We start from the raw sequence: 141,468 nt of genomic DNA, 5'->3' as shown, positions 1-141,468 counted from the left end.
GTATGTATCCTTCCTTAAAGTGACAGTCATACATTTGAGTAAATTCACCATATCTTGGTGTCTGGTCTGGTTAGATCCATTTTGAGCTGGTAACATTTTGAAGTTACCAACCCTGATGTCTGGCTGGGTGTTTGCCTTATTTCATACACTGTTGTTTTTTTCCCCTGGCCGTCGTTTGGGGAGAGAGAGAGAACCCGGGCCTTTGGCGTGACGAGCCAACCAACAGGCTACCCCACCGTCCCGGTACTATGATAGAAAATACGGTCGACTCGGGGTCCTTGTACTGTGTTTAAGTAGCGTACCCCGTTAAACAGAGGCATGGTTTCTCATTGGGTTGGGACCGCCTCCGTGGTGTTGTGGTTAGAGCGTCCGCCCGGAGAGCTGAAGGTCGCGGGTTCGATCCCCGACCGCGTCATACCAAAAGACGTTAAAATATGGTACTTGTTGGTTCCTGCCTGGCGCTCGGCATCAATGGGTACAAGGACTGGTCGGCTCGGAGTCAGTGTAATGTGTCTGAGTGGGGTAGTCATGCTTCACTGCGGCATGGTATCTCAGTGGGCTAGCACTATAAAACCAGCCTAAGTCTGGGCTAGTACAAGCAGCCGCACATACACATACACACGCATGCACGTCGTCATATGAGCGAAATATTCTCAAGCACGACGTTAAACCCAATTTCACCTCACCTCACCACCTCATTGGGTTGGCACCATATTTAGTCCGACCAGTACACCCAGGAAGGCACGCACCCACGTCGCTCTGTAAGTGATATAATCGTGAATGGGCCGTTATACCCTAATTTACCAATAAAGAATAAAGAAAGTAGTCTCGGTTTTAATAACGTACACATGTTTAGGGCAGGAAGATCATTCTCATTAAATCTTATCAGAGATGAAACAAAACAGCTCTCGCCGAAAAAACCCATTTGTCTTCCTGTAAGCGCATCACTTCACAGTGTGCTCCCTCAAACTACCGACTTAACCACCATTTGTAACAGTGAAGCTACATGTATTAAGGCGACTTTCTAAGGAGTGCTGCAATTTCCAGTATTTGTGGACATGAGATAAGCCTTTGAGTGAGCAAATTGCAGTGTGTCAACACCAGGCCTCCAATGTTTACCTGGGGTGAGGGCAGATGCAGGTGGTAGCGAGTACATCGCTATAATCTACTCTGGACTGTTACTGCTAAATTAGGCAATACCATCAATGCAGGTTTCAGGCCTAAATAAGGATACGAGTTTGTGAACTGATACATGCTCGGAAGTGGTGAACCTGTACGTGCTTACAACGTGTGATTGTTGCAATGTGCTTGGTTTGAAGAATATAGACTTTTCATTTTCACTTTTTTCTTAACCCATGCTTGTTGTAAGACGCGACTAGCGGGATTGGACTTGGATGACAGATGTCGTCGTATCCCAACTGCTTGACAACGGTACAAGAATCTGTATCGAAATGTCGCACTCTCGTTACCGTAAAGACATCAAACAGATACAACGAAACTTGTCAGTTTATCTATCATCATAGATCGATAGCTTTTCCATCTTATCAACTCCAGCACACGTTTATATAACATGGAGACATTCTTCATGGTTTAGTGGATAGAATGGCGAATGGAAAGTGGTTCGAATCCCGACCGCGTTTTACAAAAAGATGTGCTAGAAATGGTACTTTTTGTTTCCCTGCCTCGAGCTTGACATTAAACCATACCAAAATATTAAGTCGGGTCGAAGTTTGTGTATTGTGTATGAGTTAGTGCTGGTGTTGGCATACAACCTGCGATACGATACATCACGATACTAAAAGCTTAGTTACGATATATTGCCAAAGTAATTGTGCAATGAAGCTGCAATACGATACGAATCCCGATATAAGGTGGCGATACGATACGTATCACGATATTAAAACCTTTAATTCTAACACCAACTATAAAGCTCCTTAAGATGCAATGTTTAAATGAAAGAAACTTAAATTTGAAAAAGTCACAGTAGACACTTTTTCAAAAACAAGTACAAAATAAATACAAAATAATACTGTTTTAACAGAAAACATACATAAAAAACATCTTTAATATCTGCATGTTGCTGGATGCTGTCACTGCAGTCACATAATAGCATGAAGTTGTGGTGATTTTAAAAACAGTATATCTTGACACATCGCGATTCGGCAATATTCAAAGTTGAACACCGATGTATCGTGGCCCATTTGAAGTATCGTATTGGGAGACTTTGTACCGATTCACTGTATCGGAGGCCCATGGATCGATGCGTATCGATGAATCGTCACACCATTATTATGAGTGAGGTATTTATGTTATGTTAGGTCACCCTTCTGGTAATTAGTCTGGATCAGTAGAAGTTGGCCGAGTTTACCATTTTTACTTGAGGTGAACTGAGTGCATGATAGAGCTTATAGGCAGGGGTGCGCACCCCCCTTTTTGTGCTGAAAGTTTGTTAAATGACCATTGAAACTCGGGTGAAAATGAAGTGTGCAACCCTCCTTTTCTCAATAGAGTGCTCCCCCCCCTTCTCAAAAAGCTGTATCCGCCCCTGCACTTATATATCCAATACGGAATGAGGACGCCTCACCCCAAAACAACGATAACCAGCCGTCTCCATTTTGTCTTGGTAAATATACACCCGACATTCTGCTCAAATTCTTTGACCTGCGCGCGTGGGTCCATCTAAGATTGGAGGAGAGCTTTGCCTCATGCAAACATTTACCAACATTTGAAGAATTTCTGAATTTCCCCATTTAGAACAAGCTACTATAACCTTTCTTGTCGAACTGTCAAGGTGCGTTTTTCTACAGGCCATACTTAAGTTGTGAAATTATGTCTGGCTGGAATACCTTGCTGTAATATTGCAAATATCTGTATGTAGAAGTCAGGGGCATTCGACATGGTGAGAATTCGGAACGTGCCTTCCCTGACCGCTGGCGAGCTTGCATGTAGCCGAGAAGTAGGTCTCAGTTGATTCCATCGGGAGAAATAGCACGTGGATGTCGGAAACATGAACCACTTAGTGACGTCATAGGTCAGGGTCATAGGTTGGCCTTGGATGACCTTTACCGACGGTAGGTTCGAGGAGTGTCTGACGCAGGCGGAGGGAATCGATAATGGACGAGGCTGTCCGATGGTGTTGGTCGTCTGGGATGATCCGACAGCAGGGACTGTACTTTCGGTAGATATGTTCTGAATCTGTACATTGGGGCTATCGAATGTAATTGACTGTACGCTTGTGTACAGTGGGGCTATGGACTCTCATTGTCGTTACAAATCAACAATAAACAAAAAAACCAGCAATCGGATCTGTTCCAAACCATTTAAGCGCTGTTCGATTGTAGAAACGATGTTATATTACAATAAACTGTTTATTGTTTAACGCCTCATCAAGCAATATCCCAGTTCTGTAACGGTAACTGGTAAATGATCGAGTCTTGGCCAGACAATCCAGTGATTGATGTGGCGAACAACGACCAACACAGTCAGGGTACGACGACACGCCATGAACCTATAGTGAACGAGCCTGAAGTCCTTTCTACAAAAGGGGGCGGCGGGGTAGCCTAGTGGTTAAGGCGTTCGCTCGTCACGCCGAAAACCCAGGTTCGATTCCCCACATGGGCACAATGTGTTACGTCCATTTCTGGTGTCCCCCGCCGTGATTTTGCTGGAATATTGCTAAAAGCGGCGTAAAACTAAACTCACCCCTTTCTACAAAGCTGTTGTAGCGCTAGGTTGATCGCAGCTCCTATACTTTACCTCAAGACCATCTTCGCACAATGATCACTTCATTGACGGTGCCATGACCATCTGACCAAATTCATTGACTTTTTGACATCCATGAATTTTCCTCTTTTGTGTGTTTTACGTCTAAATGCCAATCAAAGACTTTAATAGAAAGGTGGCCCAGTGGTAAAATGATTTTCTCGACATGCGGAAGATCCGGGTTCCATTCTCCACGTTGGTTCAGTATGTGAAGTTCGTTCTTGTAATCTCCCTTGTGATATATACTGACAAAATAAAATACTGACAAAATAAAATACACAGCTGAATATTTTTTTTTTTTTATTCCTGATAACAGTTTACATGTATACATAGCATACATACTGGTGTGGTTACATGGTTTTTTGAAAGTACAGAAAATAAAAAATAAGAAAAGACAAATCACTCGCTCTCTCATTCATACCCTTACATTCTCTACCATAAACAACACGAACATTTTGTCAACATGTACACAATGTTTGTGACTTGTAAGTCGATATCAAAACACTCAAGAATATAATTCATCAAAACAATCCCAAACCACCAGGTGTGTAGTTTCTTTTGTACGTCAGTCTAGTTGGAGTATTTCTACAAGCTATAAACCCATAGTCCCTCATTTCAAAGTGAACTTCCACTAACTTTGAAAGTAAACTTAGTAATAAGACTACACATCCTTAAGTTTGACGGTGGTAAAAAATTAAATTATGACAAATGGTTATTCGATGGTGCGGTAGATACGGGTTCCGTAGTTTAGTACTGGACCTTAAGTCTGCGTTGGAAAGTCAACTGTTCTATTATTATTATTATTTATTATTATACTAACATTTGTATAGCGCCAATATCCCGCTCAGCTGCTCAAAGGCGCTTTCATTTTCCCTCGATCATTGGATGTCAAACTCAAACGGCGCATCGTATTATCAATCTCAACTCCCTGGGGTTCATACAACTCTTGCAGCCACTAGGCGCACCGAGTTAATGTGGTTTTTCCCTCCTTACGAGGTACCCATTCACAGCAAGTAACGTTTGATAAAGTTTTTAATTATTTGGTCGAATCCAATTTTCAAGTGTATACCTTTTACACGACAGTATATATGAAGTAGAAAGCAGATAGTCTAGAGTGAATGAGTGAGTGAGTTGGGTTTTACGCCGCTTTTAGCAATATTCCAGCAATATCACGGCGGGGGACACCATAAATGGGCTTCACACATTGTGCCCATGTGGGGAGATAGTCTAGATGTAGAAAGTCTACAAATATTAGTTCCTCCTTTTATAACAGTTAACATGACACGTAATGTCTGAACAATAAAGTTGAATGTGGGGATCGTAATGTTATCGATCAGTCTTGTGCTATTTGAGAGGGTGCATAGAGAAACATACTCTCGTCCTAGCCACGGGTCCTGCACGCGAGCAATCAAAGTTACATGAGGTCTACAGAACTATCAACAATCACAGGATTGCACAGGCCAGCACGCCCAACTGTGCTCGTCAAATATTAACTCACATGCAGCGAGTCTGTGTTGTGTGCACCATGGCATAGGTCGGTGTCTTGTTACGCTAACATCCGTGATGGGCAAACATCCTTCTTTGATACTGAAGATGGGCGTGATATGTTGTATACCGTCATCCAGGAACTATATCGGCATGTGCATGTTTATCTGTGTAGCTAGTCCGGTGTGTATAACATAACAGCTATATCTACTACGTGCGTTGAAACAGCATCTCGAATCCTAGTCAGATGGAGTAGACGCCATCTTGTTTCATCCCATTATGAATTAGTGTAATTATATTTGACCTTTTACAGTTGAGGAAACTGCGAAACAATTGACATAATGTTTAAATAGTTCCTAAATACCACCACTGCAGCAGCTGCTGCAGCTACTTTTGCTTCGGTTGTGCTACGACTACTACAGCTACTACTACAACTACTACTGCTGCTGCTGACCCCTGAAGGTCTGGGTTAGAATGAACCTTCAAAAACCCATGCTTGTCGTAAGAGGCGACTAACGGGATTGGGTGGTCAGGCTTGCTGACTTGGATGACACATGTCATACTATCCGAGTTGCGCAGATCGATGCTCGTGCTGTTGATCACTGGATTGTCTGGTCCAGACTCGATTATTTACAGACCGTCGCCATATAGCTGGAATATTGCTGAGTGTGGCGTTTAACTACAAACCAAACCAAAAATCCTACTGTTGCTGCTGCTACTACTACTACTACTGTTGTTGTTGCTGCTACCACTACTACTACTGCTACTACTACTACTGCTGCTGCTGCTGCTGCTGCTCTTGCTGCTCCTACTACTTATATAACAACATCAAACACAACCAGTACAACAATACTAAAAATACAGTTTCTATATCGGAATTATTATTGTATTTGTATTTTCATAATTCATTTTGGAAACAGTGCCTGCATGCGACATCGGACCATATGCATATGTCAGAAAGTATTCTGGGAAGATAATAATGATGACCAGTTCGTGTTGACGAGGGTTTACTGTAAGTGCATGTCACTTCTGTTCGCCATGCTATCTTGAAAATCGGGGTTGGAAATAGCCTTCAGCAACCCATGTTTGAGGTGATTAACGTGATTTTGTGGTCAGGATCAGTGACGTCAGTTACTGGATTTTCTGGACCTGATTATTTACAGACCGCCGTATATGGTTGGAATATTGCTGATACGGCGACAACCAACCAACCAACCAACCAACCAAACTCTTCAGCGAGAAATAAACTACACACTAAAACCCTTATTAGACACGTTAGGCGTGTTGAATTCTGGGTAATTTTACAAGCTTGGCCCAGTAGAATATACAGTGCCACGGCCACGCAGAGTTATGCCCCTTACTTCCAAGGATCCGTTGACCGAGTTCGAATTTCAGATTTGCCTTGATTACAGTATTATGTTGTTTGTATCAAAACCACAACCGTGATTGAAAACATTTAATAACTGCATGACTTCCGCCTTTCCTCCTACATCAGGTGGACACCCGATATAACTTGATACTGTCTAAAGCGACCCTTCACTTCAGCTTCTGAGTGTTGAAAAGCGGCATAAATGTAAACTTGCTCACTCAGAGTGTTGAATGTTATGGCGTTTTATGAAAGTGAATATAGGCCAGTCATGTCTAACACATGAACTTCCGGGTTCTGGGTCGGATCAACGAGCAATTTTATGAGCAGAAAAATTAAAATCCACTGGTGCAGACTTCCGGTATCTGACTTCCGGATTAGCAAGGTTTAACTATACAGTGTATATAGTGAGTGAGTGAGTTTAGTTTTAAGCCGCTTTTAGCAATATTCCAGCAATATCATGGCGGGGGACACCGGAAATGGGCTTCACACATTGTACCCTTGTGGGGAATCGAACCCGGGTCTTCGGCGTGACGAACGAACGCTTTAACCACTAGGCTACCCCACCGCCCCATACAGTGTATATAGGGTGTTCACCCGTTGTACTGTTCAACGATCAAATATCAAAATGGGACACCGAAAATTTCAATTGTACCCTTGTGGGATCAAGATATAACTTTGGCGTGAAATTTTACGCCGCTTTAAGCACTATTCCAGCCACGGCGGGGACACCCAGAATGGGCTTAACACATTGTATATGTGGGAATCGAACCCGTTGTCTTCAACGATCGAATATCAACGCTTGAACGACTAATTTAACCGCCCCGATTAAGGTGATAACGTCAACTTGATTTCAAAATGAAATCAATACAATGAAGGCAATCACATGCCACTGTTCAATTATTATGTATTTTTAATGACAAGTTATGGTGCCTATCGATAACTAGACCTGATATAAAAACCCTCGACTCTATAGCTGGTCTTCGGAGGAAAACATTAGAGAATTACTCTTGTATTGATGGACGACTTGGGGCTAGCAACGTCACGTGACACCGTGCTGTATCCGGGCTATGCGGTTGTGTACCGCAATGGAATATGTTTGACTAGCCCGACAGCGGGATATGCGTGATCCGGCAATGGAAATGTTACATTCAGGCCTGCCATATAGAATCAGTTACCTTTTTTCAAGTCGAACACACATTGCGGTTTTCGGCTGGGCAAATGTCTTTCAGCTGTTATCAAATGTGTTTCTCAGATTTGTAAACGTCTGAAATATGAACTGTATTTCGCTCTCTCAACAAATGTCAAGTGTTGTTGAGAAGGTTTTCCTTCCAACGTATTACAGCCTAAATCAATATTTAAAGTTGGTAACACTGTTTGCTCTGAAAGATGTTTTCATTGTTTGAAACTGAAGGCAAAACGGTTATCTTTACAAACTGTAACATATTCATGATCACATTTATGATACCACGCACCGTGTGATATGATAAACATTATTTTTAATATATCGTATAGAGATAGCAAATAGGCATATCGCATTTGTATTGACATGTGCTTGTTGAAGTGTTTAGGCGTTTTTCAGTTCAATGGTATATATTGGATTATGATGAATTACTGTGCAAACAACATTCAGTCAGTAAAAGGATATAACACACACGTTATTTCTAAGCCCTGGAAAACCTTTCACGCTCTTTCGAGAACATCTTAAGTTTTTAATGTTTTTTATATACAGGGAACTACAACGATGGTACGGAGTATTACCCCGCTGACGATTCAGTTTAGAATTGATCTTCAGCAACCCCAACGTATTTCTAGAGGCGGCTAACGAGATCGAATGATCATCGGGGCAATTGCCATGATCGATATCCATGATATCGATCACTAGATTGTCTGTTCCAGGGACTGAAGAGACCGATTTCGGCTGGTTCTACAGATTTCCATCAGTTTGCTTACAGCGCCCGCTATGCTTACTGCGGCGGGCACCCGTGAAGTTTCGGGTTAGAATTGATCTTCAGCAACCCATGCTTGTCGTAAGAGGCGACTAACGGGATCGGGTGGTCAGGCTCGATGACTTGGTTGACCTTTCATCGGTTCCCAATTGCGTAGATCGATGCTCATGCTGTTGATCACTGGATTGTCTGGTCCAGACTGGATTATTTACAGACCGACGCCATATAGCTGGAATATTGCTGAGTGCGGCGTTAAACAACAAACCAACCCACCACTGCGGCAGCAGTACCGTGACACTCAATCACTGGATTGTCTGTTCCAGACTGGAATGTTTGCAGACCGCCGTCGTATATAGCTGGAATAATGCTGAGTGTGCAGTTATACAAATACAGACAAAGAAACCAATGAAACAAAACCTGGGTATCAGACTAAACCTCTCTCTTGTCAGAAGACTTAACTATCGTGGTAAACATGTTTGTGCCGGTCAGTCCAAGTCTGGGTTTATCTATTCTGGTACAATGAATCATTTTCTGTGTGGAGAAGTAGGGTAATCTCACAACACCCGAACGTTACTTGGCATCGACCTGCGTGATAAAGCATTATACGGTAGCTTTGTGGCTGAAGGGATGACTTGCCACAGCCCACTCAGGTTTGAATCCCATGGGTAGAATGTGTGAAGCCAGTTCTTGATGTACCCCCATTGTCAATTTTTCCGAAACGGCTGCTGTGTTTTCGCTGTACATAGAGTCCCGTGGTGTTCGCCGAATCAACGTGTTCGCACTTGTCCTGTTCACGTCAATGCACGCGCAACATGTAATGGCGGCCTTACTTGGCCTCGCGTGACCTTGCGGGAACAAACGTCTTGCAGTCGCACTGCTACTAATACCATGACTTTAAGTGGTCTTACATGATATATACCCAAGGTAAAGGTAAAAACGTCTGTACACCAGACAAAAGGGATCCAGACTGAAAGAAGAAAAGGATGGGGGTTTTGAAGGGTCGCATCTTGTTTGCTAACAACAGACCGGTCTGTGTCTTCGACCTTGAATCCTTATTGAATCCTTATTCCATATCCTTTATTCCTTTATCCTTTATTCCTTTACATATCATGAAATAAAGCATACTTCTTATGAGGTAAGGATGTGAACGGGGGGTTACAATATGTATCATCATATCCCGGCATTGCTGATCGCTGTTCAGACAGTGAGTCTGTTTCTCGATGGGATAGCCTAGTGGTTAAAGCGTTTGCTCGTCACGCAAGACCCTGGTTCGATTCCCCTCATGGGCACAGTGTGTGAAGCCCATTGCTGGAATATTGCTAAAAGCGGCGTATTCACCCATTCATTCACTGTTTCTGGATTGAACGGTTTTCAGATGCTGTGGTGAAGAATATTGGTGACTGCGTCGTAAAACAGCATCCACTCTCTAACCGGTGTGATCTGTATAAAACATTATATTGAATAAGCTAGGGAAAGCCAAGCTGATTATTACTCGACGTCCCGTTGGTGAGGATATGGGTGTCCAGTAATATATGCCTGTCTGAGGCGACTAAAGGGGATCGGATGGTCAGACTGTGAATTAGCTGACTGCATATCGTCATACCCATTTGCATTGTTCGGCACTCATGATGTCAATCTCTGGGTTGTCTGGCGCACGCTCGATCATCTACAGATAACCGTCTTATTGCTGAAGATCTTAAAAACAAACACCGTACGCTCGTCAGTCTCTTAGCACCAGTTGCTATGTAGATGTAGTCATACAAGTATTTATCGCGGAGCTATAGTGAGTCACTACCTGATAGTATCGAGGTGAAGGATCAATAGATCGGTAAATCCTCCATGTAATCGGTGTAATACCCAGTGTTATAAATCTCCCGACAGGGCTGCATCAACAACACAGAGGTTACCCACAAGGTCCCAGAGAATGTGTATAAAGACGGTAGACGCTTATCTGGGGTCAAAGATCGATCATGGGGGCGTTGTGAACTTGCTTGGGTAAGACAAACAGCATACCGAGTTTATTGAAGTAAATTACACAATGTTTATCTTCTCATTCACTTTCAAAATATGTAGACTTAATGTGTCATACTTTAACAGTCGCTAAAAATATAAACTAGTCTCTGAAATGAACATATTTACAGAAAAAGTTTTTAAATTAAAATAAAATACATTAAAAAGGAGTCCAGGTAATCTAGACTTGTCACATGTTCTGGACTTGCAGCTGCATTGGGTATATTTTTTTAGGGTCTGTGTGACAGACTACCAATAATACCATTTCGATACTTGTGTGCTATGTAATACCGAGTAGAATTGGTTCGCAGAAAGTCGAATGTGGTAATGAGGATTGGATGGACAAAATGGTTAATGAGGATTGGATGGACAAAATGATCGTGGCGTGTTACCATGCGGCGTTTATCGTTATGCATGCTGATGACCCGTGGCGTACCTTTCTGAGACACGATATTAACAGATCGACGTATCTTCAACTGAACATTCACTATAATGCGGTAAACCAAAATTCACTCACTGGCTTCATGTCCGAATGAAACAATTGACTTGCCTTTGCATGTGTCTGTGACGGTTGCAGCTTGTGGGACAGGATATGCTCACCCATTCGCAAAACTTGTATCATCGCTAGATGTTAGTTATTCACAAACATGTCCTTATGATGTAGTCGTTTTGTAGCTTTTATGTAATACTTCTGTCGGGATATCTATAAACATATTATGATTAGTAGATACCCTGTACTCTATTGCCAAGTGTGTGGGGACATATATTATTCATTGAGAATACAGTAGCTAAAGACCTTCATGGCAAGTGTGGTGATAAATCATTTATCAAACCCGCTGAGTGATGACCGACCTGTCAAAGTGACTGATTGTTCACAAAGGCAAATGCACGCAAGCGGAATACCTGGCAAAAGAATTACATGCGCTTTGTATGTAACTTAGGGATTGTTAATGTCTCTGTCTAGCTCCTTGCAGCGACATGTCAAGGGGTAATGTATTGTTGTCGTGCGGCTCTGTCATGGAGTATTCATACGTTCCTTTGTTGGACACGCCAACCTGTATCATGAACGACAACCAGCTATGAATAATAACACAAACAAATACAACAAGGTTTCATGCACGACGTAAAACAGGTGTAACATTAGTGACAGGGTGGTACTATACAGGTCAACAGAGGTGGCCATTTACCTCTACAGAGGTACAATACTGAACATGTGTCTCAATATAGGTGCAGATTGCCACTTTCTCTTATACGGGTTCAACAAGTGACCATGTGCCCCCAAACAGGTGCAAATAAGTGTACACTGTCCTCGATATAGGTTCAGCATAAGTGACAATGTTACTGGTGCAACCATGCTATACAATGCAGGTGCAACATACACGGCCATGTTACACATACAGATGCAGCATAGCGACCATGTTACACATACAGGTGCAGCATAGCGACCATGTTACACATACAGGTGCAGCATAGCGACCATGTTACACATACAGGTGCAGCATAGCGACCATGTTACACATACAGGTGCAGCATAAGCGACCATGTTACATATACAGGTGCAACATAGCGACCATGTTACACATACAGGTGCAGCATAGCGACCATGTTACACATACAGGTGCAGCATAGCGACCATGTTACACATACAGGTGCAAAATAGCGACCATGTTACTCGACCATACAAGTGCAACATAAGCGACCATGTTACACATACAGGTGCAACATAGCGACCATGTTACACATACAGGTGCAACATAGCGACCATGTTACACATACAGTTGCAGCATAGCGACCATGTTACACATACAGGTGCAACATAGCGACCATGTTACACATACAGGTGCAACATATAGCGACCATGTTACACACGCACAATACAGGTGCAGCATAGCGACCATGTTACACATACAGGTGCAAAATAGCGACCATGTTACACATACAGTGCAGCATAGCGACCATGTTACACATACAGGTGCAAGATAGCGACCATGTTACACATACAGGTGCAGCATAGCGACCATGTTACACAATACAGGTGCAGCATAGCGACCATGTTACACATACAGGTGCAGCATAGCGACCATGTTACACATACAGGTGCAGCATAGCGACCATGTTACACATACAGGTGCAGCATAGCGACCATGTTACACATACAGGTGCAGCATAGCGACCATGTTACACATACAGGTGCAACATAGCGACCATGTTACACATACAGGTGCAACATAGCGACCATGTTACACATACAGGTGCAGCATAGCGACCATGTTACACATACAGGTGCAGGCAACATAGCGACCATGTTACACATACAGGTGCAACATAAGCGACCATGTTACACATACAGGTGCAACATAGCGACCATGTTACACATACAGGTGCAACATAGCGACCATGTTACACATACAGGTGCAGCATAGCGACCATGTTACACATACAGGTGCAAGATAGCGACCATGTTACATTACATACAGGTGCAACATAGCGACCATGTGACACAATACAGAGTGCAGCATAGCGACCATGTTACACATACAGGTGCAAAATAGCGACCATGTTACACATACAAGCATAGCGACCATGTTACACATACAGGTGCAGCATAGCGACCATGTTACACATACAGGTGCAACATAGCGACCATGTTACACATACAGGTGCAGCATAGCGAGCGACCATGTGACACAATACAGGTGCAGCATAGCGACCATGTTACACATACAGGTGCAACATAAGCGACCATGTTACACATACAGGTGCAACATAGCGACCATGTTACACATACAGGTGCAACATAAGCGACCATGTTACACATACAGGTGCAACATAGCGACCATGTTACACATACAGGTGCAACATACGCGACCATGTTACATACAGGTGCAACATAGCGACCATGTTACACATACAGGTGCAGCATAGCGACCATGTTACACATACAGGTGCAACATAGCGCGACCATGTTACAGATACAGGTGCAACATAGCGACCATGTTACACCATACAGGTGCAACATAGCGACCATGTTACACATACAGGTTCAACATAGCGACCATGTTACATATACAGGTGCAACATAAGCAACCATGTTACACATACAGGTGCAACATAGCGACCATGTTACATATACAGGTGCAACATAGCGACCATGTTACACATACAGGTGCAACATAGCGACCATGTTACACATACAGGTGCAACATAGCGACCATGTTACACATACAGGTGCAGCATAGCAACCATGTTACACATACAGGTGCAGCATAGCGACCATGTTACACATACAGATTCAACAGAGAGACCATGTTACACATACAGGTTCAACATAGCGACCATGTTACACATACAGGTGCAGCATAGCGACCATGTTACACATACAGGTGCAGCATAGCGGCCATGTTACACATACAGGTGCAACATAGCGACCATGTTACACATAGCAACCATGTACAGATTCAACAGAGAGACCATACACATTACACATACAGGTTCAACATAAGCGACCATGTTACACATACAGGTTCAACATAAGCGATCATGTTACACAATACAGGTGCAACATAGCGACCATCTTACACATACAGGTGCAACATAGCGACCATGTTACACATACAGATTCAACATAGAGACCATGTTACACATACAGGTTCAACATAAGCGACCATGTTACACATACAGGTTCAACATAGCGACCATGTTACACATACAGGTGCAGCATAGCGACCATGTTACACATACAGGTGCAGCATAGCGACCATGTTACACATACAGGTTCAACATAAGCGACCATGTTACACATACAGGTTCAACATAAGCGACCATGTTACACATACAGGTTCAACATAGCGACCATGTTACACAATACAGGTGCAACATAGCGACCATGTTACACATACAGGTGCAGCATAGCGACCATGTTACACATACAGGTTCAACATAGCGACCATGTTACACATACAGATTCAACATAGCGACCATGTTACACATACAGGTGCAACATAAGCGACCATGTTACACATACAGGTGCAACATAGCGACCATGTTACACATACAGGTGCAACATAAGCGACCATGTTACACATACAGGTGCAACATAAGCGACCATGTTACACATACAGGTTCAACATAGCGACCATGTTACACATACAGGTTCAACATAAGCGACCATGTTACACATACAGGTGCAACATAAGCGACCATGTTACACATACAGGTTCAACATAGCGACCATGTTACACATACAGGTGCAGCATAGCGACCATGTTACACATACAGGTGCAACATAGCGACCATGTTACACATACAGGTGCAGCATAGCGACCATGTTACACATACAGGTTCAACATAGCGACCATGTTACACATACAGGTGCAACATAAGCGACCATGTTACACATACAGGTTCAACATAGCGACCATGTTACACATACAGGTTCAACATAAGCGACCATGTTACACATACAGGTGCAACATAAGCGACCATGTTACACATACAGGTGCAACATAAGCGACCATGTTACACATACAGGTTCAACATAGCGACCATGTTACACATACAGGTGCAACATAAGCGACCATGCAGCATAAGCGACCATGTTACACATACAGGTGCAACATAAGCGACCATGTTACACATACAGGTTCAACATAAGCGACCATGTTACACATACAGGTTCAACATAAGCGACCATGTTACACATACAGGTGCAACATAGCGACCATGTTACACATACAGGTGCAACATAAGCGACCATGTTACACTGTAACTGAACACATGCTGCCATATATCTACGAAACATAACAGGCGACTAACAGGATCGGGTGGTCAGGCTCGTTTAATGGTTGACACATGTCATCGTATCCCAATTGCGTAGATTGATGCTGTTAATTACTGGACTGTCGGGTCCAGAGTCGATTATATAGCTGGAATATTGCTGAGTGTGGCGTTAAACAACCAACCAACATAACATCAGTGAAACGGACCATATATGAGTGTAAGAAAATCAGCGTCGTACGATTGGTTGTCGAGCAAGGGATTGAGCACAACACTGTGAGCCGTGGATGGAGTCTGCATCAAGACGTGACCGACTCCTCCGTCCTTTACCTGTACACCCACGACAAGTTTACCCTGCCTGGCCTGCAAGACTCTTCAGTTATGTGTTGACACAGGAACCACGCTCTGTTAGTTTTGTCCCTTCATACACATAATTAAAGGTCAGGGTGAGAAAGTGATCAAGTGTTTTATCTAGGGCTTAACGGCCATGAAGACTCTTGGGATATAGGACTTGTGTACATACATAATAGGTTTAGTTGTACTCAGGGGCATTGGTCAAGAACGCCTCCATTGTCAGTGCAGAGTTGTGTCCCTTAGCTGTACCAGGAATCGCTTATGAAGGATTCAAAGCCTGTTCGAAGCACTGTCATTATGATCGTTTGTATTTATATGTGAGTGAGTTACCCCAAAGTGGTACACGCATCATGTCCCCACCCTATCCAATACAGACAGGGGGCGGTGGGGTAGCCTAGTGGTTAAAGCGTTGGCTCGTCACGCCGAAGACCCGGGTTCGAATCCCCACATGGGTACAATGCGTGAAGCCCATTTCTGGTGTCCCCGCCGTGATGTTGCTGGAATAATGCCAAAAAACTACAGACAGACAGACAGGCAGACACAGACATACAAACAGGAGGCCTCCAATACCGAATGGTGAGTGAGTGAGTTTTACGCCGCTTTTAGCATTATTCCAGCAATATCACTGCGGGGAACAGCAGAAATGGGCTTCACACATTGTGCCCACGTGGGGAATCGAACCCGGGTCTTCGGCGCGACGAGCGAAAGCTTTAACCACTAGGCTACCCCACCGTTCCCAATACCGAATGGAATCACTACCCGAACACCTGGGGGTCATTATTGATTGTCATTGATCCATTCACATAGTTCATACATGTCCTTTTCACCAAGTTTGTTTCGGGTGATAAACGCTGATTATTCTCTGACGTTTGATCTTAATACATTGTATGTATGTATCTGACAAACACATACTATTTCTTGGCAATAATTGACTATAAAAATATATTAACTGAAACATTGAACACCACTGAAAGCGCCTTCCCGTATATAAACGACGTCATTCAGTCATTGGCTATCTCCACTATCTATTTACTGCATTAGTGCAACGTTAAACACCGCTGTAAATACCTGTCCGTTATGTACACTACAACCAATGGTTATGAATAGGGTTGAATACTTCTCACATTGGAGGACGATGTCAGCGATGCATTGAAATCCTTTCAGCCATGTCTATCTGCTCGACCAAAGGATTTACGGCATTGATAAACTTGTTTTGGTCAATCAACAAGCCTGTTTTCTATATTTATACCACTGTGGCACTGCATGCCACGTGTCACGCCATTGGCAGCGAGGCAACAGATAAATATTTACTGGAGGTCACCAAGGTTATCTTTCTTGATGGTCGGAAGTGACCTTGACCTTCTTAGCATTGTCGTCCATCGGCCATATTGTTTAGTACAACACGCAAACACGCACCCGGGAGTTTAACTGCTGGTAAATGCATACAAAACGGCCAACTTAAGTCTTGACAAGTAGCTTCTTGTTGATAACGCTGTTATGCCACCCTTGAGGAGACGGAAATCGAATCACCGCGGCATTTAACACCGCGTGAATATAACACGGTCAAAATGTAAAGCAGATTTGCAGGAAGGTAAAGATGTCACAGCCATAAATTGTGGTCATTTCATTTGATATGTATGTATTTAAAAAGATATCGTTGCCGGGCCGGGTACAGCTTTTTGAGAAGGGGGTGGGGGGTGCACACTATTGAGAAAGGAGGGGTTCAAACTTCATTTTCACGAGAGTTTCAATGGTCATTTAATAAACTTTCAGGACCCCCTGTCCGCCTATGCGTTTTAACCATGTAGCCGAGGTATATTATATAAAACTTAAAGATTCACTTATTATGCTCATGTTGGGAGTCGAACCGGCACTTGACGAGCCGCCACTTTAACTACTAGGCTTTCCCGCCTCCCCAAATAGACAAGACGTGTCTATAAAATAATGGTGTGATGGTTTATGTACGCTTCGGTTTTACATGCTCTCAGTTGAGATACACATTTTCTAGGAATGTTTGTTTTCTGGCATCCATGTCTACCGCCGTGATCCTGGTACAACTAAGTTACACAACTCTACATAGACCAAAGCATTAGTGACCTGACTCCATCGATGTTCCTGAAGATGCTTGACATTTCTTCATTTCTTAAACGGTTTGGAACAATAGACAATACAGTAATCCCAGTACGTCAAACACGTTTCTCGAATTCTGGGCATTCCGGGGATTTCGGGTTTGAACTGGCTCCTGGGAACCTTTGTCCACTCAGTAGATCGGGTGGTCGGGTTCGGTGACTTGAATGAATACTTATCATCGTTTCCCGTGGCACCTTGCTCATAACACCAATCACTGGATTGTCTGTTCTAGGGGCCATGGGGTAGCCTAGTGGTTAAAGCGATCGCTCGTTACGCCGAAGACCCGGGTTCGATTCCCCATATGGGTACAATGTGAGAAACCCATTTTTGGTGTTCTCCGTCGTGATATTGCTGGAATATTGCTAAAAGCGTCGTAAAACCATACTCACTCTCTGTTCTTGAATCACTAAACGTGCAGCCCTCTGTCAGACTGCGTGAATTTCGCTGCATGCGGTGCTTGTGAGTGAGTGGATTTACTCCGCACTCAGCAATATTCCAGCTATATGGCGGCGTTCTGTGAGTAATCGCGTCGGACCAGACAATCCAGTGATAAACAGCATGAGCATCGATGAGCACGAGCGGTGTTAAGCAATAAAAAGGAAATATTAATCTCTCTTCACTTCTCCAAAATCCACCTTCGACATATTCCACTTCGACACATCCAGCACTTAACGCCAACATATACGGATAACCTGAAAATTAACCCTGAAAAAAGCACTGATTAGAATCAAATCTTGTTAAATCTCTCAATCAGCTCTTGTCAATGTAACATCAATATATGCCAATATTGATTAATTCCTGACACAATACATTATGATAATACAGTTACACCGATTGAATTCCACAGAATATTTATTCCTCCATAATTGTCTCTTAACGTTGTCTGAGCACAGTAGTTGACAGTGAATACCGATCTATGGCAGTCATTCATAAGCCTCGTATGGACGTGTTAAACACCCTCGCTATACCGCTATATGCATAACTGTACATTGAAACGTGCAAACACCATCACAGTAATTAAAGGTTGAAACCTTGTACATTTTAAGACACATATTTTAACAAATATCTGAATGATTTCAGTATATGACAAATGGTTTAGGTGATCACAGCTTTTCTCTGCGTTAAATCGAGGCAGTGATTGCTTTGCTTATTCATTGAGTCATTCACACTGTCTTTATATTCTCTGTTGATACAATGAACGCCAAATAGGAAACGCCCTGACTCCAAGCTCTAGAAAGCTCACAGCTGTGGTGCTATATGTGTCCCGTATCGACTGATTTGTGAAACGCAATGAGTTCCCGTGGTAATCGCTAGTGACGTGCATATTAAACATATCAATCGCTTCACAAACACCCCAAGTAGCTCGTTTGCTAATAGGCGGCATATAGCTATAACGCTGAATATATAAAATATTAAAACCATTTTGGGAGATGAAGAGGCATAAAGACCATTTGTGCTGTAGAGAGGGTTGGTGAATAAACGCCCTTATTCATATAAATATAAATGGAAACTTGGTGAAAGCAGATTTGTTAACAAAGAAATTCCATCTAGTCAGTTGCAATGGCAGAATGTAATTATATAATCTAGATAAATGAACTGCCCTTCAAAACGGAACAAGATGTTGGAATCGTACAATGGCCTAAGTGAGTGAGTTTAGTTTATCGCCGCTTTTAGCAATATTCCTGGGGGACACCAGAGATGGGCTTCAAACTTTGTACCCATGTGGGGAATCGAACCCGGATTTTCGGCGTGACGAGCGAACGCTTTAACCACTAGGCTACCCCACCGCCCCCTTCTCTGGCCTTATTCCCCGACCGCGTCATACAAAAAGACGTTAAAATATGGTACTTGTTGGTCCCTGCCTGGCGCTCGGCATTAATGGGTACAACAGGTAACCTCCCATTACCCCTACATGCCACTACCCCTACAGCTTATAACAACATAGTTTATGGTCTGTTGCATAACTAATCTCCTGCCTGTTACCTATTCCATACAGTGGACTGGTCCACTTAAGATGCACAACATGACACAAGACAGATTTTAAAAGTGACTTTAATACATGTGTTATCACAAAGTACCACATCATTGAGATCAATTGTCAAGTTTTTCAGTCTATTTACATTCAGTGTTTTAATCATCTCATCTCATATCACATCAGGATAAGAGAAAAACCAAATTATTACATTATCAAAGTGTGACCTTAATACATCACACATTGAGATCAATAATTGTCAAGTTTTCAGTCTATTTACATTCAGTGTTTTCATATCATCATATAAGGATGAACAAAAGATCACATTATCACAAGTGTTTCATATCAACATATCAGGATGAGAGAAAGACCACATTATTACATTATCACAAGTGTTCAAGTGTCAGTGTTACAGTCTATCAAGCTTGAGCAGGTAGCCGACGGCGTCAAAGAAACTGAAGAGGGATTTCTGTCCACGCTGAAGCTGTTCCTTGAGTCTGCACAGACGGTTGTCGATCTCTGTACACTCGTTTTCTGTTTGTTGGCGCAGCACCAAAGTCAATCTGAGCAATCCTCACTCTCTCGGCGTGTTCGACTCTCCTGATGACTTCTACAAATCTGTAGATGTTCGGGTGCCTGCCTGTGGAATTTCTCGATTCAGACGGTTGTGGAATCCTTCCAGGTTGTTGTTTGTCCTCGGCCCAGCTGTCAAGTTGTGGTTCCACAGGTGAAGAAAAAATCTGGCAGTGTCGTCGACCCATGTTGTCACGATGTAGTCGTTGAAGTCGCCAGCTCTTGGGACGTCAGGAGTGTCATCCATGGCTTCAATCCAAGTGTCTTGGACCGCGGCTGGAGGAAGTAGAGGTAGTCCAGCTGCTCTCCTGATCCACTTGGTGACTTCAGGGTTTTCCTTGTAGGCAACAGCTAGTCAAGATCCTGAACCTTCCTCCAGATGGCTTGACAGAAATGGAAGAAACAGCCCTTCACGTCAGCAGTGGGAAATTCTGTTTCTATGGCGTGGATTGCTGCTAGCTCAAAATCGGTCTGGATGCAGGCAGGATCAAGCGGTCTGTTGAGTCTCTGCTGAACTTCATCCTTGAGCAATCGGAAGAGTCTGGAGTAGGTTGTTGTCTGGCGGTCCGGAAGAAGGGCGAAGATGAGGGGATATGTTTAGCTGCCACGTCTTGCATGGATGATGTATACTTGATTCCACAGGAATCGTCTTCTGGCGGTGGCGGTACAGGGCACTGCTAACAGATGGAAAGGAGGGCATGGTACGTGTCTCGTCATCAGTCAGGTTGGTAAGCTCGTTGTTGTAGATGGTGCGCATCGGTATTGACTCCTCCCTGGCTCTCTTCCTCAGGTTGCTGACAAACCGGACCTTCTGGCTATCCTCTGGTGGGTGATTGTGTTCAGTCGTATTTCTTACCACATCGCCAACAGTTGTGACTCTTCCTTTGCATGTTGACTGCACACACTTCCAGTGTACACAGGTCTGTCGCTCAACATTCTTAGTGTGAAGATATCCATCCAACAGAACTTGACGGCTACCTCTCCGTGACATAACAAACTCAACATTGCGAAGACCAGACATGTTGATGCCATGTTTGTTTCATGTCAGCACTTATATACTGTATGGAACAATCTCAATTTCCTGTATCATCTCCACGTTTTATTTCTCTCAACTTCTCAACATTGTAATATATGTAACATTAAAGTGCACTATAACAACTTTTCTTAACAACATTTAGCAATCACAACACTTTTCCAATTGTATGTTTCTTCTACTCAGGGTTGAGGTTTGTTTTCATCATGAGACCACTAATTTCCTTGCCACAAAAGACTAATCACATTTATGCATCCCTTGATCTCATCTATGCTCCATGCACTAATCCCTCTTTAGGATTAGTCTATTATATCAGACAGGTAAATGCTAGGTGTTGTTTTAACTAGCTGTAGGGGTACTGGAGTGTAGGGGTAGTGGCATGTAGGGGTTATGGGTGTGAACCGTACAACAAGAACGGGTCGGCTCGGAGTCAGTATAATGTGTCTGAGTGGGGTATTCATGCTTCACTGCGGCATGGTATCTCAGTGGGCTAGCACTATAAAACCAGCATCAGTCTGGGCTTGTACAAGCAGCCGCACATACACATACACACGCATGCACGTCGTCACATGAGCGAAATATTCTCAAGCACGACGTTAAACCCAATTTCACCTCACCTCTCTGGCCTTACGTCAGCGGAACAGGACATACATTGTACACAACTCGTATAAAAATAACACAAAGGCTTCTGTATTCGATATGTTTGCTAAGTTTAAACATGCCTTAATGCCAGAAATATCCACAAAGGTGTCACGCTAGGCGACATTCCGTTCACGTACACGCACGTCTACAATGGCCACTTACACCTCTACAATCCGACAACTGGTGCATATAGTTGAATATGAAAACATCCACAGCAGTTCCTACTATCCTGTGAAGAACATTCTCGGGGCAACATTAACCCTTTTAACTTTTGTATGTTTCAAACAGAGCAGACATGTCTATGCGTTATCATTGGTAGGATACATACGGTTAACGTTTGCATAATTAAGTCTGACACAGAACAGGCGAACACCCCGTTGAGTTCACTAATGATTTTATTAAGACCATGTGTTTATTTATTAACATGTGCAACAAATTACTGTAACGTGATTACAAGATTGAAACTACCCTGAGCAGATTTAATAAGCTTCAAATATGTAGACTTGCACAAATCTCTAAGGTGAAAATGAATTGTTTACATGATAATTTCTAAAAAAATAATAAATAACAGACTGAGGTCCTTAGGCCGCTTATCTAGACTTGCCTCTTCGGAGGATAGAATTACTATACATCCATGGGCTCTGTATTCAAGACAGTCGTGGAGCAAGGCCAACAAATATGCAAAAAGTCTGAAGAATTTAGAGCTTCGTTTACGCAAGTCAAGCGGCTGATATCATATGGTTGTTTTACTTTAGTTCGTATTTTAAAAAATTATGATGATAACATGTACAGCGCTGATACACTGAACGCTCTCTCCCGGTATGTACAGGTATAGCCTCAATGCACATTTAATTTACGTTATCAGCTCACTGCGGAGTATACATGTGTATCTTCAGGTAAAGGTAATCAGATGTAATTCAGAGTGAAAAGATGAAGAACAACACACGTCTTTTTTTTGACAGAATGTAGTGATGATAGGTATGACTCATCAGCACTTATCAGCTTTCCACACCACACCAGTAAGATAATGGCGGATATTTGATGTAGCTTGTGGTTTCTTGGTCAGAAACATAGAGACGTATCTGGGGAATATGGCTGTGTGGGTGCCGCGTCCTTGTTCCTTTAATGTGAGTGAGTGAGTGAATGGATGGGTGAGTGAATGTCTGTGGGTCTGGGTGAGTGAGTGAATGGATGGGTAAGTGAATGTGTGTGGGTCTGGTGAGTGAGTGAGTGGAGTGAATGGATGAGTGATGGATGGGTGAATGTGAGTGAATGTGTGTGGGTCTGGTGAGTGAGTGAATGTGATGGGTGAGGAGTGAATGTGTGGGTGGGTCTGGGTGAGGTAGTGAGTGAGTGAGTGAAATGGATGGGTGAGTGAATGTGTGTGGATGGTCTGGGTGAGTGAGTGAGGAGTGAATGGATGAATGTGGGTGGTGAATGTGGGGGTGAGGGTGAGTGAGTGGGTGAGTGAATGTGTGTGTGGGTCTGGGTGAGTGAGTGAATGGATGGGTGAGTGAATGTGTGTGGGTCTGGGTGAGTGAGTGAGTGAATGGATGGGTGAGTGAATGTGTGTCGGTCTGGGTGAGTGAGTGAATGGATGGGTGAGTGAATGTGTGTGGGTCTGGGTGAGTGAGTGAGTGTGTGTGGGTCTTGGTGAGTGAGTGAGTGAGTGAATGGATGGGTGAGTGAATGTGTGTGGGTCTGGGTGAGTGAGTGAGTGAGTGAACGTGGGTTGGGTCTGGGTGAGTGAGTGAATGGGTGGGTGGGTGAGTGTGAGTGAGAGTGAATGGGTGGGTGGGTGGGTGGGTGAGTGAGTGAGTGAGTGGGTGGGTGGGTGGGTGGGTGGGTGAGTGAGTGAGTGAATAGGTATCACGCGGGAAATGCTACCAAAATGGAGGCAAGAACCCGACCAGGCCCTGTAGGACAAACACATTAACGACTAGGTAGGCCTGTTGCATCTACACCAGTGTGCCTTCATTAAAAATGTGACATTCTAAGATCCCCTTGTGGCAAAAATAGGTACGTGCATTTGTTTCAGTGTTCCAACTTCTGCGCTTACCCCCTTGTAATACAAACCAATAATAGCGATTTGAATTTATGATCGTTTGTTAAACAACTTTTATCCTAAGATGAATAAAATTCTGAGATTCAAATGTTCAGTTGGCAAGGTAAAATTATGAGGGTTCTCAATCTCTATTTCACATTATTTGCTTTACTTTTTTGTTTAAAGTGACATTCATCGGTACGTTTTCACTGCAAACAGACTAAAGCTGCAGTGAAATCGTGTGTCCCCCGATATTTATAACTTCGACCCGCATTATTCACAGAAATCACTATCATATTGCGTCTACTCACGCCTCGAAGTGTAGTTGACAGAAAATGGATACGTATACATTATTGGTGTAGCTGAACAATCACATGTCAACGAACTGTTTTCACGGTGGAAATAGCGAGATCGCGCGAAGCCTCATCGGAATATCATTGGCTCGTCAGACCGAAGGCCTGGGTTCAGTGTGTGAAGCATTGATATTGGTACATGGTGTTTGTGGTCCACTGTCATAGTATGAAGATTTCTAAAAACTGAGGACAATCACACTCACGCTTTCCTTATGATAAAGGCCATTATGCAAAGAGGACTAATGTATAGAAAAGGTCATGGTGTACCAAAGGTCACTTTAATGCAAAGTTCAGTATGTTTTATTGGCGTCCATTGACAAATCAAGGAATATTTCGTCAGCCCGACATTTACCATGGACATGTCTGTTCGGCTGGTATTGTCTGTGTCCACCACTGGTTGAGCGATGACCCAGTAACGTGACGTTTCTCTGGACACTGCTCGACCGGTTTGCTCATATATATATATATATATATATTAGTGGTGGTCCAATTAATTGAAATAATCGAAGATTGGTCGCAATGACAAAACGACCAAGCAATCGATCATGTTTTCTCATAATCGAACACAAACAATTTTGGAACACTTATTTGCAGTAACAATATTTTGTCAAAAGGTTGATTTTGTCTCGACATTGCATAAGCACTACAAGCTCGTTCCAAGTCATGATTAAGTTTATCTTTACAACTCCAGGAAATGTATGTTCCTAACACACTAGTCATCTTTTAAAGATGTGAAATTTGCAAATGCATTTTGTGCAATTTGCGAAAAAACACACGAGAGAACTACATGTTTTTTCTTTATTTTTTGTGCATTAACAAACATAACCAGGAAAATTTGATAAATGACGCTAACCAATTATTTTCGATGATTGATCGGTTGTAATGAACCAATCATCAATTATGAGTTTTAAACCAATTCCCAAAACTAATATAAATAAATATAAATATGATATATGTGATATATTGAATCCTTTTTGAGTCATTTAATCTGGTCAGCTTTAATCTGTTATACGTTTGTAGTTGTTTACTTACTCAGCGGAAAGAATGTAAACATATCTGATGCTTTTGACATTAGAGAGGCGGTGAGGTAACTTCGAGGTTAAAGCGTTCGCTCGTCACACTGAAGACACGGGTTCGATTCCACACGTGTGGTAGAAGGTGTGAAGGGTCGGTAGGGTAGGACAACGGTTTAAGCGTTCGCTGTCACGACGAAGACATGGTTCGATTCCCCACATGGGTACAATGATTGAAGCCCATTTCTGGTATCCCCTGCGTGATGTTTCCAGAATATTGCTGAAAGCGGCGTAAAACCATACACACTCACTCACAAGATGTGAAGCCAATTCCCTATATACCTCGTTCCATTTTGCTTAAACATTGTTAAACCATACTTACTAACTCACTTTGGGCATTAAATGAATGAAGAAAATTCTAATTTGTAAAACTATTTGTACCTCTCGCTCAGTATAAATCCTGTACATAACGCCTAGAGCATATGACATGCATACATGACCCACCCACTCATGCAATAGGTCAACGTGGCTCTGAAACCCGAGATTTCAACAAGAATTTGACCCAGAGCAGCAGAGCCGGTGAAACATTGCCTCGGTGTGTTCGGGAAGCTATAATACCGTGTAAACTCTAGACTTGCACGCCCTCTATCTGTAGTCAACGTGAAGATAACAGTTTGCCTCTAAACCTCGCAACCAGTCGAGAAGCTATCGGCCAAGATAACCAGCGATAGCCAGGTTAAAAAACCACATGTTGTACACATGTACCGTTAGGCGCATCGTCATAGATATGCTCGATGAGGGCTGGAAGCATCAAGTACTGGCCCTGATTGAGATTAGTCTGAGACTGTTTGCGATAGTGGCAAGGGTGATGTCTTAGTGGCCCTGCTTTCCGGTGTTCTTTATATAATGAGGGCGATGTGTTAACAGGTATGAAACCAACAACCTTTTCTGTGATGTTTCTGGCATTTCCAGATCTAGACCACGGGAAAAACGAAGCAAATATTTTGCAAATCAGCCTCAGCAACTGTCAACGATACCGCAACTGAATATTTGAAACATATGGTCTGTGTTCGCTGCCTAACACCGCAATCAGACATATTCCAGCTGCCTGTAAATATACGAGTCTGAACAAGACAATCCGGTGATCGATATTATGAACAACGATCAAACACGTCACCGAGGCTGACCACTCGACCCACCACGTCGGCTATACGACGTCACAGGTAGTTGGTCACGTAGTTTTATAACGAATCCCTAGGAGGGTCAAGATCTGCGGTCAAGATGTGTAAATGATCTTAATACCTGGTTTAAGTGAAGGTTTAAACACGTCCAGGTTATGTCACTTGAGATTTAAATCCTGCAACCGAGGAAAAGTGCGTGTAATATCTAACTTATAAACCAGCATTTGTACATTAAAACATCTTTAAAATAATGAATATTTGTGTACATGATTTCACGCTGACTTCGTGGATCGTCGTTCGCCATATGGTCACTGGATTGTGTGGTTCAAACAACATTCTTTTAGTCATTTCCTCGCACATTGAGATAACGTGTAACTGAAGTATTAACGTGTAACTGAAGTATTAACGTGTAACTGAAGTATTAACGTGTAACTGAAGTATTAACGTGTAACAAACTCATTCACTACATTGTAAAACAATATTTGTCATACACGAGTAATCCATCGAAATTATCAAGTATTGCTTCCCCCACATGAAGCTGCCACGTCCTTATATATCTGAAATACTGTTCAAAATGTCGTTAAACCTCAAACCTTAATCATGATAAATAAGGATGTGCTGCTACGAAAAGCTATGTTTTCAATGTTAGGAAAGTTTGTAGTTTGGGGAGACGAATCTGTAATACAGACCCTGAAACAAATACATCCAATCGAGTCTAGCATATATAACAAGTCTAGATTATGTCTGAAAATGAAGAAAGTCTCTGTGCTCCCTTTCATAAAACTTTATGATTATAACTTTCTTCTGTAAATTATGTTTATTTCAGGGACTAGCTGTTAGTCTAGGGTACAACGGAACGGATTGGTGTTACTGGCCTGGAGAGACAGGGGTCCGCTTGACCAGAGTTCAGAACTACGGTGAACTTAGCTACCATGTCCTAACGCAGACTTAAAATGGTCGTGGCGCTAAGATCGCTTTGTGCAACTGGGCCAAGATCAATAAAACGATTCTGGGACAGTAACCCGACTGTACTTCAGAGTGAGTGGGGGTGAGTGAGTTTAGTTTTACGCCGCACTCATCAAGGACTTCAAAGACTCAGCATGTATAACAATGTACCATGTCCCATATAGAACTGTTTGTCTCCTTGGAATTAACAGAGCATGTATAACAATGTACCATGTCCCATATAGAACTGTTTGTCTCCTTGGAATTAACAGAGCCGTCAGTGCAGAAAGAAAAGTGGCAAAGACGACCTTGAAATGCTCATTGCCGTTCACTACCGGGGTGTGTATTGATTACAGCAATGATTGTGTAGAAATACACAACACTGTCAATAATAGAAATCTATCAGATCGATAACAATTACCAGATGCCAACTGTGTGTGACCTTTCCTGGAATATCATTCCTGCAAGCGAACACATCTCGCAGAACCGGTATCAGAGTACTTAACACGTGGTATATATAGAAACGGTCTGCATATAAATACCAGGAACATTTATATAGGAATTGGCTTGACGTTTTTGTCTGGGAATGGATTATGCCTTGTCGATAAAACATTCATATCAGAGACGATCTTGTTTACCTGAGTTCTTTAGATCCCATCGCATTTACTGTGTAAGGTTTGTGTAGCATTGCGCTGCTGAGGGTAATTTTCGTGTGGGGGAAATGAATGTATAGCGTGGGGTTGTAAATGGACTGTGTAGCGTTATATGCAGAATACGTTGGTCTATACCGTTGGTGCATTTATCCTCTTTTTACGTATCTGTCTCGTCAAACACCATTCGGATTGACGTTGGTAATAGCTGTAATGGATCTAAGTGGGTGAGTGAGTTTAGTTTTACGCCGCACTCATCAAGGACTTCAAAGACTCAGCATGTATAACAATGTACCATGTCCCATATAGAACTGTTTGTCTCCTTGGAATTAACAGAGCATGTATAACAATGTACCATGTCCCATATAGAACTGTTTGTCTCCTTGGAATTAACAGAGCCGTCAGTGCAGAAAGGAAAGTGGCAAAGACGACCTTGAAATGCTCATTGCCGTTCACTACCGGGGTGTGTATTGATTACAGCAATGATTGTGTAGAAATACACAGCACTGTCAATAATAGAAATCTATCAGATCGATAACAATTACCAGATGCCAACCGTGTGTGACCTTTCCTGGAATATCATTCCTGCAAGAGAACACATCTCGCAGAACCGGTATCAGAGTACTTAACACGTGGTATAAATAGAAACGGTCTGCATATAAATACCAGGAACATTTATACAGGAATTGGCTTGACGTTTTTGTCTGGGAATGGATTATGCCTTGTCGATAAAACATTCATATCAGAGACGATCTTGTTTACCTGAGTTCTTTAGATCCCATCGCATTTACTGTGTACGTTTTGTGTAACATCGCCCTGCTGAGGGTAATTTTCGTGTGGGGGAAATGATTTTATTGCGTGGGGTTGTAAATGGACTGTGTAGCGTTATATGCAGAATACGTTGGTCTATACCGTTGGCGCATTTATCCTCTTTTTACGTATCTGTCTCGTCAAACACCATTCGGATTGACGTTGGTAATAGCTGTAATGGATCTATTTCCATGTGTTACAAGGTTGAGTTACAGGACACAGGTCGTGATATACTGGCTGCAATAATCTTGTGCTGTATATATTAGCATACAGTTTCATTATCGCTGTATAAAGTGGGTCGTCATCAACAGTTGTAAGTGAGTGAGTGAGTTTAGTTTTACGCCGCACTCAGCAATATTCCAGATATATGGAAGCGGTCTGTAAATAATCGAGTCTGGACCAGAGAATCCAGTGATCAACATCATGAGCATGGATCTACGCAACTGAGATACGATGACATGTGGCAAGCCTGACCACCCGGTCCTGTTGGTCGCCTCTTACGACAAGCATGGGTTACTGAAAATTAATTCTTACCCGGATCTTCACGGGTCCAACTATTGTGGAGAAAAAGATTGATCTATATACCATACCATACTATACCATAGACTCCACGGTTATCATAAACACGCTTATATCGACCTAGCGTTTTCTAGTGTTTCGTTGCAAGAGAACTGTTTTCAAGGATTTGGGGTCAATTTTGTTTTCGACGCCATGATCATGGTAAAAGGTGATACCATACGTTAATGACATTAAAGCAGTTTGGAGTGATGCCAACAAATATGGTCTTGTGATCTTTACCTGTCCCTAGGTAGCCCTTTATACTTCAAGGCCAATGTCGGAAACCACTAACACTATCTTATCTGCCGGAAGTGCAGACGCCTGGAAGTAATCTCAACACAGATGGACTTTTCCAAAGTCCATGTTCCAAATATAATATTGAGATTATTGGGATATTACCTCAGATGGTGCATACTATGAACTAGTAATTTGACCTAGCTTAAGAGATTTCAGGGGTACATCCGATACAACTCTATTTCCCAAAAGAATATTTGTGTAACCGCCAGATGAGACAAGACCACCGTCATTTTGGTCGATGTCTGGGGCCCTTGTCCGAAATAATAATAAATGGAGATAGTGTTGGTTGGAGATACTCCCGTTTACTGGTTTGCCACGGGTCGCAGCTTCAAACACCTACACAAACATCATGGAACTGTTGGTCTTTGAATGTTACAGATCTGCCTTAAAACAGATTGCCGACCAAGAGTGAGTGAGTGAGTTTAGTTTGACGTCGCGCTCAGCGATATTCCGGCTGAAGATCCGGGTTAGAATTGGTCTTCATGATCAGCAACCCAAGCTTTTCTTAAGAGGCGACTAACGAGATCGGGTGGTCAGACTCGCTGACTTGGTTGACACATGTCATCATATCCCAATTACGGAGACCGATGGTCATGCTGTTGATCAATGGATTGTCTGGTCCAGACTCGATTATACACAGACCGCCTCCATATAACTGGAATATTGCTGAGTGCGGCGTAAACCTAAACTCACTATTTACATAAAAAGTTCACCCAGTGGTACAAAGATGTACACAATAAGATGTACACAATGTGTTATACGGAGTAAGGTATACACACACGTGTGGTCTACAGAGATTGCTCCAGGAGATGATGTACATCCGGGCAGCTACTCGGCTTATCTCCCATTCACGTGACGAGGCGGGGGGAGAGATAACACCCGCGGTGCCAAGTTGGCCGGTATTTCTATAGACACGTGATTCTCACATTCCATTGTATACACCACATGACGGAGGTATGGAGATAATATCACAACGTGGTGTTATTGTTGGCACATGATCGGTGTGCGACTGCGCTTTATATTCATATCGCTTTTGTCAGTGCGTGAATATAAAATATACTGAAATGAATAGAGAAAGACGGATCATTCTGCTAAATAATACGCATACGTTGACGATGACGTTGACGATGACGATTTTTTTACACCACAATGCATCGTTCATCAGAGTGAATTAGTGAGTATGTTTTTACGTTGCTATTAGCAACATTCCAGTTGTATCACGGCGGGGACACAAGAAATCTGATTCACACGTTGTGCCCATGTTTGGAATCGAACCCGGATTATCGGCAATACAAGGGAACTCTTTAACCACTAAGTTACCCCATAACCTTTATTTCTCAGATGAATGTTTAGAAAGGAAAGCTGACAGGACTGACAACATCTGTTCAGTTGGCGTGACAGGATCCGATGTACGTGAGTTCTAATAGAGTGAGTGAGCTTAGTTTTACGCCGAACTCAGCAATATCCCAGCTATATGGCAGCGGTCTGAAAATAATCGAGTCTGAACCAGACAATCCAGTGATCAACAACATGAGCATCGATCTGCGCAATTGGGAACCGATGACATGTGTCAACCAAGTCGATCAGCGAGCCTGACCACCCGGGGCCGATCCCGTTAGTCGCCTCTTACGACAAGCATGGGTTACTGAAGGCCAATATTCTAACCCGGACCATCACGAGTCGGGTTCTAATAGAAAGTTCAGCCCAGTTAGGGTTATTATCAGTCTACAAAGCTTTCTCTGTGCAAATGTACAAGTACAAATGCTTAACATAGTGCTTGATAGTATGAACACATGTACTGTTTGCATGTTTACAATTATAGTAAAACAGGTGGTTGACAGTATGAGCACATAACACGCCATCGGGCTCGACACCACGTAACCACCTCATCCTAACTAGTAGCCTCTGACTGCTCAAGGCATACTGGGGTTCTATTCTGTACAGGAACTTCCATGGGGCAATATGTTGTGGTAAAAATATTATTGACATATGTTCTGATTAATTCTTGTTGATATTTCACTGCAGAATAATGTCGATGATGAATACATAAATCATAATAAGCAACACATGTAAATTTGTTATATTTTATTTTGAGAACGGACATGTATTTCCTGTGAAAATTGTACACATCCGCCTGTGTAGGATTGGAAAAAAAAAAAAAAATTTACTTAATTACTTATTACTTTTTGAACTTTTCGTTAGTGGACGAATTAAGTTTTTTTATTTCCCTACAGTAGCATATATTGCCTTGTGATCGATTTCAATCACTGCGTTATATTTGTTCAATGCGCCGGTTTGGTTTAATGAAGTTCATATTCCACGCGATCCCAGTTGCTTTAATAGGATTATATTGACACGATTCAGTGGTTACCGTTCATGAATACATGTTGTGACATGTGATAGTTGTTTGTTGATGTGATAAAGAGTGATAAAGAGACTGCAATGATAACCTTTGTGATATTTAGCACACCATATCCTCTCAATGAGCCGATACCATCCGACGCACCCATCAAATGGTATTCCGATTTTCCGTGCATTCCTGCAATTCTCCGCCTTGGTAGCCAGCCCACAGAGAATCTCCCCATTCACGTATCTGTTACTCACCATCAGGGAATATACAAGAACCTGCAGCATTTAACAGTCGGGGGGATTGAGCCGCGCCGTCAGAAGGATGGAAACCCTGTCCTCGTCGAGAAGAACCTGAGAGAGCAAACATACGTAGTGTCAGAGTGTAACTGCGTTGACCTCTTACAGAGCTACGCCCATTACGCTGTATTGAAAGTGATACTGTGTATTTCCTGCTTGATCTTGTTTCGTTTTAAATCACGACCACTTTTATGACAACTGATTCATAAAAGTATATGCTATATCATCAGGAACGTCATTGACCGCTGGTCACGTGGTGCAAACACTGACCGGACTGTTTGAACGCTGCAGTGAACATTGTTTACTTTGTGACGCTGTTTCTCGGAGTAGAGCATCATAGAGGAGCGTGACAGTTGCTGAATCAGACCAGGCTTATCTAGACGCCTTCAGTGGAGCAGGTAGGTACAATGCTGGTTCAATCTGATACAAACTCACATCAAGCTTTGTGGAAGTATTTCGACGATAAGTTTACCGTTAACTTGTTCTGTTATAGAGAACTACATACATTATCTGTGTGCATCGCGATGGAGAGACGCTATACTTCATGAATAGAGAACATACTGTGTGAATCCCGTGAAGAACGCTAAGGGGGGTATACACTCAGCTTTTATCAAACCGCTTGTCATTTTTAACGCTTTTTTCACCCAGAATTGTAATGTAGGTTAAATCTATGTTAAGTTATTCAGGTTGATTAACATAAAAAGATGACATTTGAGTGTTGGAAGAAGGAGGTTTTAACGATGTTTATTTAGCGGCAAACCAATCCTTGTGCGGATTAGACACCATAGAACAACACTCCTGTTGCGAGACCCCAATACTTACAGCTGAGGCTTGGGGAGGCTGAATTCGATCCCCCGTGTGTTAACCAATGCGATTATCGATCGGTGCCAAACCAAAACACAGTGTTCAGAAGTAGGCCAGCTGATCGTACTTTCATCGAGTCGTTAGGACGGTACCGAATTATTCCGGCGCTCTGATGTAAGTCGTGCTTAAGTGTTGTATGTATCTGCACTTAGATTAAGTATGCTTTAAGTAAGGTAAATATATACCATTCTTTGATATCAAGTAACAAACACTCTGGTCTAAAACGGCAGTCAGTGCGTGAGGTATTAGTCTGTCCCACAGAACCACATTATTCCCCCCCCTAGCCCTCCCTGCAATGCTAAAGTCCTAAATGAAGCAACTCTAGATTTCCTCCGGTTCTGAATTTCCTATCTCACTGGGGCTCCTTTTCAATTTACATGTGTTTATTGGTTATTAACAAAATTATTTATATTCATAGACTAAGCGTTAGTCTAGGGAGGTATGCAATGCCCTGTTCCAATCTGTTAATAGTAACGTACCCTATGTGTTGCATAAATCGCTGTTAAACCGAACGATATAACACTCAAGCATCATAACTGACAAAAAAAATTCAAATCCGTTTTAAATATTCAAATAGTCTTTAGGCGTCGCGCTGTTATTACGGTCATAACAAATTGTTAAAACGCAAATATGGTACATACTACGTATAAATAAGCTCTGAAAATCTTAAACCCACACTGAACTGTAGACAGTGTGTATAGCAGTATAATTAGTCGACATTAAGTGTGTCCCATAACGAGGAAGTAATGGACTGAAATGGCGTCGGTGTGAATGTAGGTCATGACTAACAACGTCGTCATAGATTTTGTAACCATGGTAACCGGATAAAACGGGGATCCCTACTTCGATTGAATGACAGTTTGATGTGACGAGTTTACAGTAGGCCTGTGGCTAGAGAGTCTACAAAGAAAACTGTACAAACAGACCTTATGTACACCGGTGGCTGGTGGAACGCCTTTTGTAAAAGTGAAAACGAATTTTTTGTTGAAAGGATGAATGCACGATCTTAAAATATGTTGTGAAAACGCCGAGCGCCTCTCGGGTCTTTATCTATGTCACGGTATTGCAAGGGAAGATGGATGAAAAACTTTTATTGTTAAATTTGTGAAATGTGATTAGTTAGTTTAAAAGTGTATTGGTTAGGTTATGAGTGAGTATGGTTTTACGCCGCTATCTGAAATATTCTAGCAATATCACGACGGGGAACACCAGAAATGGGCTTCACACATTGTACTCATATGATATGGGGAATTGAACTTGTGTCTTCGGCGTGACGAGCGAACGCTTTAACCACTAGGCTAGCACATCACTTGGTTAATGGAAGGGTTGGGGGTTGTGTTGGTGGTGGGGTGAGTGAGGCGCAAATTGGTTTAACTTAGCGTTCACGATTATTGCACTTCTATAGCGAGTGTTTTAGTGCCGATATCAGTGAGTGTGGCTTCTTGTAATAGTCAGAACCAAGGACAGTTTTATAGTGCTCTCTGATACCACACTGCAGTGTAACATGGAGCGAGTGAGTGTGGTTTTAGTAATATTCCAATATCACGACGGGGGGACACCAGAAATGGGCTTCACACATTGCACCCATATGTAATCAGGACTCTTTAGGATACAGTGATTGATCTATATGGTCAGTTTATAGTACAAGTTGACCGTATTGTCTGTGTAGTACGAAGTACGAGACACGAGTAGATATGGTAGCCTTCATGCTAACTTCATGACCGGTGAATAGAACTCTGGCTACGTTTGTCGCAAGGCTGTGCAACCGGCCCTTAAGTTCAAGGCATAGTATTGTTAGTTTGATATTTAACGCAGTATTCAGCAGTATTCCAGCTTTAAGTCGGCAGTCTAAATAATCGATTCTGGACCAGACAATCCAGTGATCAACAGCATGAGCATTGGTCTACGCAGCTGGGATACAATGACATGTTTCACCCAAGTAAGCGAGCCTGACCACCCAATCCCGTTAGTCGCCTTTTACGACCAGGATGGGTTAATAGGCTACTGAAGACCAATTCTTACCCGGATCCTCACGGGTATCAAGGCATGCTACTTATGGCGATGGTTGATTTATGAGTGAGTGAGTGAGTGAGTTTTGGTTTTACGCCGCTTTTAGCAATATTCCAGCAATATCACGGCGGGGGACACCAGGAATGGGCTTCACACATTGTACCCATGTGGGGAATCGAACCCGGGTCTTCGGCGTGACGAGCGAACGCTTTAACCACTAGGCTACCCTACCGCCCCGTTGATTTATGACAGTGTAGAACACAGTTCCCTAGGGATAGGTATTAAAATATTTTAGTGCAAGACATGAGTCCAACTAGTTCACTGTCACTTTATAAACACTTTTGACCCGCGAAGGTCCGGGTTAGAATGAACCTTCAGTAACCCATGCTTGTCCCAATTGTTCCCAATTGCGCAGATTGATGCTCATGCTGTTGGTCACTGGATTGTCTGGTCCAGATTCGATTATTTACAGACCGCCGCCATATAGCTGGAATATTGCTGAGTGCGGCGTAAAACTAAACTCACTCACTCACTATAAACACTTTACTTGGACATGGTTTCATAATATTAACTAACTATGAAATGCCCCCTGCACGTATACTACACAAAGAAAGTAAAGAACACCCGATTTGTTCGTATGACGGGTGTTCTTTAAACTTTGTGCGGTATATAACATACACTGGTTGAGCAGGGTCGTCAATGGCCGCCAGAGGGGGTACTGAGTGCTCCCAATCCCGGCACAAGGTGTACATGCCAGGACGTGAAGGTTAGCTCTCAGAGGACTTGACCTCGGCAGTGAAAGGGGAAGGAGCCGATATTTGAACAGGACATAGCTATAACCTGTAATAGTCTAAACACCCCGAGGAAACTCGCGACAGTGTAATACCTCATGACTCCACTGTACGCTGTTTACCTATATGATAGAATGTGGACATTGAGATAGTGGGGAATCTTTATTGACCTCTGTTGTAAAGATCGTTTTATAATTCAGCTTATTAAAGATGTAATCTCTCGTGATAAGGTACTATGGACTCATCAAATGTGTTTGGTATGACTGACACCTCTTAATTGAAGTTATTCAGTTTAACTAAGTGTTGCATATTGGCTTTATTGGATTGCTTCTTTAGGATGGAAGTGGTATCCTATGATCTCTGATACCAGGTCATAAACTGTCTAACACAAATGTTTCATGGATGCTTAAATTGAAACAAACAAAAATTGTTATTCAATAGTGATGTATTTCATTCGGTTATTCTAGTTGTGTATTGGACCAAAGCTTTAAAGAGTTTTGGCGACTGTTTTTAACCTTGTATCGTTTTGGAAACGTTTGTAATATTTTTGTCAAATCCAATTTGGAAGTACGGTATTTCATTTTTGACCCTGCACGTGGCTTTAAGTGATAAATCTGCTGATGTCATGACCTATCGGCAATCATCGTTGTACTGTGAGGATTAGTCATATGGAATTAACGGATATACTGGCATCATTTACCACTATATTTTATAAATGCTAACGAATCGTTGTACTGTTAGGATTTACATAAGTCTTAAAAATAATAATACAATTATCATCACTATCATCACTCGTGTGACCTCACCATTGATGCGGGTCACATACAGTGAGTGTGTGAGTTTAGTTTTAGGTCGATTTTAGCAATATTCCAGCAATATCACTGCGGGGGACACCAGAAATGGGTTTCACACAATGTACCCAGGTGGGGAATCGAACCAAGGTCTTCGGCGTGACGAGCGAGCGCTTTAACCACTAGGCTACCCCACCGCCCCGGGTCACACTCAGGCTAAATGTAGCCACTGTATGTTCCTAGGTGTAATTTGAACAAAACCAAGTTGTAAACACTTGAGCCAACTACAGATACAACCTACCCATATTGATTTTTCATCAGGGTACAAAGCTTTTTAAGATATGCTAAATCTTAATGAGTTGTGTCAAAGTGCGGTGTGGTTCGTTACCAGCAAGTAAGTACACTTGCTGGTTACGTTGTCCACGGGCTTCAAAACAAGCAGTCTTGTGTATGGTTGCAATGTGCGTTGTAAGGTGAACTACTGGAAACACAGCTCCGAATTTGAAATACAATGTGACGCCACTCCCAGCTGTCTGTTTCTGTGGACGCAGGGTAACGTTATACTGTTACTATCTACACTTTGTCCTGGTGACAGGGTTGGTTGCTGTCGGCTCCAAGTACTTCTTGAAAGTCGTAATATGGGCATGGCTTGTCCGTGCTGTGAAAACACAGATCGGTTGTTGAAGTAAGCGATCGGGGTTATGAACACACGGATATGTTGTTGTAGCAATCGATAGTGGTTATGAGAACACACGATCTGTTATTGCAGTAATCGATAGTGGTTATGAACACACAGACAGGGCTCGATTTAAGAGATGTTAACCTACTTGCATCAGGTGCAACCTAACATAAAAACCTAGTTGCACCAGCCAAATTCCAATGGCACTGCTTTTATTGCAATATGTTATAAAAGAAATATGCTATTGAATTATTTAGATGTTTTATTTAGAAGTTTACCCACACAAAAGTTTACTTGCACCTGGTGCAAGTTAGACTAATAACTAGGTTGCACTTTGTAATATTTGATTGTACTAGTGCAAGTAACAAAGCGCTTAATCGAGCCCTAACAGATATGTTGTTGAAGTAACAGACTCGCGTTTTGAGGACACGTATCTGTTGTTGCCGTAACCGATATGGGCTATGAACACACATATCGCTTGTTGCAGTTATCAATGAACACATTCATACCTTATTGCAGTAACCGATAGGGATTTATAAGAACCTATACTTTGTGGCACAACCGACACATATTATGAGAACACATATCTTTTGCTGCAGTAACCGATAGAGATCATTTATGAGAACCTATACTTTGTGGCACAGCCGACACACACTGTGAGAACACATATCTCTTCAGCGTTCGAAATACCTGCCTGCCCGACCGCCCGGGACGGGTTATTTTCAACACGGACTGCCAGATTCTCAAATTCACCTGCCCAAAGGTCGGGTTAAAATTTAGACATATATATGAAGATATTCATCATATTTCAGGATAATAAATCATTATCAATTCACTCGTAAAAATAAATGATGAATTCCAATTGGACGATAAACTACGTCGCTTGTCAAACCTAAATTATTTGCGGGCAGGTAAGTTTTGGTCAGGGCTGGCAAGTTTGTGGTCTGGCTGATCTAACTCAGTAACCCTTTATGTGGTACTTTGCTGGACAACCGACACATATTATGAGAACACATATCTATGTTCACAGTAACCGAGGATGTCAGGACCAACAGGAGACGTGTCCGACTGGGCGGACATTAAGATGGTGAAGGCCGCGTTCCGTAGGGGCGTCCGAAAGGGCTCGGGGGTAAGAAGTCGTCCCTAAACCAGCCTACGAGAAGCTGAACACTGGCGTGTATGCAGCGGCCAAAAAGGATGCCAAGTAAGTAGGTCCCACCGTCAAGTTGTTTCACTGACGTCACTGATGTCGGTTTATGCCTTGGTTTACAATAGTTTGGATACTAGTATATCAAGCTGCAGTTCAGTGTACAAGGGAAGCCTGGGATGACTTTTGTAGCAGTTGTCTTTATAGACATACCAAGGCTCGTAAGTTGTGTAAAACAGAAGCTGGAATCCACAATAAGCGGATCCTGGCGCGGCTAAGGTGTGCAACACCATGTTGCTGCTTTTTTTAAGAATAATAGCTACAAATGAAGAGCGACATTTATAAGAAATCTGAGCAGAGTCAGCAGAGTCGATTGTACGATTACGACTATATTATGATCATGTGTTTGTTTGTTTGTTTGTTTGTTTAAAGCTTCACTCCGGATTATTCCAACTCTATGACTGCGGTCTGTAAATAATCGAGTCTGGACCAGACAGTCCAGTGACTGACATAATGAAATACAATGACAGATCATGTGGTTATGTCTCACTATCAAATAGTGATGATACCAGGTGTTTGCGAACAGGCGAGTCTATCCTGCCTCCGGCATAAACATATAGAAAAGGCTAGTCAATTGCTCACCTGAAAAAAAACCACACAAAAAACAACAACACACACACAAAAAGCGTATGGTGCAAGTCAAATTGAGGAATTTCGTCGGAAATAATTTTTGTCACTGATGCATCAAATCTTGAAATGTCCTTCCCATGTTCCCATGAAACGTTTTGAAAGCTTTACTGAGGGCTTGAATGTTGTAAACGTGACCGAACAACTTCCGAGCAAGAGTCCTACGCCGCTCAGGTAAAAAGGTATTTGTATAAAAAGAGCTTGCACGATTTTACTTCAAAAGTTGTGACTTGTTAACTTTAAAGGCTGGGGCTGTTGGAATATTGCTCGACATGACGGGAAAGGTGACTGTTGGAAAGGTATAATCATCCCTGTTGTCATACAGGCTTGACTCGTGCGAGTGTTTGCACGAAGGATTATAGTTTATGTTGAACCATAGGTTCTAACCAATGAATAGCGGATCCTGGCATGTGTAAGGGGAGCAAGTCCATACAGCAAATGTGGCGTCTTAAGCCTCCCTTTACCTTGTATGCAATGAACAATATGAATGGTGACAATGTGCCTGCACCTGGTCTCTCAAATTGGTACGACGTAAATGTCGATCTGACTGGTATCAGCTAAACACACACACACACACACACACACACACACACACACACACACACACAACAACAACAACACACAATGTCGTGTGTACAGTTTCACAACCGGTAAAATGATAATCAAATGGTATTGCAGGGGTAAACTTAGCATCACGACGTTCGTGACGAAGGACTTCTTCTGGAGGATGGCAGGGAAGGATGAAGAGTGCGCCAAGGCGTGGTGTGTGGAGATGGCGGAGGCTGAGCAGAAGAGACAGGGAGGAGGAGAAGGCAGCGGCGGCGGAGGTGAGGGTAGTAGGGAATACCCCACCCTCTATATCAGAATATCCCACCCTCTATGTCAGAATATCTCATCCTCTTTATCAGAATACATCATCATGTCAGAATATCTCATCCCTCTATGTTCAGAATATCTCACCGTATTCTATCAGAATATAAATCTATGTTAGAATATCTGATCGATGAGAGTACTTCACTGTTTATATCAGAATATCGTATTCTCTTTATCAGAATACCGTATTCTCTTTATCAGAATACATCACCCTCTATGTTAGAATATCTCACTCTCCATATAAATAGTTCACACATGATATGAGAGTACTTCACCGTTTATATCAGAATACCGTTTGTTCTTTATCAGAATACCTCACCCTCTATGTTAGAATAGCTCACACTCTATATAAATAGTTCACACATGATATCGGAATACCTCACCCTTTATATCAGAATACTTGTTTATCTTTATCCGAATACCTCACCCTATGAAGAATAGCTCACACACCTTTTGCGAATACCTCACCCTCTATATCAGATTCATTCGCTTTATTAGAATACCTGGAATTACAGAAACTGCAATCCCAATATGCAACTCCATCATTCTCCAATCATGAGTCTAGCCGGGGCAGTGGGGTAGCCTGATGGTTAAAGCGTTCGGTCGTCACGCCGAATACCCGGGTTCGATTCCCCACGTGGGTACAATGTGTGAAGCTCATTTCTGGTGTCCCCCGCCGTGATATTGCTGGAATATTGCTAAAAGCGGCGTAAAACCAAACTCACTCACTCACTCACTGAGTCTAGCCCACCAGTGCTATCATGAAACTGCTCCTGACTACCTCAATGAGTTGTGACAAAACATGTTCCATCGACAGCCTTACGATCAGCTGATCAACATCTATTGGTCAATCCAAGACGTAAAGTAAAATCTTTTGGTTTCCGCTCCTCTAGTTATGGAGCTCCAACACTATGGAACCAGCTGCCACTCAGACTGTCAACATTCCTTGATTCCTTCAAATGTGCTTTGAAAAAATTCCGCTTCAGAAAATACTACAGTGATTACCAAACATCCTGAAACGTTTGAACCATTTCATCTACAGATGTTTTATGTCTTGTAGCACTCCCATAGCCTTTATATGTAGCGCTTAGTAGTGGTCCGATTAATTGAAATAATCGAAGATTGGTCGCAGTGACTAAACGACCAAGCAATCGATCATGTTTTCTCATAATCGAACACAAACAATTCTGGAACACTTGTTTTCATTAACAGTATTTTTCACTAGGTTGGTTTTGTCTGTTACATTTCATAAGCACTACAAGCTCGTTCCAAGTCATGATTGAATTTATCTTAAAGACTCTAAGAAATTTGTGTTCCTCCATACTAGTCATCCTTTAAAGATGTGAAATTTTGCCCAAAAACCCCAAAGAACTACATGTTTTTTTCCTTATTTTTTTGTGCATTAACACATTTCATAAATGACGCTAACCAATTATTTTCGATGATTGATCGGTTGTAATGAACCAATCATCAATTATGTGGCGTGTATGCAGCGGCCAAAAAGGATGCCAAGTAAGTAGGTCCCACCGTCAAGTTGTTTCACTGACGTCACTGATGTCGGTTTATGCCTTGGTTTACAATAGTTTGGATATATCAAGCTGCAGTTCAGTGTACAAGGGAAGCCTGGGATGACCTTTGTAGCAGTTGTCTTTATAGACATACCAAGGCTCGTAAGTTGTGTAAAACAGAAACTGGAATCCACAATCAGCGGATCCTGGCGCGGCTAAGGTGCGCAACACCATGTTGCTGCGGTTTCTTTTAGAATAATAGCGACAAATGAAGAGCGACATGTATAAGAAATCAGAGCTGACAGCAGAGTCGATTGTACGATTACGACTATATTATGATCATGTGTTTGTTTGTTTGTTTGTTTAAAGCTTCACTCCGGATTATTCCAACTCTATGACTGCGGTCTGTAAATAATCGAGTCTGGACCAGACAATCCAGTGACTGACATAATGATATACAATGACAGATCATGTGGTTATGTCTCACTATCAAATAGTGATGATACCAGGTGTTCGCGAACAGGCGAGTCTATCCCGCCCCCGTCATAAACATATAGAAAAGGCTAGTCAATTGCTCACCTGAAAAAGAAACACAAAAAAGAACAACACACACACAAAAAGTGTATGGTGCAAGTCAAATTGAGGAATTGCATCAGAAATAATTTTGTCACTGATGCATCAAATCTTGAAATGTCCTTCCCATGTTCCCATGAAACGTTTTGAAAGCTTTACTGAGGGCTTGAATGTTGTAAACGTGACCGAACAACTTCCGAGCAAGAGTCCTACGCCGCTCAGGTAAAAAGGTATTTGTATAAAAAGAGCTTGCACGATTTTACTTCAAAAGTTGTGAATTGTTAACTTTAAAGGCTGGGGCTGTTGGAATATTGCTCGACATGACGGGAAAGGTGACTGTTGGAAAGGTATAATCACCCCTTTGTCATACAGGCTTGTGGGGAGACTCGTGCGAGTGTTTGCACGAAGGATTATAGTTTATGTTGAACCATAGGTTCTTACCAATGAATAGCGGATCCTGGCATGTGTAAGGGGAGCAAGTCCACACAGCAAATGTGGCGTCTTAAGCCTTCGTTGACCTTGTATGCAATGAAGAATATGAATGGTGACAATGTGCCTGTACCTGGTCTCTCAAACTGGTACGACGTAAATGTCGATCTGTCTGGTATCAACACACACACACACACACACACACACACACACACACACACACACACACACACACACACACACACACACACACACACACACACACACACACACACACACACACACACACACACACACACACACACACACACACACACACACACGACAACAAAACAAAAAAAACCCCAAAAACCAAAAACAAAATAAACAACAACAACAAACAAACAACGGGATTGTCGTGTGTAAGTTTCACAACCGGTAAATGATAATCAAATGGTATTGCAGGGGTAAACTTAGCATCACGACGTTCGTGACGAAGGACTTCTTCTGGAGGATGGCAGGGAAGGATGAAGAGTGCGCCAAGGCGTGGTGTGTGGAGATGGCGGAGGCTGAGCAGAAGAGACAGGAGGAGGAGAAGGCAGCGGCGGCGGAGGTGAGGGTAGTAAGGGATACCCCACCCTCTATGTCAGAATATCTCATCCTCTTTATCAGAATACCGTATTCTCTTTATCAGAATACATCACCCTCTATGTCAGAATATCTTATCCTCTTTATCAGAATACCGTATTCTCTTTATCAGAATACCGTATTCTCTTTATCAGAATACATCACCCTCTATGTCAGAATATCTTATCCTCTTTATCAGAATACCGTATTCTCTTTATCAGAATACTGTATTCTCTTTATCAGAATACATCACCCTCTATGTTAGAATATCTCACTCTCTATATAAATAGTTCACACATGATATGAGAGTACTTCACCGTTTATATCAGAATACCGTTTGTTCTTTATCTGAATACCTCACCCTTGATATCAGAATACCCGTTTCTCTTTATCCGAATACCTCACCCTATGTAGAACAGCTCACACACCTTTTGCGAATACCTCACCCTCTATATCAGATTCATTCGCTATATTAGAATAGCTGGAATTACAGAAACTGCAATCCCAATATGCAACTCCATCATTCTCCAATCCTGAGTCGAGCCCACCACTGCTTTCATGAAACTGCCCCTGACTACCTCAATGAGTTGTAACCAAACATATTCCATCGACAGCCTTACGATCAGCTGATCAACATCTATTGGTCAATCCAAGACGTAAAGTAAAATCTTTTGGTTTCCGCTCCTTTAGTTATGGAGCTCCAACACTATGGAACCAGCTGCCACTCAGACTATCAACATCCCTTGATTCCTTCAAATGTGCTTTGAAAAAGTCCGCTTCAGAAAATACTACAGTGATTACCAAACATCCTGAAACGTTTGAACCATTTCATCTACAGATGTTTTATGTCTTGTAGCACTCCCATAGCCTTTATATGTAGCGCTTTGAGCATACAATTTTGTATCTAATCCAGCGGTATAAATACACATGTTATTATAGCTCACCCTCTATATACGAGAATAGCTCGCACTCTGTATGAGAATTTCTCACCCCCTTTATCAGAATACCTCGCACTCGATATCAGAATACCCCACCCTTGATATCATAATAGCCCCGACCGTATCAAAATATCGGTTACGCTATCAAGCAACTAGATATCATTAAACTGATACGACATTAAATGGTTCGATGTAGATTACGTACATCAAAGTCTGCCATGTTTTTGACCAGGGGCCAAAGAAGGGCAGCGACGTGACCAGCCGTTTGACGGACACCAGCAAGTACACGGGTTCCCACAAGGAGAGGTTCGATACTGAGGGTAAAGGCAAGGGGATAGCAGGAAGGAAATATCTCCACAAGAACGACGGCTATGTTGGAGAATACAAGGGAGATGGGTCATTTGAAAAAGGGGTAAGTGAACTTACTTGACTGTGGCTGTACTTCTGAAATAGAGTTGAATGATTATAGAAAATATCTGGACGGTTGGTTGGTTTGTTGTTTGTTGTTTCACACTCAGCAATATTCCAGCTATATGGAGGCGGCCTGTAGATAATCGAGTCCGGGCCAGACAATCCAGTGATCAACAGCATGAGCATCGATCTGCGCGATTGGGAGCCGATGACATGTCAACCAAGTCACCGAGTCTAATCACCCGATACTGTTAGTCGCCTCTTACGACAAGCATAGGTTGCTGAAGATCCATTCTAACGTAGATCTTCACGGGTACTGGATGGTCTAGCATCGAACGCATCAATTCCTATCAAAGACAAGCAATAAAAAAGGTTTCACAATGATTTTTGACCCTTGTCGGAAAATGCGGAATATAATTTGTTCTCTTGCAAACAGCACCTGTAAAGATAGAAAACACATGGTATTTCGAATTTTCAGAAAGGTTCAAGAATCTTCGGTATTATGTGTCAATTGAAATATTAGGCTAAAAGGAACATTTTTCATGGGCTTTGGCGCGTCACTAAAATGTCCTAGGCGTTATTCATTCATAATGTCCGTAAAACTACATATATAACGAATACATATGACGGATATGACGAATTATGACGAAGTGATTGATAAAAGTAACTTGGGGATGGGGGTTTGACAACTTGTTGTATATTTCGAAATCGAAATGTGTATAACGAATTACGGTTTTAACGAACTAAAATTAGTGGTCCTTTTGAGTTCGATATAACCGTAGTTTAATGTAAATCGAATTTCTTGCATCATATAATGTATGGTCTGTTATCCATGAAATAACACCCACAACTGTAGTTGAGGGTCAAAGTTCAGTTGGGGCCCATTCGCCTCTGATTACATTCATGGTTGGGACATTTATACAGAGTACCCATAGATATTCTTCGACCCGTGAAGATCCGGGTTAGAATTGATCTTCAGCAACCCATTCTTGTCGAAAGAGGCGACTTACGGGATCGGCTGGTAAGGCTCGTTGACTTGGTTGACACATGTCAATTGCGTAGATCGATGCTCACGCTGTTGATCACTGGATTTTCTGGTCCAGACTCGATTATTCACAGACCGCCGCCATATAGCTGGAATATTGCTGAGTGCAAACAAACAAACAAACAAACAAACAAACAAATCACACAGGATACTTTTCATACAGCCTGTTTGTGTTGCAGAAGAAGGATAAAGGGTCAAGCAATGCCGCTGATGATATCACAAAACGACTGACGGACACCAAATTGTACTCCGCCACCCACAAGCAGAGGTTCGATGAGGACGGGAAAGGGAAGGGAACGGCAGGACGTAAAGAAAAAGACCCCGAGGAGTACAGCGGCTACGTCGGCAACTACAAGGGAGAAGGGACCTTCGACAAGAAGTAGATCATCGTCGACATTTTTCATCGTAGATACAGCCATTTCTCCAGTGGCCTCGAGGACGGAAGGGAACAGAGCTCCCATGTGACCAAAGTTTGGCAGCTTATCATGGAACCACACAGCCTTCTGTGTTGAATTAATTTTGAAAAATTACAGACCATATTTGGTCACCACCTTGGATTTCAAATTAGCGATTTCCTTTTTACCTATTCATTAATATTTATAATGTAATTTGTGTGCGCAAATGGCATATGCTTTATTTCAACGTCATATGGTAAAAAGGCTCTCATGTGAGAGGTACAGATGAATTCGTTTCTAATTCCGTTCCATCTAACATAGCATGTGATCTAATACCCGGTTTGTTGAGTTAATTATTAAGCCAAATTATATGTTTCGGTAAAACAGTTATATCATGGAGAGCTATAGGATTCATGGTCATTTGACAAACAATTGGCATGTGATTGCAGCTACACTTGTTGACTTCTCAACAACGTTGGAATTTTTCCAAATTACATGGTCACAGTTACGTGTAAAACGTGCTTCTTCCCATGTTTCTTTGCTGGGTTATACTACTCAAAGAAGTTAAGGAACATCCGATTTCGTTAACATGACCAAATAATCTGCCATGACAACAAGGTGTTGCAACACCCGCTTCCAATTGTGACAGTTCCTTAACTTGTTTTGAGTCGTATATATTAGATTGGATTACTGACAGGGTCACGTTCCTGTTGTCTATTTAGTTTGGTGCATATCTTGTGGAAAGACCCATACCTGTTTCTAGAATATGTGTTTGTAGCAGAAATATTTGACAATTGGCCATTTTTAGCAGGATTTCGAAAGTCCATCTCTTCCATAGACCAGTTTTCTTGAGGACCCATAGAAGTGCCTGTTGAACATTCCTAACTCATTTTACGAATATTTTCTTAAATCATCGCTCTTGGTCATACGCCTATTTATTTACAAGGTTAATGATATACGACATACCTCCTATTACATAACTATTTTATGAGTTACCTTATATTGTGCCTAAATTGTGCGTCTTCTATTGTCAAGTGTCGTGTGTGATACATCCCTGTTATACTCTTTAAAAAAAGTAGGGGAACTTCATTTTTAATTTATGATTGACAAAATTGGGAGATATATCGGAGTCAATCAATGTTGATAATTAATAATTAATGTTTTGAGAGTGCATCACCACTTGCACTTCCTTATGACCATAGTTGTTTGTACAGTAATCGCTCTTGATAGATGATTGATGTGTGACGTGAAATTTGCATGTGTACGATTTTCATTTTCAAACAACAAAAACAACAACAACAAAAACCCGACTAGAAACAAACACTAACTGTGTGACGCAAGATAATTGTCAAAATGGTCTACAGTGATTTATCGACCTTCTTGAAAACCGTCAAAATCAAGAATGACACCCCAAGCACGTGTATGGGGCTACTGCGTTGTGCACGTGCTCCCCATGTGTTGTGTTTAGGGTTGGTGATAAAGAGAAATGGTGGTGCGTTCATATGATGTCTGTCTTTGAAAAGTTTGTTAACGCTTATACTTCCTATCCAAATTGAAAGTTCGGGTTCCCTTACTTTTGTTGAAGAGTATATAATAAGCAATAGATAGTGCTAGATATTATCGTTATAGGTGTATGTGCCGGTAAGAAGTTATCTATTTCCTAGATATTATATACATCGTACAACGCATAATGTTGTTATACCATATACGTAGAGAACCAAATTTCACCTTTGTGATCATTTCATTGTTTTAGTTTTGTTAAATAAAACATTATTACTCTTGTGTCGTTTTGTAAAATAAAACTATAAAAGAAATGTGGGACACAAACACACACGAGAATTTGTACTTTACTGAGAAAATGTAATCCGAACACAACATGTTGCATTTGACCATTTTCTAAAAGGCATTTTGTAATTATTAAGAAATGACATGTTGTAAACTTTACATTAATTAGAGTCATACAGGCATAAAGTGAATGAGTGAGTTTAGTTTTACGCCGCACTCAGCAATATTCCAGCCATATGGCGGCGGTCTGTAAATAATAAATCCAATCTGGACCAGACTGTGCAGTGATCAACAGCATGAGCACCGATCTACACAATTGGGATACGATGACACGTGTCAACCAAGTCACCGAGCCTGACCACCCAATCCCGTTAGTCGCCTCTTACGACAAGCATGGGTTACTGAAGATCAATTCTAACCCGGATCTTCACGGGTCGTACAGACATATACTTCCTACTGTGTATTGTGCTGGTGTTTTAGTACGACCATACAGAATGACAATCTTAACCGTGAAGGAGTTCATGAATGCGGCACACATGCTTCAGTTTGAACGTCCATATTATTTGCCTTTCAACAACCAGGAACTTTACAACGTCTTACTATAAACAACACGGTGACGTCTTGTGTTGGAGTGATCCAGTGAGTCAGTTTGGTTTAACGATGCCTTGAACACTGTTTCATGGTCATTTTGTGTGTTGGCTTAATGATGGAACTTTACAACGTCTTACTATAAACAACACGGTGACGTCTTGTGTTGGAGTGATCCAGTGAGTCAGTTTGGTTTAACGATGCCTTGAACACTGTTTCATGGTCATTTTGTGTGTTGGCTTAATGATGGAACTTTACAACGTCTTACTATAAACAACACGGTGACGTCTTGTGTTGGAGTGATCCAGTGAGTCAGTTTGGTTTAACGATGCCTTGAACACTGTTTCATGGTCATTTTGTGTGTTGGCTTAATGATGGAACTTTACAATGTCTTACTATGAACAACACGGTGACGTCTGATGCTATGGACACTATTTCATGGTCAGTTCGTGTGTTGGCTTAATGATGGAACTTTACAACACGGTGACGTCTTGTGTTGGAGTGATCCAGTGAGTCAGTTTGGTTTAACGATGCCTTGAACACTGTTTCATGGTCAGTTCGTGTGTTGGCTTAATGATGGAGGAAACAACAACAACAACAACAACAACAACAAACAACAACGTCAGTGGCGCGAGCAAGGCATAAATGATATCACCATTTCATGTACAGACAAAAACCTGGAGCACTAAGCTGGACATTACACCAGATTGACATACAATATCGGAAATATTCTCTTTGAGGGAGACAAAGACAGTGAAACGTCCCATGTTTGTCAGAGAACCCAAAGATTAAGACTGCTGCGGAGAAGGGGAGTCTAAGGATGAATTGAATGAACTCCGTTAATTCAGAACTGAAAATATTTAAAACATATACCTATGTTCATCTGTACTTTACGGCACCCTTAGAAGTCCTGTGGTCAGAAACAGCGTTCAGGAACCATGCACGCTTGCCGTAGGATGCGTCTAACGAGATCGGGCGGTTAGGCTCGCTGACATATGTCTTCGTATCCCAGTTGTGAAGATCCATGCCCAGGATGCCAGTGGCTGATTGTCTGGTCCAGACTCGATTATTTACAGACAGCCGCCATATAGTTGGAATCTTGACCACACAGACAACCAACCAACAAAGTAAACAAACAAAGTAAATAAACTCGTAGTATCATGATTTCCATCAGATGTTTCAGTGATTCCAAGTCCTTCATCAGTGCTCAAAGCATGTCATCATCAAACCATACGTTCATATACGATGACAGAGCATGTGTTTATGAATCACTATGAAATAGTGATGATACCAGGTGTTCGTGAAAAGGTGAGCGCATCCTGCCCCACCGGTGGCACCCGTCATAAACACCGAGCTGGGTTATTTACATGCTGTACAAGAGCTGCGTGCGTTGGTGGGATGACATGTTTTGAGCGTTACTGCAAGCACTACAACATCTGCAGCTACTGTTCGTAACATAATCTTTTCATGGCCATGTTTTGCAGCATGAGCAACATGAAGTATGATGTGAATATCGGTATCCTGATGACTGCAAGGGACAAGCGAAGACATATTCATCAAATGTTTTGCCAGTACCAGGTTTCAACTTTTGAATAGTGACAGATCCGTCAATAATTAAAGTGGTAACAGTTGGCTCTTCTGATATTGCTGTAACACATGCTTCTATATGTGCCAACAGGTCACGTTTTGTACCAGTGCGAAAGCATCCATTTTCTGATAGGGATGGTGTCTGCTCTTCATGCGGATCAGAATCACCTAACTTTTCCCACGTGAGTAACGCCAGAGTTAGACTAACAACTAGTCTCTGAAATGAACATATTTTACTGAAACAAGTTCATAGTAAAAACAATAAAATATAATGAAAAGGAGCCCTGAGAATTTCTTCATTTTCAGAAGCTGAGGAAATCTAGACTTGCCACATTTTCTAGACTTGCGTGGGCTTTCTTGGATATATTTGCTTCAGGGTCTGTGCGACAGACTACGCCAGAGAGTACACTCTGAGTTCTACGTCACTCTTCATTGTTTCCAGCTCTTCTTTACCCCTTTTTACGGCTTTTGTTATTCTATCAAAGTTAAAATAATACGTTAAAGGCACATACTGTTACTCGGCTGTCTTCTGTCCACAAACTTTCCTTTTTTAAGGTCTCAAACTGCTCTTTCCCCATTTTCACATGATGCAATGGTCCAGAACAAAGTGGAGTCGACATTTCAAACTTGCAGTACGTGCGCTACAATTTCCTGAAATGATATAACAAACGGCAGTTTAAAAAGAATTCTTTTGACAAGGCAAGACGCAGACGTTCAGAAAATACATGATGGCAAGCTATTGGCTTGCATGATGCAGGGTTGTCCTGTCGCAACATTGGTGCTAACTTGTACATTAACTGCATGGCTGTTAGTCCACTTAAGAGGAATGTTGTGGTCTACGAGAAACCATGTGGCCACCGGTGAAGTAAAGTGTCGTCCACGTCTTGGCAGACTGAGGAACACCAATGATCATGATGAACAGGTGTAAATTCGTCTAGCAAGACATCAATATAATAAACCACGTCGAAGACCTGCAGTGGGGAGTGAGTATATTCCATCATTCCCACTAGAAGGAGACTGCGACGTCTGAGGGTATGTCGTCCTCACAGATGGGAACAGGCAGAAACGTCTGGTGTGGTGCAAACTCCAAGAACTGCAACTTGAGGAAATGGCGTAGGGTTCATTGGTCTCATGAACGTCGCTTTCTTCTAAGGCTTGCCCACGGCCGTTGTCACTATACAGACGTCGTATCATCAGGAGATGATCTATGCAGCTGAACCCATCAGTGATGGTGTGGGTTGCGTTTCGTATCCATGGCTGCCAGTTATATCTCATTACAGTACCTGGAAAACACAAGGGTCAACGTTTTCGACAGGAAGTACTGAATACGGCCATGGTGCCTCATTTTGTTAACTTTGCCAATCGTCAGATATTCATGGATGACAACGTTAGGCCGTCTCGTGCCGTCATCACCCTTTTAGAGAGCAATTCCATTGAAACATTACCATGGCTCGCAAGGAGCCCCGATATAAACCTCATTGAACATTTTTCGGACTATGTTAGATGCCAAGTTCGAGCTGGAATCGAAGTGAAGAATGGGCAGGCAGTGAATCGGATGCTAATAATACGATGCTTGATTGGCAGTATGAGGAGGAGACTGGCAGATGTTATAAGTCCGAGGGATGGCTACACATGATACTGGTGTGGTCACCTGTGGTGGTTCATACAATCAGAACAACCATTGTTTAAAAACTGTAGGACAGTCAGATTTGTGGGGTAGTCATGGTGACCATACTTTCCAGCATTGTTGATGTTCACGTTTTTGTGTATTCTTCTCAGATAGCAGTAATGTGTTGCCATGTTTTAATTTCAGTTTTTTTGTTGAAATTATAGTAAAATGTGTTACAACTACTATTTTAATCCGAGATTTGTTTTCAAAGCATATGCACCAACATGAGTCTTCGTACTCATATTAGAAAGTGGGTTATTGCACGTTTAATGCTCATGGATATATTTCATTATGCCTTGAGCATGAAATCCAAATTCAATATCGTAACTTGTCATTTGTAGTATAACTGCTACGGGACATGTAAGCGAAGACGATTATTGTGTTATGAGGTTTCAATTTCTAATAACATATTTTATGAACATAAACCTGAAACCAAAACCTCACAACTTAATTATGCTGAAATGGTATTTTCTAAAGGAAACGCCTAGAAAATATTTTATCTGAGAACTGTAAAATCGAATTAGGCAAAATTGTCACTGAATTGCAATAATTTAATTGTTTTTAAAAAATACTGAACAATAAAAGTGCGGTTTAGTAATGTTTACTGGAATAAATAATGATAAAATAATGACTCCTTCCTTACGGAATGACAAATCTTGATTATCTGCCACACTTGCCCTTGAGTCTAATAACTTAAAGATTTTATTGTTCAAAATATCCAAAAACTTTAACTTATGGATTATTGTCCTGGAGTTCTTTTGTAAAGTAGAACGTGCCGCATCACTAATATTGAAAATTATATATTATTGTTAACGCCGAAGACAACATGTATGTATGTATCGCATGCATGCATTGCAACAAAAAAAAAAAACAAATAAAATAAATAAAAATAAAAAAAATATATATATAATATATAAAACCCACAAGTCAAATAAAAAAAAAAATTTAAAAAACTGAAAAAACACAAGTCATCAACACGGGTTTATACTGTTACTGAAACAAAGTGAGTGAGTGAGTTTAATTTTACGTCATTTTAGCAATGTTCCAGCTGGGGGCACCAGAAATGTGCTTCACACATCGAACCCATGTTGGAATCGAACCACTATGTTACCCCACCACCGACTGACTGTCACAAATTTGCAAATTATACTGTAATATATAATCGCTTCATACCATCTCAGTATTATTAACCTGTCTCACGCTGGGTTTAAATGTTATATCAAACACTGAATGATACAATTTTCAATACTTGAGTATAAAAACGTTGCACAAGCTGTCTCAGATCTGGCCTTGGATGTGTATGGATATATTGCAAGGGTAGTGTCTTAAACACGGCTTGTCAATACAGACCTGTCAGTTTGTGTAACATATGTTGTCACTATAGTAGTTCGTGAAATGTAACGCTACAAAAGTGTTCTACTAAATACGAAAACCTACATGTGTCGTGTTTAGTGGTGTAAGCATAAAGCTGATCGTAATCTGATCCGTTCTGTCTGCGGCAGTGATCAGCATTCACTCACTATCGCAACAGTTACGATCACTGGCTATAGGGGACGGTGGGGTAGCCTAGTGGTTAAAGCGTTCCCTCGTCACGCCGAAGACCCGAGTTCGATTCCCCCCATGCCTACAATAGGGAAACCCAACTCTGAAGTCCTTGCTGGAATATTGCTAAAAGCGGCGTAAAACCATACTCACTCACTGGCTCTATTACATGACGGCAGTTTCCGTATATAATTCTTATATTCACACCTGCAAATATTCGTATGGCTCCTGAGACTAGAGTTAACATTGCCTACTCATATCCACTTGTTATAGACACAATTAACCATTAACCAGTTTAGTGGCATTACCCACCAACAGAAGTCTTTAATTATAGAAGGAGAATCACCGCTTGACATTCATGCCCCATTAATAGCATATACGATATATTCGTCCGGGTCATGTGTTATTTACAAGCAGGTCACGAACTGTTTTGTTTAGTTCCTTAAACGGGGATTATCCGTATAAACACCAGGAATTAGTGTGCTGTTATTGGATCAAAGACTGGGTTGAGCAACGTTTCTGTTTCGTCAAACTCTACTTTCCCTACTATGCAATATGAGACTGGCCCAAGACATGGTATTGAGGCAGTGGCTTAATCTAGTCAAGCAAAGCTTGTGTGACAAAACATATGTGACAAGTGTATTGACGCCGAAGGTTGAGTGCATGTACCGGCGAGTCTTTTGAAGGGTGTGTTTTGTATGGGGTTTATATCTCCGTTATTGACTGAAGTATCTAGTTGAAGCCCGGCTGATCGTGGTCACGTGGTCGATCCACGCAGCAACAGCGGGCGTTGTTTACGTTGGTTACAGGGACGGGGTGGCTGTCTATCCGTCAAGCTTCACATTCCCTAGGTCGCATTGTGTGTGGAAGGTGGACACTAGACAACAAGGTATGTAATCATACAGATGACACTTAAATCTGTTTTAGCACCATGGCTGATTCGAACCAGATAGTTGTCGCTTTGCAACAGCTGCCAGTACGTTATTAAATATGATGCTAGAAAAGACGTATTTTGTTAAAACGAATACAACATTTCTGAAGCCTTGAGCTATCACTTCGGATCGAAAATATATCAACTATATGTAGACTATGAAGACTTAAACACTCAGAAACAGAAATGACTCTTATGTTTTGTATGCATTGCTAGCATTGATGTTTACTGTTATTAAACGGTCGTCTAACGGGACTTTGGTTGACTCTGAAATAAGGTATGCATTATTTAATGATTGTCTAACGGGACTTTGGATGACTGTGAAATAAGGTATGCGCCTTGAGCATGTATACTACTTGCGTGGATATGCACGCTATATAAATATCCTATCATATCAAATACGATAATATCGTTCAAGCTACGCTATCGATTCTGGTATGAACATTGCGTGCTGTGTGCTGTTTACTCCGTGTTGTGAAACTCTCCTTGTACACTGACCATGGTTTATTTGTACTGTCGTCCACCCTTGACCTGTCTGCCACTGGGCATGAGTGAAATGGCTGGATGTGGAACGTTACTGCCGCAGTGCTATGAATGTACATTGATCTAACAGGTTTAAGCGTAACGGTTGTATGTCATAAATAACGCCGATTGTTGGCTGGTTGTGTTATATGCAATACTGGCCACATTGTTATTGATTATTCTCCGTGACAGGCGCGTGGTTCAGCATGTATTGGGATATTGTAAGGTTACAGTGACCGCACGTAGCAACGTTGTTACTTTTGTGAGTGGGGCGTTGGGGTAGACTGGTGGTTCAAGTGTTCGATCCCCCACAATGTGTGAAGCCCATTTCTTGTATCCCCCGCAGTGATATTGCTAGAATATAGGGGTGGGTATTGCAGGGAATTTTCATATTGCGATATATTTCGATACGAAAGCATGTATTGCGATATGTATTGCAAGAATTTTTTTTAACAAAAAACTACTTATAGTCGAGTTAATGCTTGATTTATAAAGCAAAAACACAACAAAATCACAATGCTTGATTAGGCTTTAATAAAAACTTTTAATCATAACAAAATAAAAATGTAAATAATGTTTGGCACAAATGAAACAAGGAAAGGAACAATTTAAAAACGGAAATATCCGAAGATTTCCGAGTGTTACGAAGTTTTCCGATTGCATGTCAAAATACCGGTTTTCGATCAGCGTATCGCAATACGTATCGTTTTCATGTCTGAACCGGTAAATACCGGTAAACCGGTTATATTGCGCAGCCCTACTAAAATAATGCTGTGAGACTACACATTATTGCGTTGACGAAGCGGGGAGGAGAGGCCATCGTGACAAAGGTTCTGGACATTTACAACTAAGGCAACTTGGTGATCACGATCTGTTCGAAAGTACGATCCTGACATGGGTAAGGGAGGCAACTCTGTATAGAACTCCACGGCACCTCAGACATTTCATCAACGTTGTCTGAGTGAGTTGGTTTGGTTTTATGCCGCCTTTAACAATATTCCAGCATTTTCACGGCGGGGGGAACAGAAATAATCTTCATAAATTGTACCCAATCAACCATGTGAAACATTTCATCTCTTTACGCCTTGGTTTGTTAAAGTACTAATCTAACGGTAAAGTTTAACACTTGTATTTAGGTTGCTCTTTTCTCCAAAATGTAAGACTGTCACTCAAACACTCATCCGGACATCAGAAAACGGGTTATCCAGTGGCACTGCAATTCTCTGTAAAGAGTTAGCGCCCCTTAACCTATAAGGATCTGAAGCCCAGAAATCCTAGGTCTCTGAGTAAGCTCACGGCTCACGGCTCACGGCTCTACTTCTATGACCAAGTCACACTGACACTCCTCCTACGTTAACTGACCCAGCTGTTAATAGAGGCGTAAAATCGAATTTAATCACTCTCTTAATTTTGGACGGGGACAAGCTTTTGGATAGCTTAGTGGTTAAGGCGTTCGCTCGTCACGCCGAAGAACCTGGTTCGATTCCCTACATGGGTACAATGTGTGAAGCCCATTTCTTGTGTCCCCCCGCCGTGATATTGCTGGATTATAGCAAAAAGCGGCGTAAAACTAAACTCACTCATGACGGCAGTTATATTCACCCCTCCACATAGTCGTATGGCTCCTGATTCAAGTGTGAATATCAACTACTTACATCCACTAGTTATAGACACAGAACTTTAAGCATCAACCATAGTCATTATATTCACTCACTAGCGCGATGCTACAGAAGCAAAGCGGTTATGATTTTAGTAGAAAGGCGCATGACTGACTGACTGACTGAGTTTGGTTTTACGCCGCTTTTAGCAATAATTCTAGCAACATCACGGCGGGGGACACCATAAATGGGCTTCACAGAAAGGCGCATGAATCAATGGTAGCAATTAATATACCCACTTTGATGTCTTGACAACAACCTTCGATATTCACGCTGGACCGTTGCCCGAGACTTTCAAATTGTGCTGAGGACTAGCAGAAAATTTGTCGGTTATAATTTTAAAACGGGTCCGTGATTACGTTTTGCCTAAACTTCAACTGAATAAAAGTGAAAGAATATGTAAATATGATATATTACAATAATTGTAATAAATATAGAGGGTGTCAAGCTATTACAGAAAGATCTGTAACTTTCTAAATCCTTCTGCCAAATGGCAAAACTCTGATATACTTGCAACATAATGAATAGCGAGGGAAAACTTACCATAACTCTTGTGCCACGTGTTCTTCTGTCACTGTCCAGCGAGGAAATGGAGTTGCTTTTGGGGCAACTCCACATTTCGTGTGGACAGCGCTTCCACCCTGTGTAACGTGTTTAGTCAAACGTCTTCCTGGGAAAAATCCTTATCCGATTACGCGGTGTACATTTTTAGTCAGTGTTTAATACATTTGACTACAGTGCAAAGGCTCAAAAGGATACTTAGGTAAGAAACACATGGGTATTATACGAACGCTTCAATAAGTCTCTTTCTTAATGCGCTTCGTTAGGTAATAGTTGTACAATCGTTTTGACGAATAAATTAACTAATTCAGCCAAACAAACGAAATCGACTTGTAGTGATTTGAATTTAAATTGAACTTGCCAATAACCCCTGGTGTTTGATGTATCCTTCATCCTTGCGAATGTTTTTTTCAAAGTGAAATATTACGCAAATTCAAAATGACATTTTCAACTCGAATTTTTGCGTTAATCACATGTTAAACTACTTGATTTCATTCCGGAATAAAATTCAAAACAGCTTTATACCATTGAAAGATAATATAAAGATAGTGTAAGGTGTGACTTACAATAATTTAAATACAATCGGAAGGGCACCAAACAACTAAGCAGTTTTAAAATGAAATTAAAGAACCGTATGGATGATTACTATAATTAATACTATATCTTGGTTATGTAACCTTTTAAGAATTGGGGACCTGATTCCTGCTAGTTTCAGAAACATATATGCATATTTAAAATTGGTCAATTGTATCGTATTACGGTAATGGAAGTGTTTTCTTTAAAGTAATCTCGATCATACAATTCAGTGGTTGATATCATGAGCATGAAACTACGCAGTTCTGATACGGCGACATGCATACATATTGTTTTACGGGACAGCTTGCTTCTCTGTTCTGAGGTGAAGTTTCTGGATAATGATATTATCATGCCGACATCCCGTTAGTCGGCTGATGGTACCTGGAGATTTATTCTGTTCCTGAAAGGGGTTCGTGTCTTTGATGTTTTGACTGATACATTATATCATCGCATCACTCACGGGTTTGCCTGATCCAGATTCGATACTGGTATTTCTCAAACCGCCGTCTAGTATTCAGACCCTAGGAAATATCCAATAGTATCATAAGTGTACATTTCTTCAGTAGTAGTTTCCCGAAAAGACATCTTCTTTTCTTGATTTTTTACCACAATAACATAAGTTTTAACAGCGACTTGGGGCGGTGGGGTAGCCTATTGGTTAAAGCGTTCGTTCGTCACGCCGAAGACCCGGGTTCGATTCACCACATGGCCTTAATGTGTGAAGCCCATTTCTGGTGTAACCCGCCGTGATATTGCTGGAATATTGCTAAAAGCGGCGTAAAACTAAATTCACTCACTTTTACAGCGACTTAAGGGTATTCTATTCTCCTCGGGGACTGTTTGGTAGCTCAGTGGTCAAAGTGTTCGCTTGTCAAGACCTTGGTTCGAATCAGGTGTCCCCCGTTGTGATATTGCTGGAATATTGCTAATAGCGGCGTAAAACTAAACTCACTCATTCACTCCTTATCCTCCTCAATATCACCGGAGGTGTAGACCCGTGAAGATCCGGGTTAAAATTGATCTTCAGCAACCCATGCTTGTCGTAAGAGGTGACTAACGGGATGGGGTGACCAGATTCGCTGACCTTGTTGACGTATGTCAACGTATCCAAACTATGTAGATCGATGCTCATGCTGTTTATCACGGGATTGTCTGGTCCAGACTCGATTATTTTCAGACCGCCGCCACATAGCTGGAATATAAGCTGGGGTTAAACAACAAACCAACCAACCAACCAACATTCCATTTATATTATTCCATTTGTTCCCATTCTTTGACAGTAAATAACTGTCTCAATAAAAAGTGTATGTAAGCAAAAAACAAACCACTGGAAGAGTAATGACTATGTCGTTAAAAAAATAATCAACTCACTCACTCATTCACTGCTGCAGACTGACAATGGCGAAGGCTGCAGTAGAAGGAGACGTGTCGTGCTGGGCAGATATCGGCCTGATCAAGTCAGCGTTCAAGCGGGGCGTCAAAACAGGAGCAGCCGCGGGAGGGGACGGCGATAAAGCATCGCTCTCAGCTTTAAAGAAAGTCATCCCTTTAGCTGCATACAATACCATCCAGACAGGTGCTTTTGCCGCGGCTGCCAAACCAACAGGGTAAGCTTTCAAACACTCAGAAAAACATGCATCACTCAAGCATATATTAAAGATCCAAGCGCCACGACCCACAAAGCGTTCGTAACATTAAATCCTGTCGTAACTCTAGAGTTTATCATAGCTTCAAGAATGTCGCAGCGCTTGGGACGCTCTGTGGATCGGGATCCAGGTTCTTAAATTCATTTAAAATTCATTGTCATTTTGAATTAACCAATTAACGTTCAGAACTATGATTCTTATGAATATCAGCAGACAGCTGATACTGTGTGCGTCAAGATCCGAGTTCGATCCCAACATGTGTACAATGTGTGAAGTCCATTTCTGTTTTCCCCACCCGTGATATTGCTGGAATATTGCTAAAACGGCGTAAACCTAAACTCACTCACTCACTCACTGTTACCCAATTGATCTTTTGACAGGGGTAAACTTGCCCTGGACAAATTCGTCAGCAAAGACTTCTTCTTGAAAATGGCGAAAGGTAACGAGGCAGAGGCGGAAAAGTTGGCGAAGAAAATAGCTGGTGACGAGCAGGCAGCACAAGACAAGGACGCCAAGGTATCTCCTGCTTCTCATGTAACAGTGTGATACACATGGGTGGTGACGGAGATAAATAACTCCATGGTGACAGATACATATGTGTATGGTGACGGAGATACATAACTCTGGGTGACAGATACATATGTGTATGGTGACGGAGATAAATAACTCTGGGTGACAGATACATATGTGTACGGTGACGGAGATAAATAACTCTATGGTGACAGATACATATGTGTATGGTGACGGAGATAAATAACTCTATGGTGACAGATACATATGTGTATGGTGACGGAGATAAATAACTCTATGGTGACGTGTATGGTGACGATAAATAACTCTATGGTGACAGATACATATGTGTATGGTGACGGAGATAAATAACTCTATGGTGACGGAGATAAATATGTGTACATATGTGTATGGTGACGGAGATAAATAACTCTATGGTGACATATACATATGTGTATGGTGACGGAGATAAATAACTCTGGGTGACAGATACATGTGTATGGTGACGGAGATACATATGTGTACAGATACATATGTGGTGACGGAGATAAATAACTCTATGGTGACAGATACATATGTGTATGGTGACGGAGATAAATAACTCTATGGTGACAGATACATATGTGTACGGTGGTGACGGACAGATACATATAAATAACTCTATGGTGACAGATACATATGTGTATGGTGACGGAGATAAATAACTCTATGGTGACAGATACATATGTGTATGGTGACGGAGATAAATAACTCTATGGTGACAGATACATATGTGTATGGTGACGGAGATAAATAACTCTATGGTGACAGATACATATGTGTATGGTGACGGAGATAAATAACTCTATGGTGACAGATACATATGTGTATGGTGACGGAGATAAATAACTCTATGGTGACAGATACATATGTGTATGGTGACGGAGATAAATAACTCTATGGTGACAGATACATATGTGTATGGTGACGGAGATAAATAACTCTATGGTGACATATACATATGTGTATGGTGACGGAGATAAATAACTCTATGGTGACATATACATATGTGTATGGTGACGGAGATAAATAACTCTATGATGACAGATACATATGTGTATGGTGACGGAGATAAATAACTCTATGGTGACAGATACATATGTGTATGGTGACGGAGATAAACGCTACATATATGTTTGACGGAGATAAACGCTTCTATGTTTTCACCTTTTCTTCCAGGGCCCCGGGAAGGTTGATGCTACCACAAAAAGACTGACAGACGCGTCGAAGTACACAGGCGCGCACAAGGAACGTTTCGATGACTCAGGGAAGGGCAGGGGCAAAGGTGGGAGGGTAGACGAAGCAAAAAATAGCGGCTACGTTGGCAACTACAAGGGGGAAGGATCCTACAAGGGAAACTAACAACTGGGTGCCGGGGGATGTCCTTATCCAGCCAACCAGTGTACTCTACCATCAGATAAACTCTGACGTCATCGGGTGTCTCAACTAGGAGCATTAGTTAACGGCAACTTATAAACGCCAACAAGCCGTTATATCTACCACAAGGTTGTGTTTATTCATCTGCCAGAACTTTCTGAAAATCATGAATTTGTAAAACATTTTGGGTGGAAAATATATAAATGAAGAGGACTATTAGATTCAGAATTATCAATTTTGATAAGTTATTATTGATAAGTGAAATGCCGTTTCCAGGCACCCGCAATATGATAAACTTCGCAATATTCAGTTATGGTTGTGTGGTTCTAACAGAGTTGATGTTTTTATTGTCTCCGACGCAGAGCAGATCATGCATGGTGAAGTCTGGCGTGAAGGCAACATTCATTTTATGTGTTCCTGTCATGTGTCATTGTATAGTTACATTATTTAAATAGTTTCAGTTGCAAAATGTTAATAAACGTTATTCTAAATGAGAGCTGTCGTATGTTTTAATCTAACGAGGAAATACTGAATCATTTTATGTGACGTTTCAAAGGCCGGCGTGAAACAATCAACAGTTGGTTATTTTCGGTGACACGTGGAGTGCTGTATTTAGTCACGTGTTTAAGTAGTTTTGAAGAATCTTGGATTTAGAGATGTTTCCACTTTACCTTCACAGAAGTCTCAGGTTCGATTCTCTGAATGGTTATAATGTGTGGTTTGTTTTGTTGTTTAACGCCGCACTCAGCAATATTCCAGCTCCATTGCGGCGGTCTGTAAATAATCGAGTCTGAACCAGACAATCCAGTGATCAACATCAGAAGCATCGTTCTACGCAATATGATGACATGTGTCAACCAAGTCAGCGAGCCTGACCACCCGATCCGTTAGTCGCCTCTTACGACAAGCATGGGTTACTGAAGATCAATTCTAACTCTGATCTTCACGGGTTCAATAACACCTCGAACTGTTGATCACTTGATGCATTTTCGATGGTTCCTAAAACGTCAAGTTTCGTCTATTTCTCACCCCTTTTTACGGTTCATTTTAACTTCAAGTGATAATAAAAATCATAGAAAAGCCATAAACTCTCTTTTCTAAAACGATCCTTGTAAGGTTGACCATAGACATGAAAATCACTGCACAGTAAGCATTAGGCAATGAAGTCCAATTTTAAGCCATGACACAGATTCAATGTCAAGCGGTATCTGAAACATCGCATCCTTACCTTAATTGTTCAGGGCAATACTGAAATGTCGGTATTATCCCACTGATCGCCTGTTTCCGTCAATGGTTCCAACTAAATCCAGATTGTCCAATTTGAATAATAAGAGTTATCTTCCCTTGGGAAAATTATTCGAAGATGTTGCTGGGGGAATTATTTTTTAATATGTGAGAAAACAAACTCTAAAAGTGCTGATTACCGTTACCTTTAAGAAATTACTTTTGAGAATATTTCTTGTCATGGGTTTGGTCAGCGTGACATGCGGTATAATCAGACAACAGCGCAATCTCTGCCCCCCTTGGCATTGTTCATAAACCACTTAAGACGTAGACACAGAGACTGCAGCAAGGTGAGGTGAGGTGAAATTGGGTTTTACTTCGTACTTGAGAATATTTCGCTCATATGACGACGTGCATGCGTGTGTATGTGTATGTGCGGCTGCTTGTACTAGCCCAGACTTAAGCTGGTTTTATAGTGCTAGCTCACTGAGATACCATGCCACAGTGAAGCATGAATACCCCACTCAGACACATTATACTGACTCCGAGCCGACCAGTCCTTGTTGTACCCATTAATGCCGAGCGCCAGACAGAGACCAACAAGTACCATATTTTAACGTCTTTTGGTATGACGCGACCGGGGATCGAACCCGCGACCTTCCGCTCTCCGGGCGGACGCTCTAACCACTACACCACGGAGGCGGTCTGACTGCATCAAGAGTTGTGTTTATTGCTCTGTTGTGCATGGATAATAACTAAAATTAAATGTCTCTCCTTATGCGTCTGTTTTTAAAGTGATATTAGAAAGGTATTTCGCAACAGTATGCATAGAAAAATTACGCCACAGAATACGAAGAGAGGTGTTTTGCATCAGTGTACTTTGAGACTTAATTTGCATCAGTATGCGTGGTTAATGGCCGGGAAAGCTAAAATCATGACGCTTCTCGGTTCAATGAGCGTTGCCTTCCCGGTACTTGCAATGCAAAGTTATGGCTTACTGAACACGGCGCGACTCACTCTGAGGCTCTGGCAAATTACAAAGAAATAAGGATTAACGTGGACGCTCTTTATACATTGTAAGATTATAACAATGTTTTGAAAAGGAATCTATCTACTCATGAATTATGCCTAGAAACTATTATTTAAAGATCTAAACAAGCGAAGAAGATAAACACTCTACTATAACAATGTTTTGAAAAGAAATCTATCTACTCCCAACATGGATTATACTTCCCAGCACCGTATCTTTAGCTTTGGCGGTACACCCCTACTCCCTTGAAAATTAGCTCTCTCGGAAATCGAAATATACATTTTAGCCTTCCCGGGACATCTAAAAAATAAATTTTAGCCTTCCCGGTACGACACCGTATACGTAGATACGTATTACGTAGATATACGTATTATTACGTAACGGTATACGGAGAAAGGATATTATGCATCAGTATACGTAGATACGTATTATTATACAGAAAGGATATTATGCACAGTATACGTAGATACGTATTACGTAACGTAGAAAGGATATTATTACGTAGATAGGTATTACGCAACAGTATACGGAGAAAGGATATTATGCATCAGTATACGTAGATAGGTATTACGCTAACAATATACGGAGAAAAGATATTATGCATCAGTATACGTAGATAGGTATTACGCAACAGTATACGGAGAAAGGATATTATGCATCAGTATACGTAGATAGGTATTACGTAACAATATACGGAGAAAGGATATTTCGCAAGTGCATTTATAGAGGTATTACGCAACATTATACGTAAAGAATTATTTCGTTACAGTAGGCAACTGTGAAATTCGTCCGATAAGTCAAAATAACAAGGAGAAATATGGCAAATATTGATATTCAAACCATTCCCAGAACATTACAGTTTCGATTTACGTGGAATACAGAATGGGGGGAAGCCAGATGCGTCCCAGAAACTATATTTACACAAAGATAAGGTTATTTCCATACAATACAGACGTTGACAAGAATACTTCGAAACAATGTTCAGTGAAAAAGTTTAAAAGTCGAAAATGTTAAGTACCGTTAAATACCAATAGAATTGTGTTTTTGCTGTCACGGTTACTTGAGAACGCACAGGTGCAATCGGAAAGAAAAATGTCTTTAGGATAGAACAGAGGTTTCATCGTTGGGGCATGTCAGTCGGATGTCGGATGTCCTAGTTGGTGTGTACAGTGGTCGGTCCATCTCCCTTGAAGTCGCCATCTCTTGTTTCCTTCATCTGTGGATTCATGGCCATCTTCTTGGGTTCGCCATTGCTCTCTATGATGGCCTCCAGGTTGTCATGCAGGTACACGTTATTGATGGATTTGAGCAAGCGGTCGATGCGGTTTGGGAACTCCTCCACGTCCTGACATTTTTGGAATTTCGTGCTTCTGCTGCTGCCGGTTGATGATGGGGGAGATGGGGGAGTGTAAATACCAACCCATTTTTGAACCTGTTCACCATGAAGTCGACTATCTCATAGTCGTTGTTCTTTTTCTTGATATCGACACGGACGGTGCCGAAGGTGTCGTTGAGGATGGAGAGGAACATGTTGACGAGGATGAAGGTGACCGTGACAACGAAGAAGAAGACGTAGACCTTGGTAAGGATTGGCTCCACCATCAGCATTTCGTTGATGTCGATCTTACCCATCATCATCAGGATCCCGGACTCAGCTGCCTTGATGAAGGTCGAGAAGCTTAGACTGGTCGACATGAAGGTCTGGTAGAACAGCTGCATGAAGGCCAGGAACACCACCCAGAACATCAAACTGAAGTGAAGGATGCTCTGTGCACAACTTTCGAGAGTCGAACCCAGCAACGACATACGTTTGTTGAAGCGGAGCAGTTTGAGGAACTTCAGACTCCCAAAGAACACCAACCAGCCAACCATGTAAGAAAACAGCTCATTCCAGTAACCAACATATTGGAATTTCATATATTCATTGCCTTTGTTTTTCTTGAACATGCTCGTTAGTGTGATTGTAACAAAGAGACGATAGAAATACACAACGATGGCAGCAATGGACATGGTGATGATAGATAGTTCAATCCAGTTCCAGAAGGACCGAAAATACTTTGATCCTTGTTTGGTGAAGTTCCGAACCTCCTTGATTATAAAAGCGATGGTAAAGCACAGATATATTGCCTCGCATACGACTTGGAAATACATCACAGATGTAATGTAGGGAAGAAGCATCGCTGGCTCAAATCGGTACGATGCCAGGACGCCTCCGCTTGATGGGAACTCTGCTACTATGGTGCATATGGCGAATAGGTTCACTTGAGGATTATAGACAGTGAACTCCACAAAAACTGCTCTCGTGTATTTGTCAATCCAGTTTTCTTCCTTTAATGATGTCATGGCTTTATCAAGTTTTTCCTTGGATCCTCTTAACTCCACGACATACCCTCCTCCTCCATAGACTCCGAGGAGACCCCAGTACGGATACCCGTTCAGCTCAGAGGCTGGTGTGTAAATGTATTCTTTTCGGGCAAGAGTTGTCAGGTCATAGGGGCTCCATCTGGTGCCGTAGGACTTCTTGTCTTCATTGAGCATGGAATAGTCTTCGTTGCACTGTACTATGGCAGAGGACATTACGTTGATCGTACTGCACTGACCTGTAAGGATATATAACGAAATGTACTTTGTTCACATACCGTTTAACATTTGCTAAGGATACTGATATATGGAAAACAGTTTAAGTGTAAATTAAGCCAGATGGTAGTTGTCATGCATCACATATATTTATTCTGGGAAGAAGGGAGTTAGAAAAGGTCTTCAGCTATCAATGCTTGTCGGCAGCTTAGAATCCCGATTGTTAGAGGCGCTGGGATGTTCAGGCCTGTTAGATTGCATGTCATCGTATCCAGATGCTCATGATATCAATCACTGGATTGTCTGTCACAGCCTTGTCAATGCACAGACTATCGTCATATCAGCTGGAATACAGCTGAATACAATAACATCCCCTGCCCAATAAAAAATATAAATATAAATAGATAAATAAAAATACCCACCCCCCAAAAAAAGAAAAAAAAGAAAGAAAGAAAAAAAAAAGACACCCCCAAAAAACCCAAAACACAAAAAGACAAAAAAAAACCACACCTCCAAAACAACAAAAAACAACAACCCCAAGATAACAACAACAAAAAAACAACAACACAAAATAATTAAACACATAATGAAGTAAACGTGGGAACGCATCAACCGCATCTAGCATGTAGCCTGTATTGGTCTCAACTACCAACCTGTTTTGACTCTCAGTTGTCGCATGGTGGCATAGCCCATGATTCGGGACACTTTGTCGCCGATGAAGCCTCGCAGCAGGAGTGCGGGGTCGTTGTTGTAGTAGTTGTCTGCTCGGAGGCTGCTCACCAGGGCGCTCCTTGCCCACAACCAGAACTCCTCAGTATTCTGGATCTGAAAGTTGATGTACATTTTTAGCGGTCTGCAGATAACCTGAATGCATGAATTGCCGTTCGTTGATTACTATGTCAGTGTTCTGGATCCGAAAGGTGATATACATTTTTAGCGGTCTGCAGATAACCTGAATACATGAATTATCGTTCTTGGATTACTATGTCGTGCTCATCAAACTGGTTACTTCTAAAGTGTTTTTGAACAGATTTGTATGTAGTTTAAGATACCGTTCGATGATATGGATGACGATTTAGAATGTAAAACAAATTCAGTTTATTTCCCGGTGCTTCAAAACCGTATTCAATACGCGGTAACTGCGGTCAATATTTGCGAACACTGACCCGTCATCTCGAATTCATAAATATGATCGATGATGGTGAATAATCCAATGTATTATGATATCTTGGACGGTATATCGAATTCGAGTTGAACATTAGGTACGTCAGTGTTATTTAGGGAAGGGAGTGTGCGGTTGACACCTTACTGATAAGAAAGTCAAGGCTGAACATTGTGTGGTTAAAAGTCCCTGACAGGAAATCTTTAAAGTCTCTAACATTGGGCTTGGTCAGTTCGACAGAAGATGGCCACGAGATCGAAGAGGTCACTGCTTCTGCAGATCAGAAAGTATACTAAAAAGCTATGAAAAAAACGACCGAACAATTGAGATTTACGAACAACCGTTTAAAGACAAGTATAGAGTTTGTAATTAAGAAAAATCGAAAAAGTTGAGATCAACTGATTTCTGCTGATATTTGGCATAACGAAAAACATCTTATTTCCAAATGAACACAGTGAGAAATGTTTGGTTCCAGCAATACCCTTCTTTTGAAATATCAAGGATGATGTAGTAATGGTACTAGTTAAGTTTTGTTTGAAAGAAATACCTCATCTTCTCGAAAATGCAAGAAAAAAGTAATTTTTCCTTTAAAAAAACCCTCCCCACCCCAAATTAGTATCTAACAAGCATACGTTTTTAAAAATTATAATTAAGAGTATCCCTAAATACGCCATGTACTGTAACGTGGAAAGATTTTACTTTGCATGGGCACTTATATTTATCATTGAAGACGCAAGATAACCATACTTGGCTTACCTCTGAGAACCATTGCTGGGTGTCATTGTTCTTGATGATCATCTTCTCCAGGCTGTCCTTGTAGTAGAAGCTGTCCGGGCTCCTGTTCCTGTAGCTGACGACCATCAGTATCCACACGAAGAAGGAGTAGAAAACAATCTCCCTGATGATGTCCCACATCTTGATCTCGTTCAGCCTCTGTCTCCTCGCCCTCTGCAGGACTGTAGGATCTGGGGGCTTGTACCCGATCTTCTTGGGACGGGCAGCCCCATAGGCTACAGAAAAGGGAATACTTTTTAACGACTAATATTAAATCCAAATAGTACAAGAAGACAAAGTCATCAATATCACTCGCAATGGTAAATACTCTTCATGAATAAGTCAACTAGTTATGACTATGTCAAATGTTACATTGTTCTTCACAATGATCTCATGAAAACATGTACATGTAAACTATTCATATACCACCATGCTGGTATCAACAACAGACTGCCTGAGTGCTTCCAGTGTTTGATGTACCTCAGTAATGGTACTGTTGAATACTGTACAGAGTGGTACTGTTGATTTATGTCATTAGGTTCCTGAATACCCACACTGGAAGGAGAGTGTTGAAAGGTTCTAAAGTTTGTTTGTTGTTTAACGCCGCACTCCGCAATATTCCAGCTATACGGCGGGTTTTTTAAGTTCTGCTCCTAAAAAGAGCACTACTACCAATTTCACTCAAAGTAAAACTTGTTGCCATGGAAAAGCAAAAAATATTTTATTCATTAATCCAAAACTACCAAAAGGCACCAGTTCGCAACCAGACCTCTCTATGTGCCAAGTTTGGTAAAGAAATAATGAACGATTTTTTATGCTCTGCTCCGGAAAAGACGAATTTGCACGGACAGACGGAGTCCAAAATAATACCCCACGTAAAACGCGTTACGGGGGATAATAAACAGTTGTGCACCTTGATGTGCGGACCTTAGGTCTGTTTCTTTAAAAGTTTTCAGGCACCAAAAAACAATGATTGACATTATGAACAATGCATGGAGTGCAAGAAATCTGTGACCGTAGGTTCGCGTTAGGATTCGACCTGAGAATGTTTCTAGTTTTGTCAGCAGAAACTGTGGAATCCACTGTAGTACAACTGAACCAACTGAATCCTAATACTGTTGCAAGCGGCTCCAAACCCAACTAACCATCTCCATAACTCTGAAAGCTCTGAAAGAGATGGAGAGAGAGAAAATTCTGCAATTGAACCTCCAAACATGGAGGCCTACGGAGAAGGTCTCTGTGGGACCTTTGTACTCCCCAAGATAGTTTTTTCTGGAAACGTTGTAAATCATAATATTTCGCTTGGTATCTGGCACCTGCTGGTGCTCGGATCATACATGTACAGTGAGGTTGTTATTGTCCATGTATTAGATCACAAAGTCAGACATTCTCTGAACTGCTATGAAAGGACAACCCCTTGCCAGGTGGCTTCAGGATACAGTACTCAGTCTACCTGTACTGACTCTTGATATTTTGGAACATGCCATCCCTTGGGTTGCGAGATTAGAATAGATCCCCAGCAACCTGTGCTGGTTATAAGAGGCGAGAACATACGGTTTACGTCGACGAAAAGAACAAACAGACCAGCAAACAATGAAACGAATAAAAGAACGAACGAACTAACGAACAAATAAAAATCAAACAAAACAGAAAGAAGGAATGAAGGAAGGAACGAACAAACAAATATCTGTGATGTCATAATTTAAACATGCAATATGGTTCTGTAAAAAGTGAGTGAGTGAGATGGTCGTTGGGTAGGAGTGACTATATTTGTTACGCCGCTTTTAACAATATTCCAGCAATATCACGGCGGGGGACACCAGAAATGGGCTTCACATATTGTACCCATATGGGGATTCAAACCCGGGTCATCGGCGCGACGAGCGAACGCTTTAACCACTAGGCTACCTCACCGCCCTCACCGACGTCACATGAACAGCCGGGTCACAGATTGCGACGAACCTGTCGTATTTGTTGTCAAGGCGTAGGGACTCTCTGTTTGAATAGGTAACCTTAAACCTAGGCTGGTGGTAGGGGGCGACGGAATGTCACCGTACTCCCAAGACTCGGATAGCTGTTCATAATCACAGTGTTAAAGCAAGCATGTGGCACTGGCGACACTGTCTGACCGTGGGACAAATACATCTTAAAATAAATCTGAACACAGATACATAGGTATTTGTATAATAATGAAACAATAACATGTCTCTGATGACTATAGTCACAAAAGGTCACACAAAAATATAACGATATTAACAATGAGATCAACGACCAATTTTCAAAGAGACCCATAACATACTGACTGACTGATTGAATTTGGTTTTACGTCGATTTTAGCAATATTCCAGCAACATCATGGCGGGGGACACCAGAAATGGGCTTCACACATTGTACCCTCTCTTGGGATTCGAACCCGGGTCTTCGGCGTGACGAGCGACCGCTTTAACCACTAGGCTATCCCACCGCCCTCATAACATACATGCACAAATGATATTACAGATTAAATATATAGGCTGTACATCATTAAATATACCCTACCTTGCCTCTTTAAATAATACCGTGATGGCATGATTCAGAATAAATGTGATCCAAACCATCAAAGTTCCAACAGTCCTGTATGCATACCTTCTTCACCCACGAATTACTGCTACATGATTCAAAATATCATGGAATCAAATTGAAAAACAGAATCTATGTATATATACATGCATCCCCATGGCACAGAGCAGTAGGCAACACGTGGCACAATTTCTCTAAAACACACGGTTATAGGAGGCAGCCTTGGCGCAGACCTTCGTACAATGGTACACATTGAAAACACATGGTGATCGCCACTGTTGAACGGCGTAGTCTAAACATGCTTGTAATACGGTCCTTGCTGTAACGGGCCATTCGGTGGAGGAAGGGTATGTTTCATTCGGAAGGGGAAGGTATTTGATTATAACGTCAATATGTTAGGCGCATTAAACATGTACGTACGTCGCTTGAAACAAAAATATATCAATACGCTTGCTTTTATCTTTGGCGAAAAACTTTCTGTTTTTCTTCAAAGGCAATATGGGCAAGATGCAGCTGGCATCCAATATGCATTAAAGTATGTGCCTGAAATGTGTGTTAAATTGTAGCCATATTTAACAGGGCTCATCAGAAGAAGCGAGTGTATTAAGTGCAAGAGGCAAGCTGAGAGCAATGTACCTGTGTGTCTGTTGATATTGCATTACAGGGACGTTCAAGTGAGGAAGTAAACAGATATGTATTTCCACCAAATATCATCATAGTTCTTTATATAAGCCCTGCCTACGTCAGGAAAAATTCATAATTCGAAGAGTTTGTGTGTACTTTTTCCGCTGTACCATTGGGCAAAAGTGCCAACACAGTTTTAACATATATAGTAGCTTCTGAAAATATATATGTACACCCTCACGTGGTAAATATATGTATAAACATATATTAACGTATATGTGAATGTATGTATGTATGTATGTGCATTGCATGCGTGCGTGCGTGCGTGCACGTATGTGCATGTGTATATATGTGTTACTAAGTATATGTTTGTGTGAGCGCAATTTGAATTAAACTTACCTTGTCAACTTTATGTAAACCATATCATATCAGTTAAAACTATCTTCCACAAACACAGCCCGACTTGATTTACTGTTTTGCCAATCTTCATCCACTTAGCAATCATGGAACATGAGGACCATCCCTATCCCACCCACCTATACACACCCAGTTTCTATACTCATACGAAATTGAATTATTTCGGTCATATAACACGTGTTTGTGAATATCTATAAACAGTGATAATAAAAGGTGTTCGCAAAAGCGTATCCTGCAACTAAGGTGTCAGTCATCGCAAACACACACGCAAGTCACGTGTCCACCTGCACAAACACGGAAACATACTGTACAAGTCAAAATAAGGAATCACCAATTTGGAAAGTTGGAATCATTGTCGTACAGTCTTGCCCCTCTAAAGCTGTATTCATGTATTCAGAATTCCAGATATGGGACAGATCAAGCAGTTTTTGACGCTGTTTTTATTATCCATCTTATCATATCTGATATGCATAAAGCAAATTTAATGTTGCCAATTGGAGATCGAAAAGGAGATGTGTACAATTGGCGCCATTGGGAATTCCTTAAACGTGGCTGTATATTCATCACCCAAAGCGAGGCTGTTGAACATCTAGCTCAACAATACAGCCTCCAGGATCTACTTATAATTGGGCACACATCAAATGTCTCCCTGAAAAATATATAACTGGCTTTAAAACACTCACTTCAAAGGGCGGTGGGCTAGCCAAGTTGTAAAAGTGTTCGCTCGTCACGCCGAAGTCCCGGGTTCGATTCCCCACATGGGTACAATGTGTGAAGCCCATTTCTGGTGTCCCCCGCCGTGATATTGCTGGAATATTGCTAAAAGCGGCGTAAACCCCAACTCACCCACTTCAGAAATACTTTGCTTACCATACACCTGGTTGTGGAGCAGCTCCTCGTCATAAGCCATCCTTGAACCCTCCTCATCCTCGGGTCGGTGATCCTCATCATCAACAGGCTTCTTACAGATCATGGAGAAGAAGAGGACGGTCAGGAACACCTGTAACAGCAACAACGTGGACGTTGGTCAAAGAATGTCGCGTTTACATGGCAGATGGCAGTCATGTTTGTGTGCATTGAACGTTCTTCTTCATGAAATAACACCTCAATGCGTCTGGTGGTAGCATAGTTTTATACCTCGAGATGAATTCTGACTTCATGTCACACCTTAATTATTAAAAACCATCAACCTTGGCAAAACTGTTAGCATTGACTTGAAGATCTAGCAAAATGGCCTTTATCGTGGCGGTGGAAATTATTGCGCTTCTAAGATTGATGAAGAGGAGTTTAAAAACTCTCTGTTATTTACATCTGATCTTTTACTCCGAAATAATGCCTCTCTGTTCAAAGAACTGACGCCACCTCAATGGAAAGTCCCTCCAGGTGATCTCTGAGCAGAGTTTGACTGTTTAATCAAATTGAATGACGTTTGGGGTCTTGAACCAATCACATATAAACTTTTTAAAACAAATCTGCTTTATTTTCGAATCATCTTTAATGGGAAATTTCGATTTTGCCAAAAAGAAAATCCACAGAACAAAGATGTTCCGTTTGATTTTAACCCCTGTTTGAGTAAGGTTGCCATGGCGCAAAGAAACAACCAGATGTATTTACATTAGGAAAATTTCGTTTTTGAGACATAGCTATCAGATATACTTGTCTCAGTGCTATGATCACTCGTACATAGTATTAACAAGATCACTAGCGCTAGTTCCTATTATTTCTATGTATGTGTTTGTTGTTTAACGCCGCACCTTGCAACATTCCAGCTCTATAATGTAAAATATTAGAGTTTGGATCATACAATCTGCCTCCCATTGATGTATGCATCATAGACAAGTCGGTTCATTTGATCAATGTCCATGGATAATAAATACAATTGTTAGCTTATTATTTCTTACGTCTTGCAGATGCACGTTTCCTATGTTGTCAAAAACAAATATTTTTTTCTGATTGTGACTTTTAGCTCCGATCGGTCGTGTCCGTAACACTAAGATACGTACTGTGGCCTTTTACTTCACTGTGATATATGACTTACACTATTCATTGACCACGACACACTCACTCACTCACTCATGTACTGTGCGCTCCGTCCTTAACTCACTATAGACCCGTGGAGATGAGGTTAGGATTGGTCTTCAGTAACCCATGATTGTCGTAAGAGGCGACTAACGGGATCGAATGGTCAGGCTTGCTGACTTGCTTGACACATGACATCGTTTCCCAATTGCGTAGGTCAATGCTGATGATGTTGATCACTGGATTGTTTACAGACCGCCGGCATATAGCTTGAATAATGCTGAGTGCGGCGTTTAAAACCAATAAATCAATCAATCAATCAACTCACTTTAATAGGTTCAGTGATGAAGATGGATGTTACGAAGGACACCAGCATGGATGTCACCCATTTCCTGACCTTCTCGTCCCGAAAGCTGATTCCGTAGAACGTTACCATGGCTGCAGAGACGAATATGACCGCCCACAGCAAGATCCAGGCCAGATAGCGACAGAACCAAGGCAGCTCCATCTTCTTCCGACCAGGACTTCCCTGGGACATGCTGCTCGGAGATCTGTCACTCAGTCTGGAACAGGAACTGCCGGGCCTTGATGGCTGGACCTGACTCAGCTTCACACCCTTCTGGAACTCTCTTCCAACCTCGGCGTTGACGTCAGAAAGTGACGTTGAGCTCCAACTCGGGATATTTCTCAGCGCTTCTTCAACACGGGATGGCCTTAATCTTCTTGCTCGAGATTTCCTGAACAGCATGATGATCGCGAAGTTGATTGGGAAGACTACCAGGTTGGCTATCAGACCGACGTACACCTGTAATTGGAGTCAGTATATATTGAGTATATTACGCTTATCACGAACTCAAAGGGTCTACTTGTTTTAGCTCGTTGTGTCCTTCAGTTCGTTATAATCGTATTCGTTATAAAATTTACTTTACCGTATATATCAAAATCTTTGATCTGAAGCGAGCCAGCCTTTTCTATTTTCAGGACACCCCTGACGATTATTGTTTGGAAACACTACATACTGATGTGCATTACACCGGTGGTTGTGAGGGAGATTTCGTAAAGCGTTGGCTCGTTGTGATCCCTTTCAGTTCCTCCCATGTGTGCAGTTTGTGAAGACCATTGTGTTTAGATATCCCTTAAACTTACCACACAAACTCGTTTTCATAATTAATGATCCGTACCCCTGATATATGCTTATGAATGTTAATATTGTTTTTGCCGCTTTTAGAAGCATTCTCTTAATAATATATGACACCAGCAATGAGCTTCACACATTGAACACATAAGGGGAAGCGAACTCCTGCCTTCGGCGTGACAAGCGAACACTTTAACCACTGGGCTTCGTCATTGCCTGTTTTGCTCACTATGAAATACAAGTATTTAGTCAAGACTGATACTATTTCAATAAACAATTTGCCAAAGATGCTAAATTTTTTTTACCTGTTTGGGGCTCAAAACAAACGGTCCAAATTTGTAGTCAGTCCCAGCCTTGCTTTCATGTTTTTCATAGAACATGGCGTTGACCAGCATGGTGGCAGCCAACAGACACAGGCAGCAGGACACTCGCTGGACACGGGTGAAGCGACTCTGAGGGGGGCGGGTGACCACAGAGAACCAGATGTGACCATCGGCCAGGTCCTTCATACCTTTCTCAGAGAACACTTGTCCGAATTCCTCCAACTCGGCAGGTCCAGCAACAGGGACCACACGATCAACCTGCAATGATGATGATGATGATGATGATGCGGATACAATTGTGGAGATGCTGTTGCTGATCTAGTTAGCACTATTATAATACAATAAGAACTTGCTAAATAATTTCGCATGAGTTAAAAACATCACTGTATACAGATATTTTGAATTGTTTGACGTATTTCAAAATTGTGCATAAAATATCAATAGTACTTGTGCATAAAATATCAATAGTCCTTGTGCATAAAATAACAATAGTACTTGTGCATAAAATATCAATAGTACTTGTGCATAAAATAACGGCATTACTGGTATAAATGGTTCTCAAATAACGCACCTGTCTATAGCCAAATGCCAGTGTAAATGACCCTCAAATAGCGCACCTGTCCATTGTTAGTTGCAGGTATAAATGGTTCTCAAATAACGCACCTGTCCATACCAATTGCCAGTGTAAATGACCCTCAAACAGCGCACCTGTCCATTGTTAGTTGCAGGTATAAATGGTTCTCAAATAACGTTCCTGTCCATCGTTAGTTACAGGTATAAATGGTTCCCAAATATCGTACCTGTCCGTCGTCCTCCTCGACAGCGAACCACCTGTTGCAGAGGAACGTGAACTTCTGTTCAGTCTGCACATCCCTGACAATGAGGTATTTGAGGTTCCACGACGCGAACTTGCCTCTGCCAGAGTTGTCATGCCACACACGAGCGTAATTCAGGGACCCCAGTGGTCTGGGTAAAGCAAAGAGTTGGATCAAGTTGTCGAATGCAAAACGAAACAAAACCAACTTAATACATTCTCTGGAAAATACAATTATACTTTAAATGACAGTTACCACTCGCTGTCTCGGTTGATGAATCTTCCGTCCATTTGAGAGTAGCCTCAACAAGCAGGTGTCCCTAGTCACGATTGTTTTCCCCAATTTTTTATTATAACCTTTATTTATTTCCACCTTCAATACATATAGTTTGTTGTTTAAGGGGACACTCAGCAATATTTCAGCTATATGGCGGCGGTCTGTAAATAATCGAGTAATACAAACCAATAATAGCGATTTGAAACTATGACCGCTTGTTAAACAACATTTGTGCTAAGTTGAATAAAATTTTCACATTTAAATGTTTTTTTGGCAAGGTAAAGGAAAGAGGATTCGAAATCTTAATTTCACTTTATGTGATTTACTTTTTTGTTTAAAGCGAAATTCATCGGTACGTTTTCACTGCAAACAGAATATAGGAAAAAATATGAATGCCAGACAATAACAAGTCTCGGTTGTCGAGGCAACAGATTCCCAAGAGTGTAAAACGCAAAATGACGGTGAGAATTATGTTAACCGTCCACAGCAAATCAGTATGGACACCAAACGCTATTTGGTGTTCGCCAAAAGAGACGTCATATCATACCTATTAAAATGACAACACTTTTTCAGAAAAGTTTTTTTTCTAGAATTACTTTTTATGCTTTAATGCCAACATTTATTTTCAGTATGCATATTTTTGTTATTGGTGTTACGGAAAATGTACTTAAGTATTCAGTATTAGGTCAATTATTGATCCAGCCTACCCTTCCACAGCCATAAGAAAGGAGTCCACTCCGCCTCTCGTGAGAACTTTCCGACTGTCATCATTGAGCATGCGCACATCTGTTTCGTCGTTGTCCCCAGACAGAACGATGAATACCTGAAACAACATGTTTCAGAACTCGTTAAAAAAAACCCATCAATCCGAATGACTAAGCATCGCCTTCTAAACCCAATACATGTTGACTCACTCAAGTATATCCTGACGTCATTTGTTGAACCTATCGATTCTATTTCCGAGGTGAAAAAATCTGATCGTAGGTTCTACATAGATATTAATTTTCATACACAAATATTCGTCCGAAAGTACGTTTTGTATCTTGTGAACGTGAAACGTGATGACAAGTTCATCTTGAGTCACCAATTCGCGTGATTTAGTGTTTGTGTAAACATCCCTCGGTCTTCTCATCAAGCTCGTGGAATCTATACTCATCGCTAGCTGACTTGACCGAAAATTAAAATCATCTTGACGAAAACAAAATGTATCAGAAAGCGTAATGTGTCATCGTACCTTAGAATCGGTTCCGGCGTTTTTGCAGTTGCCTGTAACCACAACAACTTCATAAAAGTATTTGTCGCCTGGATCGTTGTCCTTTAATGGTGTAACGCCAAGCTGGAAAATAATACAATAAGTGAGTGAAAAGCTGGCAGGAGATTTGGTATATGAGAAACCTGTGCTGGTCGTAAGTTGATGGATCAGGTGTTCCTGTCATCGTACCCGACGTCGGTCGTTGCTCATTCCGTGGATTGTGTGGTCCACAGGCCACCGTCATAAAGATAACCCTGAGTGCGGCATCAAACAACATTGAATTAAAGAAACAAACACACCTTGACACAATATGGCAAACACCCATATTTTAGGACACTTGCAATGTGGAACCAAAGACTGTCGGATCGTAATAACCAAAGGACAAAACTCTCATAATAATGTGTTAAAGTAAGTTTTCGGTTACTAAATAGCTGTTCATGGCCACATACACGGCTGCGCATGATCCTCTATTTTGTTTTATAAAGTTTGCCTGTTGTTTAACGCTGCAATATTCCAGATATATATCGGCGGTCTGTAAATAATCGAGTGTGGACCATATAGCCAATGATCAACATCATGAGCATCGATCTACGCGAATGGGATATGATGACATGTGTCAACCAAGTCAGCGAGTCTAACCACCCAATCCCGTTAGTCGCCTCTTACGACAAGCATGGGTTGCTGAAGACCAATTCTAACCCGGATCTTCACGGGTTTTAAATAAAGAATATACTTTGTGATATTTACACTATTCCTAACAAATATGAATATTGTTTTAATAATATTCAAGCTGGAAGATGACAACATACATCAAAGGGAGTCTGTCTTACCGCCTCGACGTCTTTCCGGTCTTTGCGTCTGGCCCAGACAATGGCGAGCACGTAGAAAATGGCAATGGCGATCTCCGTGACGTAGATGGTGGGGTTCTTGAAGAAGTCGGCGTTGGAGAAGACGAAGTTCCAGTCGATGGTGTGGGGGGCTACAGTCCAACCGCTGCCGAATGTCGTCAAGTGGTTGCAGTAACAGTCTGTTTGTGTGTAGTTTGTCCCCTCACCGACCTGTTGTCAGAACTCAGTCCAATGGGGTCTCATCTTTCTTATCATATTTATTATATATCATAGGCAAAGGTTCATGGAATAATGATGCCCATAACAGTGCCTCTCTTGTCTACAAAACTGTCCAATAATCTGTGTCTTTTGTCTTAAGAATAATCAAGGCAATACTTTTCTAAATGCCCGTATTTTTCGAAAAACAGGTTTGATATTCGATCTTGGATGTTTCGCTTTGGCGCTATTAAACATGGCAACGTGCAGTGAACATGGACAAAGTACTGTGACTATGTGTCCCAGTCCACCCAGCTGTGAATGGGTACCTTGTTAGGATGAAAAAGCCACAATAACTCGGTGCGCCTAGTGGCTGCAAGAGTTGTACACTCCCCAGGGAGTTGAGATTGATAATGCGATGTGCCGTTGAGATTAACATCCAATGATCGAGGGAAAAAATACCAGCCCCTTGAGCATGAACTAGTGCGTGGATATGTGCGCTATATAAATATCCTATAATAATAATATTGATAAACAATAACAAATATACACATTATTGAGCGTATTGCATATTTAATGTTGGCTTTTAATAAATTGCAAGAGTGAACATTAAGGGAAGACTGGACTAGGGATGACTTGAAGCGATGTTCTCCGTCTTTAAATCACCCGTTGAAGTGTTTGCCCACTTAATGTAGGACTTCTGTGCTTGAGAACCTGACTTTATTTGTGTGCAACTATCAATTGTTGCTTCACTTCCTGTGCAACCATCGATGACAGTTCTCACATACTCTTCACCTATCGATTGTTCTAGCTTACTGTTCAACGGCCGAGCGTAGCTCTCACTAATTGTGCAATGATTTATTGTTGCTCTCAAAGTGCAGCCATCGATTGTAGATCTGTCTTATTGTGCAATGATCTGTTGTTGCCCTCTAAGTGCAGCCATCGATTGTCGCTAACTTATTGTGCAATGAATGATTTATTGTTGCCCTCAAAGAGAAGCTATCGATTGTAGCTCTCACTGACTGTACAGCTATCTATTATTGCCTTCACTTACTGTGCAACCTTGTGACGCCCAATCCTTCAAGTCGTGGTCAAAGAAGTAGCAACCACTGGTGAAGGTATAGATGCCTATGTTCATACGGGTGTAGTTTTTGTCGCTGGACACGTCCACTTTGTCCAGGTCAGCGCAAGACTCCACTTTGCTGGAGTCGAAGCCTTTTGGCATTGGCCTAAACCCGAACCAAACCGGGCCTATATAGCTGTTAATTTTGTTGTTATCCATGAAAAAGCGCATCCGCCCTTTCACTTTCTTGGCTGTAGAAACAAAGAGATCAGTGAGAATAATTTCACGATGCTTTCAGCAATGGTCAAGATACGTCATTGCAAGGCTGCTTATATTGTTCACACTATCTCCAAATACAAGGAATGCAACCCGGGGCTTCAAGGTTAACCAAGCACTTTCCTAAGTCATCGATTCATTCTCAATGTTTGCAATATCAAGTCATAACATGGATATATCAATCACTCTTAATCAATTGCCATGGTTTCGACATTCACTTCAAAATTCCCGAAGAAAGAGTTTGTGTCAAATTTGGGACAATAGGAACTATTTCAATTATTTCTAAGACTTAGAATCTCACTTCACTTCGGTTTTCAACTGACCATATTGATGCAATCCTGTCTTTCTATAATGCAAAATAATAACAAACATATTCTCACTGAAGTCCAGAGATTTCGGGATGAAGCCAACACCATCACATTTGTCAGAGCTGATCTTGGGAAGACCTCCCTTTTTCAAGATAACCATGATCTGGAGGTCCTTCTCCTTCATCTCCTTCACTTCCAGGTGGACGGACGATTCCGCTCTCGTGACGTTCAGCTGGGTGTAATACAGCTCGTTCCAGTCAGCAATCTTCAGATGGGTTTCATTGAAAGACATCTTGGGATATTTTGGTGTCCTTTCGATGGTGATCTTGAGTGGTTCCGGAGTGTCCTTGACCTCGATCGGGAAGCCGAAGCCATCCATCATGTCGACATTCAGGAACTGGGTTCCTGGACCTAGGTTTATTCCCGAGTCCACATATGTGTTGATATCCAGCTTCGTTGTCATCGCCTTGCAAAATGAGAAGGAACTGGATGTGTATACATGTACTCAACTTCTGACAGAGAATCCGGGTGTCCAGAGTGAGTGAGTTAGTTTTACGTCGCACTCAGCAATATTCCAGCTACATGGCGGCGGTCTGTAAATAATCGAGTCTGGACCAGACAATCCAGTGATCAACAGCATGAGCATCGATCTGCGCAATTGGGAACCGATGACATGTGTCAACCAAGTCAGCAAGCCCGACCACCCGATCCCGTTAGTCGCCTCTTACGACAAGCATAGTCGCCTTTTGTGGCAAGCGTGGGTTGCTGAAGACCTATTCTACCCCGCATCTTTCGCCTTTTGTGGCAAGCGTGGGTTGGTTGAAGACCTATTCACACCCCGCATCTTCACGGGTCAGGCAGGAACTGAATGTGACTTATTGTTGGGACGATTTGTCATACCAAACAGCATGTAATACTGCCTTTTTCGGTGACTCTTTTCAGCATCATTACATATAATGAAAATGATTTTGCATAACAGTCACTTAACCTGCTGTTTAAAAGTTTTGTAACATTACGCACTATTTCGGCATCGGGTGTATAATAGATATATAATTTATTTACTAAGGTATATATTAAACATTTTACGACACCTACTAAAACAACTGCAATGCGAATAACAAACAGAAAACTGTCCTGTAATAAGGACTTTGAAGCGTAGAATGTATAAATTACGCCAAAGAGGAAGGTGCCGGACATTTTGTTCGTCGCTCTGATAAGTTTGCCTTAGTGTTGCTTGAACAGCACGTCAGCTATGACACGCGGCTGTTTGATATATGGAGGGAATTCCGAAGTAATATCTCTGGTCTTAGACGTTATATACTACTTTAGAGGAACCCATGAACACGGCTATAAGGCTGACAAACCTAGGCAACATAATCAGAGCGAGCCGGGATTCGAACAATATACATTTATAGTTGTGTGCATGTCAAAGGGAGGAAGTAACTCTACAAAAGTGCTTCGCAGTCACCTGAACGAATTAGAAACTCTGCTTGCTACAGTATATGTAACGGAACCTTGCAGAAACTGGTATGATGACGCTAATGCAAATACAAGAAGAAAGTTTAACATGTCCATGTTTATAAGTTACATTTGAAAAAAGTGATCCGCCGAATACTAGCTCTGAAAAATGAACCCATGATTACTGATTTCACTCACCAGACAAGATGGCGCTGCCGTTGACACCGATACTGTCACCGAACATGTTGCCTTCAGGGATTGAGATGGACGTCGTTGTCCCCGGCATTTGAATCTCCACACCAGACATGATGTCTTCACTGTCCAGATGGCCGATGATTCCGGCTGCAGCAGAGGGGTGGTGTACTCTAGCGACTCCCGGGTGAGAGTCTGGCCCAGCGTCTGGACAGCCAGCTGCTGGGTCTGTAGGGCCATTTCGGCAACCTCAGCTGCCTAGATGTTCAGAAAAGAGGGAGGGAGGCAATAAACCGATTTTCAATTTCTCTAATTCTTGTAAAGAACATGTGAGTGAGTGACTTTAGTTTTACGACAAGTTTAGCAAAATTTCATGAATATCACGGCGGGGGACACCAGAAATTGGCTTCACACATTGGTCCCATGTGGGGAATCGAACCCGAGTCTTCGATGTGACGAGCGAACGCCTTAACCACTAGGCTACCCCACCGCCCCTCAGAGAGCATATCCTCATAAACACGCGACATCGATATTGAACCATATTGAACTATATTGACAACAAGAAACGTCGATTGTTAAAACACCACAGTTCTCTAAGAACAAAACCTGGAGGCTTTATGCAGAGTTATTCCCCCTTACAACCAACCTCCTGACAAAACATATCAAACATTATACGAAAACTGATTTTTTCATGTTGTACCGGAGATAGTGAACGGCTTGATTTAGGAACACAGTCGTTTTTCTAAAGCAGAAAGTGAAAACAAAATAATCCTTGCACGAAAATGTTATGTGATGAGGTTATGCGCCATGGGCAGTTATCTGTTGTAGTTAACAATGAGTGAGTCTGTCGTTCTACGGGTTAACAGGTCAAATATAACGGCAAATCTTATGAAACCTCATTGTGAATAAGTCCCCGACCTAAAAATATTATACTTATGCATGTAGCATATGCTTAACGCCAGATAACATTGTTATCGACTTACAATTTTGGCCTGGCTGGCTTTGTGAGCGTTAAGAAGATGTTGACCTGCTGGATCGTTAGAGAAGGCTACGCCTGAAACATACAACCCTTACTGATGACAGCTCCTGTCTCTCTGCCGTAAGTCTGAAGAAGAGATACTGTTACGACAACATCGGTTACTATGACTAAATCTACTGCTATCACCAACACAGCACCCACACATATCTATACCAGCACCACTACTGCTAAGACTACTTCCTCCAATAGATGCTACTGTCGTTACTACTGCTGCTACTACTTCTCCTTCGCTCCTCCTCATTCTACTATTACTGCTGCTGCTGCTACCCCTCCTATTACGACAACTACCACACCCCCTTCTTCTTCTGCTGCTGCTACCCCTCCTATTACGACAACTACCACACCCCCTTCTTCTGCTGCTACTGCTAGCCCTCCTATTACGACAACTACTCATGCTACTACTATTACCACACCCTTTCTACTGCTGCTGCTGCTGCTACCCCTCCTATTACGACAACTACCACACCCCCTTCTTCTTCTGCTGCTGCTAACCCTCCTATTACGACAACTACTCATGCTACCAGTATTTCTACACCCCTTCTACTGCAGCTGCTGCCCTCCTATTACGACAACTACTCATGCTAATACTATTACTACACCCTTCTACTGCTGTTGCTACCCTCTATTGACAACTACTCATGCTACTTACCACACTGTTCTGGCCTAATGCTGACAACTAGCTAGCTTACCAATATCATTTACTATACATTACATGGTGCCACTTACTTCTACGATTTAACCATGTGCTTCTGGTCACCCTTCAGACATTGACAGCTAAGTCATGCCTGTCCAATTATTACTCCACTATTATTTTGGGTACTATTCTTTCCTTTCCATTATTCTTCCTCTCATTTCTATTCACCACCTTCCATACTGCCGGTTACAATTCGTATTTACGACAACTTCCTTGTTATTTCACTGTACTACTATTTCCACCACCTTCTACTTCTGCATCCCTCAATTACGACAACTTCTCATTGCTAGTACTATTACTACTCTTTTCTTCCTGTGGTCCATTCTTTCCATTTTCCTTCTTTCCTCCATTCTTCCTTCTTTTCCTTTCCTTTTCTTCCTCCATGCCTGTGTTATTTTCCTTTCCTTTCCTCCTTCACTATTCCTTATTTCTTCACTCCTTATTTTCATTTTCCTTCTTCCATGCCATTTTCTTCGGTCGTCCTTATTTTTCCTGTGTTCCTTCTTTCCTTGTGTGTTGACAAGTTATTTTTTCTTTCGGTCTTGGTCATTCCTTTTCTTGTGGTTATTTTCCTGTGTGCATGCTTGTGTCTCGTGCTTTGTGTTCTCGTGCCTCCATTCTTTGTGTGTGGGTGTGGATCATGCCTGTGTGTTCATGCCTGTTCCTTCTGATGCTGCTGCTATTTTCCTTCTGTGTGTCTCGTGCCTTCTGGTCTTTCTGGTCATGCCTGTGTCTTTTTCTTTTCTTTCTGTCTGTTGTGTCTCCATGCTGTTGTGTGTCTCGTGCCTCGTGCTGTGTGCTACTGTGTGTGTGTGTCTGTGGCATTCTCCTGTATTTACGATCCTTTACTTTGCATTTTGTTTCTTATTTCTATTAATTCTTCTTCTCGTGCTATTTTCCTGTGCATGCATGTATGTGTGTTTTTGTGGGATTCTTCTGTTTCTTCAAGTCCATTCTTTTTTCTTTTCCTCCATGCTGTGTGTTATTCTTTTCCTTTTTCCATTCTCCTTCCACTGTTCTTTTCACCCCTCCTTATTTCCTCGTGTTATGTTTTCTCATTCCTGTGTTCCTATTTTCTTCCTGTGTGTGTGTGGTCGTGCTTTCCTTCTGTGTGTTCATGCTGTGTTTCCTTCCATTGCTGGGTTATTACGACAGCTAGTCATGCTACCAATATAACTACACCATCTTCTACTGCTGCTGCTACCACTCGTATTACGACAACTACTCATGCTACTACTATTACTACACCCCTCCTACCGCTGTTGCTGCTACACCTCGTATTACGACAACTACTCATGCTACTACTATTACTACACCACCTTCCGCTCCTGCTGCTACCTTCCTATTACGACAACTACTCATGCTACTACTATTACTACACCCCTCATACCGCTGTTGCTGCTACACCTCGTATTACGACAACTACTCATGCTACTACTATTACTACACCCCACCTTCCGCTGCTGCTGCTACCCTCCTATTACGACAACTACTCATGCTACTACTATTACTACACCCCTTCTACTGCTGCTGCTACCCCTCCTATTACGACAACTACTCATGCTACTAATATTACTACACCCCTTCTACTGCTGCTGCTGCTACCCTCCTATTACGACAACTACTCATGCTACTACTATTACTACACCCCTTCTACTGCTGCTGCTACCCCTCCTATTACGACAACTACTCATGCTACCAATATTACTACACCCCTTCTACTGCTGCTGCTACCCCTCCTATTACGACAACTACTCATGCTACTACTATTACTAAACCCTTTTACTGCAGCTGCTGCTACACTCCTATTACGACAACTACCCATGCTACTACTATTACTAAACCCCCTTTTACTGCAGCTGCTGCTACACACCTATTACGACAACTACCCATGCTACTACTATTACTAAACCCCTTCTGCTGCTGATGCTACCCATCCTATTACGACAACTACTCATGCTACCAATATTACTACACCACCTTCTGCTGCTGCTGCTACCCCTACTATTACGACAACTACTCATGCTACTACTATTACTACACCCCTTTTTACTGCAGCTGCTGCTGCTACCCCTACTATTACGACAAGTTCTCATGCTACTACTATTACTACACCCCTTCTACTGCTGATACTGCTACACCTACTATTACGACAACTAGTCATGCTACTACTATTACTACACCCTTTCTACTGCTGCTGCTGCTACCCCACCTATTACGACAACTACCCATGCTACTACTATTACTACACCCCTTCTACTGCTGCTGCTGCTACCCCTCCTATGACGACAAGTTCTCATGCTACTACTATTACTACACCCCTTCTACTGCTGCTGCTGCTACCCCTCCTTTTAAGACAACTACTCATGCTACTACTATTATTACAACCCCTTCTACTGCTGCTGCTGCTACCCTTACTATTACGACAAGTTCCCATGCTACTACTATTACTACACCCCTTCTTTTACTGCAGCTGCTGCTGCTACCCCTCCTATTACGACACGTTCTCATGCCACTACAATTACTACACCCCTTCTGCTGTTGTTGCTGCTGCCCTCCTATTACGACAGCTACTCATACTACTATACTACCCCTTTCTACTGTAAGCTGCTGCTACCCCTCCTATTAGAAGTTCTCTGCACTACTACTATTATTATACCCCTTCTACTGCTGCTGCTGCTACCCCTCCTATTACGACAACTACTCATCTTACTGCTATTACTACACCCCTTCTACTGCTGTTGCTGCTACCCCTACTATTACGACAAGTTCTCATGCTACTACTATTACTACACCCCCTTTAACTGCAGCTGCTGCTGCTACCCTACTATTACGACAAGTTCCCATTGCTACTACTATTACTACACCTTCTACTGCTGCGCTGGCTGCTCCTACTATTGCACCGGCTCCCGTGCTGCCACTATTGCTGCCTTTTTGCTGCTTTGCTGCCACCCCTACTGCGACGACAAGTTCTCATTGCTACTACTGTTACTACGACCCCTTTGCTGCAGCTGCTGCTGCCTCCTATTACGACAAGTTCTCATGCTGCTACTATTACTACACCCCTTCTGCTGCTTGCAGCTGCTACCCCTACTATTACGGCAACTACCCATGCAACTACTATTATTACACCCCCTTTTACTGCAGCTGCTACTCCCCTCCTATTACGACAACTACTCATGCTACTACTATTACTACACCCCTTCTATTGCTGCTGCTGCTACCCTTCCTATTACGACAACTTCTCATGCTACTACTATTACTACACCCCCTTCTACTGCTGCTTGCTGCCCTCCTATTACGACAACTACTCATGCTACTACTATTACTACACCCCGTTCTGCTGCTGCTGCTCCCCTCCTATTACGACAACTACTCATGCTACCAATATTACTACACCCCTTCTACTGCTGCTGCTACCCCTCCTATTACGACAACTACTCATGCTACTACTATTACCACACCCCTTCTACTGCTGCTGCTGCTGCCCCTCGTATTAGGACAACTACTCATGCTACCAATATTACTACACCCCTTCTACTGCTTCTGTTACTTTACTAAGAGTCTCGGATATATCACAATGACCCAATTTCTATGTCTGTCAGCACCGAAGTCACAAAGACCAGAGAAATGCATAACTTGAATGTTCCTCCAATATCAAGTTCTGATACTGCTTGTAAAAAGAGAAGTACAGTTCAAAACATCATTTAACCCCCTTTCCCCTCCATCCCCCACTAGCTCTTACCGCTCTGGTTCGACTCTATGTCTGTGTCATAGTCCTCGAATTCCGACGTATCCATTGCAGTGAGTTTGTCACTCAGTACTGGCCACTGGATATTCACCACCGCGGCCTGCATGATGCACACACACATAGCAGAAAAAGTATGCTTTAGGTCAGATTGATAAAAACAAAAATGCATGTCGGATATTCAGCTTATGTATGTATAAAGTCAGTGGTTTTTGGAAATAAAACAATACACAATCACGTGTACTAAAGGTATGCTCGGTGTCGGTGAGAGAGTGACTGCTCTATGTAAGCATGCTATGGGGTGTCTAAGGAGAGACACTATAAGTTATTCACAGATCACGAGGGGGACATGGGTTGATGTACACTATATGTTTGTTTATGTTCCCTGAGCCCGATAGAGGATACATCAGCCCATGGATCCCGAGGGACCAGTGAACAACGTATTTATCTTACCGAACACCTCAATGTTAATTTTGAACAGTTTGAAGCACGGGTATCAGATCATAATAAAGAGTACCAGAGTGGGACAATTAGCTAATAGTAGATTTTCAGATGACATATAATCTAGCAGATAACAAGAAAAAACATCATCTGCCTTCGCAAAACATCGGTAATTTCCGTACATGATACGTGTCTCAGTTATTCGAGATAAAGAATTTCTAACACGAAGTACAAAATGAATTCCCACAGCGGGTAACATAGAAAATGCTACTCACTTGTAAGCGGGGTACATTGAAAATAATAGAAAAGCGCTCAGCCAATCAGAAAACGACATTTATGTATGAGGTAGGATACTACATTTTGTAACCATATGATGAATGAAGGGTTAGGATACACGTCATTACATAAGCATATGGTATGTCGTCTACGTAACGTAGAGATACTGTAAAGAAGATGTAAATCTGTTATTTGTAAGGTGTCATAAAGGGAGATAATATTTTATACCAATCTCTTATTTGTAAGGTGTTAAAAGAAGAGACCCCACATCATATAAGCTTGTGATTTGTAAGGGGTATACATGGGAGTGTAACGAATGTTACAAGATTGAAGAGTGCAGTTCTGATGACTTTAGTGTTTCCAGGTAGAGCCGTAACAGTTTTGTTACATGAACGCTGGTGATTGGCTCGTATGTGCTGTGCTGTATGCAGATAATGTGTGAGTTGGTCAAGGAGAAATACTTCACTATAGAAACATATGGTTTATGGAATCTCCACACAAGAAACACCACATTATGCAAAGGAGGGGAAACTTTAAAGATGGAGGAGTTTACTGACCGCAGCAGCTTCCTGAGCCACGTTGAGCAGAGCCGTGCCCAGAGCCTTTGTGTTTTCAGACGATGTATTCATATGTGATAGTTCCTTTGTTATCTCCAGTGTTTTCAGCATAGTTGCTTTCTGAAATCATCGAAAACTCGCTCTATATTTAACAATATATGGGGCGGTTGGTAGCCTAATGGTTAAAGGGTCCACTCGTCACGCATGGGTACAATGTGTGAAGCCCATTTCTGGTGTATCCCGCATGCTATTGCTGGAATATTGCTGAAAGCGGCGTAAAACCATACTCACTCACTTAACAATATCTATTATTCATTGACGTTAACTTAATGGAACAATGGCATTCAGTTCTTGTAATATTTTCTATAACTATTGTACACAAGAATTTCGCAATTTCATGTGGTAGGTGTGACTTGGTTTACACAAACGACCGTACACCAACCAACTGAGACACGCGGAATAAAATAGTTCTCAAAAGGAAGGGTTACATGAGTGGATGTATGCTCTTGGGTAGCACCTTTGATTGTTGGATTACAACAAATAGATTAAAATGGGACGACAAAAACGTTTTCTAAGAACTAACTCAGTTGGTCAGTCTTAGTGACGGCGCGTCGTAATATATCAAATGCAGGGTGTAAAAATGGCCGACATGGCAGACATGACGGGAGAAATGTTCAAAGTTGTTCATCGTTGATCATTTGGTCAGTCATTGAAATATGAGTATAATGATATGTCAAGCAGACACTTAGGTAGATTTATAGATTGGTGTGAACTACTCCCAGTTTATGCTAAAAAGTTTAGTTCAAGATTAAAGGGTTTAATGATCTAAAACAACGCTTCTGCGTATATTTGTGCAAGGGAATTCCCAAGGGTTTCCCCACGAATGTGTAAGTAGTCCGTCAGTGTTTACGTCATTTCAAGAATAAAGTCTCGTGTAAGACGCGTGAATTGTTAATTGTGTCGTATATACGCATATGGATGTCAGTTTCTAAGGCATGTGAAAGCCTGTACACTTTAAAATAGATATATGAATGATTAAATTTGACATGATCTGAGTGTATCCAATCAGAAAGACTAGAAAGTTATTTTTATCCCTACGTCTAAGACAAAAGGATATTTTCCTGTATAAATGGCTATCGCAAGTTTTATGGTGGCAGTACAGAACAGAACTTTTATTACCCTCAGGCCGAAGAGGTACAAATTTACAGTAGAGAATACATGGGGTGGCTGGATGGGTTACAAGGAAGATTGTACAGTTTTCATGATAATACTACAAAATATACACATTTTTTCAAAACATTAATTCGTTTACAGTTAAACAGTTCGTCTTAAAACATTGGGTTTTGTAACGTATTGGTCTGGGATATAATAGTTTTCCGATGATGTTTGCAGAAAGGGCAGAGAAAAATGTAATGAAATTCATCGCCAACATCACACACGTGTTGCAGAGGTTACACATCTGGTGGAATTTTGTGCCACCTACCTACGTAAACGATGGCAGGAAGCAAATGCTTCTATTTCAAGCTTTTCAAGACCTATATTCCCTAGACCACTACTTGTCTGATTTATATTTAAAAATATTGAAACGACATTCTTATACAACACAATATGCTGCTCTATGAGTCTTATATGATTGAAGATCGAATCCCCACATGGGTACAATGAGTGAAGCCCATTTCTGGTGACCCCCGCCGTGATATTGCTGGAATATTGCTAAAAGCGGCGTAAAACCAAACTCAGTCAGTCAGTAATGATTGAAGAAAGCACACACAGGAACTACAGAAATGATCATGTAAAATGTGATTTAAGTGTGATTAAAGATGAGTATAAAGTATGGTACTATGTTCAAATGACTACTACCTAAGTAGTACATTCCACTCTAAAGACAGCTGATAATTCTACTCTAAAGAAATGTTCTAAGTCGCTTAGAATATTCACTGATGATTGCATACGCAAACTTCACCAACAAGAAATATATAATTAAAACAATCCTTTGATGCGTAGATAATAGGTTGTCACAATGCGGATGTTATCTGACAAAATCTGGCGCATGAACATGACAGATGGGTAAAACTTGATACGTTTGACGGTCACAAACAGATAAAACTTGGTGCATGAACATCACACAGGGGTAAAACTTGATACGTTTGACGTTGCAGTGTGGATGTTACCTGACATAACTTGGTGCATTAACATGACACAGGGGTAAAACTTGATACGTTTGACGGTCACAAACAGATAGAACTTGGTGCATGAACATCACACAGGGGTACAACTTGATACGTTTGACGTTACAGTGTGGATGTAACCTGACAGAACTTGGTGCATGAACGTGACACTTGGGTAAAACTTGATACGTTTGACGGTCACAAACAGATAAAACTCGGTGCATGAACATCACACAGGGGTACAACTTGATACGTTTGATGGTCACAAACAGATAGAACTTGGTGCACGAACATCACACAGGGGTACAACTTGATGCGTTTGACGTTACAGTGTGGATGTAACCTGACAGAACTTGGTGCATGAACGTGACACTTGGGTAAAACTTGATACGTTTGACGGTCACAGTGCGGATGTTACCTGACATAACTTGGTGCAATAACATGACACAGAGGTAAAACTTGATACGTTTGATGGTCACAGTGCGGATGTTACCTGACAGAAATTGGTGCAAGAACATGACACAGAGGTAAAACTTGATACGTTTGACGGTTACAGTATGAATATTACCTGACATGACTTGGTGCATGAACATGACACAGGGGTAAAACTTGATTCGTTTGACGGTTACAGTGCGGATGTAACCTGACAGAAATTGATGCAAGAACATGACACAGGGGTAAAACTTGATACGTTTGACGGTTACAGTATGAATATTACCTGACATAACTTGGTGCATGAACATGACACAGGGGTAAAACTTGATTCGTTTGACGGTTACAGTGCGGATGTAACCTGACAGAAATTGATGCAAGAACATGACACAGGGGTAAAACTTGATTCGTTTGACGGGTTACAGTGCGGATGTTACCCGACATAACTTGGTGCAATGAACATGACACAGGGGTAAAACTTGATTCGTTTGACGGTTACAGTGCGGATGTTACCTTACATAACTTGATGCATGAACATGACACAGGGGTAAAACTTGACACATTTGACGGTTACAGTATGAATATTACCTGACATAACTTGGTGCATGAACATGACACAGGGGTAAAACTTGATTCGTTTGACGGTTACAGTGCGGATGTAACCTGACAGAAATTGATGCAAGAACATGACACAGGGGTAAAACTTGATTCGTTTGACGGTTACAGTGCGGATGTAACCTGACAGAAATTGGTGCAAGAACATGACACAGGGGAGAAAAAACTTGCCAACATCACACGTTTGACGGTTACACATCTGGTGCGGATGTTACCTGACATAAACGATGGCGGGAAGCAAATGCTTCTATTTGAACATGATATTCCCTAGACCAACTTGTCTGATTTATATTTAAAAATATTGAAACGACATTCGTTTGATACAACACAATGTGCTGCTCTATGAGTCTTACATGACTTGATGATCGAATCCCACATGGGTAAAACTTTGAACATTTGACGGTGACAGCCGCGGATATTACCTGACATAACTTGGTGCATAGAACATGACACAGTCAGGTAAAACTTGATACGTTTGACGGTCACAGTGCGGATGTTACCTGTATAACTTGGATTTGCATTGTGATTATGAAGACAGAGGTAAAACTATGGTACTATGTTCAAATGACTACACCTAAGCGGACGGTACATTCCACATTACTAAAGAATTCTAATGAACATGACTAAAGAAATGTTATAAGTCGCTTAGAATATTCACTGACGGTGCACAGTGCAAATGTTCACCAACAAGAAATATATAATTAAAACAATCCTTTAATGCGAGATAATAGGTAAAACTTGATACGCGGACGTTCACAAACAAAATAAAACTTGGTGCATGAACATGGTACGTTTGACGTTTGACGTTACAGTGTGGATGTAACCTGACAGAACTTGGTGCACGAACGTGACACTTGGGTAAAACTTGATACGTTTGACGGTCACAAACAGATAAAACTCGGTGCATGAACATCACACAGGGGTACAACTTGATACGTTTGATGGTCACAAACAGATAGAACTTGGTGCACGAACATCACACAGGGGTACAACTTGATGCGTTTGACGTTACAGTGTTGATGTAACCTGACAGAACTTGGTGCATGAACGTGACACTTGGGTAAAACTTGATACGTTTGACGGTCACAGTGCGGATGTTACCTGACATAACTTGGTGCAATAACATGACAGAGAGGTAAAACTTGATACGTTTGATGGTCACAGTGCGGATGTTACCTGACAGAAATTGGTGCAAGAACATGACACAGAGGTAAAACTTGATACGTTTGACGGTTACAGTATGAATATTACCTGACATAACTTGGTGCATGAACATGACACAGGGGTAAAACTTGATTCGTTTGACGGTTACAGTGCGGATGTAACCTGACAGAAATTGATGCAAGAACATGACACAAGGGTAAAACTTGATTCGTTTGACGGGTTACAGTGCGGATGTTACCCGACATAACTTGGTGCAATAACATGACACAGAGGTAAAACTTGATACGTTTGATGGTCACAGTGCGGATGTTACCTGACAAAAATTGGTGCAAGAACATGACACAGAGGTAAAACTTGATACGTTTGACGGTTACAGTATGAATATTACCTGACATAACTTGGTGCATGAACATGACACAGGGGTACAACTTGATTCGTTTGACGGTTACAGTGCGGATGTAACCTGACAGAAATTGATGCAAGAACATGACACAGGGGTGAAACTTGATTCGTTTGACAGGCTACAGTGCGGATGTAACCTGACAGAAATTGGTGCAAGAACATGACACAGGGGTAAAACTTGATTCGTTTGACGGTTACAGTGCGGATGTTACCTGACATAACTTGATGCATGAACATGATACAGGGGTAAAACTTGATTCGTTTGACGGTTACAGTGCGGATGTTACCTGACATAACTTGATGCATGAACATGACACAGGGGTAAAACTTGATACATTTGACGGTCACAGTGCGGATGTTACCTGACATAACTTGGTGCATGAACATGACACAGAGGTAAAACTTGATACGTTTGACGGTCACAGTGCGGATGTTACCTGATATAACTTGGTGCATTAACATGACACAGGGGTAAAACTTGATACGTTTGACGGTCACAAACAGATAAAACTTGGTGCATGAACATCACACAGGGGTACAACTTGATACGTTTGACGTTACAGTGTGGATGTAACCTGACAGAACTTGGTGCACGAACGTGACACTTGGGTAAAACTTGATACGTTGACGGTCACAAACAGATAAAACTCGGTGCATGAACATCACACAGGGGTACAACTTGATACGTTTGATGGTCACAAACAGATAGAACTTGGTGCACGAACATCACACAGGGGTACAACTTGATGCGTTTGACGTTACAGTGTGGATGTAACCTGACAGAACTTGGTGCATGAACGTGACACTTGGGTAAAACTTGATACGTTTGACGGTCACAGTGCGGATGTTACCCGACATAACTTGGTGCAATAACATGACAGAGAGGTAAAACTTGATACGTTTGATGGTCACAGTGCGGATGTTACCTGACAGAAATTGGTGCAAGAACATGACACAGAGGTAAAACTTGATACGTTTGACGGTTACAGTATGAATATTACCTGACATAACTTGGTGCATGAACATGACACAGGGGTAAAACTTGATTCGTTTGACGGTTACAGTGCGGATGTAACCTGACAGAAATTGATGCAAGAACATGACACAGGGGTAAAACTTGATTCGTTTGACGGGTACAGTATGAATATAACCTGACATAACTTGGTGCATGGACATGACACAGGGGTAAAACTTGATTCGTTTGACGGTTACAGTGCGGATGTTACCTGACAGAAATTGGTGCAAGAACATGACACAGGGGTAAAACTTGATACGTTTGACGGTCACAGTGCGGATGTTACCTGACATAACTTGGTGCATGAACATGACACAGAGGTAAAACTTGATACGTTTGATGGTCACAGTGCGGATGTTACCTGACAGAACTTGGTGCATGAACATGACACAGAGGTAAAACTTGATACGTTTGACGGTTACAGTGCGGATGTTACCTGACATATATTGGTGCATGAACATGACACAGGGGTAAAACTTGATACGTTTGACGGTCACAGTGCGGATGTTACCTGACATAACTTGGTGCATTAACATGACACAGAGGTAAAACTTGATACGTTTGATGGTCACAGTGCGGATGTTACCTGACATTACTTGGTGCATGAACATGACACAGAGGTAAAACTTGATACGTTTGACGGTCACAGTGCGGATGTTACCTGATATAACTTGGTGCATTAACATGACACAGGGGTAAAACTTGATACGTTTGACGGTCACAAACAGATAAAACTTGGTGCATGAACATCACACAGGGGTACAACTTGATACGTTTGACGTTACAGTGTGGATGTAACCTGACAGAACTTGGTGCACGAACGTGACACTTGGGTAAAACTTGATACGTTTGACGGTCACAAACAGATAAAACTCGGTGCATGAACATCACACAGGGGTACAACTTGATACGTTTGATGGTCACAAACAGATAGAACTTGGTGCACGAACATCACACAGGGGTACAACTTGATGCGTTTGACGTTACAGTGTGGATGTAACCTGACATAACTTGGTGCATGAACGTGACACTTGGGTAAAACTTGATACGTTTGACGGTCACAGTGCGGATGTTACCTGACAGAAATTGGTGCAAGAACATGACACAGAGGTAAAACTTGATACGTTTGACGGTTACAGTATGAATATTACCTGACATAACTTGGTGCATGAACATGACACAGGGGTAAACTTGATTCGTTTGACGGTTACAGTGCGGATGTAACCTGACATTACTTGGTGCATGAACATGACACAGAGGTAAAACTTGATACGTTTGACGGTCACAGTGCGGATGTTACCTGATATAACTTGGTGCATTAACATGACACAGGGGTAAAACTTGATACGTTTGACGGTCACAAACAGATAAAACTTGGTGCATGAACATCACACAGGGGTACAACTTGATACGTTTGACGTTACAGTGTGGATGTAACCTGACAGAACTTGGTGCACGAACGTGACACTTGGGTAAAACTTGATACGTTTGACGGTCACAAACAGATAAAACTTCGGTGCATGAACATCACACAGGGGTACAACTTGATACGTTTGATGGTCACAAACAGATAGAACTTGGTGCACGAACATCACACAGGGGTACAACTTGATGCGTTTGACGGTTACAGTGTGGGTGTAACCTGACAGAACTTGGTGCATGAACGTGACACTTGGGTAAAACTTGATACGTTTGACGGTCACAGTGCGGATGTTACCCGACATAACTTGGTGCAATAACATGACACAGAGGTAAAACTTGATACGTTTGATGGTCACAGTGCGGATGTTACCTGACAAAATTGGTGCAAGAACATGACACAGAGGTAAAACTTGATACGTTTGACGGTTACAGTATGAATATTACCTGACATAACTTGGTGCATGAACATGACACAGGGGTAAAACTTGATTCGTTTGACGGTTACAGTGCGGATGTTACCTGACAGAAATTGGTGCAAGAACATGACACAGGGGTAAAACTTGATTCGTTTGACGGTTACAGTGCGGATGTTACCTGACATAACTTGATGCATGAACATGACACAGGGGTAAAACTTGATTCGTTTGACGGTTACAGTGCGGATGTTACCTGACATAACTTGATGCATGAACATGACACAGAGGTAAAACTTGATACATTTGACGGTCACAGTGCGGATGTTACCTGACATAACTTGGTGCATTAACATGACACAGAGGTAAAACTTGATACGTTTGACGGTCACAGTGCGGATGTTACCTGACATTACTTGGTGCATGAACATGACACAGAGGTAAAACTTGATACGTTTGACGGTCACAGTGCGGATGTTACCTGACATAACTTGGTGCATTAACATGACACAGGGTAAAACTTGATACGTTTGACGGTCACAAACAGATAAAACTTGGTGCATGAACATCACACAATCGGGGTACAACTTGATACGTTTGACGTTACAGTGTGGATGTAACCTGACAGAACTTGGTGCACGAACGTGACACTTGGGTAAAACTTGATACGTTTGACGGTCACAAACAGATAAAACTCGGTGCATGAACATCACACAGGGGTACAACTTGATACGTTTGATGGTCACAAACAGATAGAACTTGGTGCACGAACATCACACAGGGGTACAACTTGATGCGTTTGACGTTACAGTGTGGATGTAACCTGACAGAACTTGGTGCATGAACGTGACACTTGGGTAAAACTTGATACGTTTGACGGTCACAGTGCGGATGTTACCCGACATAACTTGGTGCAATAACATGACAGAGAGGTAAAACTTGATACGTTTGATGGTCACAGTGCGGATGTTACCCGACATAACTTGGTGCAATAACATGCCACAGAGGTAAAACTTGATACGTTTGGCGGTCACAGTGCGGATGTAACCTGACAGAAATTGATGCAAGAACATGACACAGAGGTAAAACTTGATACGTTTGACGGTTACAGTATGAATATTACCTGACATAACTTGGTGCATGAACATGACACAGGGGTAAAACTTGATTCGTTTGACGGTTACAGTGCGGATGTTACCTGAGAGAACTTGGTGCAAGAACATGACACAGGGGTAAAACTTGATACATTTGACGGCCACAGTGCGGATGTTACCTGACATAACTTGGTGCATTAACATGACACAGAGGTAAAACTTGATACGTTTGATGGTCACAGTGCGGATGTTACCTGACATTACTTGGTGCATGAACATGACACAGAGGTAAAACTTGATACGTTTGGCGGTCACAGTGCGGATGTTACCTGACATAAATTGGTGCATTAACATGACACAGGGGTAAAACTTGATACGTTTGACGGTCACAGTGCGGATGTTACCTTACATAATTTGGTGCATTAACATGACACAGGGGTAAAACTTGATACGTTTGACGGTCACAGTGCGGATGTTACCTGACATAACTTGGTACACTCTGCAGACTCCTTAGCGTTAGTATGTAGACAGGTAAGCACCTGCTCCATGGCGGTTGAGTCCGGGGTCGTCATATTGGCGCAGGCTCCTGCTATAGTGTCTCGGAGCTGAAGCATGCAGTAATTGAATGCAACATGCATTTAGAGAATTCGTTTTTTCGAGGATGTCACTATACAGAGAGGCAGGTTATTTAGTATAGTCATATAGAGACATCGATAGCCATGGGGTAGCCTAGAGGTTTCGCTCGTCAAGCCGAACACCGGGTTCGATTCCCTACATGAGTACAATGTCTGAAGTCCATTTCTGGTGTCCACCGCCGTGATATTGCTGGAATATTGCAAAACGCCGCGTAAAACCATACTTAATTCAGAGTGACATATTATATAGCTAAATTTGGACATATGGTTAAATTGGCTATAAAATGTAGCTAAACTACAATCAAAAAGTATGGGAATACCGTAACATTTTATATTCATATATAAACGTAAACGTGATGAGGTCATTTATACTCTAAGGTAAATGCAACGTTTTGTGTGCTTAATGGGCACTTCAAACGACATGTTGGAACATGCAGTGAAGCAACTGATTCAATATTCGTTGAGTTTGAGTAAAATGAAACATTGTCAAAAACAGCGAAAACAAGGGTGCTGAAACACACCGAAAGCGTGTTCAAATGTTGCCACAAGCGGCGTAAGACCACACTCACTCACTCAGCATTATTCAAGCTGGTGTGACGGCAGAAAATATTTATTTGTGGACCTGACAATCTAATGATTAACATCATGAGCATCGATATCAGCAACTGAAATACGATAAATGAATCTACCAACTCAACCGCCTCCGTGGTGTAGTGGTTAGAGCGTCCGCCCGGAGAGCGGAAGGTCGCGGGTTCGATTCCCGGCCGCGTCATACCAAAAGACGTTAAAATATGGTACTTGTTGGTCCCTGCCTGGCGCTCGGCATTAATGGGTACAACAAGGACTGGTCGGCTCGGAGTCAGTATAATGTGTCTGAGTGGGGTATTCATGCTTCACTGCGGCATGGTATCTCAGTGGGCTAGCACTATAAAACCAGCTTCAGTCTGGGCTAGTACAAGCAGCCGCACATACACATACACACGCATGCACGTCGTCATATGAGCGAAATATTCTCAAGCACGACGTTAAACCCAATTTCACCTCACCTCATCTACCAACTCAATGAGACTGACCTCGAGGCTCCGTAAAAGAGACAGGTGTTAGCACTACATAACCACACATATCATCCCTGTAGAAACGACAGTTTGTGACCATCCTTGCTGGACCGATGTCTCTTGGTCTGAAATATATCTACCTTAGCCTTGTTATCTCGTTCCTTTTCTGCCTTTTGGATGAGTGCTTTCCGCTCTGCCGGTGTTCCCTAAAAACAGGAATAGAAATGACTCGAAATCAAACACTGTTGCGGAAGTCTGGGGACAGCTTAAGCCGAGTAGTGTACTACTGAAAATTAACGTTGTAAAAGAAACTATAGCATTATGCAAAAGTTTAATATCATGTTCATATCTATTCAAAACAACTTACTACAGAATCCAACCCTCCGACGCCACCAGCGATCTTGAAAGAATTAAGACTCATTCCACTGCCAAGGGAACTTCCTCCTTCCGCTCCACCGAAACCACTCATATCTGGCATTCCTGATAATCCTGGTACTCCGCCAGCCATTTTAAATCCTGATAACCCGGGTGCACCGCCCCCACCAAGTTGGAAACTGCCCATCCCAGGTGCCCCGGCTCCACCAGCTCCAAACTGCCCCATCCCAGGTGCCCCGGCACCTCCAGCTCCAAAGTTGCTCATCCCAGGAGCCCCGGCACCTCCAGCTCCAAACTTGCCCATGCCTGGAGCTCCGGAGCCACCAGCGCCAAACTGACCCATGCCAGGTAACCCAGGTAACGCAGGTGCGCCTCCAGATGGAAATCCTGGTAATCCTGATAACCCTGGCACTCCGTCAGCCATTTTAAATCCTGGTAGCGAAGGTGCCCCGGCACCACCAATTTTGAAGTTGCCCATGCCAGGTGCCCCGGCGCCTCCAGCCCCAAAGTTGCCCATCCCTGGAGCACCCGCACCTCCAGCTCCAAAGTTGCCCATCCCAGGAGCACCGGCACCTCCAGCTCCAAACTTGCCCATGCCTGGAGCTCCGGAGCCACCAGCGCCAAACTGACCCATGCCAGGTAACCCAGGTAACCCAGGTGCGCCTCCAGATGGAAATCCTGGTAATCCTGATAACCCTGGCACTCCGTCAGCCATTTTAAATCCTGGTAGCGAAGGTGCCCCGGCACCACCAATTTTGAAGTTGCCCATGCCAGGTGCCCCGGCGCCTCCAGGTCCAAAGTTGCCCATCCCTGGAGCTGTTCCCCCACCGGCTCCAAAGTTGCCCATCCCTGGAGCTGTTCCCCCACCGGCTCCAAAGTTGCCCATCCCTGGAGCTGTTCCCCCACCGGCTCCAAAGTTGCCCATGCCTGGAGCAGCTCCCCCACCGGCTCCAAAGTTGCCCATGCCTGGAGCAGCTCCCCCACCGGTTTCAAAGTTGGCTAAGCCCATATTTGGTGCAGAAATACCAGTGAAGTCCATACCTGCCTTTAAAGAGGAAAGAGAAAAACAGTTGAAAATATGAAAAAGAAAATATACAACAAATATTTGAAAAGGTACCAACAATAGACTAGTAAATACATATTGGATGAGAAAAACACCCCTAAAATGTACCTTTGAACAGACATAGATACAAATTTCATCCAAAACCGATTTCACTGCATGTAGTCAGCTCATAGGACCTACGTGTTCCATGTCATTATTTAAGGCATTGTCCAAGAGTGAACATCATTTGTCTTACTGTAAATGCAGACACTTACATGGCCTGCGGGCTGGAATTCCGTCAGTGCTAGACCTGGAGCACCGGGTTTATTGTGTGCCTCTGAAAATATAGATCAGAGCAGTCGTGCAATTTCTTCACGCAATCAGTACCCATCCCAATGGTCACAACTTGTGTGTATTCTCTACATTTCAAACTGTCTGCTGGCATGCCTCACTGAAAATTATTGAACTCAGAAGTGTAACCAAGGAACATGAAAATATATATTACAAACGATTGCATGGCAAGTGAAATGACTTCATTTCCATTTAGATTGAGCAATATTCCAACAGCTCTAGCCTTTTCTGTCTGGGTGACAACTTTTCAGGTGCCATCGAGTATGCTCTTTCTACGACGTTTGAGCGCCTTACCACTTCAGACGTTTTAACATTCAGATTGTAAGTAAAGCTTGCTTTGAGTGGCATGTTTAAAAGCTGGTGAATCAGATAAGGACAAACCTTATGATCGAACAACTTCTTTATTCGGATGATGCGACGTTTTGATACTTGCTAGACAACGTTACAAAATGAGCGGTCTAGGCGTCTGACTTTGTGTGCTGGCGATTAGGTGCCTGACTCTGAGGGTGTGGGGTCGAATCCCGGATGGGACTCAACCCCCCAAAAGTACTAGAATCTGTACTTTACTGAGAAAGTGTAATCCCAAAATTAACATATGCAACGATACAAGAATCTGTATCGAAGCGTCGCATCATCCGAATAAGGAAGTTGTTCATCCATAAAGTTTGTCCTCATCTGTAAGTAAAGATTTCAAAAGTTGTATAGTGGACTCGTGGAGAACATTTCCAGTTCTGTCGCATCAGTGACAAGAATTAATGCAATTCCGTATGTTCCTTTGTACCATTACATACCCGTGTTTGTTTATTTGACCAGATGACTTGCCTTTTCGCGTGTTAACTGGAGATCCCAGTGTTTCGGAACAGGTAATTCTTTTGGGTACGATACGTTTACCTTTTCATAGAGATTCTGGAAAACAGGCTTATGATAGACACAGTGTGAACGCATAATATAATCTTGTGCTTTTGGAAAGAATTATGTCTCTTCACGCCCAACTCTTGAAAACAGACGTCATTGGGTGTACTCTTTGCAAAGGCGAAAAAGGGGTGCACATATAATGAATTGATCACTGAAAATCCGTGATGACAGAAGATGATAGCGAAAAAGAGTGAGCATGAAGATGAGCTTCATGTTTAGGTATAAGTTAAATAAATCACTTACTGTCAGCGTTCAGCAGAGAGGCAAGCTTGGTGAGCTTCTCGGTGACTGATTTCTGATCTCCAGAAGCAGTAACCTTTTCGATCTCGTTCAAGGCGTTCGTTTTCTGTTTAGCTGACCATTCTCCCATGTTAGCCGTGTTAGGGAACACCTGTCAGAAGTATTCATCCATAAATTGTTCGACACTGACTATTTCACATATCAGGAGATATCAACCATACAATGTTCAGCACAGAATAGCCGCAGTTTTAGGAGTCAATCATAAAATATTGTGCTTGTACTCTGCCTTTTTTAACCCACTAGTTACTTTAGAACATTCACTTTCTACCATCTAAGGAGTCAAGCATATACTATTCAACCGTCACTCTCCATAATGTAAGGTATCAAGCATACCCTATTCAACCCTTAATCCCCACCGTGTAAGGAGTCATACACTATTCAGCTTAGGGGTGGGTATTGCAGATAAATTCATATTGCGATATATTGCGATGCGAAAGCATGTATTACGATATGCATTGCAATATATTGAATGAAGTATTTTTAAACAAAAAACTACTTATAATCGAGTTAATGCTTGATTTATAGAGAAAAAATACAATAAAATCACTATGCTTGATTAAGCTTTAATAACAAATTTTAATCATGATAAAATAAAAATGTGAATAATATTTGGCACAAATGAAACAAGGAAATATTCGAAGATTTACGAGTGTTACGACGTCTTCCGAATGGATGTCAAAATACCGGTTTTCGATCAGCGTATCGCAATACGTATCGTTTTCATGTCTGAACCGGTAAATACCAGTAAACTGGTTATATTGCGCAGCCCTAATTCAGCTGTAAAAAGACAGATATGCACTATGCAACCCTAAATTCTCCTCCATGTAAGTAGTGTAGTATAATTATTTCAATGTTACCAGAGGCAAGAACGCTACAATCTAAAACATATTCTTAGAAAAAGCGTTTATGGTGCCAAAATCAAACAACCGTTATGGTTACCTGTATTATTCCGAGGTCGTAGACGTATGCTGCCTCCATGGAGTCCTTGACGGACACATAGACGTGTTGGCGGTACTCTCGTCGTCGTCAGCGCCAGAGGGGGTCAATGGTCACGTCCTCTGCCTCTTCGAAGGTGGTAATTTGGTGGTGCAGCTTACTGTTCTTGTGTGTACCTAAATACAGAGAAGGCATCATCTACATATCTCTCCGTAAGGCTTGCATTTCGGTAAAGCTACATTTACTACTGGGTCCCATCTCATAGGTCTTGCGATTGCAAATTACCCGAAACTGAGTTTTATTAACATTTTACCGACGAATCAAATATAGACAAGGAAAGGGCAAGGAGGTGACTCGTATTACCTAGAAACCAAAGCAACATCCAATGTTATGGGATATGTAGACTTATTCTCCATCAGAAAGATTTTTTGCTAGGGCTTCCTTTGTCAGCTATTGTACAATAATGAATTTCCAGCAAACTCGATCACACAACAATTTGGAATGTTGTTGACATTGCCAACCAGGATTGAAGCTGATTTGTAACTCGCATTCTAATTGATACATTAGACCAAGTAGCATAGCCAATGAAAATGGGGATAATAGAAACAAAGGGCAGGTAATCTGCGAGTGATAGAACCATGGGAATGAATCCATTAGTTAGTGTAAGTATATCGAAATGTTAAACCTTGGAGACTTAGAGGATGAGAGCAAGGGACTCATTAGCGAAGCTGTATGCAACATGGCATATACAAGTTGTTTTTTAAATATAAGACGAAAATATTATGGATATCAACTTCTTCTTCATTGTATACACAAAATTTCTGGGTTATTCCTTGTCCCTTCGTCAGCTGACTGATTCACCTGACGAAGGGGCAAGGAAAGCCCAGAAGCCTTGTGTATAGAATAAAGAAGTTGATATTTATAATATTGTCGTCTTATACTTTTATGCAACATATTTTAGAGAAATAAAAGGTACCGAGGTCCTCAGTCCATAGAACCAAATATACACAAAAGAGTGTCATGCTGTAAGATAGAATTGACAAATTGCCGCCCTCGAAAATATTTACATCACATCGCAGACGCAATACTGTTTAACATATCCACAACGCTGGCCGTTACTTACAGAAAAACTTATATTCCACAATCTCTGTCTCATCCTTCCATCCACTACATTTGACGTTGAAGGGGCTGTTGTTGTCGAGGCCGATGGTGCCGTTCCTTGGGGATAACACACAGCTGCCGGGCTGGGGAGGAGGGTTCAGGTCTATGTTGAGGGAAGCCTTTCCATAGTCGCCATCACCCTGTCGGCACTTGCAGGAGAAACGGTACTTCTTCACATCAGGGTGGAGTTTGTACAGGGATGGTTGGATTGCAATGGTCTCGGTTTTCATACCTTTGTTACAGCACAAATTGATATAGCATGAACTAGTCATTTAAACATTAAATGCTATTCCTGCAAACGGAGATAAAAAAAAAAATATTTTCTAAAATATTTGGATGCATTTTGGATTTGATAGCACGATTTCCTTCAGCATGACTGTGGTGTTACTCGGTTGGTTTTGACGGAACACCAAGATCGACATAATAGCATATTTAAGCTGCAGAGCCTCATCTGAAAAGCAGTGGCAAACACCACTATTATTCAGTTCCGATTAGACGTTTATCGCTGTCGAAACGGAAACATGAGCAAATAGGATGACTTCAGAGCGTGATATTGGCATATTGGCTTTTACTCCTAAATACATCATAATTCCGTATAGTCCTTTACTTCTTATCCTAATAGAGAATAATTGCGGAAAGTCTCCAGTGCCATTACTGTTACTCCCCCCACACAGAACAATGCCGAATATTTAGAAGTCGGAGATACAGTAATGAATTCTATTTTCTCTTCTGTCTTCTCTGAAAATCCATCTGAAATGTGCCCTTTTCGTCACCACACCCACCAGTAATTCTACCAGCCACTTCGTTTGCGGAGTAATCTCTCCAGGGCCACCCAACAGCATACGAATAAGCCGTCCACTCGCAGGACAGCTTGACCTTCTCACAGTCCTTACATCTAACCCTCAGGGCCAACCTCTCCTCAGAGGACACCATCTTGGACTCGGCAAGCTGAACTGTTCTACTGCTTCCAACTGGCCTAAAAACAGCATTTGGCCATAATGGGTACACTATACACAGTTATTCCATGTTAGATGTTAAACATATTTCTGACGATTTTTCCTGCTGGTTGTCTGTCACTTTGCAGCATCAAGATCATGTTCAAATATTCTTCAAAATATATGACATGTAAATACTGCCATTCGTCGACAGTTTAGTTGAGTTGAGTTTTACGCCGCGTTTAGCAATGTTCCAGCAATATCACCGTTGCCAGTCGTCGGAGGTAAATGAAAAAGGTAGAATTATAACAAATATTTTACCTGATTGATGCATGTCGTTGACATATCGTAGATTGGTCTTTGCAGGGGTGAAAATGTTCGAACTAGTTCTGATTATTAATTTGCCTTACACATTTTTTAATGTATATATATCAGCTTAGCGGCAAACAGGACAATGAATCAGGTTACAGAAGGCAGGAGGATTGAACGGTAGGCTTTTGCTTATAGAGTTCCCTCGTAACACCGAAGCACGGGTTCAATTCCCCACAATGGCACAGCAAGTGACGCCATTTGTGGTGACTTCTGCCATGTATTTACAAGAAAATTACTAAAATAGATGTAAAACCAAACCAAAATTGTGGAGCATGATTCAGCTTAAGTCTTACTATTGCTCAGCCAAAAGAAAATTGATTAAATGAGTGAGTTTAGTTTTTACGGCGCACTCAGCAATATTCCAGCTATATGGCGGCGGTCTGCAAATAATCGAGTCTGGACCAGGCAATCCACACAATCAACAGCATGAGCATCGATCTACACAATTTTGATAAGATGGCATGTGTCAACCACATCAATGAGCCTGACCACTAGATCCTGTTAGTCGCCTCTTACGAGGGCTACTGAAGATCAATTCTAACTCGGAACTTCACAGGTGCCCATAGAAAAACCTTTAACTATGTATTTGGTTGATGAATATAATGATTTGGGTTCAAGGGTAAACTGATACAATATCGTCACAAAGAGGTTGTTTTAGCTACTTATTCAGACGTCTTACTCAATAATCAGGTTAGGGGGTTTGCCCTCGACAAAGTTGATCAGGATCATTCCGACGGCAGAGCGAGAGTCTTTTGTGACGTTGCATGAAAGCTGGACTTGTTCTCCTGTCTCGAAGATGCTGCTGTTGAAAGTGATGGAGCCAGTGGTCATCTTGGACAAGGACTCGCAGGTCGATGCGGATGACACTTTCTTCATCAACTTGCACTTCCATGTGTAGCTGTCGAAGCCCTATGGATAAAAGTGCATCATACAAACTGTTTGAAATAATGCTTGATAAATCGAATGCAACGATCGACTGCATTCAAGTCAAGCAATAATCATACTTTCAAGTGTAACTCTTGAAGATCTATGCTTTGAAATATGTCCCATGAACTGTCTGCGCATTAAGACCATTTATGTATCGAAAGAAGCGGTTTATGTTTTCCAAATAATAATCATTGAAAAAACGCCGTATATACAGAGTTTTGGGAATTGTGCTTCAATGTTTAGCAATACCTATTTAAGAGAAAAATATATGACAAAAATGAAAATAATGTACCTGGTCTGCAGACCTGTCGACATCTGGATCAAAGGAATATTTTTCTGGGCTTAAGGTCACCATGCGGTTTTCACCTCGATCGATTTCGCTTATTCCACCCGATTCCATGACTACGACTATCTCTGACTTTGTCACTTTGAAATAGGAAAATGCTGATTCCACAAAATTAGTATCATCGGGTAGGTCCATCTGGATGCTGTATGTAGCTTTGTAGAGGCCATATGGAAGAGTTTTGGCTTTGATAACAAACTCGGCCTTGTCGGATTGCAAATCCAGTGTCTTCTGTACAGATCCCCAGTCTGGATCAATAACTTCGATTTTCCAGGATTTTGTGTTCTGCAAACTTGCCGCGCAAGTGATATTGGCTTTACCTCTTAAAACTATACCTTTGCTTTTCTCAAACGTCATGGGGCTAGTAAATACGGTGACAGCATCCTCAATGTCGACTTCCGGTTTATCACAGTCATACTCGCTGATCGAGAAACTGAATGTAACTCTTGCATCCGAAAACAGGTTAACCGCTGTGGCTTTGAGTTCATAGTTCTGGTTTTCGTAGTACGTCCTGGTCACCTCCATTGGGTTTTTCATCTCGTCCATAAATTCTCCATCGTCGAATGAAGACTCCCTCTCGCACCATTCTTCTGTACCATAGTTGAACGTTTCTCCTTCATCATCCCCAAAATCAATGTTCATACAGATCTCATCACCCATGGAATCAAAGGATATCCTGAAAGTTTTTTCTTCTTCAACCTTGGCCTTGGGTGTAAGATCGACCACGTGGATGCCTTGCACAGGCTCCTTCATTTGCAGATCCTTTGGATCTGCCGAGACGGACCCAAGAGGGTTTCCCACTTTAAGAGATGCAGTATAATGCCCCGACTGAAACAGTAGGTACAGAAGACAGTTAATATTCCGCTAAACAGAGACAACAGTATTGTTTTAAAAATGCGTCTGTGCATAAAATCATACTTATTGTCTTCACATTTCAAACTGTTTTGGCGGTAATTACAAGGACCTCAAACAGTACATGCCCTTACTATGTATTTTTGTAAGCATCAAGTGTACATGCATTAGTTATTGTTAATATTATAATGCATGACATTACCTTTTTGATCGAACAGATGATGGGGGTCGATGTCTGATTACACACTACCACAGGTGTTCCTGTTTCGTGAGTGGCCATCATCTCGTAGTATACAGGTGTTCCTAACAAGGTAATAAGGAAGAGCTATTTAAGCGTCAGTAGAAGAGGATATAGTTACATTTGATATCAGAACATCCTTTTAATGCTAACATTTCTTGTTCAGCAGGCAAGGATACTTTCTTGATTACTCTTGCTGTAGAAACCTTTGACCCGATACCAAATATAAAACAAGTTAGAATAGGCCTCCATCAACTTCATGTTTGCGATTGAGTCTTTACGCAGTTTTCGGCAATAAGTCTGCAATATCTTGGTTGTTGACACCAGAATTGTCTTGAAACTTTGTGCTTGACACATGGGTAACTTAAAGAAATTTAAAACTGAAAAGGGAAAGAAATAGTGAACATCGGATAATTGTCGTTTTAAGAGGAACTGACCCGTGAAGGTCCGGGTTAGAATATTGATCTTCAGTAACCCATGTTTGTCGTAAGAGGCATGTCATCGGTTCCCAATTGTGCAGATCGATGCTCATGTTGTTGATCACAGGATTGTTTGGTCCAGACTCGATTATTTACAGACCGCCGCCATGTAGCTGGAATATTGCTGAGTGTGGCGTAACACTAAACTCACTCACTCACTTTAAGTGGAACTTGAACATTCGCTGTCAGTTATGGAAGTAGTGGATTAAGGTGATGCTTTATCAGTAATACCTTCATCCATCTGTACACTGCATGTGAGAGGGCAGGATGTGGGGAAGTTCTGGTTCATGCCTTCAATGCCGTCTTTGTAGCCACTGTTGACGGGAATCGCCTTTTTGTACTGGCACTTGAACTCAGGGTTTCCCACTAGGCGCTTATAGCTGCCAGCCTGCAAAAAATGGCACGGATGGAAATATGTGTATTTCATAGCAAGTAACACCATTCGTTTGATTAATGTTGATATCAAAGCAACACATGTTGTCAGGAGAACAGTATTGGTCAGGAGAACAGTATCTTGCTTTCAGACCAAGATTTTGGATTTTCGTTATCTTAATTCCTGATGGCCTTGCCTTCCACACTTCAGTTGAAATATATGATGGAAAGATCTATGTTATTTCAAATGATTTAAGAAACGTTAAACTCAACAAGGATTTTGCCCCCAAATCGCATTTATTAATTCAGTGTGCGTATACATATCGTATTTTGTAAAATTCAATGTTGGTTTTCTCATCGTCAATGTCACTACATTCATTTACTGTTATTTTACTGCGGTTAATAATTTCTATTTCATGTAATGTTAATAATACGCCCCGAACATAACTAGAGTAGCAATTATGTTTTGTATTTTATGCAGATTTCATCAGATTTCCTAATAATTTCGTAACTGTATGTAAACAATATTAGTGAGTGAGTGAGTTTAGTTTTACGCCGCACTCAGCAATATTCCAGCGATATGGCGACGGTCTGTAAATAATCGAGTCTGGACCAGACAATCCAGGCATCAACAGCATGAGCATCGATCTACGCAATTGGGATAAGATGACAAGTGTCAACCAAGTCAGCGAGCCTGACCACCCGATCGGTTAGTCACCTCTTACAACAAGCATGGTTTACTGAAGATTAATCCTAACCCGGACCCTCACGGGTAAACAATATCAGATCGTTATGTTTTATGGTATTGTTTCTAGTACTCCTCTTATATACGGTGTTATTTAATCGATTGGGAAAGCATTACGAAAGACCTGATCTGTATAAGAACTAGGGCTGGGAAGGGTAACCCGGATACCCGGGACGGGTGGGTAATGAGTTGGACCCGGGTACCCGTCTCAATACCCGGACCCGTTATGATCATGTGACTAATAGATTAAACAATGTTATATGTTATTCTTTTATGATTAAAAGTTATATTTTCTTTGAAGACTTAGACATAATTTACAGTCACGTCTTTTGAATATAATACATGGTTAAGATATTGAAAACTCGAAATTTTAGCCTCAAAGCTGAAGAATATATTGCCATTTCTTACAAATTTGATGTCAGGAATTAACATAACGGGTATCCGGGTAGGGTAATATGGGGTGGGGTACCCGGGTAGAAAATTTGGACCCGTCCCAGCCGTAGTGAAAACATATGAAACAGAAGCGTATTAGTATCAGGAAAATAGCCTTCCTAAATCGGAGAGACTGTCGAATTTCACTAAATTGCTGCCTACCGGAAGAGACACATTCACTGAAGATCCCCCGTTGCCCAATGAAATCTTGGCGATGAAATGTCCGTCTTTCGGCGGAGTGTAAGAAATTGTCTGTGGAACACCGGCTGTTCCAGTGAACAACACCTTCTCTGAGGTACCATCACCGCGGTCAATCGTGATGTGGGCGTTAGTTGGCATCGGGTCCTTGTCGCACACCACTGAGTAGACGATCTTCTCTGAATAATAACATGGATATATGCTTGTTTAGAACCAAATCGTGAAAGGCAGGTGTATCAGATACCCAAATACCGACACACATCCTTGTTCTAAAGGACAAATGGTGGTGATGGGACAGTTATCCAAAGACTGACATACTTCCGTGTTCTACAGGGTAAATGGTGGTGATGAGACAGTTATCTAAACACCCACTTACTTCCGTGTTCTACAGGGTAATTGTTGGTGATGTGACAGTTATCTAAACACCCACTTACTTCCGTGTTCTAAAGGGTAAATGGTGGTGATGTGACTGTTATCTAAACACCCACTTACTTCCGTGTTCTACAGGGTAAATGGTGGTGATGTGACTGTTATCTAAACACCAACGTACTTCCGTGTTCTACAGGATACATGGTGGTGATGTGACAGTTATCCTAACACCCACTTACTTCCGTGTTCTACAGGGTAAATGATAGTGAAGTGACTGTTATATAAACACCCACTTACTTCCGTGTACTACAGGGTAAATGGTGGTGATGTGACTGTTATCCAAACACAGACCTACTTCCGTGTTCTAAAGGGTAATTGGTGGTGATGTGACAGTTATCCCAGCAACGACTTACTTCCGTGTTCTACAGGGTAATTGGTGGTTATGTGACAGTTATCTAAACACCGACCTACTTCCGTGTTCTACAGGGTAATTGGTGGTGATGTGACAGTTATCCCAGCAACGACTTACTTCCGTGTTCTACAGGGTAATTGAAGGTGATGCAACAGTTATCTAAACACCGACTTACTTCCGTGTTCTACAGGGTAATTGAAGGTGATGCAACAGTTATCCAAACACCGACCTACTTCCGTGTTCTACAGGGTAATTGGTGGTGATGTGACAGTTATCCCAGCAACGACTTACTTCCGTGTTCTACAGGGTAATTGGTGGTGATGTGACAGTTATCAGAGGTTACTTCCTGGTCCACCTTGACCGTCTTGCTAGCCGTGAGAGTTTCCAGGGGGGTTACAACGTCACAAGTGATGGTCGTTTGTCCCAGTTTCTTGTAAGTAATGGACCTGACATCCTCTCCATCAATCTGCTTGCCTGGAACAAATAGTGAGAATGGTCACTGAAACTGAACGTACAGCAGACCCAACGGTCTTCCCAGGCTTGTTCACCGATCTCCCTTTCGTGTATTTCGGTAAAAAAATATACTCATGGAAACGAATCAGGGAACACATGAAAGTACAAGTGTTCCTTTATTTCCAGAATTTCACCCACAGTGCAATACATACCCTGTGAAGAAACCTGGAAAAGAATAAAGGAACACTTGTACTTTCATGTGTTCCCTTATTAGTTTCCATGAGTATTTGTTTAAACCAACAACGGTATTCGACATAGTTACCTATCAGTTAAAAAGGGCGTGTATATGCCAACAATGATGGCACTTAAAAGTCGGTACATTTCGTTTTAAACTTTACAGAGACATGGATGGCCGATTTGTCATAGGCACCGCCTTGATGGTGCACATTAGGTCCCACAGCAGTGCCAGAAACCTATGACAATTGGTTCATCAAGAAGGTTGTGAGCACCACATCCGTGCTGTGTTCTATTGAACACATGCGTTACACTTTCCTCCTACATCATGTGACCGACTCCGTGGTGTAGTGGTTAGAGCGTCCGCCCGGAGAGCGGAAGGTTGCGGGTTCGATCCCCGACCGCGGCATACCAAAAGACGTTAGAATATGGTACTTGTTGGTCCCTGCCTGGCGCTCGGCATTAATGGGTACAACAAGGAATGGTCGGCTCGGAGTCAGTATACTGTGTCTGAGTGGGGTATTCATGCTTTACTGCGGCATGGTATGTCAGTGAGCTAGCACTATAAAACCAGCTTAAGTCTGGGCTAGTACAAGCAGCCGCACATACACATACACACGCATGCACGTCGTCATATGAGCGAAATATTCTCAAGCACGACGTTAAACCCAATTTCACCTCACCTCACCTACATCGCGTTCGTTACGCTGAAGACCTGGGTTCGATTCCTAACATGGGTACAATGTGTGAAGCCCATTTTCCGGTGTCCCCGCCGTGATATTGTTAAAAGCGGCGTAAAATCCAACTCCCTCACTCACTCTTACATCACGTTGACACGCCATGATGTAACTGAAATACTGTCCAAAGCCTTGTTATTACCAAACTCCCTCTCATTCCCCCTTGATCGGTAAAGGTCCAACACTGGAACACTTCTATTAAAAGCCACATTAATATTTACTGACTATTAAAATAATTTACGTTCCGAGAACAAACCACTGCTGATGCTACAAAAATAAGGGCTACAACAGTAATATAAACTTATACTTTCCAAAATTACCTTGTCTTAGAAAGGTTTTCTTCCCTTCCCCATCTCCGTAGTCGCAGGTTATGTTTGTAAGGGCTCCAGCAGGTCCAAGATGCATGATCACCTTAGCTTCAACTGGCTGGTTGACGATAGCAGCAACAGGTTCCGTGATGACCTTGAGGCCTTGGATCTTCTCAACGACACAGATCTGGGTGTTATTGAATATCTTTTCCCCGACAGTATTCCAGATTCTAACATAAAGTTTGTAACATCCCGCATCGCGGTAACGGTGGGTGTAATTAAAGTTCATTTTGAGTTCTTTTGAGTCAAACTGATTGTCACCAAAGGAAAATTGAACCTTTGCATCATCAGGATCGCCACTGGGTGCCTCAAAGGAAAATGTTCCTATTCCAGGCCTATTGAAGGGAACAGCGTTGTCATGCTTTAGTTCAACTGCATTGACACCCTGCTTTACGAGAATTGAATGGTAGGTAGGTTCGCTTCTGTCGTTGTTTGAACAGGTGATCGAGACATTGTGGTTCTTGCTCTTTGTGAATACGTGTTTACGGATCTCTGGGGTGCTGGCTCGTAATGCCCAATCTTGTGGGCCTTGGTTGAAACGCTCGACCGTCCCATCGTCAAAGTCCCAAACACACTGCACATTTGATCCCTCTGCAATGGTCACAGAACATGATGCTTCTTCGCCAGTGCTGATTAAAGAAGTGCTACAGTTGGATTTCATTCCTTTCATAGCGGTTTCAACAGTAAAATTGACATGCTTTTCATCGTGACCAATTGCATTGCTTACTTTGAGGATCAGTGGATATATGTTTGCTGGCAGGCCATTCTGCATTGCAGATTCCCATCTCCTGGTAGTCGTGTTAGCTTTCTCTATTGCAACCACTTGCCCGCGGAATTTCAGTTCAAATTTGCAATTGGATCCATGAGCAAGTGTCCATTCAATTCGGAAAGGTACGTTCTTTTCTGCACCGGTTCTAATCAGAGACAACCCATTGCACACCTCTTGCACAGGTAGGAAGAATGTGAAAGACTTGGAACTGACGTGATTGGAGCAGTTGGCATTGACAGAGAGGTTTCCACCCGTGGTATACACGTGGTTCACCACATGGCTTTCTAAGTATTCTGCTTCTGTGGTAACGTTGCTTGTTAAGTCACCAAAGTCCCATGTAATTTCAAAGTTTGAACCTCCAGTTACTGTCACCTCAAAGCTGCAGTTAGACAAAGTAGTACATGGAGAGTATTTAACACTCATGTCAACTATTGCCTCTTCCACAGTCACCATGGACGCGTTCTCTTTGGTATTCTCCGAATTCCAGCATCTAACCCTTATGTTGTAGACTCCCTTGGACGTGTACGTGTGCTTGTACTGGTCAGTGTCAGTGGCGTTGAATACGTTCTTGTCTCCGAAATCCCAGTCTCGTTTCACGGAAGAACCTGAAACATAATGTACAGTTCTAGTCTCGTTTCATCGAAGAACCTGAAACATAAGGTACAATTCTAGTCTCGTTTCTGGAAGAATCTCAGTCTTTCATCGGAAGAACCTGAAACATAATGTACAGTTCTAGTCTCGTTTCACGGAAGAACCTGAAACATAATGTACAGTTCTAGTCTCGTTTCACGGAAGAACCTGAAACATAATGTACAGTTCTAGTCTCGTTTCACGGAAGAACCTGAAACATAATGTACAGTTCTAGTCTCGTTTCACGGAAAACCTGAAAAATAAGGTAAAATCCCAGTCTCATTACAGGGAAGAACCTGAAACATAATGTCCAATCCTAGTCTAATTTCATTGAAGAACCTGAAACATAAGGTAAAATCCCAGTCTCGTTACATTGATGAACCTGAAACATAATGTAAAATCCTAGTCTAATTTCATTGAAGAACCTGAAACATAAGGTAAAATCCCAGTCTCGTTACATTAATGAACCTGAAACATAAGGTAAAATCCCAGTCTCGTTACATTGATGAACCTGAAATGTAAGGTAAAATCCCAATCTCGTTTCAGCGGAAGGACCTAAAACATGTACAACCAAGGTGTCGTTTTACGGAGAGAACCTGAAATAACATGTAAAATCGTGTAAAATGGTATTGAGTGCTTAAACCAATACCAAAAGCTGCACCAAATTTCATCAAGAGTGATACCATGGTAAATGAGTATATGAATGGCCCAATAAACTTCATGACTTACCTGTATGAGGGAGGATGGTGAAGATTCCCTCTGTGTTTACGAGAAGATATTTTGGTCCAACAAGGATTGTAGCATTGATACCCTCACGAACATCAATCTCAGTCGTAGCAGTTTCAGAGCCTTCAATGTCAACATTACTAACGTTTACACGCAGGGTGTATTTCTTAGCTTCTTCGAATAAATAGTCCAGAGAAACCTTCGTTTGACTGGAGTAGATGGCTCTCAGATGGTGACGTGTCTTGGACACAGGATTTCCTGAGTTCTTGGAAAACTTTTCAGCTGCACCTCCATATTTGCGATCTCCTGTTGTCTCTTTCTTTGACACTGTGATGGTGGCAGACCCCGTTGATTTTTTATAGGCGATGATGTCACCAGGAAATACATTCATGTATGGACATTCCACAACTTGATGGCCCTTGGAAACGGTCAGCTCTGTGGACTGACGTTCTATATAGTCAACTAAGGGGGTGTCTGATGGGTACCGCTGTGTTTCTTTACACTCTTTAGAACAGGTTCCAGACTGATGACAGTAGGTTTTTCCTGAGGAACATGTAGTTCCGTTGCATGACCCTCCGCATGTGTTTGTCTCATAGCAGTAGTCATCACAATCAGGCTTCAGAACCTGTAACAAAAACGAGACATGCATGACAATGTTGGTAAGAGCTCTGTGGTGATTGTCGACATGATGATGCTGATAAATTTGAAAATGCCCTTATAAATCAAGTAATTCTCAAAATATTTAACGTATATTTACAGATCTTAGCATATGCATTAGCATAAGTTCATATTACCATGATCTGCACCACATAGGCGGTTATTCCATTAGAATGAAACAGTAACAACGTAGGTATGAAATCATGTGTTTATTACCATGACAGTAAGTTTGCCTTCTTTGTCCGCACACTACACCATACAGGCGGTTATTTCATTAGAATGAAACAGTAACAACGTAGGTATGAAATCATGTGTTTATTACCATGACAGTAAGTTTGCCTTCTTTGTCCGCACACTACACCATACAGGCGGTTATTTCATTAGAATGAAACCGTGACATGGTAGGTATGAAATCATGTATGAAATCATGTGTTTATTACCATGACAGTAAGTTTGCCTTCTTTGTCCGCACACTACACCATACAGGCGGTTATTCCATTAGAATGAAACAGTAACAACGTAGGTATGAAATCATGTGTTTATTACCATGACAGTAAGTTTGCCTTCTTTGTCCGCACACTACACCATACAGGCGGTTATTTCATTAGAATGAAACAGTAACAACGTAGGTATGAAATCATGTGTTTATTACCATGACAGTAAGTTTGCCTTCTTTGTCCGCACACTACACCATACAGGCGGTTATTTCATTAGAATGAAACCGTGACATGGTAGGTATGAAATCATGTGTTTATTACCATGACAGTAAGTTTGCCTTCTTTGTCCGCACACTACACCATACAGGCGGTTATTTCATTAGAATGAAACCGTGACATGGTAGGTATGAAATAATGTGTTTATTACCATGACAGTAAGTTTGCCTTCTTTGTCCGCACACTACACCATACAGGCGGTTATTCCATTAGAATGAAACAGTAACAACGTAGGTATGAAATCATGTGTTTATTACCATGACAGTAAGTTTGCCTTCTTTGTCCGCGCACCAACCATACAGGCGGTTATTCCATTAGAATGAAACCGTGACATGGTAGGTATGAAATAATATGTTTATTACCATGACTGTAACTTTGCCTTCTTTGTCCGCCCACAGCTCCCAGTGTGTAACTACTCCATGAAATCTAAACTCTGCAGCTGGCATGATGAAGATGGCATCACCATCTGACAAACTCTCTGGTTCTGCTTTGGCAGTGTATGGAACACAACAGCCAGCGACGCCGATTACAGGATCTGTGGACACATATGTTTGAATTGTAAACCTATGCATTCCTGACTGAGTTAAGATAAATGCTCTGGAAGTCATTTTATAAGTTTCTTGATGGAACTCACAACTGAGTAATTGTCCAAACAATTCCAATTCTAAACCTTACAAAAACAAACACAAACGCAAAAAACAAACAAGACAGCCCCCAAAACAGACAACCCGCCCACCCCCAAAGCCCCCAACAACAACACATTATGGTTACATACTGATAAATGTGTAAATCTAAGACAGATCTGTACCGGCTATTTTCATTGTTCTGTCTTTGTTGTCGACTTTGTCATAGAGACGGAGATTGGTTCCATGGGTGATGGTCACCGTACACGTCTTCTCGTCGTAGCTGCTGAAGTCGGGGCAGACAACGGAGACGTTCTTTACTGGAGCCTGCACATTAACTCCTGCTACGTCAGTTTTCTGCAACAATTGGTTTCTACAGTTACTCTTCCAGGAATGTGATTCCGCAAGTACCCAAACCACTCGTACCAATACGTGATGAATAGGGCGGTTTTTCTTTTGTGGTGATCTCATGACACCAAAGTGTATTTCCCTTATTTATATGTATCTACTTTAAAAATGGTTTCAACTCAGGATTGGCGCAAGTTTCCCTTTGTGGTAATCATTGTATTCTGATGCTTAGACTTAGAGATTTTTTGGTGCCAAAACGGACACACAATCACCTGAAGAGTCCTATGGATGTCATTTCGTTTGGGCTAAAATGCCAAAAACCTGTTTTGTGATTTTTTAGTGAGTGAGTGAGTAAGGATTTACGCCGCTTTTGGCAATATTCCAGCAATATCACGACGGGGGACACCAGAAATAGGCTTCACATATTGTAGGGAATCGATCCCGGGTTTTCGGCGTGAAGAGCCAACGCTTTGACCACTAGGCCACCCCCGCCCCCCCCCTTACACATAGTAGAAGTTATATATCACATTGAGAAAGCGTGAAGTAACATCTTAATCATCCATATGCTGAATATAGGACTCTGGTTTCTCCAGACCATGGTTTTGGTCTGAACCAAAAACGAACGTTTCTGACAACTCTTTACCTGATACAATGTATTGTATATCTAACCTTAACAGAACCGCTATCATCTGATGCTGTGACCTCGGCAACATGTTGGCCAGGAATGTGGTACTCTTTTGTGAACATCCCTGTAGCATTTCTGTCCATGCCCTGCGTCCCATCTCCATAGTCCATCTGGTAGAAGATGTTGTAGCCAGCCTCTGCGTTCACGGAAAATGTCACCGGCTTACCGGTTGTTGGAATGGATTTCTCGGTGACTTTCAGTTCAACCTTTTTGATAGGCTGGAAGGTGTGATACAGGGAGATGTGATCAGGACCCCCCGCATTTCGTCTTGTCGTCGCCGGAGCAGGTGCTGCTGCAGTCGCCGTCGGCTGCCTTGTAAGATGGTCCTGGTTTAGAGGACCCACAGAAGCAGAACCTCCCGTCAGTCATCCCGGCATAGGGAGCCATGTAGGCTCCGCACACGCTGGAACACTTCTCAGGGGTTAGGGACTTGGGGTCATAGTTTCCGGGGCTGAGTTTGAAGTGTCGGTCTCTTTTGTTCTCCTTGAAACATCCCACGTGCTCGGCTGGAATAACAAGGGGCATATGCATAACATCAGACCTGCTAGATAGGTTCATTTTAACGCCAATCAGTGGGGTAGCCTAGTGGTTAAAGCGTTCGCTCGTCACGCAGAAGACCCCGGGTTCGATTCCCCATGTGAGTACAATGTGTTAAGTCAACGATAGTCACTCGGGTGTCTGAACCCAATGGGCACAGATAGTGACGGCTGACACTTAAAGTAGACAATTAAAGATTGAATAAAAAACCTGTTTAACAAATGTGAGTGAGTGAGTTTAGTTTTACACCACTCTCAGCAATATTCCAGCTATAATCCAGACAATCCCATGATCAACAAAATGAGCATCAATATACGCAATTGAGTTACGATAACATGTGTCAACCAAGTCAACGAGCCTGGCCACCCGATCCCTACACGATCGGTACCCGCTATTTACACGAAACTATGGCAACCAACAATAACATTACGAACTGCTAAGTATACAGAAACTAACTCGACGACACTCAACCCTATCTTACGACAAGCATGTATGGTTACTGAGATCACTTCTAACCCGAATCTTCACGGGTCGTTTAACAAATGTTAAATAGTCACATAATGTGTTCATTTACACACTATTAATATTTGATTTAATTGTTATCGGGAAAAACAACAATCCTCATCCAACAACCAGCGAATGTATATTGTCGAAAAATATTGTTAAAAATAATAATAATAATAATAATATTGTCGAAAGTCGACGTTTTCCATTTTCTATGTTTAACAGTGTATTAGTCCAGTGATTTCCCGTTACTCTCGGTATGTACAAGGCGCACAAAAGGGATGTTTTGTAGCGGGAGATGTACTAATTAGTCTACCCGTGAAGGTCCGGGTTAGAATGAGCCTTCAGTAACCCATGCTTGTAAGAGGCGACTAACGGGATCGGGTGGTCAGGCTCGCTGGCTTGGTTGACACATGTCATCGGTTCCCCATTGTGCAGATCGATGCTCATGCTGTTGATCACTGGATTGTCTAGTCCAGATTTGATTATTTACAGACTGCCGCCATATCGCTGGAATATTGCTGAGTGCGGCGTAAAACTAAACTCACTCCCTCACTCACTAATAAGTCAAACGAAAGCACCAAGTGTCATTTCTGTAAATTCCAAGGGCAAAGACCGATTCAGCGGGGAGGAACGTTTGGATACAGCGGTGTCAACTGGGAGGATATTAGATAAGGTAGATTTCTCTCTGATCACACGAAAAAAAGTAAAACATGACACTAATTTATAAAGGACAACTTTATCTTAAAAATAGGCCATAATACGGCTTCTTAGAATGCCTGTGTGACGCACCACACCTCGTTATAGCGTTAGTACTGCATTCCGAAAACGTATGATGTCCGAAAACAATATAATCCAAACAATATATTCGTATTTTCCGATAAATATCAATGTGAAATTTAATTGTATCTGTCAATGTTAGTACTTGATTCTCCGTTCATTATCGATTATTCATGATCAGAGTCGGGTCCGTTGTTACACCCGAATTGTTTTTGCCGTCTGTGGCGAAGGGGTAGTTTCCATCGTTTGAGGATTTTACAGGAGCGGTTTATCATACTCTGTAACTAAATCTAGAATGGATTATTGAAGCGTGATTGTGGTATACATGTTTAAAGGAATGCTAATGCCTTTGGGATTATTTTTCAGTATGATAATGTCAAATATATTTCATTTATTACTACATATGTTATGTCTATTTCATTTTTTGTTTGTGTCTTTCTGTACTAAAGGGAAGACGATATAAAGATGTGTTATTTGGAGGGCCCGTGGTAAGTTACTTGGTGGTTCTTTTTCAGGATAAATGAATTGAATTGAATTTAAATATGACTGACTGAGTTTGGTTTTACGCCGCTTTTAGCAATATTCCAGCAATATCACGGCGGGGAACACCAGAAATGGGCTTCACACATTGTACCCATGTGGGGATTCGAACCCGGGTTTTCGGCGTGACGAGCAAACGCTTTAACCACTAGGCTACCCCACCGCCCGTATTTTAAATATGAAGATAAACTAAATTACTACAATATTTCCTTGTTTACGGAATACCGACCATATTGTCACTATAATGAAGAATGGACTTCAATGTTTTATTGCCTTTCTTCAAAGATGAAGGCAGAATCTGGTATACTTAGACCTCCCTAGCAAAAGGCCAAATATGATAGTAAATAAATAAGTGAGCCATTAATGAATGATAAGCATGAGAAGGTATATACAACAATATAAAATCAGTGACATCAGTCAGTGCAACAAAAACTCACTTTATTATCATTCAGTTTCAATATGTACAGTTGACCGTTACTGGATTTGACCTTATGTATTTTCAGATTATGGAAAAGGAACAAAAAGCCAACAGTTTCCTTGGTCGTTCTAATGTCATGTAATAACATGATCCCTAGTAATTCATGAACAAATTTAAAAATAATTAGGAGATATTTTTCACGTCGAAGTTGTGGCGGGCATGGGTCTATTTTAGAGTTTCATAACCAAAGTGATATAAAAAGAGAACTGGACTGAACCGATTGTTTTCACTGTAGTAAGTTATAACATTAAATACGCGAATCACTTCTGTTTTTAATACTAAGTTTGCATATTTTATTATATGTTAGTTGATATGTTTCACGAAGGAGTGAGCGAATGAGTTTAGTTTTACGCCGCTTTTAGCAATATTCCAACAATATCACGGCAGGGGACATCACAAATGGGCTTCACATATTGTACCCATGTGGGGAATCGAACCCAGGTTTTCGGCGTGATGAGCGAACGCTTTAACCACTAGGCTACCCCACTGCCCCTTATTTTACGAAGGAAAAATATGATTAAAATTATGATTAAATTCGTTTTCTATTCGCGACTTCTCCCAAATTTCATTACTAATCAAAATGCCAGCCCTTACTCAAGTCCGCAGGGGATGCTTATCATCTGAACTCCCAGTGTGTTATAAAAGAATTATCTCATGATTCAGATGAACGCATTTAACTGTAAAAGACACTGGAACACCCCAAGTGAAGACTGACTAAGCCTGTACTGCCATGCTAAGTACTGTACTGCCTGTACTGCCATGCTAAGTACTGTACTGCCTGTACTGCCATGCTAAGTACTGTACTGCCTGTACTGCCATGCTAAGTACTGTACTGCCTGTACTGCCATGCTAAGTACTGTACTGCCTGTACTGCCATGCTAAGTACTGTACTGCCTGTACTGCCATGCTAAGTACTGTACTGCCTGTACTGCCATGCTAAGTACTGTACTGCCTGTACTGCCATGCTAAGTACCTGTACTGCCTGTACTGCCATGCTAACTGTACTGCCTGTACTGCCATGCTAAGTAACTGTACTGCCTGTACTGCCATGCTAAGTACTGTAACTGCCTGTACTGCCATGCTAAGTACTGTACTGCCTGTACTGCCATGCTAAGTACTGTACTGCCTGTACTGCCATGCTAAGTACTGTACTGCCTGTACTGCCATGCTAAGTACTGTACTGCCATGCTAAGTACTGTACTGCCATGCTAAGTACTGTACTGCCTGTACTGCCATGCTAAGTACTGTACTGCCTGTACCGCCATGCTAAGTACTGTACTGCCTGTACTGCCATGCTAAGTACTGTACTGCCTGTACTGCCATGCTAAGTACTGTACTGCCTGTACTGCCATGCTAAGTACTGTACTGCCTGTACTGCCATGCTAAGTACTGTACTGCCTGTACTGCCATGCTAAGTACTGTACTGCCTGTACTGCCATGCTAAGTACTGTACTGCCTGTACTGCCATGCTAAGTACTGTACTGCCTGTACTGCCATGCTAAGTAACTGTACTGCCTGTACCGCCATGCCTGTACTGCCTGTACTGCCATGCTAAGTACTGTACTGCCTGTACTGCCATGCTGGTACTGCACTGCCTGTACTGCCATGCTAAGTACTGTACTGCCTGTACTGCTGCCATGCTAAGTACTGTACTGCCTGTACTGCCATGCTAAGTACTGTACTGCCTGTACTGCCATGCTAAGTACTGTACTGCCTGTACTGCCATGCTGGTACTGTACTGCCTGTACTGCCATGCTAAGTACTGTACTGCCTGTACTGCCATGCTAAGTACTGTACTGCCTGTACTGCCATGCTAAGTACTGTACTGCCTGTACCGCCATGCTAAGTACTGTACTGCCTGTACCGCCATGCTAAGTACTGTACTGCCTGTACTGCCATGCTAAGTACTGTACTGCCTGTACTGCCATGCTAAGTACTGTACTGCCTGTACTGCCATGCTAAGTACTGTACTGCCTGTACTGCCATGCTAAGTACTGTACTGCCTGTACTGCCATGCTAAGTACTGTACTGCCTGTACTGCCATGCTAAGTACTGTACTGCCTGTACTGCCATGCTAAGTACTGTACTGCCTGTACTGCCATGCTAAGTACTGTACTGCCTGTACTGCCATGCTAAGTACTGTACTGCCTGTACTGCCATGCATGCCATGCTAAAGTACTGCCTGTACTGTACTGCCTGTACTGCCATGCTAAGTACTGTACTGCCTGTACTGCCATGCTAAGTACTGTACTGCCTGTACTGCCATGCTAAGTACTGTACTGCCTGTACTGCCATGCTAAGTACTGTACTGCCTGTACTGCCATGCTAAGTACTGTACTGCCTGTACTGCCATGCTAAGTACTGTACTGCCTGTACTGCCATGCTAAGAACTGTACTGCCTGTACTGCCATGCTAAGTACTGTACTGCCTGTACTGCCATGCTAAGTACTGTACTGCCTGTACTGCCATGTGTAGACCCTATAGAGGACGAATATCGTGTTAATGGTGTGTTGTAAATCAGTAATGGAAGGAATGTTTTGCTGAACGCTCTCTTTACCCATCTTTAACAGTGGTGAAGTCTCTGATATCCACTGATTGAAAAGGAAGTCTTAAATGTATTGACCAATTTCTATCAGAAGCATTTTTTAAAAAAATAAAAAAACCCAATAAAAACAACACCCAGCCAAAACCAAACCAAACCAAAACAAACCCCAGCAACCAGAACATTGCTTCAGTGTATTTTCTTAGATATGCCAAGATGATTAAAAGGCTTTGCAGGGAAAACAATTTTCCTGTATACCTTTGTTGTATGGGCCAGTGGCCTTTAACAGTCTGATTATAACTCGTCCATTCGCCCATAAATTAACTTAGTGTTGTGGACGGAAATTATATAAATTATATGCAGGTTATATATACCTGTTAAAGTATAAATATATATTTACACGAAACTATGGCGACCAACAATAACATTACTTACTGCTGAGTATACAAAAACTCGACGACATAAACGCACGCTAAGACGAGTAAAACGATGCACGTGTGTAATTAAGTATTCATGTTTGAATCAATTATTCACAAGCTTGGGCATACTTATGGTATCATAATTCATCGTTATAGACACACTGATACCTCAATTTGAATTCAGTCTGTATTTTGGTCACTGTTGCTTGATTGTACGTACATCTTCACAGAGGACATGAATTTTTAATGAAGTCTCCGAAAGCAAAACCTGATTGGAACTACATATCTTAGATACAATGACATGTTTGATTAATACTCCTCCAGGGTAAGTTTCATCAACGTATATCCAGTGATATATATAGGATATATGTCAAGGTAGCGTACGTGTAGCTATATAAACATTGTGTGTTTCCCTAGCTACCGATTTGTCTAGGTAGTGGGACAGAACACTTTGTGAGTGAGTGAGTGAGACAATTATCCACTTGTTAAGAATACTTCAAGAACTATCAATAACACTATTAAAAGATAAACACACTAATATATTCACTGTTACCAAGTGATCATAACAATATATCATTTATGTTATGACTTTATTTGTATTATTCCTGTACCACCAATGGTGGTTTGTCGGAATAAAATATTGAGTGAGTGAGTTTAGTTTTACGCCGCACTCAGCAATATTACAGCTATATGGCGGCGGTCTGTAAATAATCGAGTCTGGACCAGATATTCCAGTGATCAACAGCATGATCAACGATCTGCGCAATTGGGAACCGATGACATGTGTCAACCAAGTAAGCGAGCCTGACCACCCGATCCAGTTAGTCTCCTCTTACGACAAGCATTGGTTGCTGAAGGTTCATTCTAACCCGGACCTTCACGGGTAATAAAATATTGAATTAAATTGAATTGAGAGTGGGTTTTGGTAAGTGAGTGAGTTTTCCGCCCGCCCCTTTAGCAATATTCAATATTCAATGTCACAGTGGTATACACCAGAAATGGGCTTCACACATTGCATCCGATCAACATCTAACTGCTGTGTGGGTTATTAGGTGGGTTTGAAAACAAAATATAGCTCAGCTTTATATTTCATTCAGAGGAAAATCAAATCAGATAAAAGCCGGAACAAGAATATAAAAATACTCAATGTATACTGGACAAAATAAGTTAGGGATATTGGTATTTTTATGATTGATATTTTATCAGTGTGTCAATGAATAAATAGATTTTTATTCATAATTTCAAAATTTACATATATCCCTAACTATTTTTGTCCAGTATATTATTACTGCTTTAAGACAATTGTTCTGCATTTCTCGACGTATACATTTTTAACTGGATGTAAAAGCGAACATTTATATGAAACTTATATTTATATGTTATTACTGTCTTAAGAATATTGTTCTGAATTGTTCGACGATTAGATATAGGAAAAAACCGAACGATTGTTTTTACACTGAAATTGAGATTCCTCGTGTTTTTTGCCAATTTTGTGAGTGACAGGTAACACGTGTAGAGCAGGATATGCTTGCCCTTTTAACGAACACCTGGTGTCATCACTGGATGTCAGCGACCCATTCAATACCTGTCATTACTATTTACCTGTTGCCAAATTTGATCTACAATCTGTACTAAACATTATCTGAAGATGCCATTTTATATGATATAATATATTTTCATGTTATTGGCATTAAACATGTCATTAAAATGAATACCCACTCAAACGCAGTATTGACCCCGAGTCAAACAGTACATGTTATTTCCCTCAATGCTGAACATAAGGCAGGGTAACAATGAGTACCATCTTTTAACGTCTTCTGGCAGTGTATGAAATATGCCAAAAATCCAGCCAGACATCAGGGCTGGTAACTTCAAAATGTCACCAGCCCAAAATGGATTTAACCAGACCAAATATGGTGAATTTACTCAGATGTATGGAACATCTAAAATTGTTACCAGACCATCGGGCTGGCTGGCTGTAAATTTAGACCGTCCGTCAGAAATCTAGACCGTCTCGGGCGGTCGGACGGGCCTTATTTCATACACTGCTTCTGGTATATATATATAACACGGTTGCGGTTCGAACCACAGACCTTCCGGAGGTCGATCCGCTCTCCGGTCAAACGCTCTATCCGCAATACCACGTTGGCGGTATTTCAAGCATTACATATTAAGGAAAGTTTTCCCCTACCTTGATAATCTGAGCAGGTATACTTTCACATATCGTTAATATTTCTCAAAAAATGAAATGAATAAAATACACATGGTCAATTAAATTATTAATATTCAATATTAATATTATAAATACCTGTTTCACTTCGAAACACATTGTAGAGCTGAAAAGTAAGCAAAAGATGATATAAGGACAGATAGATTGACTCATAGGAAGGAATTAGCAATTACGATAAAGTTTATATAAATAAATACAGATACACTACATACCAATATGAAGGAAAACAGCAGTGTATGTTGATTTGCCATAGTCGGCGTCCACGCTGGCCCTATCTGACTGTCACAGCACACCGTTAAGCTACTGGTTCACTAGGCTGATGACGTCAAGGCAAATATACGTTCTGATTGGTCGCTAAGACTATTAACATCCGGGTTCATATTACCCATAATGATAAGGATATGTTTAGTTTAGATTGGTAATAAGCCTCATCTCACATAGGAAACCCCTGACCATTACCAAGTATATATGTAGGTCTCTTCATGATTCTCAGTTTAAAGTGAAATTTAATATTAAGTCAGAGCAAAGGCATACCATCTGGCGCAAAAGACATTGCTCTAAAATTTATCAAACTAACCTCTACCTGCACTAATTCTCTATTTGGATTTGTGAAATATTTGTTTGAGTGGCATTCTAGAAGTTGGTGGTATAGAGATGACAAGACTTTATGGATGATCAACTTCTTTACTTTGAAAATGGCGACGTTTCGGTATAGATTCTTATACCGTTTTCAAGAATCAGTAAAAAAATCTATACCGAAACGTCGCCATTGTCAAAATAAAGAAGTTGATCATCCATAATGTCTTGTCATCTTTGTGAAATATGTTTCCGTGTTTTTTTCAGGGGAACAATTGACTTGACTTTGCCTGTATTTGCGACGTGACATTCATCACTGTTTGATACAACGTCATACACACATGCGAATGATATTATCGGAATCATAAACCTCTAGCAGAGATCCATATGAACATGGACACGGTTTTATGGCTCACTTCTACACAGCAGCCTTAACTCAAAATTGTGCAACCGGATTGTACGGTCCATCGATCACTTGATTGTCTGATTTGGTTACAGGCCACCGTCACATGACAGGACTACTGCTGTGCTGTGTCAAGCAAAATGCTTCCATTTAAAGGCTAATTTTATGAATGGCGGGTGCTGCCGTTAAGGTGGAACATGCTTACTGTTTTCGCGAACACCTCATTACTGATTTTCAGTGTTCCAATTCTATTATTTTTATATCTTTACACCAAACTTTTGCATTGACATTCTATATTGATACTTTGAATTTCTTTTGCTAGCAATAATATCCATCAGCACTATTCAGCTGTATGGATATGGGCCCAAAGTTGAGTTTGGTCATACCACTACACATACATATGGGGATCTTATATACAGTCAAATCCCGATGAGTCGAATCGCTGGGGACCAAGTAATAAATTCGACTTATCAATGTATTCGAGACATAGGTATGTCTATGAAGGTAGTAAAAAAGATGATCCAGTCCTAATTCCTCCGACCGCCTCCGTGGTGTAGTGGTTAGAGCGTCCGCCCGGAGAGCGGAAGGTCGCGGGTTCGATCCCCGACCGCGTCATACCAAAATACGTTAACATATGGTACTTGTTGGTCCCTGCCTGGCGCTCGGCATTAATGGGTACAACAAGGACTGGTCTGCTCGGAGTCAGTATACTGTGTCTGAGTGGGGTATTCATGCTTCACTGCGGCATGGTATCTCAGTGGGCTAGCACTTTAAAACCAGCTTCAGTCTGGGCTAGTACAAGCAGCCGCACATACACATACACATACATGCACGTCGTCATATGAGCGAAATATTCTCAAGCACGACGTAAGTAGTTGTTTAGGTACGAAATAATACCGTTTCTTAGTCATGTTGCCTGTGTTCATGATCATATCTCCTGTCGTGCTGTTTTTCAAAACCATATCTTAAATGTTGAACTCATTGTGACATTCAGATTGCCAACGTATTGTGTTAACTCTAATCTGTATTATCATATAATAGTACATTATAGGTAAAACTATAGATCATGTAGGTCATATTGTGTCGGTATGGGGCACACGGTTACATATACAATGCAATTCTATCAAAGAGTTTGAAACGAATCAGTGTTACCGCAGTTTTTTTCCATTTTCTTGAAAATTGTGCTGAGATATTTTCAATTGTAAACCAAAAGTCACTGTGTTCTTTAATCTGATTGGTTGAAAAAAAAACTGGATCAAATGGTATTCGATTCCCGGAAATTCGCTGCGTATTAATACATTCAAACATCGCTACACCATTGTATTGTTACGCCGACAGCTGTGATGACGTCATTCAAATCATATTGTGACGTAGAGTCGGAATGACGTCACAAATGAGCAGTTCCAGATGGTACCATGGGAGACAGCCGAAACGGCAGGCTGATGACATTTCACTGCTGTACCCGTACTCGATGTCAATGAGTGCATACACAAAAAACAAATGTGTGGACCTTTTGGTTTACTTTTGTGTTGACAATGTCGATAAACATCATGTGTTGGCCAACCCATGATGTTTATCTCCTAATTGGCATATTCAGAAACATTGAACAGAGAGGTGACTTATGGATTCCATTGTTCTCTTAAATTGTCAATGTGACGTTTCGGTGCAGCTGCTGGTGCCATTGTCAAGGACGTGATCTCCTGCTGAGTAGGCCATGTTGATACAGCTGTTGATTACATCCGGGTTAGAATACTGGGCCTAGATTTTCGAAGCTCTCTTAGCGCTAAGATAGTCGTAAGTTAATGTTAATGTATGGCACTTACGACTATCTTAGCGCTAAGAGAGCTTCGAAAATCTAGGCCCTGGCCTTCAGTAACCCATGCTTGTCGTAAGAGGCAACTAACGGGATCTGGTGGTCAGTATCGCTGACTTGGTTGACACATATCATCGGTTCCCAATTGCACAGATCGATGCTCATGTTGTTGATCACTGGATTGTCTGGTCCAGACTCGATTAATTACAGACCGCCGCCATATAGCTGGAATATTGCTGAGTGCGGCGTAAAACTAAACTCACTCACTCATAGCTGTTGATATATATATATATATATGGAGAATTAATGAAAATAACAAACACACACAGGAGTGATGATTGGGACGATTGTAATAAAGAGGTGGTTGGTGCATTGTATTGTTACATTGAGTGCTCTAGTTAACGAGATGATTTCAGACTGAAGACATAAGTGAGTAAGTGAGTTTAGTTTTACGCCGCTTTTAGCAATATTCCAGCAATATCACGGCGGGGGACAACAGAAATAGGCTTCACACATTGTACCCATGTGGGGAATCGAACCCGGGTTTTCGGCGTGAGGAGCGAACGCTTTAACCACTTGGCTACCCCACCGCCCCCTGAAGACATAAAGCAATCTTGGCCCCTGTTGATGGTTGACACAAATCTCCTCTTGTGACTAGTCCACTGGATCGGATGACTAGCTGTTTCTTGAATCTGATCCAAGACTTGGTGTCGTGTTTGTTGATTGCCCCTTGGTGTTCAGTGACGCTCATGGTTTGATATTTATGTTTCTCCAATGTTAGTGTTACTGCAGGTGGCTCATGGTTGCGAAACTGACTCTGCTGCGATGATACGTCAGTTGTGTATAACATACGTTTCTATTAACAGTAAATGTTGGGGGAAACTAGTGTCTTATTGCATGGTAATCAGCGTGTTCAGTTTTCAATGGTGATTCAATGTTTTGCCAACATCCATGTCATGACCTTTCTCAGGGTCTTAGAATTATTTATTTCTTAACATTTTTTTGCAGTGATGTCAACAAACAAGATGGCCTAATCTATCAAGGATTTGAGATTAAAGGCATTGTCAAACAGAACAGATCAAACAAAATTCATACCAGGATACGACAATTGGATAGGACCTTTGAAACTTATTGGAAATCGTAACACCTTAAATTTATCATAAACTGGACAAAATAAGTTAGGGATATTGGTATTTTTATGATTTCTATTGTATGAGTGTGTCAATGAATAAATAGATCATTTCTATTAATCATAATTTCAAAATTTACATATATCCCGAACTATTTTTGTCCAGTATATGATTAATATCTGGGATCGTAGTTTAACGCTAAGACTAGTTGCTGTAACCGTTTCAAAATAGTCCTGCTCCCTATCAACATTGTTGATAGAGATGCATTGCTACACTGAAGTCGTCACTGTCCTATATATGGTGTTTTCGTAACCCGGAAACACGGAAGTTAGGTTCGGAACTTTTGGCCTGCATCCTGTTGTATTGCTGAACTGAAGAAAAGAACATATACCACTGACATGAGTTTCAACACAAATTGTCAGCATTCATTTATGTCCTATATTTCCGATGATTTTAATGGACGCAAGTTGATTGAGGCGCTCGTAAAATATCGAGTTCGGGTAAAAGACTGTGGCCGCTAGTAATTTAGAGTGATTGAGTGAGTGAGTATGGTTTTACGCCGCTTTTAGCAATATTCCAGCAATATCACGGCGGCGGACACCAGAAATCGGCTTCACACATTGTACCCATGTGGGGAATCGAACCCGGGCCTTCAGCGTGACGAGCGAACGCTTTAACCACTAGGCTACCCCATCGCCCAGTAATTTAGATTTAACTTGCTTAGTTGTAGACGTTTATGGTTCAAACTCCAACACAAAGCCCAACATCTCCTATATCCTTCCTTGTATACGGGATACGCATCTGAAATCATCGATTTTCGGCTTGCTTCCAAAACTATTTCCTGGATAGAAGAACTGAACACGTGTCACATTTAAGACATTCATCTGTGACGTATTCTCGACATTTGTCAGTGCACAGCCTTATGTGAGTGAGTGAGTGAGTGAGTGAGTTTAGTTTTACGCCGCACTCAGCAATGTTATCGCTATATGGCGGTGGTCTGTAAATAATCGATTCTGGACCAGACAATCCAGTGATCAACAGCATGAGCATCGATCTGCGCAATTGGGAACCGATGACATGTGTCAACCAAGTCAGCGAGCCTCACCACCAGATCCCGTTAGTCGCCTCTTACACAGCCTTGTGTAATTGGACCTTTTACATATCGACGTGATAAACACTTCACCCATGTTATTGCCTTGTATGGCTGTAAACATAACGTGTGTTTCAATTCATGTTCCGGAAAGTGAATTTATCGTGTTTTGTCATTTACTGATTTCACACTTTAGTTCTGTGCGTCCAGCATTCGAAGCTGAGCACCACGGATATACAGTGGTATGTTACCATCAGTCATTTCTGAAACCTTGCACACAGACATGATACATCTACATCTGCTATGTATGTAAACAGTGAACCTTAAAGAATCGAAAGGTAGTTACGAATTATGTAGAAATATGTACGTGAATGGATGCTGCGGTATTGAACACCATTTTAGTTAAATCACGGCGAGGTATTAGAAAGAGGAGAGCCAAAATTGCAACAGGTCTTAGACCTTAACCATTGATTAAATTTGACAATAGTAACATAATCACGGCAATTCGAATCCACGGCCATTCAGTTATTTGAAGCCAACACAACCAGGAGACACAGAGAATCTTTGACCAGTACACTATGAAGTTGATAATGATGTACCATCGAACTGTCTGGTCAACGAGATTGATGTTCTCAAGAAGGTGACGCCTTAGCTGAACTTTGGTAAAACCCATGGGTGCTGATTCTGGCAGGCCTGAGGGTACAACTCCTCACGGCGAAATGCAGATAAACAAATGTGTCTCCGGTGCCCTTAATATGTGTTAATGTTTAAGTAGATTCTATATTCCAAAGGCAAACTTTTCACTGCTGTGAAAGATTAATCCTTTTACTCATCCTCAGTGTGCAATGACAATAAATAATTGTAATAGATATAGTTATACATTTATTTCGTTATGTTTTGAAGAAGATCACGTCACAGTCAAGTTTCAGTGTACACCAATGGAGGTGTCAAACGATAAAAGGTAATGATATAATTAACATTTTCTTAATACAAAAAATAATGACAAAATTTAATTCTCTCTCTATATGGTTCGTGTTTATTATGTATTAAAATCTCCGCTTGATTATAAGAATAACACCTTACAACATCAATTATCTAATGCGAGTAACACAAAAGGAATTTCAGATATCTGTTATCCACTTCAGGGTAGCATACAATAGCCCACCCGCCGTAACAGGAATTTATGGAAAGTTACAACATTTGTTCATCAGAGAGAGTGAGTTTAGGGAATGTAACAAATGCACCTTAATCGTAGGATATGTCAGAAGGTAAGATACAAAAAGTAATGCCTCAGGAATATCGGCTTACAATCGTTCACAAGATGTTTTCTTCCTTTACGATGCGCCTAGTGAGTGTGTACCTTGGTGGGTCCGTCTTCAGCGAAATCGCAAGTGCTACCTCCCTTCATCATGTGCTTCATCGCCATCTTCTTTGACTCCCCATTCCTCTCAATGATGGCCTCCAGGTTGTCGTCCATGTACACGTTGGAGATGGAGTTTAGGAGGCGGTCGATGCGGTCAGGAAACTCTTCAACGGTGTCGCATTTTCGGAATGTGGTGTTGCCGTCTTCACTGTCTGCCGTTGCTGGAGGGAGGGTTGTAGGAACGGTGCCAATGCCGATCCACCTCTTAAACCTGTTCACCATGAAGTCGACTATTTCATAGTCGTTGTTTTGTTTCCTGATGTCCAAGCGGACTGAGCTGAAGGTCTCGTTGAGGATTGAGAGGAACATGTTGACGAGGATGAAGGTGACCGTGAGGACGAAGAAGAAGACGTACACCTGGGTAAGGGTGGGCTCCACCATCAGCATTCCATAGACGTCAAATTTGCCCATCATCATCAGGATTCCGGACTCGGCTGCCTTGATAAAGGTTGAAAATTTGGGGCTGGTTGACATGAAGGTCAAATAGAACAGCTGGATGAAGGCCAGGAACACCACCCAGAACATCAAACTGAAGTGAAGGATGCTGTTGGCACCATTTTTCAGGGTCGATCCGAGCATGGACATTCTTTTGTTGAAGCGGAGCAATTTGAGGAACTTGAGACTTCCAAAGAATACCAACCAGCCGATTATGTAGGAAAATAGTTCATTCCAGTAACCAACATACTGGAATTTCATGTATTCATTGCCATGGTTCCGTTTGAATTCGGTTGTGAGAGTGTTAGTTACAATTAGACGGTAGAAGTAGACAACAATGGCAGAGATAGACATGGCTATAATTGACAACTCTATCAAATTCCAGAAAGACTTAAAATATCGAACCCTTTGTGTGATGAGATTGCGGACCTCCTTGACAATAAATGCAATCGTAAAGCAGAAGTAGATGATTTCACAGATAACCTGGAACAGCATCACCGACGTCATGTAGGGTAGAAGCATCGCTGGTTCGAATCGATATGATGCTAGTATACCTCCGCTTGACTGAAACTCGGCTACGATGGTGGCTATGGCAAACAAATTCACTTGAGGATTATAGACAGTGAACTCTACAAATACTGCACGTGTGTATTTGTCTACCCATTTCTCTTTCTCGAGTGTTGCCATATGTGCCGTCAGAGTACGCTTGGACCCTTTTAAGTCAACGACATAGCCCCCTCCTCCGTAGACGCCTAGGAGGCCCCAGTAAGGGTAGCTGTTCAGCTCAGATGCTTTAGTGTAAGTGTATTCCCTTCGTGGAGACGTCTCGACGTCTGTCCTCCATGCTGGTCCATATGACGCCTTGTCTTCGTTGAACATAGTGTAGGCTTCGTTACACTCATGTATCTTGGCCGCCACAACATCGATGGTGGAGCACGTGTCTGCAAACAATATATAAAGGTCAGTAACTACATGAATATGTCATGTATGAATCCATATTTTCTTGCTAGTAAGCTTTAATGAAAAAAAAATTCCTTGTCAGATTGGCTGACGAATGAAATCCAATGAAATACCTTCGGGTACCTACAGACTTCATATATGATAATAAAGTACCTTTTTGAACCCTCAGTTGTCGCATTGTAGCAAAGCCCATTATTCTGGACACTTTGTCGCCAATGAATCCTCGCAGGAGAAGAGGAGGGGCATTGTTGTAGTAGCTGTCAGCTCGTAGGCCGTTCACAAGACCGCTTTTTGCCCACATCCAGAACTCGTCCGTGTTCTGAATCTGTAAGTCAAGATACAACTTTTTAAAAAACAATATTACTTCATTCGTCTGTTTTGTTCATTAGGAATCGGCCTGGACGCTAAATCAAACATATATAGTCTGCACAGTTTATACGTACTAATTACATTGCCTCTGTTGTACCGTAACAGTCTCATAGAGTTCCAAACGTTCACTCGTACCTCTGTAAACCATTGCAGAGTGTCATTGTTCTTGATGATCATTTTCTCCAGGCTATTCTTGTAGTAGAAGCTGTCCGGGCTCCTGTTCCTGTAGCTGATAACCATCAGTATCCACAAGAAGAAGGAGTAGAAGATGATTTCTCTGATGATGTCCCACATCTTGATCTCATTCAGCCTTTTCTTTCTTGCCTGTTCCAGTTCTGTAGGATTTGGAGGCTTATAGCCTATTTTTCTAGGTCGTGCATGTCCGTATCCTGTGGGTAAATGACCATGATAATCGAAATTAAAAAATGGATATAACCTGAGGACAGGTTGGCTGTAAAAAATCCTGCATTCAATATCTTTAATGGAAACACCGTTGAACCGCCAACATGCAGTCTAGGATGTAAGGATGAGATCTTACAAAATATTTTCATAAGTATGAAAAACCAAATACTAAATGCTCATGATGTTTAGGACATTTAGTCACCCTGGTTTGGCTTGTGAAGCAGTTCTTCATCGTGTTCCAGTCGTGGTTCCTCCTCATCCTCGGGTTGATCATCCTCAGCTTCCCCGGGGTTCTTCCAGATCAGGGAGAAGAAAATGGCGGTCAGGAACACCTGTGAACATATCATGGATATCAGCATGGTGAACAATAGTGTTTATATACTTAGGGCTATTGAGTGAAGAAAACAAACATTCTGGGTTGATTTTTCAACTATGAAATATTTATAAGGGCAACTTAAGATATAATTGTTTAGCTTAAATTTAGGAGATACTAACGGATTCTAATGAAACAAAAATATGCCTTAAAATAACATTATACTCTAAGAAAAATAGGCATAAATATAATAATTAAACCGCGACCATTTCTATACAGTTGATTTCTGTAATATTTATATATATAATTTCAACAGCAACGACCAGCCTGAAAATATCGATATAAAACATCGAAGGATGATCAGAAACAGATTTCATTAAGCATAAAAGATAAAAACCGTGGTGAAATTATAAGAATGGATCACTCAAACGTGGTGGCGAAATCAGCACCTCCCATTCACACAAATAGGACAAACTGGGATTTCTACTGTCATGCTGTTATTTTATTGGTCCCTTGAAGATCCGGTTGGAATGGATCTTCAGCAACCCATGCTTGTCGTACGAGGCGACTAACGGATGGGGTGGTCAGGCTTGGTTGACACATGTCATCGTGTCCCGATTGATCACAAGTTTGTTTGGTCCATACTCGATTATGTACAGACCGTCCCCATATAGCTGGAACACTGCTGAGGGCGGCGTTAAACAACAAACAATCAAGATGTTATTTTATTGATCTTATTTTTCTGTCACTCACTTTGACTGGCTGCGTGATGAAGATGGACGTGAAGAATGACACCAGCATCGACGTGATCCATTTCTTGCATTTGTCGTCCTGGAAGCTGATTCCATAAAATGTAACCATGGCAGCCGCCCCAAGAGTAACCATCCATAACACCAGCCAGGCAATGTAGCGACAGAACCAAGGTAGCTCCTTCTTTGGCTTCCTTGACCTCCTTCTGTCACCCCTCTGGGACAGGGTGCTTTGAGGTCGATCGTAAGACTGAGAGAATGAACTCTCGGGGCGAGACTGGATCTGACCGCTGGATTTCCCACCGATTGCCCAGATCCCTCCAACATCTGGCTTTACGTCACTGACCGATGTTGTACCCCCAGTGGGAACTTTCTTCAAAGCTTCTTCAAGACGAGATGGACGCTTTCGTCTCGCTCGAGACTTCCGGAACATCATGATGACAACGAAGTTTGCGGGAAAGACGATCAGGTTGGATATAATGCCAATATAGATCTGCGAACAGAATTCAAGTAAAAGTAAACACATAGTCCACTACTCACCTGAAAATGAGATTTGATGCAATCTTGTACGTGTTAATAAAAGATACTCAACTGGGCCCACAATGCCCGTTCCATTGGACCCTCGGCAATAGTTTGCGAATCCAATGTATAAAATGGTACTCCTAAGCTCTCATCGTGCAGCACACTTCACATGACTACCATGAACTTTACTAATGCCATAACTTATTCAACATTCTCAGCAGGCCTTCTCTTATTACATGGCGGTTACAATTTTCCACGTTCACTGGCAGCCTGAATTTGGACCATTTCCTTAAAAAATGAAACTGTACGCAAGATGCGATTTAGAATTTCGATTAGTTTTGATGATTCAGATATACTCGTGCAAAGAGAAATATTATTATGTGTTTACCTGTTGTGGACTCAAAGCAAAGGGGCCAAACGTGAAAGAAGTTCCTGCTTCATCTTCAGACTTTTTATAGAACATAGCGTTTGCCAGCATAGTAGCGTACAGGAGGCACAGGCAGCAGGACACTCTCTGGACACGGGTGAAGCGACTTTGTGGGGGTCGGGCGACAACGGAGAACCAGAGGTGACCATCTACAAGGTTCTTCCTGGTTCTCTCCGAGAACAGGTGGCTGAACTCCGTCATCTGGGCTAGGCCAGAAACAGGGATCACGCGGTCGACCTGGAGTCACGCAACCATCAAAAACAGTTTTAGCTTTAGGTAAGAATATTGCAGGAAATAGTACGGACACACATTGCCCTTTAGGTATTAAATGTCGTTGGCGTAAATTATACTTCATTAACACACCTGTCCATCGTCCTCCTCAACAGCAAACCACCTGTTACAGATGAAGACAAACTTCTGTTCGGTCTGCACATCTCTGACAATGAGGTACTTGAGGTACCACGACCCGAACTTCCCTTGCCTGAGTTGTCATGCCACACACGGGCGTAATTCAGAGATCCCAATGGTCTAAAAGTAGGTTACTTTCTCATTATATAACATTCCACAGAAACAACTACTTGAAAATCTCTCTCTCTCTCTCTCTCTCTCTCTCTCTCTCTCTCTCTCTCTCTCTCTCTCTCTCTCTCTCTCTCTCTCTCTCTCTCTCTCTCTCTCTCTCTCTCTCTCTCTCTCTCTCTCTCTCTCTCTCTCTCTCAAAAATATGCAAGACTTAGTACATTTGCCATTCAAACAATAAGGATAAAGTCTGGTAGCACAAGCAACGTGTCACGGTGATATCAATTCGAAATCTTAAGGACCTTCACTATCATTCCTTACCATTTACGAGTCACCGATATGAGATACAAATGTAAAGCATTGCAGGAGTCAAGAAACCTTACTCGGACACAGCCATTAGGAAGGCATCCACGCCACCTCGACGGAAGACACTGCGCTTGTCATCATTCAGCAGACGCACATCTGTCTCCTCATTTTCGCCGGACAGAATAATGAATACCTGAAAATACATCGACATATTTTATTCCGCAATCGTATCCGACAGTGCATAGAAAAGGGTACATTTTGATTCTTTCCTTTCTTTAGTTTCATTCTTGAGTTTAATGATATTTGAACATTATATCGTACATTTAAATACCTACTAATAATACTCGTACTGGATTAAATAATTGTGTGACGGTTTCATTCAATGGCGTAATCGATTTACTACCACTTGAAAAAAAGTTAACGGTTACTCGATTCTTTCATAGTTTATAAGATGCAATATAGAATTAATAAAGAACCGTGTGGTACTTAACTTTTTAGTTGTATATTTCGGAAGCAAATGAAATACGTTACCTTAGAATCTGTTCCAGCATTCCTCCGAATGCCCGTTACGCACACAATTTCATAATAGTATTTGTCTTGGGGGTCGTTGTCCTTCAGGGGAGTAACACCAAGCTAAAACATGGTAGAAAGAAAGTTGTAGTTAATGCTAGTTTAAAAATAACTTAATGATATCTTTATTATAAAGAACTAAAGCCCATCATATAATAACAGGTGTTTATGATATATTTAATGATTATTATTTCACATTCTTCCCTGAATATCATTGGTCCAAAAGCGCAAGTAGCTTTAATTAGCAGGGTTGCGTCCATTGGCCATGACAAGATCTGCTTGTACGACTGATTCTGTGATTCTGTCATATAATAAATCTTTGGTAAAGCTCCCTAACAATACATGTGGGTGCTACCAGTGTCAACGTGCACGACCTACCTAATGTTGAATTTTCTCTGAATCGTAATCCAAGAAGTATATGAGATGAGATGAAATTGGGTTTTAGGTCGTGCTTGAGAATATTTCGCTCATATGACGACGTGCATGCATGTGTATGTGCGGCTGCTTGTACTAGCCCAGACTGAAGCTGGTTTTATAGTGCTAGCCCACTGAGATACCATGCCGCAGTGAAGCATGAATACCCCACTCAGACACATTATACTGACTCCGAGCCGACCAGTCCTTGTTGTACCCATTAATGCCGAGCGCCAGGCAGGGACCAACAAGTACCATATTTTAACGTCTTTTTGGTATGACGCGGTTGGGGATCGAACCCGCGACCTTCCGCTCTCCGGGCGGACGCTCTAACCACTACAAAGGGCGGTGGGGTAGCCTAGTGGTTAAAGCGTTGGATCGTCACGCCGAAGGCCCGGGTTCGATTTCCCACATGGGCACAATGTGTTAAGCCCATTTGTGGTGTCCCCCGCCGTGATATTGCTGGAATATTGCTAAAAGCGGCGTAAAACTAAACTCAGTCAGTCAGTCTAACCACTACACCACGGAGGCGGTCCAAGAAGTATATGAAGTATTCTTCAGAGAAATGTTTAAACTTCGTGTTAGCTCACCGTTTCCAGGTCCCTCCTGTCTCTTCTTCTGGCCCAAAGGATGGCGAGCAGGTAGACGACGGTGATGACGATTTCAGTGACGTAGACGGTTGGGTTCTTCATGAAATCAGCGTGTGAGAAAACGAAGTTCCAGTCGATTGTGTTTGGAGCCACGGACCATCCGCCTCCAAACGTTGTCAAGTGATTACAGTAGCATTCAGTTTCAGTATAGGTCGTCTCTGGGCCAACCTGTGGAGTGGATATGCTAAGCTTTCAATAACTGTTGAATACTATCTGAACTCATCACTTCCATCTCGCTTAAAAAGGATCTGATCACGCTTCAGATGCAGTAACTTTAGAATAGCTGTCAACACTGGAAGACATCAAGCTACACCATATGAAGAAAGACTGTCCTCTCTGTTTATCCCCAAAAAAGTATTTTATTGAAAATGAATATCATGTACTTCTAATCTGTGAAGCTTATAGTTTTTTCCGTAATACACTTTATTTCTATAATCGCTTCTCATAATTATGATATTTTGCATAACACTTCAATCTTTTTATTTAAAGCACAACAAATAAGGCAAGGTAATATATAATATATTCATATCATGCATTTGTACTATTTTATGCTATGGAATGTATGTAAATATGTATTATGCGCAGGGATATTTTGTAACCCTATATTGTCTGTATTTTGGGCCAAAGGGCCTTATACTGAATAAATTTGTCTGTCTGTCTGTCAATAACTCCCTGAACACTAATGCGCGCGCACGCACGCACACACGCACACGCGCGCGCACACACACACACACACACACACACACTTCACCGCCTCAATGGACAAAGAATAAAAAAACCCCAGCATCTGTGCATTTTATGTTCTTTTGGTACATTACGAAAATGAACACTTTACTTATTGCCAATAAATAAAAATACGCTACTTTAAATAAATAAATTGTGGTTTACATACATCTATTTGTGAGGTCACCCTATAGTTTAAACGATCTATTATATTTCTTGAATGGACACTTGTTTGCCATTTTTTCACGTTTGAAATGAATGCAACCTATTCTCAAGGGGATTATTTCAAAGTTTGGCGGAACGCAAAAGTCGTGAGGTGACATCAGCCATTATTTACTGAACATTTTTGTTTAACCCTATACAGTAGAAATTATATAAATAGGTAAAATGTTGTTACATTATGTTACCTAAAACTATAAAGTGACAAAATGTATCTTTGAAGAGGAAAACATAACAAATATTAGACCCCCAAAAAATAAAAAAAATATATATATATATATACAAAATTAAAAAAGAAAAATGAAACGAACATCATTAAACAATTAAACAACAACAACAACAACATTCATACCCTTCTCCCTACATGTGCGTCCATGGGTCTATGTTACCAATTAGACTTATCTGGCATGACTGGTACTGATATCAAACCAAAGATCCTTGGAGTGACTGAGTGAGTTAATATTCAGCGTCACATCGGCAATATTGCAGCCATATGGTGACGCAAAGATTCTTGGATCGTGCATTGTTAAAGTCAACTTGGTATAGTAGTTGGCGCATCTGTATTGTAACGCGGACGGAGCTTGGATGCATGGGCATCATGATGATCGGTACATTTCACGTGTATCCCGTGCAGTTTGAGGCACATAATTGACAACAAAGAGTGCTGTCTTATGTTTACAAAACTATTATCCGCAAAACTATTACTCGTATAACAAAGACTTCAAAATTTTCCAACACATGCAGTTCCCTACCTTGCACCCTTCAGACGCCCAGTCTCTCTTGTCGTGGTCAAAGAAGTAGCAGCCGCTTGTGTAGGTGTAGATGCCGAGGTTTAGGTCGTTGTTGGTTTGGCTCTTTGGGACGTCCACGTTGTCAAGATCCGCGCACGTTTTAATCTTGCTCGTGTCAAACCCTTTCGGCATAGCCCTGAATCCAAACCACGCTGGGCCTTTGTAATTGTTCACCTCTTCGTTGTCCATGAAAAATCTCATCCGGCCAGTCACCTGCTTAGCTGGAATTGGAAGGAAAAATTACATGTATGTTGACATTAGGAGCTGTAATCAGTAACTGAATTGTCTATTTCCCTATGAAATCGCGTTAGTATTCGTTAAGAGCGGTCGGGTAGCCTATTGGTTAAAGCGTTCGCTTGTCAGGCGAGCACCCGGGATCGATTCCCCACATGGGTACAATGTGTGAAGCCCATTTCTGGTGTCCCCCGGTTCGATATTGCTGGAATATTGCTAAAAGCGGCGTAAAACTAAACTCACTTATGCATCTGTATTCGTTAAACATCCACATTCATTTTATGACTGCCTACTGACTGAGTTTGGTTTTACGTCGCTTTTAGCAATATTCCAGCAACATCACGGCGGGGGACACCAGAAAGGGGCTTCACACATTGTACCCATGTGGGGATTCGAACCCGGGTCTTCGGCGTGACGAGCCAACGCTTTAACCATTAGGCTACCCCACCGCCCCTCATTTTATGATGTCATTGGAGCACTCGTAAAAGACATAATACAAAATTCAAATTATCCTTCATCTACGTATGGTATTAGATAGCATCAACTGAACAATATTTTGAATTTCAAGTTCGCTCTATCTAATCAATGGTCGGTTACTATGTGCAATGCTTATATTCAAGATGCTATGATGATTTTAGTGTAATCCTACGGGAACAACACGTGGTGACGTACCTCCCGAACGTTAAGTCTTGGAATATCACACAAAACACTTTCTCTTTTTT

At 41.7% G+C, this 141,468-nt stretch overlaps 6 protein-coding genes across 6 annotated transcripts; 2 read left to right on the top strand and 4 right to left on the bottom strand.

Annotated features, from left to right (window-relative positions):
* Nucleotides 1-41,876: 41,876 nt before the first annotated feature.
* On the top strand, nt 41,877-47,458 carry LOC124259846 (tubulin polymerization-promoting protein family member 3-like). The gene is made up of 4 exons (XM_046694062.1): nt 41,877-41,903; nt 43,346-43,493; nt 44,678-44,857; nt 46,081-47,458. Exons 2-4 carry the CDS (start codon nt 43,395-43,397, stop codon nt 46,282-46,284), a joined length of 483 nt encoding a protein of 160 aa, XP_046550018.1. The 5' UTR covers nt 41,877-41,903; nt 43,346-43,394; the 3' UTR covers nt 46,285-47,458.
* Nucleotides 47,459-54,120: 6,662 nt separating this feature from the next.
* LOC124259861 (tubulin polymerization-promoting protein family member 3-like) lies at nt 54,121-61,783 on the top strand. Its single transcript, XM_046694076.1, has 4 exons — nt 54,121-54,356; nt 59,107-59,322; nt 59,742-59,877; nt 61,090-61,783. Exons 2-4 carry the CDS (start codon nt 59,114-59,116, stop codon nt 61,270-61,272), a joined length of 528 nt encoding a protein of 175 aa, XP_046550032.1. The 5' UTR covers nt 54,121-54,356; nt 59,107-59,113; the 3' UTR covers nt 61,273-61,783.
* A 2,911-nt stretch (nt 61,784-64,694) lies between these two features.
* LOC124259855 lies at nt 64,695-102,945 on the bottom strand. The gene is made up of 23 exons (XM_046694071.1): nt 102,907-102,945; nt 101,911-102,058; nt 100,677-100,738; nt 99,352-100,404; nt 99,125-99,190; nt 97,774-97,899; nt 88,570-88,689; nt 87,293-87,398; nt 82,798-82,868; nt 81,821-82,072; nt 80,237-80,630; nt 79,572-79,831; nt 78,305-78,532; nt 77,457-77,558; nt 76,930-77,045; nt 75,932-76,097; nt 75,114-75,389; nt 74,002-74,478; nt 72,525-72,654; nt 68,037-68,290; nt 66,772-66,943; nt 64,982-66,141; nt 64,695-64,886 (listed from the first exon to the last, which is right to left on the bottom strand). The coding sequence occupies exons 1-23, from the start codon at nt 102,943-102,945 to the stop codon at nt 64,695-64,697; spliced, it is 5,970 nt and encodes a 1,989-aa protein (XP_046550027.1).
* A 48-nt stretch (nt 102,946-102,993) lies between these two features.
* LOC124259854 lies at nt 102,994-117,791 on the bottom strand. Its single transcript, XM_046694070.1, has 14 exons — nt 117,666-117,791; nt 116,834-117,005; nt 116,388-116,560; nt 114,659-115,280; nt 112,483-113,904; nt 111,030-111,212; nt 109,922-110,136; nt 108,442-108,598; nt 107,696-107,796; nt 106,591-107,469; nt 106,051-106,280; nt 104,847-105,040; nt 104,027-104,296; nt 102,994-103,079 (listed from the first exon to the last, which is right to left on the bottom strand). The coding sequence occupies exons 1-14, from the start codon at nt 117,789-117,791 to the stop codon at nt 102,994-102,996; spliced, it is 4,830 nt and encodes a 1,609-aa protein (XP_046550026.1).
* Nucleotides 117,792-117,927: 136 nt separating this feature from the next.
* LOC124259853 (xylosyltransferase oxt-like) lies at nt 117,928-122,127 on the bottom strand. Its single transcript, XM_046694069.1, has 2 exons — nt 122,085-122,127; nt 117,928-118,187 (listed from the first exon to the last, which is right to left on the bottom strand). The coding sequence occupies exons 1-2, from the start codon at nt 122,125-122,127 to the stop codon at nt 117,928-117,930; spliced, it is 303 nt and encodes a 100-aa protein (XP_046550025.1).
* A 9,465-nt stretch (nt 122,128-131,592) lies between these two features.
* LOC124259888 (polycystic kidney disease protein 1-like 2) lies at nt 131,593-140,727 on the bottom strand. The gene is given in 12 exon segments (XM_046694110.1): nt 131,593-133,522; nt 133,695-133,866; nt 134,046-134,299; nt 134,515-134,644; nt 135,379-135,867; nt 136,285-136,560; nt 136,687-136,802; nt 136,805-136,851; nt 137,223-137,338; nt 137,677-137,778; nt 138,720-138,947; nt 140,474-140,727. Coding segments are annotated over 12 exon segments (3,624 nt in total). The 5' UTR covers nt 140,714-140,727; the 3' UTR covers nt 131,593-132,068.
* Nucleotides 140,728-141,468: the final 741 nt, after the last annotated feature.

This window comes from Haliotis rubra, unplaced genomic scaffold (genome assembly GCF_003918875.1).
Source record: "Haliotis rubra isolate DU_JTF1 unplaced genomic scaffold, ASM391887v1 Scf74, whole genome shotgun sequence".
Lineage (NCBI taxonomy): Eukaryota > Metazoa > Mollusca > Gastropoda > Lepetellida > Haliotidae > Haliotis > Haliotis rubra.
This window is presented reverse-complemented; position numbering and strand designations above follow the sequence as displayed.

Excerpts from the sequence above, each read along its gene's own strand:
- LOC124259854 (XM_046694070.1), bottom strand. The coding sequence starts at position 117,791 with ATGGACTATGGAGATGGGACGCAGGGCATGGACAGAAATGCTACAGGG. Across the intron at positions 106,281-106,590 it reads TCGACAGGTCTGCAGACCAG|GGCTTCGACAGCTACACATG; the intron begins GTACATTATTTT and ends TTTTATCCATAG. Across the intron at positions 105,041-106,050 it reads CCCCCTAACCTGATTATTGA|GCCAGTTGGAAGCAGTAGAA; the intron begins GTAAGACGTCTG and ends TGCTGTTTTTAG.
- LOC124259861 (XM_046694076.1), top strand. The coding sequence starts at position 59,114 with ATGGCGAAGGCTGCAGTAGAAGGAGACGTGTCGTGCTGGGCAGATATC. Across the intron at positions 59,323-59,741 it reads GCGGCTGCCAAACCAACAGG|GGGTAAACTTGCCCTGGACA; the intron begins GTAAGCTTTCAA and ends ATCTTTTGACAG. Across the intron at positions 59,878-61,089 it reads CACAAGACAAGGACGCCAAG|GGCCCCGGGAAGGTTGATGC; the intron begins GTATCTCCTGCT and ends CTTTTCTTCCAG.
- LOC124259846 (XM_046694062.1), top strand. The coding sequence starts at position 43,395 with ATGGCAGGGAAGGATGAAGAGTGCGCCAAGGCGTGGTGTGTGGAGATG. Across the intron at positions 43,494-44,677 it reads AGAAGGCAGCGGCGGCGGAG|GGGCCAAAGAAGGGCAGCGA; the intron begins GTGAGGGTAGTA and ends GTTTTTGACCAG. Across the intron at positions 44,858-46,080 it reads ATGGGTCATTTGAAAAAGGG|AAGAAGGATAAAGGGTCAAG; the intron begins GTAAGTGAACTT and ends TTTGTGTTGCAG.
- LOC124259853 (XM_046694069.1), bottom strand. The coding sequence starts at position 122,127 with ATGGCAGTACAGGCAGTGCAGTACCAGCATGGCAGTACAGGCA. Across the intron at positions 118,188-122,084 it reads CCAGCATGGCAGTACAGGCA|CCGAGCACGTGGGATGTTTC; the intron begins GTACAGTACTTA and ends TTGTTATTCCAG.
- LOC124259855 (XM_046694071.1), bottom strand. The coding sequence starts at position 102,945 with ATGGAGGCAGCATACGTCTACGACCTCGGAATAATACAG. Across the intron at positions 66,944-68,036 it reads CCCAGCAATGGTTCTCAGAG|ATCCAGAATACTGAGGAGTT; the intron begins GTAAGCCAAGTA and ends ATCAACTTTCAG. Across the intron at positions 66,142-66,771 it reads ACAACTGAGAGTCAAAACAG|GTCAGTGCAGTACGATCAAC; the intron begins GTTGGTAGTTGA and ends ATATCCTTACAG.